General features: G+C 37.5%; 1 long non-coding RNA gene across 1 annotated transcript; it reads right to left on the reverse strand.

Annotated features, from left to right (window-relative positions):
- Positions 1 to 57,595: 57,595 nt before the first annotated feature.
- Positions 57,596 to 98,927, reverse strand: LOC137849673 (uncharacterized). The gene is made up of 2 exons (XR_011092025.1): positions 98,828 to 98,927; positions 57,596 to 57,847 (listed from the first exon to the last, which is right to left on the reverse strand). It is a non-coding gene; the product is annotated as an uncharacterized lncRNA (long non-coding RNA).
- Positions 98,928 to 120,484: the final 21,557 nt, after the last annotated feature.

Raw genomic sequence — 120,484 nt, forward strand, 5'->3', positions numbered from 1 at the left:
GGGTTCTCATTCCTGGCACAGAAATGTGGGAGCAGTGGGATTTGAAAAAAATCTATCTTCTGGCACTCAGAAGGTCATTTTTTTTTTAAACATCTCTCTGCTTTTCTAATTTTTGTGAAATGGATGACCTTGCTCTTTGACATGCCTAATTTCTGGGAATCTCTAGCGATAGTAGTCACCCAGTGACCACCCGATGAATCAGATACAGACTCCAGGGAGAGAAAAGCCTCAGACCCAGCCCAAGATTTAGAACTATCTGCCAGCATACCTGCTTAGCTCTCAGTAAAGTCAGTGGCCTGAACGTTTCTGCGAAGTGCTCCTGAAGTTTTACAGACTATTTTGACTATTTTGTGTGCAAGGTGTAACAAGTCAGTAAATCTATGTAGATAAATGCTGGTAGATAAATCCCAGGCATTCTCTTGCAGTGGCCATGTACTTTAAATGTACTGGCCATGTACTTGGCCATGTACTTTAAATGCTAATTATTAAAGATTTTTTGAGGAGTGAAGGACAGCATAAAATTTAACAGTGGAGAGATTATCTACTCCCTCCTAGGCACTGCTTTTGTCTATTATCTGGCTTTCCTGTGCAATTAAAACTCTATAGAACCAGAAACACCAAGCTTATGTGGACCAAAAGAATCTAGCCCAGACTCAAATTGCATAATTCAACCCGAACAAAGCTAGAACAGAAGCGAACATTTTGGGATGGATTTTGTAATCCAGAGCAAATCTCAATTCACATGTAACCAACTGTACCTACTTCTATTTTATATCTCACTGAGAGGCCTGTTCTGAGAACAAGAACATAACTGCCTTTCAGAATTACAGACACATAGTCAAACTTCTTCAATTGCTCTTTCTAATTTGAGCACATGTCCTCATGTTGCAAAACTGTGGTAGAGTTGTGTAACATTTTTTCCCACACTCACACTATTCTTTCTTTCATTTCTAATATGTTGCACAATGGCATAACTAGGTCTTCAGTAATCTATTTACACAAAATATTTCACTTCCACATTTGCCAATGAGATTTTTCCACTAGTAAAAAATACCTAGCATACCAAAAGTAAGAAAGAGGGCATATTTAGGCGACATAAATGAGGCATGATCAATGTCAATGATATACCAGTAAGTTGCACTGCCATGTATCATACCGATATTCCACTATGGGCAAGCAGATGATACATTAACTCCCAGGCTGCTTAGCCCAACATCAGTTCTGGGAAAAATAATGGAAAAACTGAAGAGGGATTCAATTAATAAATTATTAAAAGATAGGAATATAATTAATGCTAGTCAACATAGCTCTGTGGAAAATAAGCCTGGTCAAACAAATCCACTTCTGTTCTTTGATGAGATTTTAAGTTAGGTTGCCAAAGGTAACGATGTAGGTATAATATACTTCAACTTTTGTGTGCCTTTTGACTTAGCATCATTCAATATTCTAATTAAAAATATAGCACTACACAATATCAACAAAGTGTGTTTTAACTGGATTAACAGTTGGCTAACGAATATACATAAGAAAGTAATCAGCAAAGGTTTGGCATCAGAAAGAAAGGCTCTTCACAATATTGTACTATTCAACATTTCTATCAATGATTTGGGACTAGAGAAAAATAAAAGCTACTGAAAGGAAAATATTTTTATAAAGTAGTGACTCCTTTGAAACAAAACGTGTTCCAAGTCAGCCAAATAACATATCTTCTGGAAAAGAAATACAGGATGCAACACTGTAGAAAACTGATTGAAGAATACTCTGAAAGCAAAGAGTCCATAAATGATCTGGGGTAACAACAAACCAGCAATTTGGCAGGGGTGTCCAGGTAATGCTACAGTAAGACAGAGAAAATGGTATAAAGGAAGCAGGTAAAAACCTAGCTTTACTCTGCTCTTATTAATGGCTCAGTGGACTCTAAACATGTTTAAAACATAGTTGAAAATTTGAAAGGACATAGAAAAGAACCACAGAAGCAAATAAAGAGTGCAAAAAAAATGTGTTTCAATGAACACTTTAAGAAACTCCACTACTTTCTTGCTGTCAAACTGAAATTTGTGAAATTTGTGAGGGATGCTAAATGTGAAAGGTCTGTGTTAAACTAACACATAGAAAGTATGAGCTACTGCCCATAGGCTGATGCTAGGTAAGCTCATATCAGAAATTCTGTGAATAGACACTGAAATATTCAGAAGGAATAGTTCAGGAACTCTAACTACTGTTTTCTTCAGACTAAGGGTTGATGACTTTCTGGAAGAGATGCATTAGCAAAATCCAAGATAAACTTTTATCAAACACTTTCTTGACTCAAAGCTGAGTACTAGGATAATAACTGAATAAAGTACAGTAGCCAGTGATATTAAAGGAATTAGAGTGAGTGGTCTAATAGCCCTTTCTTTGTTTAGATTTTATGGACTTTTGGATCTGAGAACTCACTATCATAATAGTAATTTTTTTTTCAGTGAAAATTCACTCTGAATTTAATAAATGTTCAAATTGCTGCAACAATATAATATGTATAAATATAGTCATAATATGCTGGACTGAGCAGTAGACTTCATTATTTTGCCATTTATGCTGGATGTTAATCTGTTCCAATGTTTTTAAAAGTTCCTGAAGTCAAATTTCTCACACTGATGAGATCACATCATTTATCATTAGTCCTGAACACAACACCTCTCTGAATCTATTTGAGTTATGGGGCTTCATGTTCTTTTCAGTCACTGTGCAAGAAAATAAGCATCTAATTATGAGCTTTTTAATTATTAAAATGCTCTGCAAGTACCCAAAAAATCTAATTCCATTTTAAGATAAGAAACATAGACATAACACAGACTGTTTCAGTTCTATTTCTGAGGACTTTCAGCTGGATTTTAAGAGTTAGGAAAAAAAAAATAGTGGTGAAATAATCTTTTTTCCTTTCTAACTTCTATTATAAATGAACATCAACTGTTTGTTTATCCTGTTATTTCTATTAAACTTTTTGAGAAAAGCACATTTGTGAAATTATTTCATAATAAAATTAAATTTCATCTTAGTAATTATACACTTCTGTTCTATCTTAAAACCTATCACCAAATAACATAGCCATTCACTTTAATGTTTAGTTTATAAAAGCATTTGTGATTATGTCAATTAATTGCTTAAGCTAAACACAGTAATTAATTTTTAAATGTGAATATATTTTTCTTATTGGAACTTTGATCTGACTAGATGAGACCTTCTCCATTAATATGCATGAAGAAAATACAAAGCAAAAGACATCCAGTCTGGCAATTCAGAGCTGTGTTTAGTTGATGCCTTACAGTAGCTTTCAAGTTAAAAAAAAAAAAAAAAATCTCATGTGACTCTAATGCACTATTTTTCATCTTGTTTAACCTTTGACATCATATTCATCAGGAACTTGTGAATGTTCTTTCAAGGGTGAAGAGACCGAAGAAGAAACATTTTAAAGTTCTTTGACAAAGGCCTTGTCTTCAACAATGACTACTGCTTCTTTATTTTATTATCTCAATGGCCGAAAACAGCTGATAATTATAAAGGTTGGGTAGCACGGGAGTATTACCCATCACATTGACAACCATTATGAAAACAAATATATTTTCTATTGTATCTAGAATAAAAACTGCAAAAATGTTTATTAATTGCACAGTTCTATTCTGAGACAGAGTTACTTGTATGTACGTTTTCAATTATTATAATACTTCAGAAAATTACTTTTTTTTTTTTTTTACTTTAAAAATTGCTATCTACATAATATGTACTTCAAGTTAAAGAAAGCATCAGCACTAACACAGTGCTAAAATAGAGTATCTGTTTGTAAGATGGAGCATAGGAAAGAGTCCTTGTAATTTAAATGTGAATTTAGGAAAACAATTAATTATGTGATTCACTGTCACTGAAGTCACAGGAACTTAATGCGTAGTCTGAAAGACAAAGCCTAATGTTTCCTTGAATAAGGTCATATATAAACACACAGTAAAACATTTGCTAGAATTAGAGACTTGCTTTTCAGTGTTCTATTTCTAAAGGATTTCATAAAGAAAGCAACCCTCTAAATACGGTATTTTCAGCAAATGCATTCTAATTCCAGGCAAAATTCTACTTTAAAACGGAGTGAGATTCTCTACTTTGGAAAAGCTGCCTTAATAAACTTGTCTTCCTAAATAATATTAAAGTCCAATGTTTTACTCCAGTTGGAAAAATAGAAAGGGGTGTAAGTCTTTTATATTTTAACAACACAAGGCATTTGGAAACAGAAGACAAAAATTGGACAGCGTTCTTGTAATGTGCTATGTGAATGATCTTTCCAAGCACGGCTCTGCTGATTTTTAGAAAGTTTTATGAAGCAGGTTTCCACAGGGCTTTGCTGACATCAAGCATCTCACAACATCAGAAGTTGAAAATAAGATGTGTTCTTTACAAAGTGTTTACAGTGGAAATACTGACTTTGAAGATGAGAAGTGCATGAGTAGGTCCAAAGAAAAGCAACAAAAATGATCAGTGATTGAAAGGAGAGGGAGTATTTAGTTTTAGAAGAGAAGGCTGAGAGGAAACAAATAAAAGTCTTCATGTCTTTAAAAGACTGTGGCCAAGCAACAGATTTCAGTACGAAGTGAATGCCATGACAGTCAGTGTCATGGCATTAAGTAGCAACAAAAGTGAGTCTGGCTGAAACTAGGAACAGATTTCTCAGGATAAGACTACTGAGACATTGGTAGAAATTAGGATAATATAGAGATTCCTAAAATCAAAAGCCTTCCATCGAAGCATGCTAGGAATGACAGGAATAGGCAAAAGTGGTGAACCTTCTTGAATCTACTTCAGCCTTACATTTTCAAGCAAATCCACTTGTGTGCCAGAGTAAATAGATGAAGGGACATGGCCAAATATGTGCCAAAAGAGCTGCAAATTAACAGTTGAAAAATATAACCAAGATGAATGTGGGGGCAAAAGAGCTGCAAAAGAGACTTTGTAGAAACCAGTGTCGAGTGAGAAAACTTTCTGTACAATACATGTAGCAGAAGAACATGTCTCTCATGGCGAGAGAGGCAGCAGAGCTCTGATGGCTGTAGCTGTTAGGGGCTAGATTATACAGCTAGCAATTTCCTGACAAATCCCTGTGCAGATGCAGTGATTTTGATAGCATTTCACCATTGTGGCATTCTCTAGCACTCACTGAGCATTGATGGAGCTCAGTCCTTTCAGGTATTCCTCTGTGCTAACCTCCTTGTGCAATCAGAAATGAGTTGGGGGAAGCCAACTACCTGTACTGAGCAGCTACAGAGACATTATCAAAGCAAGCACTTCCATTTGCGCTGATATACCTGAGACACTCTTGGCTTCTTAATTGAACTCCTGCAGTTAAGATACACACGGCTCTCATGGCTCCTTATCCATCACCAGTTTGACTTCTGAAGAAAGGACCCCCAAGGTCTTAAGGCCAGCTTGTCATGTTTTAAAATAACAATGAGTCTCGATGACTTTGTGGTCTTCACTGGCAAAGACTCAAGATTTTAACATTACAGTATAAAAACAGCCTATAAAGTTAAGCAAAGCAAACTACAGGAAGTATTTTTACAAAACTATCCCTTTGATTTAAGTTAGAATTTAAGCTGAAAATCTAAACTGCGAATAAAACCAACCACTACAGTTAATAGGTCACACAAGCATAACAATAGACCACAATCAAATTACAAAACCCCAGCTAATATCCTTACTTTGACTCTGCACAATGACCCTGTCCATGCTCTCATTGATTCATGACATCTGTGAATATAATAAATCTGTACTGTTCCAGTTCCTCTTTATTGTTGATTTTATTAAAGGACAGTGAACGTGACTCTTGCATTTGAAGAATGGAAAGAATCTTTTTGTAAGGCCGCTATGTTTAAAGAGCTGGGTCCTGATACCTTTACTTAACTACTTGCAGAATACTCTGTTTCCAGAAGTCATTCTAATTAGGTCAGTCAATATGATGCTATCAAATGGAGAAGAGTGTATTAAACAAATATTCTAGGAACATCAGTTTTCAATATGAAAAGTATAAACTTTTTTTAGTTGAAAAACCTGTGCTAATGATCTTACACCAGTGCAGTTTGTTCAGTCCTAACAGAAGAAACAAAATAACAGCATTAAGGGTTCTTTATTTGTCAACTGGAACAGCTAGCACGGATCTGTAAATGCACAGTTCTTGTAGTGTCAGAAATCCATAACTAGAACAAGGCATCTAATTCAGATATTCAAAATTTTCTGAAAAATATCATATGTCAAAACCAAATCTGCTCCAAAAGTTGGGATTCATACAACATTGGCTGATGCAGATGCCAGGAATAATGATAATGCTTGCAATCATAAAAATTATATTTTAATGTCAGCATTTTTAACTGAGACAGAAACACAGAAAAGTCCAAAGATGTCTGTACTGTTAAGGTATATATATATATATATATATATAGCCTGTTTTGATATCCATAAGTAAGGAAAGGTCTAACAGGAGAGAACCAACACATATGTATACTATATTTATCTGTATCTGAGAAAGGCTGAACTTCAAATAGCAAGAAACAAAAGAAAAAAAGATCATTGGTGTGACATCTAATTTAGTATATTCCTGATTAGTTTTAAAAGGCTCTTGTTCTTTCTTTAAATTATACTTATTTTTATGTGACCACAACCGTGAGCTTCTCATTTGCATCTCACTTGGAGAACTCAGAGAGAAGTCAACCTCAATACATAGGAAGACAGAACATGAAGTAATAGATTACTCAGTGTTTGCTGCACTTTTTTTGTCTTCCAAGGAGAGCAGATGCCCTATCATTTGAGATGTACTGATGGCAGTAACATCCCTCCTGTTCATTTACAGACAACAAAACAATTCTAGACCTGTAAAGTGTATTTTCCTGGTATGTAAGGATATGGACATAATGGACATTAAAAAAAAAAAAATCAGCTGGTACATTTTGTATTCAAATATGTTTTATGGCTGCAAGCAGCAATGAGTCTGACCATGTTCATGCTTTAGCATGTTATTGTCCTGCTATACGTGGAAATAGCAAAAATTACCGTCAATTCAATGTCTGTTTAACATCTATGTCAATGACATGGACAGTGGGATTAAGGGCACCCTCAGCAAGTTTGCTCATGACATCAAGCTGTGTGGTGCAATCGACATGCTGGAAGGAAGAGATGACATCCAGAGGGACATGGACAGGTTTGAGAGGTAGACAGGTGTGAACCTCATGGAGTTCAACAAGGCTAAGTGCAAGGTCTGGCATCTGGGCTGGGGCAATCTCTGGCACAAATACAAGCAGGGCAGAAAATAGATTGAGAGCAGCCCTGAGAAGGACCTGGGGGTGCTGGTTGATGAGAATGTGCTTGCAGCCCAGAATACCAACCATATCCTGGACTGCATCACAAGAAGTGTGGCCAGCAGGGCAAGGGAGGTGATTGTCCCCCTCTGCTCTGTTCTTGTGAGACACCACCTGGAGCACTGCAATCAGCTCTGGGGCCCTGAGCACAAGAATGTCATGGACGTATTAGAACAAATCTAGAGGAGGATCACAAATATGGTCAAGGAGCTGGAACACCTCTCCTTTGAGGACAGGCTGAGAGAGTTGGGGTTGTTCAACCTGGAGAAGAGAAGGCTCTGGAGAGACCTTAGAGCAGCCTTCTGGTACCTTAAGGGGGCCTACAGGAAAGCTGGGGTGGGACTCTTTGTCAGGGGGTTTAGTGACAAGACAAGGATAATAGTTTTAAACTAAAATAGGGCAGATATTAAAAATAAATTATTTACTCTGAGGATGGTGAGGCACTGGAACAGGTTGCCTCATCAATGAAAGTGTTCAAGGCCAGGCTGGATGGGGCTTTGAGCAACCTGGTCTGGTGGGAGGTGTCCCTGCCTGTGGCAGGGTCGGGCAGAAACAAATGGTATTTAAGGTCCCTTCCAACCCAAACCATTCCGTGATTCTACTGTAACACTACCTACAAATCAGTATATCCTTTTGGCAATACATTTCTACTTAGAGCAATAACTGGGTTTACAGTGCAGTAATTATGTTGTCCTTGAAATGTTTCAATAATTTCACATTTTTGTCATTATTCTTAGGAAATAAGAGTTTAATAAAGAGCCTAGGTATTAGTGGAAAACAAATAAATAAACAACTAAATAAATAAATAAAGCACTAGCATAAACAGATGTTATAAAGAATAAGATTTAACTTTTTACTTTAAAATGCATAATTCATTCTGGGGAGTCTTTTTGGAACTATAGGTTTTCATTTTGAGACTGAAAAGATACTTTTCAGCCTAACGTTGCTAAAGAGGAAAAAGGATGCCAAAAATTCCTTCAGTGAACATTTAGAAAGTGCAAGTTCCCAAATACTTATGTTTTTGCTATATTCTACAGTTGACTGGAAATCTCACAAAGATAGCATTAACTGGTGCTTTCAGTACTGAACTGAGCAAGCAGTCTTGCCTTTCGACATGAACTTAACCTAACCTTAGTTCACCACATGTTCCATTCAGCAGTAACACAATTAGCCAGAGGAAAAATAAAAATAATAAATAAATGATTAATACAATTTCTAATGTATGACGGATCAAAATTCATTTCCTTTTCTAATTACTTGAATTCTGATATTAGTCTTTTAAAATCTTTACAATGAGAACTACTGTAAAAACATCATAAATAGAATCAAGAGGAAGCCTGGCCTCTTGAAACAGGTATGTGTCCTTCAGTGTTAGGGTTATACTTGATAGCATTTACAGTTCAGTTTAGATTCAACAAACATATGCATACATGGTTAACACTGCAGAGTAGGAGCTGAAAGAGTGATATTAAGGTAAACTCAAACTACTCAACAGCTTATATTCACTAAATGAAAACATGTTGAGTAACAAAAGATGATTGATTTTACTGGGATTAATCAAGAGATACTCCTACTTAGTTTAAATGAAATTTCTGTGTCAATATAGAATTAAAAATTACTACTGGTAAGTCATTTTTAAGAGTATTAATTATAAGCAGTATTAATTATAAGCAGCACAGAACAAGAAATTCAAATACAATAGTCTTAATTCTGGAAGGAATGTACAAGTTAAAAATAAGTGAAGTTAGAATTGCCTAGGAAAAGACTGATGTAGTTATGTATCTATGTGAAATCTTTCTGCCACCAAAATTGATATTTTTTTGGTTGAAAAGTAAGAATCCTGCTTTTTTTCATAAAGAAACTGGTGGAAAAAAAAAAAAAAGATCATGAAAAGTTTATATATATATATGTTTATAAAATTATATATTGTTAAAATAAGAAACAATATAGAATATTAAATAAGTTTACATATGCTAGTGCCAATGGATTTTCTTATTTTCTTCTCATTATTTAATAATGATAACAGTATTTTAAAGCCTTCAGCATGTTTCCACAGAACTTTCAGCAGGAAAATATGTTACATTATTTGTATTGCAAAAAAGTGGTGTGCTGTGAATGTTAAAGAGTAAAAATTAATATGTGAGTTTATTAGTATTAGCGAGTTTATTTAATTAACAAGTGAGTTCATTAGCAGTTATCAGCATAAGCAATAAGCTACATTATGGAAAGAAGGCTAACTTAGTTCCTTTGGCCTGCTTTAGGAAGATGGAAGCTAAAACTATGTTTCTGTCATGCATGCAAAATAAAGCAAGAATTAATTAGGCTGATTTTCATCACACAGTTAACATGCAGAAGCATTGGTTTTCCAGTGTCTTTACCTACCGGCTGAGGCTGGACTGCTATCAGTTCTATCACCTCTACAAAATAGCAACACCCCAGAGCCCAGGGACACAAACACAGCAGGGCAAACAAGAAAAGACCAGTACATTCTGACCATGAATAATGTATGTCACTGCTTGTGTGTATCCAATTGGTTCTAGGGAGAGAAAGGAGAAGTGGCTCATGAGGGTATTTCCTTAACTCTGTCTGGAATTTCAGTTAAGGAAGAAGAAATGATACAGCACTTTTAAGGAAAGAAACTTCCTATGTGGGTGTTAAATGCAGTATTAAATGAAGAATAGATGCTGAAAGAAATCAGTAACATAATAGTATGGCCATGTTAGCAGTTTCCTTAGATCATTTTGTTAGTCTGTCATCACCACTTGCATTTAAAAAGCCACAATATCTAAACACAGAGGAAGAACTCTCATACAATCTCTTACTACCATCTAGAATAAGCTAATTTTCTTTGCTTTAACTTCAAACACCAGGATTATTCTCAATCCAGTTCACACTCTCAGTATATTCAGCACAGTTTCAAAGTAATTTAACAGTACAATTTACTGAGATTTATTTGGGCTCATTACATTTTACATTGCTGGATGCAAAGCATTCTTCTGCAAAACATTCAGGCAAGACTTGCATTTTGGTAAAACCCTCAGTCAAGTCCAGATTTTATTGGTATGTTGTTGGCCCTCAGAACCATCCCACCAAATCAAAGGATGCATAAAAGCTTGCCAGAGTGAGGAAGGCTTTCACACTGAAAACTGATGGAATGTACAGCATACATAAATTTGGCCTCAGACTTTAGTTGTGCTGGTCTCTGAGCTGTACACATGCCTTGTCTCTCCTTTGATGACAGCTGTACTAGTGCACAGCTCACTGCTAACAGTGAGGGTGGTCTCTGTAATGAGCAAGATTATCCTTCCCTAAAGATTATGAAATCCCACTACTTGAGATGTAGGTTTCCTGCTGTCTCCAAGGTCTCCAAGGCTGGATCTCCAACAGAAGAATTTAGGTTGTCACATTAATCTGTGCATCTCCAGCCCAGCTAAATTTAAGACACATTTTGATTTCTGAAGCAATACTTTCATGTCAATGATTGCTGTTTAATTTTCCCTTCCAAAGGTACAGTTTACATTATTGTAGATTTTGTGTCTTCAAAAACGTTTATAGAGCAGTTGAGTTAAAATTTGCATGTGGCAAGGCAAGTGAAAAAGTCTTGCTGAACTATCTTACCAACCCCAGAAGAAGAACATAACTGTACTGAGGGAGAATACTCAAGTCACCTTTAGTTTGCAGATGGCATTATCCTATTTGCTGGAAAGCTCTGAAGCAGTGTTCAGCATAGTAGCAAGAGCAGGAAATTCTGATTTAGGATCAATAGGTGCCAAACAAGAACCGGGTTTAATACGATTATGAAAGAGGAAAACACTATGACTAAGGAAAATTAGGAAAGTTAAACCAGCTGGCTCAATTAAGCTGACAACGTTAAGTATGAAAAAATAGGACTGGCTAAAGAACTGTCAGAATACTGAACAACAGAAGGAACATAAAGTTCATTTTTCTACTTAGAAGGCATTTTGGATATCCCTGTATTCCTAGACAGAACACTTGAAAAATAAAGCCCATCACCAAGAATACAGGAAGAATAAAAATGGGATGGAAAAAAAAAGATGATTATGTCATCATAATAAATAACCTTAAAAGAATAGAAGGAAAACCAAGATATTGCAATTACACAAACTAGGAAGTAGACAAAACAATAACAGAGAATGTTGGAACATAAGAAACAGAAATTTGGACCCTATTCCATTTTTCTACTGGACAGCTTACCTAGGTGCCAAGTCTAATACTTGCCCTAGTACCAGGCATCATAAAGTAGGTCTGCCATAATAAATGTAAAGCACTAATGTCCCAGTATGCAATAAGAAAATATTCTGTGTAATTATGATAATTCTGTAATAATTCTGTGTAGTTAATCAATGCTTAACTTTCAAGCAAAACAAGGAAAAAAAATATTCAACATAAAAACAAGCTTGGATGCAGAAAATCCTGGTTAGCTCACTTTCTGTGCTTGCACTGAACAAAAGGGTCCTGACGCTGATTCACCTGTAGGTGAATAGGCCAGAGCATCAGTTAGAAAGTCCTTTGCCAGAATAGGCTGCAGATCACACAAAAGATTGCCAGCAAAATAATACAAAACAAAACAAAAAAAGCAAAGCAAAGCAAAACAAAACAAAACAAAACAACAACTAACTTCCAGCAGAGCTTTTGATTTTCTTATGGATCAAAATTAGGTCTGGTTGTTTCCTTCAAGATGGTTAGTTTGGGACCAGACAGTCAATAGGTTGATGAATAATTTAAAGCTCTGTTTCATTAAAGCAAATTCCATTGCATCCTCCTTCACAGATAAGAAGTCCATGCCAACAGTACAATGTCACTGTTTCGAGGATATACGCAGAGACTTATCTGATTTCAGTTTTATGTCAGTGTGCAAAACCTGCCATGGATGGGAGGGGAAAGATCTTTCATGGAAGAGCAGCACTGACTAATCAATTCAAATACGGGGAAGTGAGAGACATATTTAATGGGTGAGGATTCAGTAAGACCCACATAAAACTCTGTAGTACACAACTTTTCCCTCAGGCCAAATACACAGATCTCAATTTCAGTGTACTTGGTGTCCAGTTGTCGTAGGATTTAGACTTCAACAATAAAAAGCTAATGTTATAAGAGCGATGAACATAGATAGTAGTTTTATAAACATACCTTTAAAGCCCACCTTCTGGGAGGTCTGATATCAATCATTCTGGGACTATCTTGTAGCAGAAACCAAAATAAAGTGTTTGCATAGAAGCAAGGCAATTTAAAATGATTCATGGTAACAGTGTATGGTAAAATTTTATGTCTTTTTACTGTAGGCTTCAAGTATGGACACCTATTCTGAAGAAAGCGTGAGAAGAGTAAGCAAGAGAGCAAAGGTGGGAAGAAGGAGATTGAAACAGAGGAAAATTATCTGAGGGCTGGATATCTCTGCTATGAAGAGAGGCTGAGAGTGTTGGGTTTTCTTAGCCTGGAGAAGAGACAGCTACAGGAGACCTTACTGTGACCTTCCAATACTGAAAGGGAGCTTATAGAAAAGACAGTGAAAGACTTTTCACCAAGACCTGTGGTGACAGGACAAGGGATAATGATCTCACTAAATAGACTAGATTTAGTGATTTGTTTTACCAAAAGGGTGATTAGGCACTGGAACAGGTTCCTCAAAGAGATTGTGGATGCCCCATCCTTAGAAGTGTTCAAAGTTAGATTATATGGGGCTTTGGGCAACCTGATCTGGTATAAGACATTGCTTCCCATGGCAGAGTGGTGGACTAGATGATTTATAATGGTCCCTTCTAACCCAAACCATTCTATGATTGCAGCAAGAAGTGGTCTTCACAGCAATGGGAAATATGTCTATGCATGTATAGAGATCATTCTTTATAGGGATCATTCTCTGATCAATGGCATAAATTCAGATTTTGTTTTACAACTGGACAGTAAAATCAATAAATATTAAAAAGGAATTATAGAGTATTGAAGTTTAGGGGAGAAAAAAAAAAAAATTAAAGTCACCCTTCTCTACTTGCAAGCAGCAAAAGTTGAAGGCCATCTCTCCAGCCTACTGTGCCTGAACTGAGCAGCTGCAACAACACGGGGAAGACCAAAGGTAGACACAAAAGCTATAGTTACCTTGAGGTAAGGCGAATAAATAAATGCACTTAGCAGATATTAATTCACAACAATCATTTGGTTCCTTCAATTTTTCTGTTCTTCTAGAACTTTTTGTGGTCACATAGTTTTTGATTCCAAGGTCAAGTAGTTTTTGCTTAATTCTTATTTCCAGTTCCCAAATTTCACCCTAGCTGATTACTTTGTCTCTACTCACTTCCATCTTACTTGGGAGGGAAAGAGGTTTGAGGAGGGGTAATGGAGAGAGGGGTGATTATTTGCTTTTGCCAAATCACTGCTTATTGCTACAAGAATGTCTTTATCCTCGCTAATACCTTCCTAGGCTCTGATCCTGAAATTACCTACACTTTTCCCATTTTTTCCTACCAAGTGGTTTCACTGATTTTGGGGAAATACTCACATGGACAACTGCTCTTAGGACTGAAGCTTTGAGCAGTAATTGTCAAGGGCATTGTGCATTAGTGAGCTGTGAAACAAGTCTTTAAGACATGTACCACTTTTCAGCTGTGAGATAAAGCTGCCATATTTTATGCCTATTTATGTTACTGAGAATTTATCATAAAAACCTTTGAAAAAGATTTGCAGTTTTCAGGTTATAGCTATAATGCAGTATGAGATTTTGTCTTCTTGTCTAGAAAGCAGTAAAAATTTTGGTTAGCCAAAGGACATGTGTCTTGGAAGAAGTAAGATTACAAACTGGCATTTTTTGGCTTGAGTTAACATTCTTTAATCACCAGACCATGTTGTGGCTCCGCTACATTGGGTTCTTCCTGAATGCAATGAAACAGTCCTGCCATTCATAAGAAAATCACTTTCCACAACATTTGCCAGTAATTTAAATTACACTGAACTGGCACTCAGGAGCTGTGTGTATTCAGTCCCTGCCCTTGCTACATTTTCCCTATATGGCCTTGAGCAGAACATTTGATCTTTGGCTTGAATTTCCTTGTTAAAAAAGGGAATAATAACATTTATTCTTCACTATTTTAATATTTTTTTCTTATTTTGGAAAATCTTTGGGACAGGGATTATTTCAGTCCATTGGGATAATGGGACCTCTTCTTCATACGGACTTTTAGATAATAACAATAAATAACTATAACAATATAACAATAGGAATAATAATCCCTTAGCTATTCCCGGGGGGGGGGGGGGGGGGGGGGGGGGCGGGGAACACTAAGCATTTTTGCTTCAAGATAAGACATATGGTTTTAAAGCTAAAAATAAAAAGTCTTTTTTCTACTATGATAATCAGTTAATCCCTGTTAGTAGCATGATAGTTTATGGACAAGACTTGACATAAAAGTGTTTTCTTACTAGTAAACTAGGAGGTTTATTTAAATCATAAGGTTCATTTTCCTGGAGTTCCCATAACGACCTATGAAGAAATAAATGATTGCATCATATGAAAATTCACAGTAGCCTGGTTGTTTTATTTAGAACTAGTGAAATAATGTTTGCTCTAAGTGTAATGTAAACACCCTTGCAGGGTATTTTTTTCATCTATTACTACTTGACTAGAGTATATAAAAGTCTGGATTAGCTTTTTTTTTTTTTTTTTTTTTTTTTTTTTGTCCTTTTATTGATAAAACTTGATGTTTCTGTCCTTAACTAGAAATGTCTTGCCTCCTCATGTTTATGCAAAACAGAATTTTTGGAAGAGAAGAAAAAAGAGGTACTGTAACATCAGAAGGAAACATCAAAGGACTAGTGGCAACATCTTAAGGCTTTTATCAAAGTAGTGAGGGAATGCATTAAAGCAACAATATATATAGCTTACAAATGATAGGACTATCAAACTCAACAGCATGTCTGATGAACATAGAGGACATGATTTACATGTATTCTTTGTTTTAAAATAAAAACTCAACAGTGGTTTTGCTTTCAAAACTGTAAGAGAAAAATAAAATAATAAAATAAAATAAAATAAATAAAATAAAATAAAATAAAATAAAATAAATAAAATAAAATAAAATAAAATAAAATAAAATAAAATAAAATAAAATAAAATAAAATAAAATAAAATAAAATAAAATAGACAGGTCTTTAGGAGGTGTCAATCAATGCAGCTGCTGTGGAGTCGAAGACAGCTAAGCCCATTTACATGTGATGTTAAGTTGGAATTTTCTAAATTTTAAAGACAGTATCTTTAATATAAATAAAAATATACAGGTCATTTTATTCCTTTCTACTTTTATGATTATCTGAGATCTGGGGGACAGAGCAACAGAATCTGGACTAATAAAGTATAACCCTAGCTCTAGTAGCTCAGAGCAAGTCTATTATGAACTAGTGTAGTGTATCCACAAAATATCTTTTTGTCAACCCTACTTCCCAAATACATTTCAGAAATCTCTAACTTGGCTTTACTTATCAGGAAACTGTTAATTGTTGTTTCATATTTATCCCTAAAGCTTTCATTTTAAAAGCTCTGTTTGTAGAAGTAACACAGCCAACACCATGTGATAAACTACAGATCTAAATGAATCATACCCAGTCACACCTCAACCCTAACCCCAACCCCTGTGTGGAACACAGCTGCCTGTTCTGATTAAATTTATGGTTTTTGCAGTCTGCTATAAGAAAAAATATGGATTATGAAATTACCCCTGGAAGACAGCCTCTCTCCCACTTCTTGCAGTAGTAGTCAACTACGAGTTACAGCTAAATTCAAACCTAGACACCGTGACTTCTAATCCCTGCTAGAGAACCAACTGCTCCTAATTTTTTGCTACTGCTCACTGTTGTTAATATGCAAAAAGTCTTCATGCACTGGGGAGTCACAACTATTCACCAGTTGTACAGCTAAGGTACCTGAGAGTCCATACAAAGCCAATTCAGGTGTAGCTGGGATTAAAACCCAGTTCTGTACACACATCTATTTTAAAAGCCTAGTCTGAGCCACATTGTCACACTGAGATTTAGAAGGAAGCCAGCCCCTTGTAGCAGCTAGACAACATACAGAAATGCTTGGGAATATGCATATGGAATTTCCATAATAAATGATCTGACTATTTAGTCAATGTACTGGGTCTGGCTGGAATGTTAACTTCCCCTGCAGCAGCCCATACAGTGCTGTGCTCTGAACTTGTAGCTGGAATAGCAGTGTTATCACACCAGGTGTTGTGTCTACTGCTAAGCAGTGCTGGCACAGCATCGGGACTCTCTCTAACCCTCCTAGGGGGTGGGCAAAAAGTGAGAAGAGAAACATCACCAGGGCAGCTTACCTAAACCAACCAAAGGGATATTCCATACCATGTGATGTCACACTCAGCAATAAAAGGTAGAAACAGGAAGAAGAGGGGAGGGGTGGGCTCTCGTCAGGAAAACGTCGGTCCTCCTCCCGAACATCGGCTACGTGCATTGAGGCCCTGCTTCAAGGACATGGTCAAGAATTGCTCATTTGTGGGAAGTAGAGAGTAGTTTATTTCCTCTACACTTCCACATAGTCTTTATTTGTTTTGTTTGTTTGTTTTCCTCCTTTTTTTTTCCTTTTCCCCTCCCTTTCCCCTTTCCCTTTTTTTTCCCTTTAGTTAAATTGTTTAGTTCATAAAAATCTTTCTTTAATAATAATAATAATTATTATTATTATTTCCCTTTAATTAAATTATCCTTATCTCAACCTGTGAGTTGTTCTTTGCTTTACTTCTTCCCCTCCTCATCTAAGGAGGGGGAGTGAGAGAGCGGTTTTGGTGTTTAGCTGCCTAGCACAGAAAAAAACACCACAGTCAATGAGAAGAGTACATGCTAAAAAAAAAAAAATGTTCTGGGTCTAGTTCTTATAATTTTTTCCTTCTGGTTCATTATTACAACAATTGCATTTGCTGGAGCCACTAAACACTGGGCAGTCAGGACAAGGAAGAGAGAACAAATAAATGTTCAGCATCACTCTCCTCCCTCTGTAGGTCTGCTTCACCTCCCAGTGATGTGTCACTGTGTAAGAGGTGTAAGATGATGTATGGATTTCAGATGATTTCCATTGATTTGCAACTCTTACAACATGTTATGTGGATCTGCAGGCTGAAAGTTCATAGGCAGCTGCTAATCCATTTGGAGGTGAAAAGCAATGGGTAAAAATTAGCATAAGACCTGAAGAAAATAGATAGAATCACAAATCTCAGCTGCTAGAGTTTTACTGGAAAGTGCTGAATGTAGAAGAAAATCTGTCAATTTGTCTTCACTGCATTGTTTCTATTTTCTTTTGAAAATGGGCATTCCCCTTGTCAGGATGGGACATGAGTAAGGGTGTGTTTGAGGCTGGCAGAAGCTGGCCCACGTCACCAGAGAGCAGAAGAATATCTTGTGGCAGGAGGCCAAAATTCACATAGTTATTATTCTTGAAAGCATAACTTTGGAGCTCATGGGAAACCCAGGACATTTGCTTGGATAAGGTCCCCAGGCTGATTAATGTTCACTACAGCATAGAGTTATGGCTTTCTTTTTAATAGCTCTTCAGTGAGCCCAACACAAGATGATTTTTGTCCATCCTAACCTTCTCATCAAAAAGCTCTCCAAGCTCTCCGTCCATTTCTTCTACTTCAAAATATCAGCAGGCCAAAGCTGTCTATTAACCTTATTATTATTTATTTATTGCATTATAGCAACAGTGGCAGAGCACAAGCAAAGAATGAAGTTGGGTTCCAGCCCATCGCTATCACTTCTCTCTTCCATCTTGGCAGACCAGCACCTGCAACCCTCTTGATCCATGCAGCTGCACTGCACACACATTCAGTAACCATGTTGCTCCTAGGGGCCTGTGATGTACTACAAATTCCTCATGGTATGCATTTCACAAATTCAGAACAAAATTTTAGTCTCTGCCCCATGTCGCTAGTTGCTCAGGAGGCACAATCAACCAATAGTTATAATTACCAGCTATACAATGTGTCAGATTTCCTGCTTTTTGAACATGACTTGAAAATTTTGAGCTCCTGGAGTGCAACTCTGATTTTGAAATAAACTCTGAAAGTCTTGTTTCTGTAATACAGATAAAAATCCAATATATAAAAACCTCTTTGTAAAAAATGAGGTCAAAAGGGCTGAGAAATTTGACAAACACCCATTTTTGTCTATCTATTGGAGAGCTAGATTAGGATCTCACAGATTTATGAAAGAAGTAATAATAAATACAGCTCTGAACTAACAAGAAAGAGAGCAGAAGCGAGAGACCGGGAATACACATTCAGTACTGATTAATTGCCTTGCTGTATGGTCCTCTGTGCTTGTGGGAAGTCATGTTTTAGAAACATTCATGCAGATATCCAGCAGAGAGCATGATACTCTTTTCAGTAGGCTTACACATACACCTGCAAACGCTAATGAAATAATGTCAACTTTTTATGAATATTCAGAGTGCTTTTGTTAATAAAAAAAAAAAAAAAAGGCATTAGAATAGCTAGCCATTATGTAGGCTGGCACCAACTGTTCAACTGTTCTAAAAGAAAAAAATAATCGTGTGTGAATTGTACTGCTCATGAAAGTGAGACAGATAGAAGAAGGGAGGCAGACACTGCAACATTTGCATCATATCTCAGGCTCTACCTGGAACATCACAGTTTCTCAATTAGTGGGGCTTTACAGTCCACACCACCTTATGCAGCATTTGCACAATAGCAGAGTCTAAGAACCAGTTAGTATACTCAGACAGCTTTTCCAAATCACAGCAGGTTTGTAGACCTGCATCTTCCAATGTAGGAATTCTGAAACAATAACACTCTTTAAAGGTTGGACCTGGCACTTAGGGTCATGGTTTAGTGAGTGACATTGGTAGTAGGGGGATGGTTGGACCAGATGAACTTAAAGGTCTTTTCCAACCTTAATGATTCTATGATTCAAATAGATTAGGACAAAAATATACATATATTTGTGTCCATTTATAGGTTAGTTTGGATCCAAAATGTCATGTAAAGTTTCATATTCTTGTAATGAATACATAAAAAGGGATACATTTTCTAAAAGGTATGGTATACATAGAAAGGAACAAGCTGTGGCTCCTATTCTTCTGTAGAAAGCAGAGTACATGAGCTCCTGCCTGTTGGGGGGGGGCGGGGGGGGAAGGAAGGAGTGGGGGAGGCTGTCTAGCAATCTCAATTGCCCTGAAAATGAATGATGGTGTTTTTCATTTTCAGATGAGGGAAGTCTGAATTCAGGTCCATAAAGGAATTTAAGACATCATGCAGCTGAGGAGTCAGTGCCTAACTTGACATCTGCTACACCTTTGTGCCTTCCAAATGAGAACTCTTCCCTGAGCATAAAGCAAGGGCAGACAGACATTTAGAGCATTCATGAGATTCAGAATTTTCTCAATGGATCTTACACAGTGATCAGAATTACTCCTTATGACTGACCAAACTGAATTAACCTGCAACAACAAAATTATGCAGTCATCTTTCATACCAAAAATCTAATAAACAATTCTGTATAAATCAAAGTATCTATTATTATTGATGGCTTTTTCTCTTATTCTGACCTTTTTGCACAAATACCATTCCTGTACAGGCCCTCTTTTCATATCCAGCACTACCTTTACATCCTTTAACAGGAGATAATGAGGCTATAGGACAGGCCTTTACTCAGCTGTAACGGACAAAATATCCTTCCCATCTTCCTGTCGAGTAAAGATTAAGTAACTGAAATGATAACCTTAGATGTTACCTGATAGGCAATATATATATATAATAGACAAATACATATGTAAGAAATTGGCCTTCTTTCTCACGTATACCTTTGTATAGATGGGCAAACACACACTCATAATTTTTAGAGCAGGAAAAAAAAAAAAGCTGGCAGTTTATCTCAAAACTCTCTGTATACTTGAGTTTCTTATCTCATTATACTAATCAGTCTTATATTAATCAGTTTCCACATGTATTTTTACATCCTTAAATTAAAAAGTGAGTTCTGTTATGATTACTGACATTTCTAAACTATTTTTTTCCTTCAAAATAAGAAAAAGGTCTGCTTTTTTTGTGTGTGTCAAATTACAGACTTAGTTCCCTGCTCACTCTTACCACTTTTCTGTCAGAAGAACTCTGTAAACAACAAAAGCAGGGCAGGAGGAACCAGCCCTACTGATCAGCCCATGAATGCAACTAAGAGAACATCAAAACACAACATTAATGAGCATAAGACATACCTAAATAAAACACACACAAATACCTGAAGTGAATGCACAGAACCACCAGCTCCTCGTGCAATTGAAACTTTGAGTTGGTTCAGGCACTATGAAGAACATTTTAAATTCATCATTCTTACCCAGTGAAAATAAAATGTAAAAACTTCATAGGCTATTTTGGTACCCCTAATAAACAGACTGAACAGACCGCAATAGGAAGGAGATTTTCTTCTCTCTTGTGTAGCAAGCACACTGTTAGTATTCAGTATTTGTTATACACATGGAAATAACAATCCTGATATCACTTTTGAAGTAGTGGAGCAGTGCACTTCACACAAATGCAGTGGAGCAATATATTAAGACTCATGCCCATAAAGAGGTATGCTTCCTTTTTCCCTTTAAGATCTTCAGTGTAAATGAACTGCTTCTTGTAAGCACAGAAAGACACCACCATGGATGAGCACAGAGGCTACCAAGTACCATAGAAAGTGGCAGCTCTTGGGAACGCTTCTATCTAGGTTTCTAAATGTAAGCTTAGAGGAGGAAGTTTGGAAATTAATAAATCTTAGCTCAGACGTTAAAGGTCATAGTAGACATAGCACATGAAGCTAACATTAAATACAGGCTTCTGCTTTCCTAGACCTCCACTCATGTACATGGGGAGTTTGTGATTGGAATTTCTTAATCAAAACTATACTAATTAGCATGCTAACTTTCACACATTTAAATGAAAGTCGTTAGGTTATTTTTCTTTGTTTAATATTTTTAAATCTAAAAATTTACATTTTTGTTTTGTTTTAATATAACATTGATGTATATAGTAGGGAAACAAAGGTTATTAAAGGAAAACTAAGTTAAGATCAGTGCCCCAAGTTAAGATCTCCTGTATCCTGGCTGCTGATTGCAACATCATGTTCTGTACAGATGCAAGTAGTTAAACGAAATGTGAGTTGGTAGAAAGAGGAGTCAGGTGTTGATAATTAAAAAGAAGTGTGACTGATGCTGACTGACTAGAACTCCTTTGATGCTATCTGTAGCATCTACCTGGCTTTGTCACAGTCTTGTGCATATTCTCAATCCCTTGGTTTGAGGATTGCAATAGTTAAGCAGTTTGTTAGGAGTTCTTATAGCGTTATGTTATCCTGGTCTTTGTGAGAATAGTTGAAGTATCACTTTTGTCAATAATATTAGTATTTTCTAAAGGCATTTATATAATTTGGAGAATGGTTTGTCATATCCCATCGTCAGAACAAGAAATCTGTATTCCATGCCCAGGCTGGATCACTCATCTTTAGATGCCCAAATTTTACGTTGGCCAGTAGAAATAGATTCCTAAATATACCCTAAGCATCTTTGTGGATCTGTGTCTTAATCCTGTCTCATGAATTAAATATATATGTCTCTAATCAAAGTTTGGTTTGTTGAATTAACCTGAAGTTCCTACAGGTTTTCTGAGAAATGAGGCTCAATTTAGGCAGTTAAGCTGCCTAACGTGTAACATATGCTAACATGTATTCCAGCATATGCTTGTCTCAAATAGTGACCATTTTCAGGTATTCAGAAAAAAGAAGGGAAGTTATATATCACTTGAACAACTGTACAGCCAATCCAAATGAAGGGATTCACTGAGCTCAGAGTCAGTGACTAGCAACTCCCAGATGAAAGTCAGTGACTGTGAAACAGGAAGCTCTGAACAGGAGCTCTCTGAAAATGTTTTACTTTAATGTGCCATGACATTCACTTATGAATATTCCTCACTCATACAAAGTCTGCCCATCTGCAGTGACGAATTCCATAGGTGTATATAGTTATGTTCACAAATCTTAAATAACAAAGCTTATATGATATTTTTAATTTTCTCCTTGCACCTGCTTGATGAAAAGGAGACAAAAAGCAGTGGTACTCCCAGAGTTTCAGTAGCTGCTGAATATGTATGTCTTTGAAGATATCTTATTTAATTTCATTTAATAAAGTTGTTGACGTTTTCCAAATATGAAACCATGACTGTCTTCATTGTCACAAGCTCTGAGCACTGTTCTCTAACATACAAATGTAACAAATTTTCCTCAGCTAAAATTTAAAATTAAATATAATTGCAATGGTATGAATTCAGAAACAGCAATGTGGAGAAAAATAATGAAGCCAACAGAATTAACATGAAAGATATTTAAAATTGAAGTCCTACACAGGGGAAAAAATAATGCTTGTGCATAAAAATAGTCATTTTTAAACAATATTCAAACAAACAAAATAAAATGTTTCAATTATTTTCTGACATAAATAATTCTGGTAATTCTAAAAATTGAATTTACAAGAATTAAGTTTTATCATTATGTATGAGGTTACATTATTAAATGTAACAGGAACTCCACAGTTTGGATCTAACCCTGTAGAAAGTCTTTTTATCATTTAAATATGATTTGGAGGAGACAGAGGCTCTCCTGCACATAACTGTGTGCTATTTCATCTTTAATTTAACCCTTTGACCATTTTGCAGAATGAACAAGAGTTGTGAGCATCAAAGTAAAAGATAAATTTGATTAATTCAGTTTGGTTAGAAAGCAGGAATATTTCAAGTTGCTATCATGTTAGTAACTATAAAGATAAACTAAAATTCCTGTTGGTGTTTATAATTGGTTGGACATCTTTTTTCAAGTACTTTCGTGTAAAGCACAAGAATCTGCAGAGTCAATCAAACATCTGAAGGCTCTAGGGTAACACACAGAGTCCCTTTAACTCTAGGAGACCCCAGCACTCCCAGAACAATTTATTCCTCAGGGGAGATAGTCAATATTTAGTTTTTGGCGTCCCTCAGGGATTCATTTAAGAAAGAGTGACTTCAAACCTTAAGCCTTTGGACGTGACAGACAGCTCATGAGTTCTCTGAAGAAGCCCAACATCATCCACTTTGAGAATCAGAAAACTCTCCCACGTACTTTGGCACACTTTTAACAAAATCAATAGCAGCTGCCCATGGTTGCTCTGATGGACCAGGAAGCAGCTCCTCTTTCTATGGTACTGGCTTCACATCTGTCTACCACCCACTAAGATACCAAGAGTGGGTAATCACATGGAGAATGGCAGTGGGAATTATGAACCTAAAGGTTCTTCAACATTTACAGAGAGAGAGCTTGAAAATTTCCCCACTGCAGTGGAAAGGCCTTGCTTTATCATCATTAAATGTATTACTGCCAATGAGCTAAAGATGTTATCAATTATATGGCCTTGAAATTATCTTAAATAAGCAAGGTAAATGACCACCCATTTTTGCACACTGGTCACATTAGCTGAGATCATGACTTGCTGTAACTCATTGTTTCATTGAGTCCTGAGACACTGTAGCTGAATATCTGGATTCCTTCAATTAAAGATTATATGGCATCATGATTTATACAAAAATTTCATCTGCCTTTACTAAAATTCTGCAAGAAACATAGCCTAACATTAGCCAGTGAAACCAAACAGAAGCCACCCTTTGTTTGAGTTGATACTGGACTCTAAGAAACAATAGTCTCAGTCATGCCATTGTTGCTCACAGGCATTATTTTTTGCTATCATAAGTTTAGATTATTTTTTAATAGATGCCAAGCCCAGAGACTGAATTTTGGTGAAAGTTAGCACACAATAATAATAATAATAAGAAAAAATTAAGTTTTTAATTAGAAGAATTATTTTAGAACAGAGAAGCAAAATTTACTTGATTCACAGATTAGATTTTGTTTAAGTGAGGATGCAGAATACTGATGTTTACTAAATTTTATCAACATCTTTCTTTTCATTTCATTTCATTCTATAAATCATTCCTAATTATCATGTTTTGGGTCTGCCATTCATGTTTCTGTTGGGTGGTAAGTTGCCAGGGTTTGGAATTATTTCCAGTTTGTTTGTTTTCTCTCCTTTTATTTTTTTTTCAAAAGTGCACCTCTGAAAACCAAACCAAAGTAGAAGAATATTTCATATTTGTCAAGCATACTGATTGTATCTAGCCAATAGAAATTGAGAAGAGAAAGAGTTCAAAGTGATCTGAAAGGTCTTTACACAATTCCAATCCACAACCCATTAGCTACAGATTGTATATTTCCCCTTACAGTTCCGTCATCATTAGTTTAAATAAGAAGAAAAAATAAAGATATCTTTGTTGTCATACATATCCTTGTATTCCTGTGGCCATTTTCAAATTTGTACAAATGAGAGCAGCTGCAGTAAAAGCAGTGACTGAACTGTTTAGTAGCGTGCCTGCATTTATCTCTGAATCCGTGAAACTGGCTGCCAGACTGGCTGCAAAACAGGCTGTACTTTTTTTGAGGGTCTGGTTATCTTGCAACACTTCAAGCACTTCCTTTTTTAGATTATACTGTAAAGTGTGAGACATCTCTTCTCCTTCCTTCTCCCCATCCCCACCCCCAAACTTTCAGCTATTGCTTAAAATAAGCTGAACCAGGAAGTTTGGAGGAGCATGCCAAAACGAATAATAGTCATTAGATTAAAATGAATTCAACATAAATGATAAAGAACTTTGTCTCAGGATTAGGGTGTATTCCCATGCAGTGAGTGAGTTGCTGGGTCATCTGGGAGTGGTTCTTGCCTCCTCTTTGTGGCATCCTTCTGCAAGCATTTTGTTTGCCATTCCTAGATAAACAGTAGATTCTTCAGGGCAAGGCCTGTTTCTTGCAAACCTGATAGGATTCATCTTGCTAAAATTTAGAGACTTCTAATTTAGGCATTTCCACCTAAGATGATCATCTTACTGGAGAGAAATCTCCAGGAGATGATTTGTTTGACCAGCCAAAGACAGCTACCTGGAGATAGCACAGAGGTCTCCTGAGTTTTTTCCTCTACTCCAGTTGTTATACAGGCAACCTGACATTAGAAACTCGGGCTAACACTTCTGACTTCTGGACATGGACATGAGAGCTGATGAAGTCTCATTAATATAGTAGCCAGTGAGGCTGTTTGAACAAATAATAGAACTCTAAGAAAAGTTTTATTTGAATTTGTTTGAATTTGCTTTAGTTGAACAGATTTGCTATTCATTTCAAAGTTACAATTCATTAAACACCCAAAAGGGGGAAAATGATTTTGTGCTGCAACATCTTGTCTCATTCCCTGCAGCCTTTGCAGCCATGTAGGCAGTGAAGAGGGGGATTCCGCTTATGCACAGTGGTGCAGCTGGACTGAACACCCTCTGAAGCAGTCAGGCTTTGAAACATCTTGTGAAAATTAGGAAAATGACAAGTACTTCCTACAGCATGTATAACCTGAGACTTGAGAGGTGGCTGCTCCTTAGCCTACAACTTTTTTTATTTCCTGAAGAAACAGCAACCCAACATGTCTTGTTGGGTTGACCTATATAGTCATAGCCAAGATGCAATGCTAATAGATCTCAATGTGTCTGGCTGCTTGATCAGCAAGGGTCTTTTGTCATGGCTGTGCCTTGTTTTGCAAGTGCTCCTTTACTTATACATGGTATAATTATTGCTTGTATGACAGAGATTGTTCAGTTCCTAGCCTACTGCTGAAAACAGCCTGCAGCCACATGCTGCTTCCCCAGCCGTCACAACTCAGCAAAACCTATCCCATCAGATCAAGGCCAGTCACAGGTGGATGTGACCACAACATTGCTGAACCCAGATAATTTGCCATGTGAATGGGCAACATATTCATAAAGTCACAAAAAGCTGCCAAAACTAACAGAATGACCATGAAACATAATCCTGGACCTCTGCCTACTTGCTGGCCACTTATACTGCTTCAAGGCAGCTCTGCAACATTCCAGTGACACAACTCTCCTACGGACATTCCCTTTCTTTTTCAGTGCACGGATAACAATGGTGAGGCAAAATTTGCAGTCTTGTGTCTTGTCAGTGCAAATCTGGAAAGGGGAAGCAACTTAGAGAGGTGATTTATAATAAAACACACAAGGGCAAAACACAGTTCGAGGACAGCCTTGCTTTTTACTGACCTGGCTTAGTCACTTGTAATGAGCACCCTCATTTTCTTAAATGCATTTGCATTTACAGTTGTGCACACTATCTTGTCTGCATTCCCCCAACATGGGCAGTTACTTGAGAGCAGAGCACATAAGTGTTTCTCTAGTACACAAGTGTTATTCCCTAAGACTTACGGTCATGGATGTCTTCTCCCACTCAGCAAAGGTGCTGAGCATTCTTGACGTTTGGGAGCACAAAGTATGTCAATAAGAATAGAAAAGAATGGCTCAGACCAACCTTGTTACCATTTTTTTTTTGCTATATTTTTCTATAAAAATGCATGAAGATTCCAGAATATTAGTTTTGGACTTAATGTCCTTTGGACTTGTGTCCTAGTTTATGTCTAAAACAGATGGGCTGATTGTTCTGTGTTTAGATCTTTTTTCTCCACACTCACCACAAGCTTAGCCCTAATGTCAAACTTTTTAGAATGGCTCAGATAAGATAACTAGGAACAGCTTTTAAGGCATGGCTTGGGATAAAACTTTTCTTTCTTTTTCTTTCTTTTTTTTTTTTTTTTAACTTACCTTTATTTAAAATTAGAAAACTAAATTAGCATTCAATTCTGCCAGTTACCACAGAAGTGCCAGAATATTTATAGCTGTATAGCTCTAAAAGTACAGATATTTACTTTGATGACAAATTATACATTTGAAATATTCTTCAAAACAGTGATTCAAGAATGCCCCACTGATCTTACTATAGACCATGCTCTTAAATCACTTTCAGCCTTTGAAAATTCATCTTTATTTTGGACACCCGAATTAGAGACATTTGTCCATGATCATGGAGTCAAAAAGACCATCTATAATTAAAATCCTAGATACCAAGTAGTAATTATAGGTTTTGGGAAGAGAGGAGTGTTATTATTTATTTTTCCTTAGATCAGTGGGTTTTACATTCCTTTCCATTGCGGACAAATTTTCTATATGTAGAAGAAAGTGTTCACGGTATAGACTTTAAGTAAGAATGAATATAGCAGTCCTTATATCTATACACGTGGATGTAATATTTGTACATACATGATTGTTAAAATCAAATTGGTGCTACAATTATTTCATAATTAAACATAAAAAGGAGGAGTGGGGGTGGGTAGTACATAATGGGAAAGTGCAGTGTGCTGTAAATTGTATTTGAATATGATCTTGTTCCAAACTTGTCAGCCAAACTTCCAATGAACTCAACAGAAGCTTTGTGTAAATAAGCAGTAAAGAGCATGTACTGTTTCATGCACTACAACAAATTTAATTTTAGAAAATGGGGAAATGGAATCTTAGTGTCTCTTCAGAAAGCAGTATATTAAGTCAATGGTCCAACTTAAACCCAGTTAGCTATGGTGCAATGCTACGGTTATAGAAGTACAATAGTTGGATTGTAATGCAGTCTAAATACAGATGGCATTGAAAAATATCACATTAACCAACCAGTTCCTGTCAAAAATAAATAAACAAACAAACAAACAAACAAACAAACAAATAAATAAATAAATAAATAAATAAACCACAGTGCAAGCCTACAAGTTCAATGAAAGCTAAAATATGAGCATTAAAATTGATTATTAATGTCTATACAGTTAGTCCCTGTTGTGCAGTTGCTGCTCTCTCAGCCCAAACGTGGGGCTGGGTGCACACACTCTCCCCAGGGCTGCCACTACCTCTGCAATGCCCTGCTCTTGCTCCTGTGGTTTCTGAAACCAGGCTAGACCCTGCCAGCTAGTCTTCCCTGCTTCTGAGAAGCAAAACAATTCCCAAAGCCAGGTACTTTCCTTACTCACCCTAGTTCCTTACCCATACTGTGGGTGATAGAAGTGGCTGGATGGAAGAAGGTCAGTAAGGCAGAGAGGAGAAACCACCCAGGGCTTTACAGATCCTGCCTCCCTCCCTATAAAGGGTGGGGACAAGTTTTGCTTCTTAAGGAACTACAAGAAATTCAGTTCTATATTTGACTTTCTACAACTGCTAATGAAATTGCTCACAGCTAAGTTGTGTAATATCACCTTCATCTCACAAACAAAGCATTTTGTTTAGAAGCAAGCTGGAAAGTTTACCTATTACTTTAACAGATTTAAAATTCTCAGAAATATATTTGAAAACCAGCCCCAAAAGCTATAACATAATAATATTCCATGTACCAAGACAAAATTAATATGAGATGAGATGACTCTTTCATCACAGCAGGCAGACTTAAGGAAAAAAAGCCCTGAATATGGATCAAGGTTTTGGGTATTTAAAAGGGCAACTCAGGTGTATGTGGTTTTGAAGACATGTTTATCTTGGATTGAGATTGAAAAATTCTGTAATCAGGATAGGGTCTTGTAATGCAATAATTTCCTCCAAATTATGAATAATGTGAAATCATATCACATAGCCTGAGCCTTTTTTATTTTTTTTTTATTTTTTTAATTGTGCCTATATGCTAAAGCCTTGAGGGAGTCAATTTTGTCTCTTTTTAAGCACAGTTTTTATAACTGCTGTAATTTCTATGAGGGAATACTTTCAAACATGGACTTATCCCTGAGTCACCTTTGGGAAGCACCCATTCTTTCTCACACTGTATTACTCCCCATGTAACATGAGTAAAGGATTCAACTAAGCCTTTGTGAGAGGTGAGAACTGGGATACACAAGAAATGACAGACAGCAAGCTGCAACTAGTGACTTATTTTCCTCTTTTAATTATCTTTACTTGAAAGATGATAAAATTCTTTGAAAGTTCTTACAGTCATGGTCAAGTTTAGGGTGTATTGAACAAAACAAGAGCAATGCAGTTCAGGTTCAAACAGCAGCTCACAATTTATAGTAATAATACTGAAAGAAGTTATAGTGCCTCTGATCTCATCACAAAGAGGCCTCCATTCAAAAACAAAAACAAAAACCTTGATCTTCCGCAGCATTCTGCAGAAGCTGGCAGCCCATGGCTTGGACAGATACACTCTTTGCTGGGTTAAAAACTGGCTAGATAGCTGGGCCCAGAGAGTGGTGGTGAACAGGGTGAAATCCAGCTGGCAACTGGTCACCAGTGGTGTTCCCCAGGGGTCGGTGTTGGGGCCCATGCTGTTTAATGGCCCATCCTCTTTATTGATGATTTGGATGAAGGAATTGAGTGCACCCTCAGTAAGTTTGCAGATGACACCAATTTGAGGGGAACTGTCAATCTGACAGAGGGTAGGAAGGCCCTGCAGAGGGATCTGGACAGGATGGGTTGATGGGCAGAGGCCAATGGGATGAGGTTCAACATGGCTAAGTGCCGGATCCTGCACTTTGGTCACAACAACCCCATGCACTGCTAAAGGCCTGGGGGAGAGTGGCTTGAAAACTGTGCAGAGGAAAAGGATCTGGGGGTGTCGGTCGATGCTTGCCTGAACATGAGGCGGCAGTGTGCCCAGGTGGCCAAGAAGGCCAACTGCATCCTGGCTCATATCAGGAATAGTGTAGTCAGCAGGACCAGGCAGGCGATCATCCCCTTGTACTCTGCTCTAGTGAGGCCACACCTCAAGTACTGTGTTCAGCTTTGGGCCCCTCAGTACAAGAAGGACATAGAGGCCCTGGAGTGTGTCCAGAGAAGAGCTATGAAGCTGGTGAGGGGCCTGGAACACAAGTACTGTGAGGAACATCTGAGGGAACTCGGGTTGTTTAGTCTGGAGAAGAGGAGGAGGCTCAGGAGAGACCTTATTGCTCTCTACAGGTACCTGAACTAAATTTTCAGGGAGCTGGAGGTCAGCCTCTTCTCACAGGTAATTAGTGAAACAACTAGTTGCACTAGGGAAGGTTTAGGTTGGAAATTAGGAGGCATTTCTTCTCAGAAAGAGCAGTCAGACATTGGGATGGGTTGCCCAGGGAGGTGGTGGCATCACCATCCCTGGGGGTGTTTAAGGAAAGGTTGCAAGTGATGCTTGAGGAGGACATGGTTTAGTGGTTGACATTGGTGGCAGAGGGATGGTTGGACCCAGATGATCTTGGAGATCTTTTCCAACCTTAATGATTCTATGATTCTGTGATTAAAATTCATGGGACTTATGCTTGCCTTCCCTCGAGATCTGATCTGGGCTGGGACAGTCTATCTCCCCTCTGGGCACTTGAAAAGCTAAGAAGAATTCAAAGCTCTAAAAACAGACATCCTTCACAGAACTGTTTTTTGGTTTGTTTGTTTGGTTGGTTTGTTTGTTTGTTTTTTTCGTGAGAATACATTTCTGGATGACATAACCAGTGGCAATGGGGACAGAGATGGAAGGTCTGGCCTTAGGTGAGAGAGAAGAAATGGATAAGTCTCTTCTTGATTGGCCACTGACATGTTGTTAGCAGATACAATATCCGATATGATCTTTGACACATTGTGTGTTGATTTTGGCTTCCACCTCACTGATTTCCATAAGAAATGGATAATCAGGACTCTTCTTTGGCATCTTGGTGCCAGCCAGCATCCTGCTACCACCTTCGCTGAAGTCCAGAGGTGACTCATTCTTTTGATGAATGACAAGAGATCATCTCCTTCCTTCCCCAACCTATGAACAATTCCTTTTTTCACTATTATAGAAATGTTTAAATTAAAATGGCATTATTGTAATATTTTGCTGCTACACAAAACCTTTCATCTAGCAATCTCAAAAGGCTTTGTCCTTTGAGAAGGACACCTCTAAGAGATCTGGTGATAATGTTGGAATATAACACAGTTTAGGATAAAACCCAGAAACACAGATTACACTCCCTACCATTCTGTGTTTTTCTTTCTCTGATCTATTGTAGAACGTGTACCTAAGAATCTGGAAAAAAAAAAAAAAAAGTTTTGTTGCAAACAGCATATAGCCAATGTTTTGCTCACAGTCCTGGTAAGACACTGTGCAATGAAAAATGGGCCAAATGAAACCATATCAACCAGAGATAATATAATTGCATCCTAGAAGTGTCTGGATTTTGCTAATTTTACAACCTTTGAGATATTCAAGCACATACATGTAGATACCAGCCAAATGAAGACCATACTCTAGAAGACATCCCTTTTTTAGTCAAAGACACCTAAGAGAATGTTGAAATGTCTGGAATGTCAAGGAACAGGGACTTGCACAGAAGTTCATGACTTCCCTGACTGCAGGCCAGCCTGGAACCAGCCCATGGCACCTTCCTATGGGAACACAAGGCATAGAGACCTCTTTTTCAGGGAGGTCAGCATATGAAACAGGAACTGGGCTTAACCAGCCAAGACTCTCTTCCAAGTCTTTTGCAGCCTTTGTGGAATTTATTTTTTTTAGAAAGCAACACATGGGTTATGTTCTAATTCTCATCTTCTAAGTGTCCTTAAAAGCCTAGAGTTGTTCTTGTTCTCACTAAAAGACAGGAACTGAGCATGTTTGAGAGACAGGATCGTTTTCTAGCTCCTCTTCCCCTGCCTTTCCCATATATGGGTAGTTCTGCCATCAAACCTAATCCATTTTCAGTGTGTAAGAGCAATTTTGATCACCAGTGGCAGAAAGTATGAGCACCCTGTGTATTCTTGGAACACTTTCTTTGGGATAGCAAGGGTCCAAGCAACTGCCCAGGCATATTCAGCTTGCTGCTGTTTCTCTGGAGAGGAGGAGTAGATGTCAGGACCAAGGGTAGAGCTGCTTGCAGGATAGGGGGAAGGAGGAGTGAGGAGTATCCTTCTGCCACTTCCATGAGAGAAGAGAAAAAGAGTGGGGACCCACGTGAAAGGATGGCCTCAAATGGGACCAGAACCTAAATCCCTGCCTGGGATCCAGACTTGCATCCAGATGCTAAAATTAGATTTCTTACACTAAACAGACAGACCTTCTTTCCTATTCACATAAGTGATGTTTAGTTAAGCCTCACCTAATAAGTGCTTTGTGATACCCAAAGTGAGAATAGTGCTTGTTCCTGCAAGAGCAGCTGCTCTTTTATGGAGGTTGATAGGTGAGAAAATGGAAAAGTTTTACATTTCATTTAAAATTGAGCCACATAGCTTTCTAAATCAATATCAGTGCCCTCAAATCTCAGACCAAAAAATACCTGTCAAAGGAAAAGAATGACTGTTCTCATCATCCTAGCCATCAAAGTTATTTTGATCAAGTCTGTGTGTATTTTTAATAACGATTTTCCTTCTCTCTTAAAGTCTTGTTATTCACTTGAAGGTAAAATTATACAAAAGGAGAAACTTTATGAAAAAATGTAAGAACCTCTGGGACAAGATCAACCAGTATTTTGCCAACACAGGATCTTGAATTATATGTGTGATAGAAGACACTGTATTACTCTTCATAATAGAAATATTTTTAAAATTGTTTATTTTAGCAACATATAACAGAGGCAAGACTAAAATAGATATGTGTTTACAAATTGCTTGATGGCCATTTTAACATTTTTTTGTGAAGATATATTTAATGCACCCATGTTCCCAGGTGAGCAGATGGAAAAGTCTTCCTCTGCCATTAAAAAAAGCCTCCATAAGAGCTAGAATGTGAGCTTAAGAAAACAAGAATCCTAAAATTGTCTCGGAGTGTTTCTTATACTCGCTAAGCCATGCTGAGGTTTAGACGAGAAACCTCTACCAAAATCAGCTGCAATTAGGGAAGGGGAAAAGCAAACATTCTAGCATTCTTTTTCACACTATACTTGTAATATCAGTGCTGAGCAGTATCTTACTATAAATATTAAAACTTTACAAAGAAGAAATGTTACTTAGAATTCATCAACAGCAACTATTCAATTTAGAAGATGTGTTCATGAAGTTTTGCTTTTCCAAAACCAAAACATTTCTGTTCATGGCATGAGCAAAGTTATAGATAGTTAAAGATTTGAATGAATGGATCTGTATGACAGAAGATAATAGCATAAAATTAAATACATATAGATCTGTGATGACATTATTTTAAACAGTGGTCTGAATATTTTATATATCATTGTTAGTCTCAGAAACATGTCTGAAATCAAAATGAAATGCCATAAATTTTATCAGGAACTTTATTATTATTCAAGATTTTAGTTTATGATTTCACAGCTACAAATATGGTGCTCCTGAAATGAAATTCTGGATTAATTTTGTTCAAGATATTTCAAAAAAAAAACAGTGATATGATGGAGATCAAAATCTGACCTGTAACACTTGGACGGACAATAATTATACCAGAAGATGCCTTCTAACTGACTTATCAGAAGTAATGGGAAGATTCTAGATAGGTGCCCATACAACTATGAGGAACAATTTGATGATTTAATTATGTATGACATTTTACATGTTTTCTGTGAACCCACATTCAAAATAGTGTCTTTTAACTTAAAGAAAAAATAATTTTTACATCCATTTGCTCTCAAAATCATGCTTCTAGTACTTAAATCACTTCTAACGTTTCTCAAATAATGAACTAAAAGGACAGTTTTTAACCGTTGGTATATGTACATAGCATACATGCAATTGTATTTAGTGTGATGGTAACAAAAATAATAAACAATATATGTTGCAGCCTGTAAATAGGGAGAAATAATGACAGCAAAATGAAACAGCAGAACAAAAGTACACAACATTCATTCACTGGTGATGACTGTAAAGAAGCTGCTATAAATATTCTGCAGTTTCTTCTATTCTTAATGAAAATTTATTCTAATTAATTAAATACATCCTCATCAGTTAAATCAACATCTTACAACAGCATTTACATTAGAAACAAAATATAAGAGTGGAGATTCTCTTTCTGATTTTGGCCCAAATATCTTCAATTCCCCTCATTCTTCCCCTATTTCCACCCCCCACCCCCACCCCAACTGCCCCCCCCCCGGCAATTTTTTGTAGATGGGAAGATATTTTTAGGGATTAGAAATAATTAACTTTCCATTTACTGCAATGCTTCCAAAAATAGTGTGGGGAAAAAAAAAAGAAAAAAAAAAAAAAAAAGCACTCTAAAACACCTCTAAACTGTCTCCATTAGTATTCAAATAATGTCATGTACATGTGACACATGATGTCAAGAAATCTTTCATTTCTTACAGCTGAAGGAACAGAATATAGATGCAGCTGCTATAAATATGGTTCAAAGTGGAGTTATACATACCTGTCCATACCAACTGTACTCCAGCATTGTAACCTCAGTGACAACCAAGTCTTAGAAAATTCAGAGCAAATTCGTGAATGCCAACTGTTTCATGTAAGACAAAGCTTATGACTATGTTGCTTCTTTCCCTTTCAAGGGAGTGTGCTACAGTCTACAACTTTTTACTTAACCACCAGTGCTGCTACAATCATAGCTTTGTTGAAGTGTTGTGCTCTTGCAGCTAAAACCTGTTGATAATGAACCTGAACCCATTATTTTGAGTCAATGAATTGAAAGAAATAGGGCAAAGAATGAAAGCCACAGGGCCAATTACCAGCATTCTTTGATGTATTACTTGCTAGCACCCACCAAATCACTTTGTGTCTTTGTCTTGATCCCCTCTGTTATTCATTAATTATTCTGGAAGGGTTAGAGTTCAGATAGCTAATTGCACAGACAGTCTTACTTGGTGGGGATTCTCCCTACACTGACACTTTCCCCAACTGTGCCCAGCCACCTTATATTATGCCAATTAATCCAATTCTTGGCATTTTTGTACAGTTTTCCAGGTTCTTTTAAAGCTTTGCCTGAAATGTTTTCACTCAGGCTTGCAAAACAGAGGCTGAAGAAGATTTAAGAACTGGATAGATAATGTTTTACAATTGTCTTCTTCTTTCTCTGTGGAGGCCATTGGCCTTAGTGACCCTGTTTTCCTTCCCTACATGCTTGTCTCTTTATTTACAAGCATCGTGTCTAGGACTTTTATTGCATATGTAGAAATTAGAATTATTTTAGGATACGTAATTCGTCTTCTCTCTGCACATCCCCATTCTGGCTTTGTCAGAAAGGACCTTTGTTAAACTGTGAAGTACAGATCTCTTCATATCTTAACAGAGAATTTCTAGAAATAGTCTTGTAGTTAACAAAAAGAAAAAATCATACTCCTTCACTGATTTTAATGCTTGCAATATTTCCATGTCCACAATTTCATAAGAAAAAAGAAATCATGAGAATACAAAAAATGGAAAACTTTCTGTTCTGTGAGGTCAAAGCACAGGCTTCTGTCTGCAATCTCAGTTCAGGGACCTCTAATTCCAAAAAATGCACAAACAGCAATCTCTTCATTTTCATCCAAAATGGGAAAGAAGATGTCCATTTCCTAAGTTTGGCCACTAATTCTATACTTGTTATTTTGCTGCCACAGATACCCACACTTCTTACTCCTACAGCCCTAGAAAAGTAGTAGTCTGGGACAAGAATGTGAGGGCACAAAACAGAAGAGGCATAAGCCAATTCACATTTAGGCACATTTACTGTGGCCAGCAGGACTAGAGAATTGATCATCCCCCTGTACTCAGCTCTGGTGAGGCTGCACCTCGAGTACTGTGTTCAGTTTTGGGCCCCTCACTACAAGAAGGACATCGAGGTGCTTGAGGGAGTCCACAGAAGGGCAACGAAGCTGCTGAGAGGTCTGGAGAACAAGTCTTATGAGGAGCACCTAAGAGAGCTGGGATTTTTCAGCCTGGAGGAGACTCAGGGGCAACCTTGTCACTCTCCACAGGTACCTTAAAGGAGGCTGTAGCGAGGTGAGGGTTGGGGGTTGGGGTGGGGGTTCTTCCATGTGCTTGGTGACAGGATGAGGGGGAATGGGCTAAAGTTGCACCAGGGAGGTTTAGGTTGGATATTAGGAAAAACTTCTTTACTGAAAGGGTTGTTAGGCATAGGAATGGGCTGCCCAGGAAAGTGGTTGAGTCACCATCCCTGGCGGTCTTTAAAAGACGTTTACAGAATCACAGAATTGTCTACATTGGAAGAGACCAACAAGATCACTGAGTCCAACCTCTGACCTAACACTACAAGTCTTCCACTATACCATATCACTAAGCGCTACATCTAAACATTTAGATGTAGACGTTTAGGTCAGAGGTTGAACTCAGTGGTCTTGGAGGTCTCTTGCAACCTAGATGATTCTGTGATTCTGTACACCCCACTTTTTAAGTACTTCCACTGCAGGCAATTTCAGTATTTTTAGCTCCTCAGTGACTACCATGTGGCTGGAAACCGTAAAATCAAGGACTCTATCTGAAAAGCAGGAAGCTAAAGAAATGTGGCAAAACTGGGTCCTCAGAGCATACTTTGAGGTTCAGTATGCACAGAACAAGAGGTTCTTTAAGAAAGTCTTCAATGAGATTAACAGAAAACAGCAGTCATAGAGAGCATGCTTGGATTATTTTAAACCAGAGTATTAAGTACCTAAGCAATTATCCAGCTATTTAATTATCGTTTTTCAGAGAAACTAGATTGTTTATAATATCATATTGCAGTCATAAGAGTGCTTAATAAAATATTACCCAGGGAATGTCTTCCTTGAATTATACTGAACAGATATTACAATGAGTTAAATGTGAAATGGTAAAGTCAAAGTTAGAAAAAAAAAAAAAAGTGATTTTGTAATAAATCTGGTTAAAAAAATAAGCAGTGTTTTAGCACTTCAGGTGATCTAACTGCTAATCTCCATTTGCAGATAACAGAAATCCAATATCCTTCAAGCAACCAGGTCAAAAGAACAGTTCAATAATTACAGGAGTCTTATATAAGAATCTGTAAAACACCCAGGAGCATAAGCCAGCTGAAGAAGATTAAAGAAAGTTTGTTTATAGATTTCATTTTTCTGCCACAAGAATCTAAATAAGCTTAAGATAGTGTGTTTTTTTTTTTTTTTTTTTTTTTGCCTATACAGCAAGTCCAAATGGAAAGTTATTAATAACAGTTCTGTGAAATGAGTCATACTTTGCATGTATATTCAGAACCACTCAAGCTCCATCTTCAGGTGGAAGCTGTGCAAAAGATCTTTATTAGTCTAAACAAAATGCTATCTTTGACCTCTTTTTATTCTGACCTGTTGACTGGACTAATACATACTTATTAAGCATTTGCTCTCAAACTTCGTTTCATAAGCTACGTTAGCATCAAAACTAAAATGATAACAAAGAGTTCTGTGAAGTAACTTAGTTTTACATACTTGTGTCCAAGCATAAAATATGAATCTTACACACTCCATGACTAGATTTTTTCTCATGAAACAGACCTAACATAAAGTTTCTTCGTAATTAATAACTTATTTAGGCAATCAAGATATTGAATTATTTATCTTCAAAGAACAGTATTTTCTTCAAAGAACAGTATTTTTTTAATATCTGAAAATGAAAGCAGATTATAGAAATAAGAGAATGTTATCTAATGCTCAATCAGAAAAGCACTTTGAGACAGTGGTGCAGACTTGGGTTTGTGATACTATAGAGATAAAAGTTCAAAAGGCTGAAATATTCCCAAAGAATTATTCCTTAAAAGAGATAAAAATTTATGTCAAATCCATAAATTAGAAAACTAATTTTGGAAAAAACAGCCTCTTAATCCCTTCATGTCGCTGCATATATCAAATAAGAGGGGGAGCCACCCTATACTGTTCCTCAGCAGCTGTGCAGAGGAACATCTTCATGACGTAGAGGGGGCTAACAGAAGCTCTGGTCTTCTAGGATCTAACTTCAGAGAGCTGCTCACTAAAAAAAAAAAACTGTCCACAGATTTGCGTGCAGCTGCTTTCTTCCATTGGTTTTTCCACTCTCACTTGAAGAATGCAGCTGGCATGAGTACCTGCACTGCTACTAAAGTAAAGCAGTATCACACAATCCCCAGCTGAAGGGGTGTCCAACCACACCTGTTTATGCTCCACTTCTGAACTACATTAAAGCATTTAAAGCATGGATGAAATTACTTCTGGGGCAAGACGGCAGAGAACAAACAGGCTCTCTGCACCAAATAATTTCTTGATATCTGTTTTTATGAATCTCTAAATATCAGTTTTCTATACTGAAAGATCCCATCCCAAATACTTTGCACTAAGTTTGGTTTTACTAGGAAAATGTGATCATTACAGAGATTTCAGGACTCTCTAGAACCACCAGTATGCCTGCAAAGAGGCACTTCTAAGCCCAACCTGCTGTAGGCCTTATCAGAAAAGCCCTAAAAGTAATGGAAGAGTCTGACACATGAGCATAATGGAGAGGTTCGTTCACATGCTGCTGCCTTTGGAGTTGGATACAACCCCAGTAAGCTGCACTCTAACAGCAGATAATAATCTTTAAAGTGAACCCTAGAGCTGGGAACAGCTCTTTATTTCAGGGAGTGTAGATTAAACAACTTTCTTAATTTGAGAAGCAAGATATTGCCAACAACGATTAAACAAACATACTACTTAGGTATCTGTATTGAATAATTACTGCTATCTTCTCCACTCCAGTGTTATATTTTTTTTTTTTCTTCTGTATTTCTGGGTTTGCCATTGAGTCTTTAAAAGTTGAAGATGTGCTTTCTGTCAGTAAAGTCCTTTTCAGCTATACAGCCCTTAAGGAAGTGATTCACTTATATCTGTATATTGCTTTGCATGCTGGGGCCCTGATCTGGTTGAAGAAACCAGAATTAGCCAATAACTTCTGACAACAACTTCTTTCAGTCATGGCTGAGGCTTTTGAAAGTGCTGTGCTGCTGAGGTCAATAGCAATTCATGATAACTTCAATAGGAGCAGACCAATGCAGAGGTCTTTAAGAGATCTCATCCGATGTGTGACAGGTAAGTTTGTAAGTCTCCTAGACTCCTTCCTCTACAAATAAAGCAGTATGGAAGAATAGATATTCATATGTGAATAGGTTTATTGCAGGTTACAGATTAATATTTAACTCCTAATTCATAACACTTTAATAAGGGGCCTCCAAGAGCAATGATATAAGCTGAATTTGCACTAGATATTCAGTACAGCAAAGAACAGAAATAAGGGTTGATACCTACAAGAGCAATTGCTTTGAAATGGAAGCAAAGCACAAGCAGAAGCAAAACTGCTTGGAAAAAAAAAAAAAAAAATCCAAGTTATGTTCAACTAGATTCCTAACTGCTTGCAGATATTGATTATGCACCCTACTGGACTTAAGCCTGAGTTTCTGACCCCTGTATAAGCTGTGCATTATTATGCTAATATTGTCTCATTTTCCAAAGTGGTAACAAATTAAATATCTACTCAGTAATACATTAAAGGAGATATAGTAAGAATTATAACAAACTTATTAAATTCATTTGAAATCTTGCAGTCCAAAGTTAGATGTCTGCTGAATACAGCAAAGACATTATATGATTCGGAAACAAGTCACATTGATGCATCTTTCTTTTTTCAGTAAAGTGATTCAGAAACTGAGCTTTTTACCTGGCAATTGCATCTTGTTTTCAGATCCTTTCTCTTAGCTAATAACCAGGATATCTGATTTTAACAGTGGCAAAAGCCTACTCTTCTGCTTTTAAAATATCACCATTTGTTATGAATTTGGCCTGAACCATAATTACAGGAATTTACTGTTATTATTATTTTTAATTACTTCTCTGCATTAGAGGAGATAATGACATTTTCAATGAACTTTTTGCACTGCACAGCACTCTGATGAGCTGAATGAGGCACTTCAAGTTTTCAGAGGAAAAGGATGTCTATTTTCATGTGGGGAACATTGTAAGCATAGCAACTAAATACAAAGCCTAGCTCAAAATTCAACACACAAGTCAAAAGCATTGATTTGTTACACTGCCTTAACAACCTGCAGTACAGAAATAGACACAGACAATCAGCCTCAAAATAAGCAAGAGCTAAAGAAATACAAATAAAATATAGCAGTCACCCCTTATCTCATGACAGAGTTATATATACACAGTATAATTTGAATGTTACATATTAACAAGCTGTTCTATGTGTAGTGAAAACAATACAGTACTGCTTCTTGCAGATATCTGTTATACTTCCCTTGAATGCTTTCTTTCCCAGATCCCCCATTTTGGACTGTTTCTCACATCCACCACATAGCACCTTCCAAGGTGCACATTTGCTCCCTGGGAAGGGAGCTGGCGGCACCTGGGCTTCTCAGCGGCAGCCCCATGGTCCCACACACGACGACTGCCCACATTCATGTCTCTGCATACCTGGTGGAGTCACTAAGGGCCTTTCCTCTCCCAGATACAATTTATGCTTTTTTCCATTACCCACTCATGGATTTTCATAACACCTGAAGGCACTTCTGTTGAAATTGGCCTGCAGGCTCAAGAGCTATTGAGATGGCAGGAAAGAAACGTTGATGTTGAGCAAACAGGTGGCAACTGCCATCATAAAATGACACGATTTTTAGGAAGCTGTACTAAAGATGATCAGATGTTTCTGCCCTTGGAAAAGTGATGGATGCCACATTGAAACAGAACCCCCTGGAACACTACTTCACTATGAAGCTTATTCAATAGGCTCTCATTTATTTAATACAACACAAGCTAAAGTTCCACTGAGTTTTTCCCCTTGGGAGATCACAGCAGAGAAAATGGAGTTCCATGGTATACTCCTTTACAAGAATGAAAACAAAATATATTTATTTAATTTGATTTTAAAGAATTTTGAGGGCTGTACCAAAAATACAAAATTCTCAACTGATTTCAGAAGAGTTAAGGAGTCACCATGATGTCCTTTGAATCCCAGAAAAGCTACGAGCTACAATAGCATATATCTGCAAGGATGTGAAGGTGAGACAATACAGAAGTAATAAGCAAAACTCATCATTCTGAAAAAACATTGACTTTTCTCATAATGTGCAGAATTCTTGTGGAACGACTCTCTAATGTTAACATTAACTGAAAGGTAAGAATACTTATGATTATGAATATAAATTCAGTGGTTTTAATATGCAGAAAATAGTCAGGAAGGTTAGAAAAGGTTTTAGACAAGGGGTGTTTATTGAAGATGCAGTAAAACACTGATATTAAAAATACTGGAGGAAAAAAAAATGAAAATCAGATATTAAAACTAAAACAGATTTTCAAGTTCAAATCTTATTAACCATTAAGTTTCTGAAGTATTAGGAATTGTTCAAACATACTGTAAATGTCCTTTGTGATCTAATTGCTGACTAGCACCAAGCAATAGAAATTTTAGAGCCTCATTAATGAAATATATTTCATGAAAGATGTATATTATATTTGTTTAAGTCTTGAAGAGTACCATTAAAACTTCACCTGGGAAATTTTTTTTTTTCTGTGAATGGGTATTTCTGAAAGAACTAACATGCACAATGAACTTCAGAGCTATAAAAAAAGCCAATGAACTGAATGGTTGCATGCAGACAGCAATGGTAGCAGGGAAACTGGACACTGCGTAACAGTCTAAGAATATGCTTATATTCAGAGGAACTTAATAAAGCTGTAAAGAAAATCCACTTTCATCTTCCAGCTGTGAAAGAAATCACTGCAGAAAACAATAATTGGTAGTATAGTTCAGGTTAAATACATTAATGTTGTTGACACATCAGAGAGATTTAGGTATTATGGCTGAATGAAAAAGAAATACAGAGATTCACCAATTTGCTGCATAATTTGTGACTCATTGATTAGCTGAAGTCATGGAGACTGCATTTCTAAGTCATCTGACACTTCTGAGAAACTTGGTTTCTGTGCCTGAGGACCTGATCTGGGAGTTTAATTTTGAATGTCTCTCTTCTTTAACAATAACAAACAGGTCAATTCTAAACAAAAAAGCTTTCCCTTTCTTAAATGAAAGTGCAAATGTAGTGAATCCTGTATCAAAACCACCTTAACAGCAAACATGTTAGTCGTTTGTCTGACTGCTAGATACTAAGTGTGAGGGAATCTTTATGTCTGCGGTGAAATTGTTGATGATGTTGGTGATGCCCTAGCTGACTGCTCACATGCACATTTATAATGTCTTATGCAATGGGACACTCCTCACAGCTTTTGACTTCTATGTAGATTTCCACAAATTTACAAATAAAATAAAAAGGTATGTATTCATGTGGAGGGGGTGATATGTAGTTTTATATATTTTGTAATACTGAATAATAAGGAGAAAAATGACTGGCAAGAGGCTAGGATATCTCTTCTAATAGAGTTTCTATTTTATTTTATTTTATTATTTTATTTTATTTTATTTCTCTCTTTTTTTCATTTTTGAGAATAAATTCCAGTTGTACCTCATTTCTTCCAAGTCTATGTTCCATGGAGAAGTGCTTTAGTATTGTTGTGGGTTTTTGTTTGTTTGTTTGTTTTTAATCAATAGGCATAATGCAAAGAAAGATGTTTCTATCTGTGGAGGATCATCACATTTTTAAAGGAAAACTGTTGTTATCACAAGAGTGGCACAGCGGTGAGGGAATCACTTCTGAAATGTCATCAGCACCTCTTTTGTTAGAAAGTACAAGGCTTAAAATAGCCTTGTACACATGGAAACCTGACTTGGTATAAAGATTTCAAATAAAAACATAGAAAAGTTTTGTATGCGTTTTTGTTTGTTTAGTTTTTTCCTTTTATGTGTGTTCACTTTATTCACAGAGACATGGGGCTTTAAAGACGTCATAAAGATACTCTATTCTTTATTCTCTATTCTATTCTATTCTATTCTATTCTATTCTATTCTATTCTATTCTATTCTATTCTATTCTCTATTCTAAAGAAGTCAGAAAGATACTCATAAAGATGCTTTATTATCTATCATCCAAAATACTATTTTCCATAGCACTTTTTATTATTTTAAATAATAATTTTCAAAATACAAATCAGCACAGTATGTTAATCATACCAGGTCTCTGGGAAGAATCACTGGATAGGATGTTTACAAAACATTTTCAGAGTTATTTTTCTTTTTGAACACAGAATGATTCTTCTTATTTTAACACACACACACAAAAAAAAAAAAAAAAAATGCTGCTTTTGTTGACCCAAAGTAAACTGCAGCAAAGTCACATTGTTTTCAGTGGGTTTTGGAACTGGTCTTAGGTCTTTCAGTTTGTGGATGGCAGTTCTTAGTCAGACTGCAGGGAAGCTACATTTGTTTTACCGCTGAACTACTGTAGAAAACATTTTAAATCATGAATATTCCAAATAATTAACACAAACCAACTAACATGAAATAATTTATATTATATATGGAAAGGAATCATGTCTGCCTTCAGTCGTGCCCTACTTCTACCAGTGAGAGAAGCAGAAAGCTTACTGAAGATACGCTTACTGTCAGGCAGATCACAAATTTGCCTGTATTACTTTCCTAAAGTGTAACTTTTAGCATCCCATAGTCATTTGTGGAGTGGTATTTGTTGTAGTATGTGCTGAGCATACTGTGAAAAATGAAGTATTGCTGACATTAAGGGTAGAAGAGACTTGGTGCTTCACCTGGATATAAGAGAAGAGGACTGACTGTATGGAGGATGATCACCTGGGTTGCAAGAATAACTCAATGGTTACCTGTTACACAAAGACGTCAAAGAGTCTTGTTCAATTTTCTCCCTGAACATGGGTCCTTGGATAATTTTGAACATTCAACGTAACTGACATTCATCTTTAAGAGACAGATATATCATCTAAGTTCAGAAAAGTTCTTTTGTTCAGTGAAGTTCTAAGTTCTTTTGGACAATGGCAAGAGAAAAGACCTCCAGAGTGTGATTCACCTTTTGACGCTATGAGACACATTTTATAAAGGCAGGAAATTATTGGTTTTCCTCTGGAAGTATTTATTTCTTGCCATTGATCACAGAGAGGGATTTGGGCAACTAACTTTAATTAGATGTCTAATATTTACATGCTAAAAATCTGGATCCATTCAGGTATTAGTGGAGGCTAAGCCTTATACTTTGAGAAACTGAATCTGTGTTTCTTTATCTCAAATTTTCACCTGTAAAATGTGACACCTTCCTTATGGTGAGACAGAGAGGAGTGAGACTTTAAAATTTATCTGATGTCGTCAGAATGTCAGTGGGGGTCAGACAATTACTTAAGTTAACTAGATAGGAAAGGGTGCTGGAGACAATGAGCCCAAATCCCAAAAGGTATGAACTGAATTATTTTTATTCTAATACCATTGTTAACTAAAGCAAAAATTCAATGAATAAAGTTTGGAGTTCAGACGAAAAAAAAAAAAAAAGTCAAAAAAGCTCTAATTTGTTTTAGAAAGCCATTGAGATTTGTTCTGGAGATCAGATCTGAATGGACCAGAATTTTGGTCTGACCTCACAGGGTTTTTCAATGCAACAAACTCTGCAGGAAAATTACATAAAATATTAATGAAAAATTAGCATATAAATAATAATAATTAAAAAAATAAAAAATAAAACAGCTTCAATTATCTGTACATTGATCCAAAATCACAAGGCACAGAGTGAATGTTTAGAATCAAATATCTCACTCCACAGTCAGCTTTGCTGTCATTGCAAGTTACACATTTTGGCCAAATGATTTGCTTAGACTGTCTGCAGAGTTCATATGATGAACAACAATTTCAGTAGAAAAAAATGAACAATTATCACATTTTGTCCCACCTAATGTGAAGTAAATGATGGAGATGTAGTATTTCCAACTGTGTTCTTTTTCCTCTGTTGTTTTCAATTTTTTTCTCTCTGCCTAATTTTTCATCTCTTTTTCTTTTCTCCCTTTCTCTTTTGATCTCTTGCTTGTTTACTTTGGCTTCCAGCATTGCTTTTTATCATTTTTCTTTCTTTCAATCACTGTTTTTTTTTCTGATATTAGTGATATTTCAGGAAGATATAGTTCTAAGAACTGTAGTTGCTGCTACCATGCTGCTGAAATGAATCCTCTGCTGCGGTGTCTATCCAGTTTGATTTCAAATCATAGCTATTGATTCAAAGAGTACAATGTCAAATATGCACAGTGGGTATGATAAAAGCAAGAACCTGTGAATCCCAGTTCTTAAAAAAAGTCAGAGTAATGGAGAAAATAAAACTTACAGAGCTTCCTATTTAGCCAATTTTCCAAATATTCTTTTCATTAAGGATAAAAATTATTTCCAAAGCCACCAAGTCAGTGGCCATTTTTATGTTAATTTCTATGATCTCTGGATAAATTAACCATTCATTTCTTTGAACAACTCTTTTTAGCAAACAAATGAACTTGTTTACTGGTCTGAAATCAAAGGGGTTGTCTTTGTCTTGGGTGGTCTTTGTCCTTATTTTCAGTCATAAGCAATTAATCCATCATTGCATGTATATCTTATCAGATGTTCTGCTTTAAAACTACAGTCATTTTTAAAGTACTCAAGTCCAAAACATTATCCAAAATTGGTACACTTTCCAGGGGCAAAGGACTAAATGGAAGACATAAAACAAAACAGCTCCTGGCTTAGAATCTTGTATGCTGTATTAGCCTTGAGCAAAATTTTGCAGTGCAGCTACTTAACCTACATGTAAAATTTCATAATGGGAATACCAAGAGACCTGTAGCCATAACCAGTTCTACTGGGCACCAGTAAAATATTTCATTTACACATCTTACAAAGCAATTTTTGTTAATCTTGCTGCATGAATGGAAAATCTCATCCCATACTCTCCAATTCACTACCCTCATGAACTCATAAAAAGGTCTTTTAACCACTTCTGTGATTTTCAAGTGGAAATAATAAAATGGCAAGAGTTAAATATTAATATTCAGTTCTTGTATTGTGCCTTTCTTTGATACCAATTACAACTTGAACTTCACCTAACTCAAAAAGACTGCAGACTTCACTCAATTAGCAGTAATAGGATTAAAACATAGCTTTGGAACTGAAGATTTAAATAGGAAAAAAAGAGCTTGGCAAATGTACACTACATGTACAAATTAATCTCAAAATAAATATGCAGTCCTGGGTGAAATAAGTGGATGTGGAATGTTAGAGATGTGAGGGTCATTGTGGTTTGGTTTGGTTTGGTTTGGTTTGGTTTGGTTTGGTTTGGTTTGGTTTGGTTTGGTTTGGTTTGGTTTGGTTTGGTTTGGTTTGGTTTTGCTTTGTTTGTTGTTGTTGTTTTGTTTGCTTTCTTGACAACCTCTACTGGTTGCATTGCTTTGAAAACTATCATGGCTGGAGAATAACAGTAAATTTTTCTTCCTTTAGTTTTATGGACAATTGAAAAAGTTGCTGCTATTCACAACAGGTATTCTCCTTTGAAGAGCACCAAAGCTATTTCTGTCTATACTTTTCTCCATTACTGACTTTTCATGGTTCTCAGCTCTTTGAAATCAGCAATCCCACAGATCCAAATTATTGCATTCGAATAGCTGTCTCTTGAGAAAGGATAAATATACCCATCTGCAGGTGGAAAGTGCCATGGAGACTAAAGCTATGTTTCTAGACTACAGTTTTGAACAGCAGGTGATTGAATTTGCACTAGAGAATTCTTGTATTCATTATCCATGCCATGTTGTTTGTTGTTTATTTTGTATCTGATTTTTGTGGACAATGAATCACTTTGTTTTCACTGTATTTTGGCCTCTACAGCTTGTGATACATTTGCCCAAACTGAAGATATTTTCAGTTCATAGGGAGTACATTTGACTTCTGAGAGAAAATTGAAATGTCCTAAAAATTCCTTCTATCAAGTCAAAAATTGCTTTCTGTATGCTTTCTCAGAGGCAACTATGAAACATTTACATCTTGTTTTCCTTATCAGAAACTTATATAGGAGCACTTTTGAAGTACAGTCACATAGATCCAGAACCAGCTCTGAACCAGGACAGGTTGTAGTGACCCACATATTTTTATTTCCTCCTAGCTAGTGGAGATATCAAGCCAAATACAGGTCATAAGTCTTTGTAGACAACAATGATATTCTTCATTTCTGGAAGAATGCACTTCAGGAAATACCTGAATATCACTAAATGCACCTTTTCGAAACAGTATAGACCCAGGAAGAAAATTTGTAAATAAGTGGCTGTATATTTCCAAAATCCAGCCCTAATATTATAACAGATAAGAACTCCCAAAAAGAAAAGCTATAATACTTCCAAAAGTAAATCTGATTACCCAGGTTATTAACAACTTGTTTTTAATTAAGACTGCTGAATTTAAAAAAAAATGGAGGTGGATATAATAACACCAAATAAGAGGAAAGCCTGTGTAATCCAGGTCACAACATCCCAAAGATCAGAAAAAGTTTAGAAGAACCAGGGCTGGCAGTATATAAAAATAAAAGGAGCTGCAGCACTGTAATGGACTTAGAGATAGATAACTCGTATAGGCTACCCATGGCAGCACATCAGAGTACCTTGTTCTGTTGGACTAGGTAGGGGTAATCATAGACAAACCATGACATCTTGATGCTATTTCATTTGTATTTCAGTCTGATTTTCAACTACCTGTAGAGACTATCCAGAGATTCCACTCATCTTAACCTCTTTGCCCCTCACTCCCCTCACTCCAACAAAGGAAATGAATCTGAAATGAATTGATCTGTAAATTGCAAAAAATATATACATTTGATCTGTTTTTTTTTTTTTTTTTTTTTTTTTTTTTTTTTTTTTTTTTTTGTCATAGCTGATATTTTTAATGTCCTACCTATGAAACAGTATTTTCTTCCCAAGAAGTGCTGGCCTCCAAAGGTCAAGATATTCATATAATGTACAGAAGTTAATTCACTTTCAATATAGATCTAAATGAACCTAACCCTGTCTAGCAGTGCTCAGAAAGTAGACAGGCCATTTAGGTAGACAAAATCACCTGTCATGGTAAAAACATACTAAGCTTTTGGGGATAGTTAGAAATAGCTTTAAATGTAGGTGCGAGATGCATTACCACCATTCCAAGGACTGTAAATGGTAGCTGAGAAAGCAAACCCCTCCCTCAACACAACTGAATGACAACATAGCCCAGAGGTCTCCAGCACATTCAAAATAAAACCTCACTACTTTCTTCCTTGAATTTCATTTTAAATGCCCCCTTTATAAAACAGACAAACACTTAATCACCTTCTCAGATTTGTCCATATACAGAATTGACCAACACATGAAAAAGTCGGGCTATAGAAGTTGATCTGGATAGATTTGGAACCAACAAATCCCACTTTGGTGAGGAGGGGAGAAGAGGGACAAACACACAACACAGAGACTCCAGCCATTTAGAGATAGTTGTCACTCTTCATGAAGATTAAAGGACTTGTAGTCCTGCATTCCTGTATTAATCCAAAGGCCAGCCATTATACAAGCTGCCAGAGTACAGGCTTCCAGACACTGCACTTGTGATCAGAGTCTTGACCTAAACAGACTCTCATTTCCATGAAGGATTTTTTCTGTCTCTGCTATCTGCCATACTCTATATGGCAGATAAACAACATTTGATTGCAAAGATCTTCAGAAACCATTAGTGAAGGAAAAGAGCAATAAATGAGGGCAGTTGAAGAGTCTCTTGTGCAACGGTCAGTTTATTTGTATATTAGAAAAGTATAACCATAAGAGTAGTTTTCAAAATAAGAAAGCTTGTATAGTAAGAGATAAGAGTCAAACTGTTGGACAACTTGCACATCTGATTTGCTTAAGGAGATCTACACAAACTGAGCAAATGAGCTAAGGCTTACAGAATAATGCATGAGGACACAAGGCTTTTTATTTTTAATATATTAATACATTAGAAAAGAAAATAAATACTCCTGATTTTTCTAAGGGAACCATAAATACTAGAGGGACTGCCCCTAGCATTCAGTGATTTACATTTTTTTTTTTTTATAAAAGTCGGCGTTGGTTTGAAGTCGCAAAAAGAAGACCAACCACTGTTAAAGTGATTACTTTTTCTCTGTTATGCCTGGGTCTAGTCTATGTCATCAGATTCTCACTTTTATGAGCAATATAAAATTCAGACACAATTTCCAGTTAAAAATGAAACCATTTCTGCTGGGTCTTCATAACAACCAACAGTTTCTTCACCCCTCCCCCCCTCTTTTTAACTCAGCAGCTATTCTGATATCCAAAGTGGCAACTAATTGCCCTGACAATTAAATGGTATTGCCACAGCATAGCCTTTATGCATTTGTCCTAATAAATGTCAGATGAAGCTCAACTGCTCACTTCAGCAGATGCTAATTTAGGCTGAGTATCACCAGCTATTCAGAGAGAATTTTTGCTTTAAATAAGATTAATCTCACAAATGAAGTGTGGGTTTCCGTCTCTTTACAACAAAGGCCATTGGTTATTCATTAAATCTGAATTACAGGTTTAACAAACACTTGCATAAGAACCATTAATATCATCTATTATATAATTACTAATGCAGTGAATAATACTTACTATCTCAACAGTAAGGTCTTCAAAATTCAATTACTATAGCCCTTGTCATAGAGACTAGCATGTCTGTTTCAAAGCACTTTTTTTCCTGGTAACCCTTCAGTTTGACTACTTTTTGCTTGGCTGCCTTTTTTCAGTTCAGGACTAGCATAACTGTCAAGTAAAGACTTACTGAACTCCTAACTCCAGTTGTGATTCCTACTTTTCCGCTGAAGTAAACAGCAAGCTGGGATTCCTGTTAGTCCTGGGCCAGCATTTCATAAGATGTTAATTTGCTTTGCAAGCTAGTGAAGCTGATTCATTTTCTCTCTTTGGGGAAGATATAACTTTATTCATAAAATTGATATGCCTGGGAATGGTTGTGGGCACTGAGCCCAGAAGTCGCGGAAGAGCCTGTATGTATGTCAGTAAATAGTTTACCCTCTACAAAAAACACAACTATTTGTGAAATGTCAATTATGAACTGTCCCAGGACCTTATAAATTCAAAACCTTGTTGAGGAAAAACACAGGTTGGCATAGGCCAAAACTATGCCAAGAACTCTTCTAAGAGTTGCTGTGAGGATGACTTCAGTGCCTTGAAATGTCCTGGACATATGGACATAAATGTACAAGTGTGGACAGACATCTCACTGCTGCTCAAGGCTCTGCGCTGAGAATACATGGGAAGGAATCAAGACAGCCTGTGATTAAAGCATGACTATTTTGCTTCTTAGACCTGTCTTCCACAGTTCTTGTCCTCCTTCATACAAAGAATCACAATACTCTTCAGACTGAACCATCCTAACAGTAGACAGCTTCAAGTCCTTAGAGAATTGTTACCTCTGTTTCTAATTTTGAGCCAAAGTGATCCAGCATTAATGCTTTCTTCGACTGATGAAGGTGATGGACCCGCTGAACTTACTCTCTCAGTAGCAGAGACATCAGTGATTTCCATGTTATGGGAATTATCACACAGAAGTAGGTCAACAGCTGTGCTCAGATGTGAAGAGGTGTGTGCAAGAATAGACATAGCGAAAATAAAAAGGTCTACAAAAATGACAAAAATGATGAGGTATATGGGAGGAAGAATGGAGACTGTGGACTTTACACACTGTAAGGTTAAAAAGATGAAGTCTGTGAAGTTTGAAAAGGAGAAGAAAAGAAGGGAGACTGTAAAAGTCTACAAAATAATGAGTGAGCCTGAGGATCCTACACAGATATATTTATTTCACACTTACCAGTGTCTTTTGCTATCTGCTCTACTCCTCTTACTAGATCATCCAAAATGTGTTTTGCTTTCCTTCCCATTTCCATTTTCCCTCTTATTTCTGATCCCCTTCACCTCATTTCCACCTTTACTCATCTCTATTTACTCTCTCATGATATAAATATCAATAGTAAACAAAAGGTTTTATTAATATCAATAATAAATATATTGAATTAAAAATAACAAAACTATAGCACATAAAACTAAAAACTAATATTTTTCAAATGACTGCCATGAAAAAATCTATGTGCATTTAGTGAAAATAGAGGCATCTGTGCTGCTACATACTGTTTCAGCAAACAGTTAAGGAAGACTTAAAAAGCATAATAACCTCAATTACTTTACTTGCAGTAATTTGACATAAAATTAAATTTTAACCCTCAAGCATCAGCTCATAAGCTAATTTTAAAGTGGAATCAAGAAGGCTCAAGATTTCTATCCTTTCTCTGAAGCAAAACATATAGAGGTGGAATTCATTTGACTTCACGTGTATGAGAAAATGAAGATGCCTAAATCCAAGCTAATTATCTAGACTTTTTTTCAGTCAACAGGGGCAAAAAAGCACTTTGATTGTGCGATCCATCTTACTTGAAAGTAAATGCCTAAAATAAAGTAGATAAATTGGGTCTTAAAAGGTCTGCTTGTCCCACTGCCCACAAAAAGTTACTCAGGAATCTAGTTCACATTTCGACACTTGTATTAGATGTAGGAGAGATCCCAAGGAAGGCATTTTGGAGTATATGGGCAGGTGGTCTATACTAACTTAAGTATCCTTATGTTGCTGTGTGCAGATAATATTTCATTTAAACGGGAGTTGTGGCCTACAGCAAAGACCTACCATGATATTACAAAGCCTAGAGACAGGTGAGATATATACTTGGATCTGAAAAGGATGTTCTTGGATGTACAAAGCATCTTCATGCTTCCAAATTATCTATATGTGTGGGAGTGGTAAGATACCGTCATTCTGTTCTCCCTTTCAGACAGTCTCCTAATCTACTAAAAATCTATCAAACCATGTAGCTATCCAAAAAAAAAAAAAATCAGCTTTAGGAATTGTATATATTTTTATGTGAAATGTGGGGAGTCACTGCAACCAACAGAGAACTTCAGAAGAGGAGCTGGAAAGCTGTCAGTATAGCAGATAATGGGTAAATGAGATTCTCTACAGAGGTTATATAACATGGGCAGCACAGGACTTTTAAGTATAACAGAGATTTTTGACTCCTAGAATACTGTAAAAAAGCCATGATTTCTCTCCTAGAAGTATCTGAACTAGACCTGATTTTTTAAACACAAAAGTTTGCCTACATAAGATTTCTAAGAGTATTAAAATTAAGCCCAAGCAGCTTTAAAACAACTATTTCAGACAGAAATGTACCCATTTACAGATCTGTTCATGAGAAGCTTACCTCCCAGACTCCTCAGTCTCCCAGGTCACTGAAATAGTATTATTCTCTCTAGCAGACCATACTGAAGTTCACAATAGGGTGGGTACTTTAAACTGGTAAACAGACAGACCCTTACGCAATTTTTTTCCAGTATATGCAGGCAAACATCAGTTTGCCCTCACTGAAAATTGCAGGAAAATATCTATTCAATACATACCTTGTAGATGTCAGAAAACAGGTGAAAATATTCTTAACCAGAGACTCCAGCTTCAGCTTCTAACTCCTGTGTCTAACCACTATGAACATTTGCTGTGTATACTAGAATGTCTGTTCTCAATGTTTTGGTGTCTCTGCATGTGTTGGCAGATTTTCAGCAGGTCTACTTTAAACTTCAATTTACACTACGTAAACAGATGGTGGTCCCAAAACCTTTCAGGATAATGCTGTAAAAAACCTTCTGGATTCTTTTTCTAGACCTTACTTTCTCACCACAGAATGCTGTGGGCTGGAAGGACCTTAAAGACCACCCAGTTCCAACCCCCTACCATGGGCAGGGACACCTACCACCAGACCAGGTTGCGCAAAGCCTCATCCAGCCTGGTCTCAAACACTTCCAGGGATAGGCCATCCACAGCTTCTCTGGGCAGCCTGTGCCAGTGCCTCATCACCCTCACAGTAAAGAATTTCCTACTTTTTCAGTTTCCTACTGAATTGAATTGACACAGCATCTAGTAATGATCTGACCATCTAATAAGCAGGTAAAACAGTAACCATGGTCCTATTCAAATTATTTATATATATATTATATACCAGTTTAATTAATTCATTAAGATTTTTTTTGGCTGCAATGCTGTGCTAACAACTCATTGTCAGTTGATCAAGGACCCTGACTTCGAGGTCCTTAATGAAATTAGAGGTTCCCAGGACAAAGTTCACCACCTTGTTATAGACCGATAGAGATTTACATTTTCTGGAGGTGCAGTTCCATTCACTTCTCATTAAAATGCACACTATTTAGTTGTGCTTGCAGTCTGTAAAGACCCATACTACTCTACAGCAGTGGCGTTTTTCTGCACTCTTTTCCAGTCCTCCAGAAATGAAGTCACTTACACATGTAAACTGTGTTCTTTAGTTGATAATGTATTTATGTAGCAGTAGGCCAACAACTCATTCTTGTGTTATTACAAAGGACTATATCCAAACAAGCAATGATCCCACCTTTCCAAATCCATTTTCACAACTGTCAGTTATTCAGTTTATTAATCCAATTATTTCATGACAAGCTAATTTTATTTGCCACAGGTACTAATCAAACACCTTGAAAAACCCTGATTATATTGTATTAACAATCTTACTTCTATCAAACAAACCTGAAATCTGATCAAACCAGATCAAAAGTTAGATTGATGAGATCAATTTTCCATAAGCCACTTTACCTTTCTTTCATTCTTTGTTAAGCATATCAACCATTCCTGTGCTATTTATGATGAATAACTTGTTAATTCTTATAAAATACTACCATGACAATAGAGTTCTTCCAGTCACAACATCTTATCACTAGTGAATATCTGTATTGTATGTTTATATGTTAATGATTACTTCTGGTTTTTAACAATGATAATCACAATATATATTATTGCTCTCTTTACCTAAAAGATGCCAGTAGTCTTTACAAAGGACATACACAATCCTCCACCCACACAGTATATCACTTTAAACAGAGGCATGCCATGGAGAAGGAAGAGGCTGGAGAAAGTTTATATATATACATGTATATGTATATGTATACACACAAACTATACACATTATAATGTATATATACACTGTTATATATACATTAATACATATATGCATGTATGCATTGTGTACATAATATATATATATATTACATATATAATATGTACATTATATATATATATAATGTAATCTCCATTTAAAAGTATCCATTAAAGGATGTGGGAGGGAGCAAGGTAAGTGATCGAAGACACTACAAAATTAGCTTGCTTTGTCTGATTGCTTCAAGAAGAAAGGACACTAACGTTTCCACCAAAACTAATATTTGATAAAAGCCATTCCTAAAGAAAATCATTTTTCATTTAAAAGGTGTTGCTAGTCATTATCTAAGCTGAACTTTGACTAGGATATTGGAACACTCTTCAGAAAAGGGCAGCAGGGTGTAATCATGAACAGTGGCAACCTGGCCTTTTCCTACTGACTGAAGGATGGCGTTTCTCAACACATGTTGCCCTTCACCTCATCTGTCATTCATTCAAGAGCAGAAATCACACTTTTTGAGTCACAAATGCCATCCTACGTTCCTCTGGATTTTCTTACACAATCTTTAGACCAGATGTTTGCTAAAGCCAAGGTTGCTTTGTTTATATGGCTTGTAGGTACTGCAGGAGAAAATCTGACATCTTTAACTACCCCTGACACTTCTAGAGGTTGATTCACCTTTCTGGATAGTATAAGTAACCGTCCTTTATCAAAACAGAAATTAATCAGGATGCTGGTTTTGTGTCACAAGAAGAGGCCTCAGAATGAATCAAATTCTGAACTGTCTTAGGCCTTTGGCACTGTTTTTCTAAAATACCGAGGTCATCCTTTCCTACTATATTTCTGAATCCTTGATCTCAGTAATGTATGTCAATGATCTCAATGGTATTTGATGGTATCTCTTCACCCAATCTGGATTCCTCATTAGTGCTGGCTCTGGGCTGTGAAAAACAGCATTAAGATTTTTTATCATTTTATTGCCATGCAAACATGCTACACTTATCAGCACCAGAACTTCTGTGCATGCAAAGAAAATGGGGGACTTTCAGAAAGACATAATGATCTGCTCTTACATGCTGTTAACCCTGAGTTCCTATCTTGGACTTTATAACTCCTCAGAGATCTATAATTCTTCTGTTCTTCCTAACAAATCCCTTTTCACCTTCCAGACAGCCAACAAAGGACAGATTGGCTTTGCTGTAAAGCCTCTGGTAGAAAATTTACTCACACATAACTCTTCTACAGAGTGATGACAGTCTTTCCACAATGGCGTGTTGTCTTGCCATAAATGCATGAGAAGAAATCACGTGTAGAAGTCAGCATGTCTTTAGGAATATAACTTAAATACTTCTACTTAATTATGGACAGGGCATAATTCCTTGTCTAAATTCTGAAACCTGTCTTTGAAAAATTCCTCTGATGACCTGATCTTCTTTGAGTTCTTTTGGAGTTGTTGCTTTCTGTCTACCCTGACTTGTGCACAGGAATATATTTATTTTTTTCTACTTTTTTTTTTTCTATTTCTGGTATTTCTCTCCAGCACTATACAACTTTCCACATCTTTTTCATTATTAGTTCTTCACCTTTTTCCCTCCCCTCTTATTTGTTTATTCCATCAATCCTTCCAGTTGCTCTCTCCCGGTTCTTTCATCCTTTCCCTCTCCTTATTTTCTCTTTCCCATCCCTCCTTGCTTTCCTTTCCCCACAATCCCTTCCTTACTTCTCCTTCACCTTTTCCCATCTTTTTGCCATGTGATTTCCAACCTGCAAAGTGCTATCCCCACAGGTTCTTGAGCACCCTTTGGTCTACACTAGCCTCTGCAAGCAGGCTCCTCCAGCAGCACAACCTGCCTCAGCCAACGCAAGGACTCCAAAGGACCTAGGAGGAAATTGACTTCCAGCAGGAGCCAGGTGAGGGTTAGCACTGCCCTGAAAGTTGAAGCAGGGGAGGGTCATTTTGCCAAAGTGGGCAGGCTAGTGAGAAGACATGGTGCCGGACACATGTTGCCTGATTCATTTTCTCCCAATTAAAGCAGCCTGTAGGGAAAGTAGCATGCCAGTATAGTGCACTGGTGTACTGACCCCTCTGAGTGCTTGTTAGCACTCACCATACTCAGCATTTCTTCTCACTGATTGATAGGACGATACATGTGTGTATGGCAGAGAGCAGATTCATTACAGCACATTAGCCAGACAGGCAGACAAATGCCCACAGGGGCAGAAAAAGTCTATAAGGAATAAATAAAAACTTTATTATTTTTCTTAAACTTCTTTTCCCCAGGCTACATTGAGGAATACTGGAGGAACAGGAGAGTGGAGGGAGCCCAGAAGAGAAAGGGAGTGGCAAGAACTGAAGGGAAAGTTTATTAGCAGTCAGACAAAGGCTTAAAATATTCATTGTTGGATTCAGAGGTTGGATAGTAGCTGGCTCTCTACTTATTATTTTCCTTCCCAGTGTGAAATGAGAAAGAAAGGGTCAATGCATCAGATATCCAGCTATCAGATCATTCCTGATGTAACAGCTATGAAATGATTACTTGGCAGCTCCACTTGATGCAGTTTAGCATTCCTCAGTTTGAAAAATTAAAAACAAACTAGTACCAGCCTTTATCAACAGCTGCCACCATGTGGTTTCTGAAATACCACAGTTACTTCCAATTTTGACAGACAGAAGTATGGTGGCATCACCTGATCTGTTCAGGAATGTTTTTTAAACATCAGTTCTGCAGTGCACATGCACAGCTCGCAAGAGATGGTGTGGTTGACAAGCTGCTGCTCTGCAACCCTACATGTGCCCTGCTGAGGCAGAGGAGCGAGCAGCCCATGCGATGCTGCCCTAACACCTATGTACAGAACCACGACCACTGTACCAAGCCACTTCCCCACAGGTCTTTCTTGGACGTGGAACTCCAGACCTCAACCCTGGACCATGCCAGGCTGTCAACAGCAGCACTTGAAAACGTATATTCCTGAAGAGCTGATGCGAAAAACATCTGCCAGACATAGTTCTACCAGGAGGCAGCATTCCCTCTCTCTGCATGTCACAAGAAGCTGCCTGCCCTGCCATGGGACAAGGGAGTACTCAGCCCCACTCCTGTTCCCTAGCTGCTGCCTGGAAACACTGCGGCATGCTGAAAGAAACCTCCAGAGCCATTCCACTATCCAAGGGGAGGATGGAGTGTGTTGTCAGCCTTAGATCATTAGAGAGCTGATCCTGAAATTAAATGATTCAAGGAGTGTACAAGACCTAGTTAGTTAATACCCCATCATTTGCTTGCCCTACATAATTTTAGAAAATGTTAACCCCAACAGTTCTACCCCTCATCTCCCTCCTGGATTTCATTTAGGTGCACTTAAAAATGAGATAATTATGTTACAAGTAAGTATAGCTTTGTGCAGACAACACAACATTCAGAAATAGGTTTTGTAACTGTCTGTTGATAATATAGGTACCTCTGAGATTGCTGGAGCTTTGTCTGATGAAAAGTGTGTTCCCAGCGGAAAAAAAGCCATTGAACCCAGGATACTGTGAAACTGGCATATGGCACTGTGAATAACGTGCATGCACTTCTTCTTGAGGGTATTTGTCTGTCCACTCTTGATCCCGTAGCTTTCCTCTGAGCTGAAACTGTAGTCCAGTCAGTGCCTGCAGCATTGCTTTATTTCTTCCCTTTCCACTATTAGCAGAGCTGAAAAAATCACTATAAAACACACACACAAAAAAATAGAAGCAGCAATTTAATTTCTTGCACAATGTACCTCTACTACTGCAAGAGAAAAAAAAAATCCTTAAATATAATACCAAATTAATGTTATGGTTATAGGGCACCCATAAGGACATAAGGACACAATCCCTAGCATACCACTAAAAAAAAAAAAAAAAAAAAAAAAAAAAGATGAGAAGAAACAGTTGGCATTCAGTTAACAATCATGTTTGGAGGTTTGTGACTGACTTTGTTATTCCAAGGGAAGCCAGGTACCAGTCTCTTGGGATTAGGTACAAAGGCGAGAAAAAAGTGGACATGTATGAATCTCAAAGGTGACTGCTGGGTTAATAAAACAGTCTGTTTTCTGTTCACCCACTCTTCCTCTCAGTGTGCAAGTACATTAAAATATGTCAAAAGGAAAGCCATTTGCTGGAGAAAAATAATTCAGCTAAAAGTCAAAATTTCCAGCTGGTATATTGCCTTGGTGTGTGCAAGTGCGCTAACAAAGTGACCCACACTTCTCACTGGATGAAAGTTGGTATCCTCATTAAAGTAGAAACAAACACTTGAAAACAGGAACAACTGCCAGTTAAAAAAAAAAAAAAAAAAAAAAAAAAAAGACCACAATTGATATGAGAAACCTTCATTCTTCCACATTCTGTTTCCTACTTGTTCTATAGCACATACGAAATATATTTAAGTAACCTCTTGAAAAGTAATGAAGGTAAAACTGATTCTGTATGCAGTAACCATTCCTGTTTGCTGGAGGAATTGCATTGCTAACAACCATCCACATTATCATTCTATGTTTAGAAATATTTTCGCAGTCCAGTTTCTAAACACTCACGTATAACACAAGGATTGGTTCCTGCAAAGAGTAACCCTTTCAAAAAATGAATAGTTCAGGGAAAGAAAACTTCATATCGGAATTACTCATCCTAGAAAGGGTTTGTAGGATCAGCCTCCAACCATTTAAAATAATAGCACATTTAAACTGGTGTGTACTGCCTTTGCCCTCAGGAAACAAAATAAGGCTTGAGAACTATCACTAATTCACTGCAGTATGAGCATTTATGCAACATGAACAACATGAGACAGGAGATCTCCCATTCCTGGTCCACATGCTGGGAGAAAGCACTCTCAGATAAACAGAAAGAAAAATGAGGGAAGTGGTACACAAAGATGTGAGCTGACCTTTTGTTTATTAACTGCTACATGATTTTCTTGGGGGGGCTGAGGGGAGAAAAAGAAGGAAAAAAAAATCTCTACTGACTGCAGCATATGTTACAATGAACTATCTGAAAAGCAGAGTCACAGAATGGACAAAGTTGTAAGGGACTTCTAAGGATTGAGAGCTCAGAGCCTTCTCAGACACCCTCACAATAGCTTTTTCTTGGTCAATTGTCAGATTAGAATTTCCCCCATTTCAGTTTGTGCCCATTGACTCATGGCCTGTCCCCAGGCACCACCAGGAAGAGTCTGGCTCACAGCTTTTCCCTGTAGCTTACTTGCCCCAAGCCCTTCAGCATTTTCATAGCCCTTTGCTGTCTCACTCCAGTACATCCACATCCTCCTCATACTGCGGAACCCTGGACAGGGCCCAGTCCTCCAGCTGTGGCCTTCCCAGTGCTGAGCAGAGGAGTAGGATCACACCCTCAACCTGCAGGTGATACGATGCTGTTCCTGGCGCAGCCCAGGAGAGGCTGCTGGCCTGCCGCGCTGTACAGGTTCATTGCTCACCCACTATCCTCCACCAGGACCACCAGGACGTTTTCTGCAGGGCTCCTTCCCAGCCAGTTGTCCCCCAGCCTGCACTAATGCACATACACTTATTCATCCCCAGGGTTGCCATTGACTTTTTGTTGAACTTCTTGATACATCTGTCAACCTGTTTTTCCAGATTCTCACTCTGAAGGTCAGCACAACCATCTGGTATAATGACCACTCATCCCAGTTCTCTGTTGTCTGCAAGCTTGCATTCTGTCCCATCATCTGAGCCATTAACTGAGATTTTAAGCAACACTGGACCCAGTATTGACTCATAGGGGTCACTATTAGATACTGGCATCCAGGTGGACTTTGTGCCACTGATCATAGCCTTTTGAGCCCAGCATTTCTGTTAGTTTTGAATGCATAGTCCATACTTCAGTTTGTCTACACAGATATTCTGGAAGCAGCTCAAAGATCTTATTAATGTAAAACTAAAAAACATCCACTGTTTTCTTGTTCACCAAGCTTGTCATGTCACTATCAGGTTATCGTGTTGGTTCAGCATGATTTTGCATTTTCCTGTTCTTCTCCCTGTAGAAACTCTTCATGCTGTTCATGTTCCTCTCCAGATTCAATGTAAAATGGAGCTTACGAACTTAGCCAATATTTCAGAGTATATCAGCAGAGGTTTTTTTTATTATTGTTTGCATTGTCTTTCTGATGTTTAGATTTTTTTTCTCCTATTATGAAAATGCCTGCTTAGTGTTTTTTGTTTTGTTTTTTAAGTGAATTTAACAAACCTGTTAAACCATAATAGCCATTAAGCATCTATTATAATCTAGCATGTCAATACATATCCAAACACACAGCAAAAAAAATAAAGCAATTTATAGAAAGTTTTTGGTGGTAACTGCAGCACCAGTGGAGAAGAACAAAGTCTTTAAGATCTTTTCTTCTGATCAAGGCTTTGCCAATGCATTTCTTACTGGCTAATATGCACTAATAAACATCACTTCTAAAATTTATTCCAGCAATGTTGACCTCTGCAATTCTGCACTGAGCAATGTCTGAGTGTCCAGAATAAATGTGAGGACAAGGACCTGGTTTTATTCTTTCAGATCTGCTGAGACTGATGTAAATACATCACAAAGACTACATCACTGCTTCACAAAGCAGTCTCTTCTAGTAGATACAAGCAAAGAAAGAAAGGTGATAAACAGTTTAACTAAGTCATCTGTGCTGATTCAGGAATAAAGAACAGAGACTTCGTATATATCCTAACTGCTAATGAAACTTCTTAGCCTCCAAGAGTAAATGGTTAGGTCTTTTGTACACAGCCCAGCCCTTGTGGTGCTGGTGGATGAAAAGTTCAACATGAGCTAGGAATGTGCTCTTGCAGCCCAGAAAGCCAACCGTGTCCTGGGCTGCATCACAAGCAGTATGGCCAGCAGGGTGAGACAGGGGATTCTGCCCCTCTGCTCTGCTCCTCTGAGACCCCATCTGGAGCACTGTGTGCAGCTCTGGGGCCCCCAGCACAAGAATGACAAGGAAGTACTAAGAACAAGTCCAGAGGAGGGCCATGAAGATGAGCAAAGGCTGCAGCACCTCTCCTACGAAGACAGGCTGAGAACATTGAGGGTGTTTAGCCTCGAGAAGAGAAGGCTCCAGTACTTAAATGACACCTACAGGAAAGATAATGAGGGACTCTTTATTAAGAGTTGTTCTCAACCTGAGCATATTTATCTTGTGCTCTTCTTTTTCTGTCAAAGAAAACTGAATTAGGGAGTACCATTTGCACTTATACCTGGTGTAATCCCCTCCAGCTTCAGCTTCAGCAGAAGCAGGACTCTGTATCAATTCTGCTCCAATACGTTCCCTATACAATGCAAAAGATGGCAGGACATCAGATTGTGTCAATATTCTTCTCTGTTTCTGTTAGAAGCCAAGCCCATAATTCAGACAAAAGCCCAGTTATCATGGCTCGCTCTTTTATAGGTGGGCATTCAGCATCTTGTAGACTGTGCCGTGGCTTGGCAGTGTGGACGCTGTGTAAAAGCAGAGTAGTGTGAGGGTGACTCAGAGCCTTTTATCCACTGTGCCTGGATCAATGACCTGCTCTGTAGGCAAGTGCATAGTCAGCTTCATATTAAAGCTCAGCAAAAAACAAAGTCTGCCCATGTTTGAGGAAGGTCACCTTGTTCTTGTGTCTGAGCATGAGACTGCCTAAATCATGCGACTAGCTAGCAGGACTTCCTAGCTGTTCTGTAGTGTGAACAATTTCTCTTCCTTTCCTCACTGGCCTTCCCTACTGTTTAATCCAAACTACTCCAGTGTGGAATCCTGAGATGGTCTCAAATATGAAAATTGAGAAGATGGCTGTGATTACCCCTTCCTGGCCACTGCAGTCTTATCATGCCTGTTTGGTTGGCACACTTGCATACAAAGAACCTACTCTTATAGTCCTTTCACAAACAAAACTCCCCATTGACTGGTATGTCTTTGTATTACAAAATTTACTGGATATGCAGAGCAGCAATTCTGAACAAAGGAGTTTAGCCATTTTTCTTTTAGATATCCCTTTCAAAAATGCCCTAAGGCAGTCATCTATTTCAGTCAATGGAAGGCTGAAAATGTTCAATAATAAAAAAAAAAAAAATCTATTTTTGAGCAATAAAAACATAAAAGACATCTAAAACCATAGATAATATTTTTGTACACATCGAGGATCATATTTCTTCACAAATCATTGACTTTTTTAAACTCTTTGTTTGCCAATTTTTTGCTTAGAGCAACATTTGACAGTGAAGAAATCTGTGTTTATAAAGGAATGAACACTTATGATCCCTTAATTATGCTGGTTGGAGGATAGTTACACACAAATCCAATTTAGAAAAGACATCAAGACATTTCAAGTATATTCCCCTTTATAAAAGTTTCATTTATCCCAGCAATTTTTGCAATTAAAAAAGTAAAAATCAAGTTAAACAGTACTTTCAAAATAAAATTCAACTTAACTTGCATCATTTGTACAATATTTTACAAATAGAATTCCAATGGAAACAATATATATATATATTTACATATATATATTGATGGGTTAGAATTAAAAATATGTGTATTTAAGAGTAAAAACCTCTCATAAGCATTTTGTGTGAAGATTATGCTTAAATTAAAGCTAAACATAGATTGATTTTGAAATATCCAGTCAGTATATACTTTGACCTTGACTCTGATCTGTAGCAATACAACTGAAAAAAAAATGCATATTTATGTTGAAGGCAGTTCAGTTTTTGTGGTTCCAGAAAAGATTAAATTGATTTTAAAAATTTCAATACCATTTATGTAACTCAGTCAGGTTTATTATTATTATTATTATTATTATTATTATTATTATTATTATTATTATTATTATTATTATTATTATTATTATTATTTCTAGTTTAGGTAAAATATAAGATACAGAAATCCTGAAAAAAAAAAGTTTTACATTTTACAAAAGGATATGGGAAAATAAGTAGGATGAGTTAGAATATGAAATGATGAAGATAGTGAACAAGCAGGCTTACTTGAGAATTGGAAGGTTGATTCAGTAAAACAGAATTTCAGCAGTGTGTAAAAGGTATATTGGTGCAATAAAAGACAAAAATGAGAACTGGCCAAAGAACTGCATTAAGCTATAAAGGGGATGCCCATGAGATTTGGAATTACATATCCAGATGCATCACGTTATGACTCAGGCAAAAGCCTTGCTGTAGAACATTAACAGCTGACTATCATGCCTAGAATAATCTAATGAGTATTATGCATAGTTTTGAGCAGCCTATACCAGAAAAAAAGAATAAAGTTGAACAGCAAACTTCAGTAGGAGACTAAGGGACTGAGTGAGCTGGAAAGAATTACGTGACAAATATAGGGCCTTTGACATGATGTACATGTATGTGAAAAATACGAACACCAGGAGAGAAATTATTACAAGAAACAATAAGTTACCCTTGTCAGTATGGTGATATTAAGAATATTAAGTAGAAGATCACACAAGTTCTCTCTAGACAATATGAAGCATCGAGGATATACTGTCCCAGAGAAAGTGGTATAACCCCCCTAATTTGATTCACTTAAATTGAGAGTTGGCAAAATATTAGTGAAGTTATTGTACAGTAGGTCATGAACCTGTATTGGCAGGGGATGGACAAAATGACCTAGCAGGTCTTTTCCCTCTCATACTTCTTTGATTCTAAAAGATGCTTCAGAGCAGTCAGATGCTTCCTTCATTTGTCTACAAGATCCGCAGAGCTCAGAGCTACCACAGAGAGACCTGTAAGGGTGAGGGTGAATGTAGGCTTGGCTAATAAAATATCAGAAGCCCATAAGTTAAGAAATTCTTTCTCTTTTATTGTTATAAATATATACGTATCTTCTTTTCAGCATTCAGTATGAATGTCTGCACAGAAAACTAAATTTTAAGACACTGAAAGGCAAAGTAAGTGTAGAGGTCACTACAGCAGACGAATCAGGCTGAAGTAGCAGCCAAAGGAAATGTACAGTCCCCTGCCATTGACTTCTTGAAAATGCAGGTCTCAAATGTACAGCAGTAGCAGGATCTCACGCATAAACATATTTTTTTCTTGACTGTTTTTCACATAGAAACAAAGATCCTACCAAAAGCCTCACTGCTGTCTGGCTAGTTCCAATCTTTTCTTAATTATTGTCAGTGTTAGAAAATAATGTTTGAGAAATAACTTAGACCAAAGAAATCTGTAACATTTGAAGGTATTCAGAAAAATTCAGTGCCTTGATGGAAATCAAAAAACTTTTTTTTGTTGTTGTTATGAATGCAGGAGGTAATGAAACAGGATAGTAGCTACTGGTATACAGGTCTGTAACGCCTGGGTCTGTTGTGACCCCAGAGTCTGACCATCAGACCTAGATTTCACTTAGGGCTTCCTACTTCCCCTCTGTATCAACACGGTGATAAAATGCTTTGGGTGTCAACCTTTAGTGTTAGGTTAAAGGTTGGACTAGATGATCTTAGATGGTCTTTTCCAACTGAAATGATTCTATGACTATGACTCTAACAATGAGTGACTGGGCAAACTGAATGTTACTGCCTTCACTACCATTAATGTGTGGAATTGCTGACCTTGTGTAGAAGTGGCCAGCCTAAAGCATTAGGACAAAAAGATATGTGTATTAATGTCATGCTGCAGTATTAATATCACATTGAAAAATAGGTAGCAAAAAGTAGTGGTAAATGGTCAGTTTTCTCAATGAATGTCATTAGCAAAATCCCAGAGGTTATCACTGGATGCACCAAAGGTTCAGAAACAGTCTGTCAAAACTGTAGAGTGGGAAGTAATACAATTTGCTGGTTATTGAAAGTGGTATAAGTGACGAGTCTTGTGACACTGACTGAACAGTTTAAAAATGGCAGATGAAATTTGATGTCAGCAAAAATTTAGTGATGTACTTAGGGGAACACATCTCTAATTGGGTACATTATTGGCATACACTTTTATAAAACTATCTGCTACCATTTAGGAAAGGATTTTGAAGCCAAAAGATAATTCTATAAAACTCTAAGTGCAATGATCAGTAGCAATCAAAGAGACAAAGTATTAGAAACAACACAGAAAACAAGGCAATGTCATGGCCTAAATTCACAGTGTATGTGTGCCTCAAATTTTGTCATTCTTGTCTATCCATGTAGAAACAGCATAGCAGCAACAGAAAAGGTGTTAAAAAGATAAATGTAGGTAGTTGAAAATATACCATGACTTCATGAGAATCAAGTTAACAGAAAGGTCCTCCATCCTGAGGGAAAGACATCTCAGGGAAGACATGTTAAAGATATGTACAAAACCTGCATGGCACAGACAAGGTGAAAAGAAAACACTTTGTACTTTTTGTTAGTTAAAAAATGGAACCATCATGTCCATGGTGAAATGATCACAGGGCAAGATCAGAACAAAAGGAAAAACATGTCAATGATATCTAAACTGTGGTACTTTTTGTCAGAGGATTATTGGTTTTGTCATTATAAAAGTAGTAAATGACTCAGCCTCATATTTCCTCTTAAAACTAATGCTTTTTTGGAAATAAATCATCAAACATCAGAAGACTAATAGACTGCATTTCAAGAAGGAGTCTTTAAATGTTTTCAAAATTATATTGGGGGAAGATTTAGTAGGAGTGGCTTTTATGTTGAGGATAATGTGATCCAACCCCATCAGAACTTAGTAACTCCACTGAAATCTTCTCCTGTTCTCCATGTCACTGCTAATGGTATTCAGTAACAGCATAACACCACGGAAACAGCATGTAAGGAAGAAGTAACACAAAACAACAAAGCAGCAGATAAATTGTTACATTACAGCATATATTAGGTTTCCAGAACCTTTTTTTTATTTTTATTTTTTTTTTTCCCTAAGCTAGTGCTTAAAGCTGTGTGCTAGTTGTGTACTAGTTCTTCCTAATGCATATTTGTGAACCTGCAGAGTAACCTCTAGGGCATTTTTCTGGCCAACCCCAACTTTGCAGAGACAAAGATGTGGCAGCTTGGGCTGAACGTGGAAAGACGCTCTAAGGATAGTCACAAAGTCTTCTGCAAGTCAAGAGTTATTTTTTTCTATTTTCCAATGTATAACTAGAAAATTCTCATATCACAAGTATTACCTTAATAAGCCCCCACTGCTTTGGTTTTATATAGCAATGTTCTTTTAAACTTCTATTGTGTTATTTGAATGTGTACATGCACATTCATGAAAAAACCTGCACACTTTCCCCCCCGAGCTAAAATGCATTAGAGCCACCAGTGGTTTACAATGTAAACTACATTTATTAGCTGACATAATCTTGTATAATTCCAAATAGCTTGTTTCCATAGCAGAACTCTGCTCTGCTTTTCAGTAGGGCATGAGCACCTCAGTCAATAAAAGGTTTTGAAAATTCCACCTCAGTGTCTCTTCCTACCTTCAGAATCAATAGCAGATTCAGGATTACAGGACAGAGAACATATCTGAAGGAACATTTTATCAAGGTAACGGACAGCAGAAATTTTAGCTGTCACTAATATAATTAATGGACACCAGCTCTGAATGCCCTCATCTGTCACTGTATTTACCGGGGTGGAGGCTGTTCAGAACCTCCCAGGAGTTTTAGTTCCTCAGAGTGTTTGTCCCTCAGTCCTTGATATTAATCCATATTAATCCATTCTCTATACTACTCAGATATATTTTTTTCCATTATCTTAAAATCACAGAATCACAGAATCACAGAATTTCTAGGTTGGAAGAGACCTCAAGATCATCGAGTCCAACCTCTGACCTAACGCTAACAGTCCCTACTAAACCATATCCCTAAGCTCTACATCTAAACGTCTTTTAAAGACTTCCAGGGATGGTGACTCCACCACTTCCCTGGGCAGCCTGTTCCAATGCCTCACAACCCTTTCAGTAAAGAAGCTCTTCCTAACATCTAACCTAAAACTCCCCTGGCGCAACTTAAGCCCATTCCCCCTCGTCCTGTCACCAGGCACGTGGGAGAACAGGCCAACCCCCACCTCTCTACAGCCTCCTTTAAGGTATCTGTAGAGAGCGATAAGGTCGCCCCTGAGCCTCCTCTTCTCCAGGCTGAACAAGCCCAGCTCCCTCAGCCGCTCCTCGTAGGACTTGTTCTCCAGGCCCCTCACCAGCTTCGTCGCCCTTCTCTGGACCCACTCAAGCACCTCGATGTCCTTCTTGTAGTGAGGGGCCCAAAACTGAACACAGTACTCAAGGTGCGGCCTCACCAGAGCCGAGTACAGAGGGACGATCACCTCCCTAGCCCTGCTGGTCACACTGTTTCTGATACAAGCCAGGATGCCGTTGGCCTTCTTGGCCACCTGAGCACACTGCTGACTCGTATTCAGCTGACTGTCCACCATCACTCCCAGGTCCTTCTCTGCCTGGCAGCTCTCCAACCACTCATCTCCCAGCCTGTAGCTCTGCTTGGGGTTATTGCGCCCCAGGTGCAGGACCCGGCACTTGGCCTTGTTGAACTTCATGCAGTTGACCTCAGCCCATTGGTGCAGCCTATCCAGATCCTCCTGCAGAGCCTTCCTACTCTCGAGCAGATCGACACACGCACCTAGCTTGCTGTCATCTGTGAACTTACTGAGGGTGCACTCAATGCCCTCGTCCAGATCATCAATGAAGATATTAAAGAGGACCGGCCCCAGTACCGAGCCCTTAAATCAAAGACCATCTACCTGTTAGTCTAAAATTCATTTTAAATTTTCAACATTCTTTTTCTTTTCCTATATTTTCTTCTTCCTTATATTTCTTCCCATAGGAAACATCTTCCTACATTTTCTTCTTTTCTATATTTTCTATCTACATATATGGAAATGTATCTGTAAATTCTATTTGGGATTTTTGTAATCATTTCATGAATCACTTCCTGATATCTTATACAGTAGCAACACAGCTCATAACTGAGAAGCATTGCCACTCAGAGTGGAAATGAAGATGGTGCATGACCAATTAGTATATGAAAATGATCATTAATACTGTCATTTTTGTTAATGAAAACATTAGGGAATATGAATATGATGTATAGGCATCTCTTTAAACATTTTGTAATTGTTGTAAATGATTAGACTGGATATTGACATTGAATTTGATTTTGAATTTTCTTTTCAGCTTGGGAGGGATCTGTTTATATGCTGAAGTTTAGGTTTCAAGTTCATGAAGCCAAAACCAGATCTGGTATTTATCAGTTCAATGGCAACTCTCCTGTGTGATGGCTGCCAGGGGACAAAATGATCCCACGCCACTGTGCAGTTCTGCCTTCAGGAGAGGGCTCCTCAAGGCTATTTGAAGGAAGCAAATTTCACCGGCAATTTGAATGTTACAAAACAACAAATCATGTTATTTCATAAAAAAAAAAAAAAAAAAAAAAAAAGCATGACTTGAGTTTAATTTTTTTTAATTAAAAAAAATATTTTTGGAAGAGAGAATAAGTCAGATTGTACTGTATCCACATAACTTGAGGGAATAGAGTATTATGTAATTAAAAAAAAAAAAAAAATACCTTAATCGTTTGCAACAAGTCACAACACTTGTTAGTAGCTGTATCTCCAAAGAATACATATGGTCGTATTTTACTCCAAATATTAAACTTTTCAATGCCAAATGTTGGGGGAGAAGGGGAAGAGGAAACAAGGAAACAATGCAAAAAAAAAAAAAAGAGCAAATATGGCTGATAAAGGCTGCCAGTTACATGAATTTCTATGCCCTGATATCTATGCCCTAAAGAGGCCTTGAACTCTGATACATTAAAAGTGATCTTTGTATATGAAAAAATAACAGGTCATCGTGCTCTAGACCATGCAATAGCCTGGCAGCAGCCCAGCACAGGTACTGAGAGAAAGGCAGAATCCTGTCATCCTCACCTTTTTACTGAAAACCCTGTAATAAGGTGTGCAGCAGACCAGCTACCAGAAGCACAGTTGCTACATATTAAACAAGATGAAGAGCATAAAAATTCCTCCAGCAGTCAGCCTAAACTACACAGTGTGAATACCTGCTGGCCAGTTTTAAGTTCCTGACATTTTCCAACTTTTCAATAGTTGGCTTTCCTGCTTCTGAGTTCTTCTCTATTTCCCTGTCTCTGTACCAAGGGGAGCCCTGGAAATGAAGCTGAATCTTCTCTTTGATCTTGTTTTTGTGACCTCCAGCAGGCAAAAGATCAGCTGCACAAAAATTGTTCCTTAGTCTCTGCAAATATATGCTGGAGCAATGTTCAAAGGGATAAAATAGGTTTGTCATTACAGTTTAACAAACCTCAAGAGATTATACACAATATACAACTATTTATTCTAATAATCTGGAATTTAAAATAAATAATAATAAGAGCTTTCTGATGCCCAATAGTCTGCTGGGCAAATGTAAAGTACCACCTCCACGTCATGGTAGCACACTTACTTTTCAAGTAAAGAGCTATACAAAGCTTTAACACTGACTTAATATATTTTCCCATAACCTTGCTCTCAAAAATGATGATGCTACTTCTACAGAAATTTTCACATATATACAAAAATTAGCTTGTTACCATGTTCAGCAATGAGACAGAAAATGTTGTTAGTTCAGAAACAATCATACAAGTTAAAATTTTCAGACAATCTAAACAACATCTATTGGCAGAGTATATAGATATTTTTAAAAGTTTCAGTGTAGCCCAAATATTTCCACCTAAATATTTCACAATAATTTGTATTCTAATTTAACAACTTTAGGCACTCAGCATAACATCACCCTTTAAGTGTGCCCTATCCTGACAAATTTACTTATTTGTGATGTCTTTCTGCTGGCCTTAGATCTCTTTTCCCTCACAGTAGGTGCTGATATAGGGAGGTACATGGATAAACTCAGTGCTGAGTTATATTATGCAGTGAATGCTGATATATACTTCTGCATACAGAGCTTACTTCTCAGGATACTTGATCTCTCATAATTCTACTCTGATCTATGATGTTGTAAAAATGATATATGCTATTTTGCTGCTTCCTTACAAGAAAGTTATAACATCTGCAAAAAGTGTCAAACTTTAACCCAGACAAAATTATAAATATCATTTTGTGAATACAGCAAACCACTTTAGAGGAATAAAAACCTGATGTTTTTACCTTCCTTTAGTTATACAGGCTTCATTTTTGCCTTCTCAACTCCGAAGAGTCATGGCATATGTAGAGAAAAGTGTCTCCCCAGGTAGCTGAAAAGACTTTGGGATTGTGGCTACTATACACAGTTACTCATTACTCATATTCAGAGCTCAGATGGTGAACAAGGGTTTACATGCAGGGCACACATCCTGGTTTTAAAACTTGGATGTATGTCTGCAAATGTGACAAAAAGAGAAACAGAAAAATGTCTGAAACTTTTTCTTTAATATAGGTTGGACAAGTTTTCTGCAGTAGATTGGAAGGGTATACAAACAAACGCCACTTATATCCTCACATCAGATGATGTTGATGTGGTATATGTGTGGCAACGGGCAGAACTTTCTTACAATCAGCCACAGACTCAAAGTTCCAGAGAAGAGGATCAAACTTGCTGCCTACAGACAGCTAAAACCATTTAAATGAGTCCAAAGACCAGGACATAAAATTGCAGTGATGAGACTTTAATAAATGCCACCACTGATGCATAGTTGCTATGTTTAATCTACCAGTTTGAGTACGAAATTGGTAGCATCAGGCTAACAGTGTTAGTAATGAGGATCCGGTACATTCTTTACATGTTTCATTATTTGCTTTCCCTCTGGGTTTCTCTCTTCTCGTTTTATTCTCCCTGAATAGTATTATTTCCATGCTGGACTGGCAAGGATAACAGGCCAATACTTTCTACTCAGTTTCCCTTTTGTTCTCCTTTTGGGATACAGTTTAGTTTCCCATAACTGCCACAAAACGGAAGTTTGGCCTACTAAATTACTTGGTCTTATGACAGAGTAGAAGGCCATTTACCTTCACGTACCAGGGCCCCTTTAAGCACTGTGCTGCCCTTGCTTCATTGCACTTTGACTGTCTATTAGGTTGCTTCTATCAGATTTCTGAAAGATTTTATCCTCTTTCACCTTTCATCCTTTGAGCATGAACCATCAGGGCTGCATTGAAGCAATGTGCGGAGGGACCCTGAGGACAAACAGAATTACTCTGGAGAAAAGACCAAATGACACCCAGCTGCTCTCTGCTGAGGGAAGTGGAGGTCAGTACTCCTGTCCTGATGCTCGAGAAACCTTGGGCTTAATTAAGTGATTGTATACACACACACTGTTGTACCATAAGTAAACATCAAGGTGACGACAGAAGAATTTCTAGTCACTGAGGTCTTAAGATTTATTCTGTGTTATTTACAGCTGCTCTTTTTTTTTACAGAATGCTGTAATTTAAGATTCCCCACACTCATCTGCCCCAAGGTATCTATCAGTAATGGGTTCTTTATGGAAATACATTGTAGAAATAGTCTCTATCATTTATGAACAAAGCAATTCCTTCTAAGGGACTTGTACATGTGTACTCAAAGCCAGAGTATGTTTTATGAATAAATTACTTAAGCAAATGATTTATGGATTTGGGAGTCATTTTTAACAATGCTAATACAAGACAATCTGTGATATGTAGCAACATTTCACAGCACTATAGAATAGGTCAGGAAGTGAGAAACCCCACATATTTTGTTACAATAGCAAAATCTAACCAATTCATCTAGAGTTTGGTTAGGGCACAGCACCTAGAATTCCTACTCCTGCAAAAATTGTCACACAATCTGTGGTGATTACAATGAAACGCAATCTTAAATTTATGTTTCATCCAAAAAATAGCTCAGCAACACATAAGGTCTCATGGCTCTCTGTAGTAACACCTGTAATTTCTTAACATAATGACAAACTTACCATTGCGAAATCACTTCCATACCAGATTACAGCACCTAGATTTCTGTATCTCTCACTTACATTCATAAAATACCTTTCATTAGTCCTGACAAGGTCCTAAAGCGTGCATGGCATGATAACACAACATGTTATTTTACACAATGCACAGCAGTGTATATAGAAGTAAATGGCTGCTTGTCAAGCACTGCTCAGTAGTACTTAAATGGAATGGTTTGTTTTCACCAAGTTAAAATGTTAAGGAGCAATCCAATATGTGGTGTATACTGGATTTAATAACAGCAATACTAATACACATGGGAAGAGTTGCTTTGGTACCAACAGGTATTTTCTTTAGTACCTGTAAACACTTAGAGTAAAATCTTCATAGAAGTCATCTTAAGCAACATGCTTATGTAAGCATATCTTAAGTCACTTGCCAAATGAAAGAATATCCATTTTTGAAAAAAAAGTCTGAAAACAGACTGCAGTTTGTAGAAAGTTTCAATTAAAAAGATAAAATATTTGCATGAAAATTGATAGCAAATTACTAATAGAGATACAAATACTCAACTAATAATAATACATAATATTAGTCATATGCACATACCATGACATTTATAATCTTACATAGATTTTAGTTTACGTATCATTCTAGTTTAAGGACATCTTTTTGCCACTGAATGAAGAACATCACCTGATCCTGATGAGAAAAATGACAATAATGTTTTTGGATATTGCTATGGGTTTTATTTGTTTTCTTTATCCAAAAAAAGATTTTGACAGCTATTTTTGACAGTTTAAACTCTGATTACAGCAAAGAAATATATATTTTTTTTTCCTAGTTTATATACGTTTACTTTATGATTGTCTAGAATAGTGTTTGTTTGTTTGCTTGCTTCAAAAATTACATTTTTATTTATCAAAGAACAAGTTTTTGTTTTCTTTATATGAGTACAATTCTGTTGCAGTCAGTAAAGTTATTCATTGAATTTAATGGCATTTAATTCAGGAACATAGTGTAGTGTCTTGTTTTATGGCAGTTATATAAAAGTTTCCAAGAACTGCCCATGTTTTCTGCCTACAACACTTTTGCATTAAACAGAGAATCATTGATACTCTAATTATAAAAGCATACTTACTAGTAAAACTGCTCCAGGATTTCTACATCACAGCTTATACACTGAATCAAAGATTCTTTTCTCCTATCATGTTGATTCGCAAAACTTACACTTGTCATTACTGGCTGTAGATGTAGTTTGGGATAATTGAAAGCAAAATTCAGAATTTCAGAATCTCCTTTTCCTTCCTCTCTCTTTTTTAACATTTACTTTTCAATGCTTTGCTTACAGTCCTGTAACAAATACTGCTACCATGCTGGCTAAAAACTCTATGCATAACAGCTAATTGGCTATCTAAGACATCTTCTTTCAGTGAGCAATGGTCACTGAATAGAATACAGTGGTATTCTTGGAAAGGAAAAAAAAAAAAAAGAGAGAGAGAGAAGAATAATGGGCACTAGAATGACAATACAAGAAGAGGAGAAATCTCAGATTAGCCCAAACTCCTAGGCCCTAATCACTGTCAGAGGAATCTGGTAAATCAAGGAAAAAGACATCAATCCATTCAAACAGGATTAAAGGTTTAAACTGAAAACCAACAAACTTATTAGTCTTTGTGGGAAAAATTTGCTTTGGGAATTTTTAGAGGTGAAACGGGACATTAAAATATTTCAAAATGCCTCATGAAAGTGAATAATGAATAATAAATACATGCATGTTTCCTTTGTAAACTTTCAGTATTCAGGTAATGATTACATATTTCAGATGGTGGACAGTTGCCAGCACTTTTTCACATCTGAAAAAAAAATAAAAAGCTGAGCAAAACCACTCTGACAGAGATTTCCCTTCTGATTACACAAGAGAGTTACCAAACTTATTTTCTCCCTTTATTTGTGGAAAAGAAAGAGACAGGTAGCATACAGTATATTTTATATTACCATTTCTTCTCTTAACATAGTGATTACAATCGAATTTCTATGGTACAAGCAGTAGTCCATCTACACCAGCTTTGTATCATCATTGCTGAAGCTATTCTAAATGAAATTTTAATACAACTATTCTAAAAAAGAAGAAGGGATGGTTTATAATACAGGTCTTTCTATTTTAATGAACAGACAAATAAGTCAATTTTTTAGCCAAATTATTAACTAGAGCACCTGATTCATGAACCTTATTTGACATATATCTGTGTTCTTTCTTAACATTGGAAACCTTTGAATAAGAGGTCTAAAAATCAAGATTTTGATCCTTGTTTCTTTCACATGAGCAATTGTTTATTAGAAGTAAATACCACTATCGGCTGCTGGTTACTGGCATTTTTATAATTATTAGCAATCCTGAAGCTATTCTAGTTGTGAGGTTTCTGCTAATGATGCCCATAACTTAGAATAATTATTTGATTTAACAGTGCCTTCTCTTTCCTCTCAGCTTCTCTAAATATCCTCAAGGAAGCTTTTTTCAAATAACTACACGGTACTACACAGCTTATTTATTATATTTACAGTGGACTTCTTCACTCCTAGTCAGCACGTATGGTATATCACAAATTTAAATAATGACATTCTATGTGTTATTGGGCTGGGGATATTTGACCTGGAATGCCATTAACTTAACTTATACATTTTAAAATCACGTTTGAAATGCTGCAAAACTAAGATTGTAGTGAATTTAATTTCAAAGTCATTTTGGATGTCCTTTCAAACTGTATGTGGTAATCCTTGATTTTTGCACTGATGCTAAATGTTAATGAACAGAGCCACAGTGTACCATTTCACCTAGAGCAATGAAAACATTAAAATCTCTTTAGAAGACTGAATAAAACTTTATTTTATAAATATAATCCTTGTTGAAGCTCTACCATTTCACTGTACTTTTGAAATAAGGGCACATGGAAAATATGGAAGAGTTCCTTTGAGATAGCTAACTAAAGCTACAAAATGAGCACGGTACAGTATTTCCAAGGAACACGGTTCAAAAGTTGTACGATTACTACTAAGGTTGTTTTATTCTTTACCACATTTGGAACAGGAAGTCTGTGTTGTTCTTGAAGAATTCTGAAAAGCAATGTCACAGTCTGATGACCTCTTCTCCTCATTAAAACGTTCCCAAAGACAGCTCTCTGCATGATGTTTTGTAGCTTCAGCAGCCATGAACTAATTTGTACCTCTTATTTTGATCATGCACTGGTGAAAGAACCAAACAATATTTTTCTTTAAACACAGAGAGGTCTTTCAACAGCTCAGCATGCACTTCTACCCTCTTTTTAATCTTGGAGCACCTATTTATTTGCTCTTTTCACCACTAAATCTTCTTTGCTCCTTTCTGCCCCCCTGCAAAGCTGCTAGTTAAAATCTTCAGTGTTTTTTCTTCATAAGCTTAAACCATTAGAAGGGTATTACCATAAAAAGGGAGACAAGGACTTAGGGACATGGTGCATCAAAATTTGCATTTCTAATTTTTAATCCAATTAAACTAAAATAATATTTATTTAGCTACAACCTTTCAATAATGGGTATAAATTCACTAAAGCTAATGGAAAATTTTCTTCCTGGAGGAAATTAGTTATAGGTGTTCACTGCAATAACTGATTGGTTCTGCATACTGAGTGTCTCCAGATTTTGCTTATAGGTAATTAGTATTCAGCTAGTTGATGTGTTTATTTTGCATACCTTCTTTTTTTTGTATGTGCAATCCGTTTTTGTTTTTTTGTTTTTTGTTTTTTTTTTTTTGCTCTACATAGTGGATTCAGTGTATGCAAATTGTTAGGAGGTACTGTAAGGACATTATCTTTTAAAGCATAAGGCATATACCTGGTAAAGGAGGATATATGGGTTGGTATTATTTGCATTACAACCAAGTGTGTTTTTATCACACAGCTACTGAATACAAATTATGCTATTACTAGTATTTCACTTTCAACCAGTACATTTTTATCAGTTTTGCTGTTTGTGTACCAAGTACTCATTTGTATATCTTAACCAACTTAAACCCACAGGGAGCCTGGTTCTGCACCCACTGATTTTGGTCCAAGTAACCAACTCAGCACTTCTTTTACCCTCTCTCTGTCATGTCTAGTGAAGAGAGAGCAGACAGGGACTTCACAGAGAGAAGTACTAAATCTTGCCTTTTAAGGGGAGAAAAGCTGTGTTCCTGTCTCATGAGCCCAAGGATAGCAGCAAGATGAGAAATTCCTCACCTAGCAAAATGCTTCACTGTTCTCCTGTGTCTTCTATGTTTATATGTCTGACAGGGGCCACCCTACACTTAAGCAAACCCCCTTCAGTGTAGCAACTGTGACCATGCTGCTGTTAGAGCATTATGTATGGGCATCTGAAAAGACATCCACCTTTCTTGAGGGAAGTCTGCTATAAAACCCCTATCATCCTATCTCCTCCTGGCTATCTCTGCTTCCAAAACTCTTGAGTCCAAATTCTTCAAGGTGTTTGAGCTCCAGGAAAAATATTGCAATGCCACAGAAACAACATTCTCTGTATCTATAGCCCCCAGTGATGCCCAATAATCTGCAGAAGAAGGTAACAGTACTGAGGGTGAGGAATTATTTCACTCACTTTTTTAATATTATACTGAACAATTTCCAGAGATATGAATTACTCCACACAAACATTGGAACAGGTTGCCCAGGGAAGTAGGGGAGTCCACATCTGTGGAGGAATTGAAAAGACTTCTGCACATGGCATTAAAGGACATGGTTGAGTAATGAGACTTGGTAAATTGACAGTTGGACTTAATGATCCTGAAGGTCTTTTCCAACCAAGATGATTCTGATTTTGTGATTCAATGATTATATGGAGGAAATGAAACCATGGATAGTTAACCATTCCTGGTTGCTACTGCATATTCTACAAAGCAAGGAAATTCCTGGACCTAGGATATGATTTTACAGTCTAGAAGATTCCTTTTGCATCTTCTTATTTCTTGGGCTACAAAGAACTTCTCAGTTGTCAACCACATATTGTATTGTCTTTGGTGTAAATCTTTCACATACAGATATTCTTAAATTTATAATAAAATATTTTACCTTGCATTCTAAGAGTAACAGAGATGTAAATAATAGTTACAATTTTGTACTCCAAATAATCCAGCAGAATAACATTCTTAGTATCATAGAAGCATAGAATCAAAGAATGGTTTGGGTTGGAAGGAACCTCAAAGACCACCCAGTTCCAAACCCCCTGCCATGGGCAGGGACACCTCCCACCAGACCAGGCTGCCCAAAGCACCATCCAGAGTGGCCTTGAACACCTCCAGGGATGGGGCATCCACAGCTTCTCTGTGCAACCTGTTCCAGTGCCTCACCACCCTCTGAGTAAAGAACTTCTTCCTAAATATCACTAATTATTTTAAATATTTTCTGTATATGTATGATCAGTGAATGTTCATCAAGTCCTCTCTTGCTAATATGTCTTGTTGTGTAGTTCTACATGATGAGCAATCATTTATTCAGTCATTATCCAGTCCAGTTAATGTTTTTCTACCATATTTCTCAGGAGACAATTTCATATTCTAATATGACTCCTCCTATATCTGCATGAATAAACAAGCTTTGTTAGAGAATATGATTTATGTGTTTGTCTTTGAGTCGACATACATTTTTAATGAGAAACAGAAAGATCATTGGCTTGGATTTTATGTCTGTTTGTTTTTTCTATTTGACTTTTAAAATAAAGACTGAAACAAATAAATAATATAGCTTACATTAAATTGAACTCTAGACAGAATAATAATAATAATAAAAAAAAAGAATTAAAAAAAAGGGAAAAAAGGAAAAAAAAAGACAGAAAAAAAAAGACAAGAAAAAGAAAAAGAAAAAGAAAAAGAAAAAGAAAAAGAAAAAGAAAAAGAAAAAGAAAAAGAAAAAGAAAAAGAAAAAGAAAAAGAAAAAGAAAAAGAAAAAGAAAAAGAAAAAGAAAAAGAAAAAGAAAAAGAAAAAGAAAAAGGAAAGAGGCTGTTTTTTGAACATTTATCCCACTGAGAGGAAAACGAGCTGCATGGATGGTCACCTCATCACACTCTAGCAACTCTTGTTATGGCATTTTTTCTGGAGCTACAAGACTTTCCCTTGGTGGAGCAGGATCAGAATAGGGAACATGTAGAAACCTGAACATATGTAAGTGCCTGTGACTTAATGAGATGTCATTGCAAGGCCACTCCTCATTATCTTTCCTGGAAAGAATGTCAAAAAGGAGGATCCAGGGAAATACAGGCAAACCAGCCTCAGCTTGATCACTGAGAAAGCTATGGAGCAAATCGTCCTGGAAGCCATTTACAAAGATGTTGAGCTCAGGAAAGTGACTGTTATTAGTCAGCATGGATTTACAAAACTGGGAGGAGTGTTTAATACAGCAGGTAGTTGTGTTGCCTTTCAGAAGGACCTTGACAACTTATAGAAATGGGCCTACAAGAATCTCAAGAAGTTGAACAAAGGGAAATGTCCCTCAAGAGAAACAACCACATGCATTAGTGCAGGCTGGGGGATGGCTGGATGGGAAGGACCCTTGCAGAGAATGCCCTGGGGGTCTTGGTGGATGAGTAAACAATGAACCTGTATAACAAAGAAGGCCAACAGCCTCTCCTAGGCTGCACCAGGAGCAGCATTGTATAACCTGCAGGTCAAGGATATTATCTTACTCCTCTGCTCAGCACTGAGAAGGCCACAGCTGGAGGACTGAGCCCTGTCCAGGGTTCAGCACTATGAGGAGGATGTGGATGTACTGGAGTGAGTCAGCAAAGGGCTGTGAAGATGCTGAAGTGCTTGGATCAAGTGAACTACATGGAGAGGCTGAGAGAGATGGAATTGTTCAGCCTGGAGAAGAGAAGGCTCTTCTCCATGTGTATAAATACCTGACGGGTGTATAAAGAAGATGGAGCCAGACTCTTCTCAGTGGTGCCAATGGAGAAGCCAAAAGTCATTAGGCACAAACTCAAATGTTTAATCCAAATGAAACATACAAGAAAATATATATTGTTCAAACACTAGAACAGGTTGCCTGGGGAGGCTGTGAAGTCTCCATCATTGGAGGTATACAAAAGCCATCCGCATGTGTTTGTGGGCATCATGCTGTTGCTGACCCTGCTTTGAACAGGAGGATTGGTCTAAATGACTCCCAGTGGTCCCTCTGAACTTCAGCCATTCTGTGATTCTGTGATTTTTCAGTGCAGGTGAAACAAAAATGGGAACAACATCTAGTACAATGATAAATGTTCTGAGTTAGTTTCCACAACTATGGAATAATCCCAGGTGAGCCCTGTACCTGGCATTATTTGCTCTTTGGTTTTAAAGTATACACAAGGCATGGAGGGGCCATATTTTCCATCATAAAAAAAAGTTATTTTAGTGTTGGGAAGACTGATGTCAGTAGACTGATAAGCCTTGTTCACAATCCAAGTCAAAAAAAATAGCTTGGAGAGGTACATCAACTTTATGAAGACTTCTGTAGCTTTGAATATAAATTTACTCGCAGCTCAAGAGACTCCTGTAGCAAGAATAGTGTGGAAATAGAACTGCTGGAACTGCTGGAAAATAACCCTTCCTCCCAAACCTAAGATATGGTGTTTACATTGCAGTTCTTTTTATTCCATGATTTTATATACAATGAGCTCTAGATTTAAGATAGGAATTGTCACGATGACTGTGCATGTTGCCAATTATGAAAGGCATTTTGCTCAAGAAATTAGTTTTCCAACTTTATTAGGCCTCATTCTTATTTGAAATTTTTACTTGGATGAAAAATCATAAATAAAGGTATGACAAAATTGATGACATTTCTGAAGTCTTCTAATTCCCTAGAACTAAAGCAGTTGATTATGAGACAGAAACAGTCCCAGCTGGACTAAGCAGCTGTCTATGACTGCTGTGCAATGGTCAGGTTTCCACACTGTTTCCTCTAACCACTGAGATAAAGGAATTAACTTTGTTTATGAAAGACAGGCCCTGGGGAAAGAGAAGAAGATGCTACACTGTACATCAGAAACATAGGTCTTTGGTCAGAACTTCCAGAAGAGGTGAAAGATGCACTGAGCACCTCAAGGAAATTACAGAGTAAAAAATAAAGGCAATATTGTTATAGTGACCTGCTAGAATAAACTCATCAGAAGAACTTAGAAGAGGTGGTGGGGTTTGTTTGTTTTAATTTTTGTTTTGTTTTGTTTTGTTTTTGCAACTAACAGACACATCCAAAGGGTGCCTCCCTTACTTGTAATAATAGGAGACTTGGGTTAAACACAGATACATGCTAGGAAATAATGTCAGAATGTAGAAAGTCCAGTAAGCTTTCAGAACATGTTGGGAACAACCTTCTTTTTAGAAGATAGAAGAAGCTACTGAGAAGCTTACAGCTGTTTTAGAACTGTTTCTGACTAACGGGGAGGATCTGGTTGAGAAGCTAAAGGTAGAAGGTAATTTTGGTGAAAGTGATTACAAAACCATAGAGTTCACAAATCTAAAGAAAGGGAGGAATGAGAGCAGCAGAATAAGGACAATAGAGTTCAAAAAAGCAGACTTCATCAAACTCAGGGAACTGGAAGGTAGGGTCTCTTGGGAAGATATTCTAAGGAAAAAAAGGACTGCAAGAGAGTTCGCACTTACTGAAAGGGACTATATTAAAGTTACAATGACACACTGTCATGATGCAAAGGAAACATATAGAGCATAGCAAGACACCAATATGGCTCCATCAAAAAGCTCTTTAAGGACCAGGAAAAGAAAAAAGAAAGCAGAAAAGTATAAATTTAAGTACAAGAGCAGGAACAAGTACTTACAGGCATAGATGTAATTGTCTGTAAAGGAATAAGATGCAGAACAGATAAAAGTGAAAGTGAGTTTCAACTAACAAGAAACATAAAGTACAACAAGAAAAATATTTTAGAAATGGAAAGATGACAAGGAAAATAATATGTCTGTTGAATAGAGAACAGCAGGCAATAAAGGCTAAAATGGCAGTATTACTTTTGTTTCAACACTCACAAAGGGTAAGACTTGATCAGATACTTGATGTACAATACACTTAGTACCAGTGCTGTTTGAAATGCCATTCTCACTAGCAAAATCACAAATACTGAGTTGGTATAGATAAACATCATAAGATGGATGTTTAAATATCCAGAAAAAAAAACAAAGCACTCACAAGAAAGTTACCAAAAATTATCTGGCCAATTGTCAGATTTCAATCAACATAGTGCAGAGATTCATTGTAGGCTGCATTTAATATGTTCCTCAATGCCTTGGACAACTGACAAGAGAGTATACTTGTCATATTGAAACTGCAATAGGTTGCAAACACTCAGCTTAATAGGAGTCAACTTTTCAATAATGTCAATAAATGAAAGCATGGATTGAAATCACTGTGTTTGAATTCAATAAATACTAAGTAAAGTGCTCAAAAAAGGAAATTCAAATGCATAAATACAACAAGAGAATAGCTGACTAGTCAGTAATACTGAAGAAAAGTCTCTGGGCTTTCAGCAAATCAGACACCTAATTTAAGTCAAGAATGTGACAGCATTTCAAAAGGGCATTCCAGGAGGTATTTTGAGGAGCATCATCTACAAGACACAAGAGTTGTTCAGCATAGGAGAGATGTCACCTAGAGTGCTGTGTATACTTCTGGGCACTACAACATAATACAAAGATAACCTCTGCTTTGGAAGACAGCCCAGGTGATAAAAAGAATATAACAGATTTAGAAAATACGATCTGCAAGGAAATGTTAAAAGAATTATTTTGTATTAATAAAAAAAAAAAAAGGATGAAAAAAAGAAAGAAAGAAAAAATCATTTAGAGGAAACTTGGGAACATTCTTTCAATACATGAAAGGGTTTTATAGGTAGTATGACACCCACTGTTCTTCTGCAGATGCCTTCTGCAGATTTGACAAAAAGTAAAAGGATTAAGGTTTGCTACCAGTAAGAACTTTTTAAGGATGAAGAGAGGTAAGTGTTTGAACAGGCTGCTTCAAAAACTTCATTGGAGGTTTTTAGGAACAGGTTTGACAAACAAAATTGCAGTGTTGGAAATTCCTTGTATAATCTTGGCAAATCTTACTGTTCATTTAAGCTTAAAAGTTTTACTTAAATAACTATCAGACTTTCACTACAGATTCTTCCTCAGAAGAGGCTTTTACTTTCCTCTCAGACCTTATAAAATTCAAGATGCAAAAGGGAAAGGTTCTGACCACAATTGCATAAGCAAATAATTTATCACAGTCCCATAGATTCCAATATCTGAAAATTTTATTCATATATTGACTCTCTTTATTTACTGATCTTACAGCAGAACTCAATAATCCCATCATGCCTGAAAACATGTTTTCTTCGCAAGTCTTTGGAGAACAGTAGTCAGGACTGGTGTGAACATGTCTAGTATAACCCAGTTTGTGGGAAAGAGGATTATCATGGTGTTTATCTGGAGAGGGGAAAGCCCATGTTTTAGGGCTTTTTAAGACAGAAAATTCTACTGTTACAAATGGATAACTCTTCCCCAAACTACCTGCTTTCCTATATTGTCCGATTCCTGACTTTTGTGAGAACTCCCAGTGGGGAAGACTCAGGGCACATGGATATTTCTTTTGATTTTCACCCATTAGCAGTAATTGTAGACTTTGCAATTCTGAAGAACTACCTCAAACACTCTGTGCTAAAATAAAACCATGGCACCATTTCCTTTATCCAAAGATCCCTTGATGCATCGAGAAAAATATAATATATCCTGACTAGAATATGTTCAATGGTGACAGGATTTCTCAGGCTTCATATCCATGTAACCCAGCTCTTCTTTAAGGTGGCTGTTACACAAGCTGTGCTTCTCTGCTTCTTTACAGAGACAATGCCCCATGTCCCCATCTGAAATTATGCTGCTGTTGACTCAAAAATTTAACTGTCTTTCACCAGTAGAACTGTCAATTCATATGTATCAGTGGTGCCCCATTTCCACACAGGCCCTTGGCATTGTTTCATTTTGCTACAGTCCTGCATAATATCTTAATATACCTTCTCTCCCATCCTTTATATTTGGAAGCCTTGCTCAAGACAATGTGGTTCTCAGTGGCTTTAGCTACTGGTATGACACTCAGGCTGCTCACCCCCCAAATATTCTTCCATTAGCAGTGATTTGGAATCTTACATGCCTGTATCTTTTAATTTTTATTTCCTTTTTTTTTTTTTTTTACGTGATTACACACCTGTGTGGATTTGTTTGAAAGTGAACTGAGTATTTAAGTGAAGCAAGATAGAGGGGAAAATAGTTATTGTGTGTATTAAATATTCTTTGTTCTGTCTGTAATCAAAGCGGCAAATCAGTAATTGTTTTTATATAGTATTGACAACTGAGTAACTGTTAAATAATCTATTCGCTGTATAAAGGTCTTTGTTAGCATTGATCAAGCAGCCCTAATAAGAGACCCCACTGAAGCCACATTTAAAGCAAATGTAATTTTCTATGGGTGTTTTATAAACAGCCTAATTTTTGTGTTTAATGTCAAAACACCTCTCTTGGTGTGACCTTCTGGGTGAACCTAAACACTCCATATTGTGAACTCCTGACCTAGGGAGCTTCTTGGCCCAAAGCTGTTGCCAGTGGTGACAGGCCCAGCAGGGTCAAGCTGCAACTGCAAGCATGTGGACACAACACCAAAGCAAGCCAGGAACAGAGGAACAGATACTGAACTTAGTAATACCACATTTATCTAGGTTGACAGAGGTTATTTTGCATTATTACAAAATGATCTGTCTCCTCACCATACAGCAGCTTTTCAGGCAGTCTTGTTGTGGTAACAACTGCCAGGTAGTTCCTGAAACATGCAGGCTCCTTCACTTGACTGACCTGACAGTATACGACTCTCATTTGAGTTCCTGCAAATTAATATGCCTCTTCCTGGAGATTTCAGATTATTCATTGCAAGGCCTCAGAATTCAAGCTAGTGATACATAATGTGGTGAGGGTAGTCAAAGCAACCATTTTGCTCACTGGGATGACTATACAGCTCCAAAACCAAGTTACTTTGTGAGGTCGTGTATAAAAGTCATCCCTACATTGCATGTAATCAAAGATAATAACACTGTAATAACATTGGTAATATTAATCATATAAATCATCTCAAATGCCAGCTGTAACTCTGACAAATAAGGAATATTCAAGCTACCTATACACACCGCTTTTAACATTTTCCACCCAAAGATCTCAAAATGACTGAACTAGCTGGCAAGCATTATTTGGTAGGTATTATCCTTGCTTTATTACAGACATAGACTCTGACATGAATGTAAGTTAATTTATTTGCCAAATAACAAAATTATGGAAAAATTAAAAAGAAACTACCACATCTAAAATTAAGTGAAATAATTTGTAATGCATTTTTTTAAAGGCAAGTACAAAGGCATAGTTGCCTCGTCTAAAAAATAAAAAATAAAAAATAAAAAATAAAAAATAAAAAATAAAAAATAAAAAATAAAAAATAAAAAATAAAAAATAAAATAGTTATTTTTTTTCTGGAAACATGTACTTTAGGATTAAAACAGAGAGAACTCTTGCTAAATCGTGTGAGTTCAGATTTTCATTTTTCTGTAGCAGAGTAGGCGACATTCCTGCTGCGTACTTTTACTACTATTTTACTTTTTCTCCACTAGATGTCCTCAGCATGTCACACTATGCTTTGCTTTCACAGTATCTTTAATCTGAAAGGGTATATACTTTGTTTGAAGTGTGTGTTATTAAGATATCATGATTAATGCAGAGTTCATTTTATTTGGAAGATTAGCAAGACACGGGTCCTCAAGAAGAGCATAATAATTTAATTCTCTTCTTGAGATACAGCAGCTTTCCAATTTAGGGAGCAATTAAGAATCATATATGCTTTCTCTCTAAAAATATTTAAGCAATCAAAGCCTTAAAACAAACAAAAATCCTTGCAGTAAAAATCCTTATATATCAAAAGGGAAGCCTTAGCAGGTTTTTTGTTGCTTTTTTTTTTTTTTTTTTTTTTTTTTCCTCTGTTATTCTATACTTTCAAAGGATGTGTAACAGTTCCACAGACCCATTCACAGTTGACTGGGCTAACAGCAGGAGTCTTGCTTAATTTGAGCTTTAATGGACCTTTAGAAGTAAGATGAGAGTAAGATCTGGAATGATCACAAATATCATATTAAGCCTTACCCACCTCCCCAGAAGGGCCTCTTTGACAAAGTATGGGAGGCTGGAAACAAAGTTCTTATATTAGACTCTTAAAGCAGGTAAGCTGAGCTAGAACTAATCTTGCAATACTTTAGCTTTTTCTGAAAATGCGGTAAGCTTTGTGGAGCTTTAGGTTTTCTCATGTACTCAGCTGTAAGTGCTGCCACAGTAGAACAGTACTGCAGAGGGCTGTGTGTCTGTTGCTTTCAGGGATGCAATAAGGATTTCTAAAAGGCGCCAGCAGGTCTCCAACTGGAAACACTAGAGCAGCATGTTTCTGACTTGCAGGGCATCAGGTAAAAAGTTAGTGCTGTGTAGATGAGCAGTTGCTATCCCAGAGAAAAAAAAAAAAAGAGAGAGAGAGAGAAAAGAAAGTACTCTGAGTGACCTTTTACTCGATAGCTATCACACATCCCTGGAACAATAGTAAACACTGATTGGGGGTCCACAACCTCCAGTGACTTCACCGCACATCAGCAGAGCCACCAGGACTTACTGTGACAATAAAAAGCCTAATTCAGCCAATAATAGCAAAGAATAGATGTAAGAAACAGTGAAACAAAGCCTAGTGCTCCTGTTGTCAGACATTTGCTACTTAGATGGCTAGGTATTTCAGCTTCCAGAAGTCGAAAAAGACCTTACTTGCTTGTGTGTGCGTGTGTGTGTGTAAAAGGCCTTAAAGAATTTTAGTGGAAAACCAGTCTTAAAAGTGAGCTGGCTAACAAGGCGGCTGAGAGGCTATTTCAGCTAAGAGATATCTTAGAGGTTTTGTGCAGGGTTTGTTTTTTAAAAGACAATGAAGTGTCTAATTTTCAGCTTGTTCCTCTCAAAAATATTTTCCTCTAGCCAGATCATCAGTGATGTCTGAAAAAAAATGGTGAAAAAAACAACATCACAGGATTCAGGAAAGCAGAAACTGGGTGATCAAAAGTGGAGCTGTGGAGAAGACAGTCAAATACTTTCAAAACTTTCTGTTGTTTGCTTTCTCTTTAACATTTGAGCAACAAAGGGATTCCCCTGTGCCAGGGAAAATCTTCAGTGGCCCCATTGCAGCAGCATTCCTGTACCCATATGCATCAGCAGGAGCTGCGCATCTGACCCATGAGAAGTTCTCAATTGCTGTCATTTGTGGCAGATTTTGCCTGGGGTGGATTATTACTCCCTCAGGAACCAACCTGAATTTTCTTAGTCTTAAAACATTTCCAGAGCTTTCCACTTATACAGCCCTGTCACTTTGCCAGTGGGTTGCACATAGGCCACCATGCAGAGCCGAGGCCTCCTTTTGGGATGTTTTCAGTGGTTTGGAGGCCACTGTGTGGGTTCGACCACAGAATGGCGTCCCTGGTGCTGATGCAGGACCACCATTCTGTGGCCAGGTTGTGTCGGACTTGAGGAGGCTCCAGCTGAGCCACCCCCTTGCCTCCTGCTTCAATGACAATGGCGTTACAAGGACCGAACTCCCAAGTTCCCTAAGACTTTCCCCCGGGGTACAAGCTAGGGCAGTCTTTGCTTCCTGTCCCCAGCTGTGGGACAAGCTGACTGAGTTGTGGCAGGTGGCCCAGAAAGAAGTGACCATGTTGGGGACCTGGTCACGTCACTTAGGGACTGTGGTCTCCTCTGCACCCCTGTCTGGGGGTGAGCAAGCCTCCAGCACCCCTGCGGGACTTGGAATGGTGGCCAAGGGAGGCTGCTGAGGACCTCAGAGTGGCACAATCAGGCAAGGATGGTGAGAGCAGAGTTGTTTCTGTCTCTGCTCACCCTGTCTCAAAAAGAGGACAGTCTCCCACCTCCACAGCAGCATGCAGCCTCAGTCATCTCTTGCTTAATTAGATAATTCAAACGTTAGTGTCACGACTATCTTGAAAGTAAGTGGCCATTCTGGTTGAATAAAGATCAGATGAGATCCCTGGATCCTGTTGTTTAATCCGTTTACAACTCAGCCAGCTGGAGCCGTATGCAACCTACATACAACCAGCTGGATGCATCACCTTGTGAGAAGTGATTCAAAAACAGGTAAAGCTGAACCGCTTCAGTTCTCCTTCACTTAGGCCTCAAGCACATTAAGCCAAACAAACTGCAATAAGTGAGCAGGGCACTAAGCCAAAAGTCACACAGGCTGACAGCACAGTTTTACTGCTGGCTTCCTGAGTCACCTTCAAGTCCCTAAAGAGCTGTCTGTCTGCGCATCCCCATCTGCAAAGCAGAGATAATACTCAACCAAACTCTGTGGAGGGGGGTCAGCTTCTAGCAACTAATCATTTTTTAATGTGTTCTGCATGTTTATTGTATATATTGTGTAATAACTGACACACTTTCACAGAGTAAGGTAATTTACCAAAATGCTAAGAGTTTCCTGAGCACCTTGCAGAGGTTCATTTTACCTCCTGAGTACCCTAAAACTCATAAAAGTGATCCTAATACCTTCAAAACTGAGAAATGTGGAGGTCTGTGATTGATTGAGCAAAATTTTTCAAAATTAGGATAGAGTATCTGAATTGATTCAAAGCAAAATTTCTCTGACTTTTTTGTGGCATAAATAATGTTCAGAGTGCTCAAAATGTAACTTGCTCATGAGGAGTGTTTGACAATGTAAAAGGAGACCATTTCCTCCCCGAAGTTCACGTGGTGGGCTGAGTAAAGCTCTCTGGGGCTTCCCCTTCTGCAGGCTTCAAGCAGGGGAAATATCACCAAATATATCAGATCATCTGTTTTCTTCTACTCTTTCCTGTCTGCAGACTGTCTAAGGTCCTCTGAGGTTCCTCTGGAGTGGAACTCCCCTTAGATACCCCACAGAGTTCTTCTGGTCGACAAGGTAAAAACCTCAGCTTTTCTCCTTGTCATATGTTGCACTCATAAATATTTTCCTCTGCATTCCTGATTTCTCTGCTTTGAACTGTCCCTGTTAGACAAACATGTGCTTTCTCCATGCCTCAAGTGTCCTGATGCCATAAAGCAGGAAAAGTTCATGGACTACATAAGCTCATTCATTATGCTCTTCCACAGAGTTGAGCTCTGCCTTATTTATCCTTCTCATCTTTTTCCAGACTATATTCATCTTGCTGAAAGTTCATGTGTGGTCTAAGCTCGCCATCTAGGCTCCTTAATGGAGACACAGAAAATGATTCATTTCATCTCTGTTTTACAATTTCAGAGGATAAAATTACTCACCTTCAGAGTTCTACCTCTTCCCTTCTTTTTCTCTCTCTCTGGGGGAAGTCTAAACAACAACTTTAGACTGAGCGTTATCATTTCTTTAATGAAAATTAGATGAGCTCAATTTCAATCCCACTTATCAAAAGCTTCCCCCAAATAACTGTTCTATTCCTCCACTCTCTAGTATTCTTGGAAATTGCAGAAGCTCCATGATGAGCCTCAAAAAGAAGGAGGTGCGTCATGATATATAAAGCTTGCCAAGCAGTTGATCCACTGAGGAAAAAAAAAAAAAAAAAAAAAAAAGTACTGGAAACATTGTACAGTCCTCTCTCCTGGAAAAGGTTAGGGCTGCATGATTCTGCAAAATATGGGATGCTTGGAGAAAGGGAATATATTACTCCCAAGAACCTCCACTACCTCCCCATTTCATGGCTCAAAAATTAAGACTTAGAAACCAAGAAAACACTAAGTAGCACTCTCAAAAAGAAAATCCAAATGATCATAATTAAAGACTCCATGTACAGGCCAAATATCTAACACTGTAAAGAGTTTACAGTAAAACACACACATAAATACATACATAGTTCCAGGATCCTCTGTGAGGAACTATCAGCATGAATGCTACTGGTATTAGTGGATAATAATAATAGTATTTAATATAGATATTATAGTAGATAATAGATAACCCAGCCCTTTACTGTAGGAGACTCAGAGTATCTTACTAGATCCAGACCTCAGGAAAGAGATGCAGGTGGTCTTTCTTCCCAATTTGTCCCACCAGAAGGCTATTTATTTTCTACAGAGGCTGCTGTATCTTCCATCCTTAGTGATCTTGAATTTACCATCCTTTATCAGCATAAATAATTGGCATAAAAATATGAATATGTAAAAGCAGAGTATAAATATTTTGTTGTATGTTCTTCTTTTTTTTTTTTTTTTTGTAATAGAAATCCATGTTGTGTTCTGTATAAACACTTATATAGAAGGTGTTTTGAAAATCTCAACTATACTCTAAACTTTTACGTATGTATAGCTAACTACGCAAGTAATTTGTCTAGTATGTTCTAAAATGACTACTGTTGTTGTAGTTAGAAATAGTATAGTTTTCTGAAATTGTATTAAAGTGCATTATGACACAAAGTTCATATGGGATGGGGTGATATTCCCTCTGAACTCAAGTTTTATCCTCAAGTTTTATCGTATCTTTTCATTTTTTGTAACTCATGTTCTTGAAAGATGAAATTCAAATAAATTGTTGTGCCTAGTATTTTAGTAAAGTGTTTGGGAAAAAAAGTTAATGCAACCTGGCAGAGGACTCTGAAAAAACACTCTTTCTTATGTCAAATGTAATACTTCTTCCAGAAGACGGTGTTCCTGTCATAGTAATAACAAGTCCAGATTCAGGAATATTTTTCATCAGTTGTCCAGAACAAAATAGATTAAGTTATGGTATTACTTGCATTCCTACTGTTAAGTACACGTTTAAGTGTTTGGAAAGCTGAAGCATTCTGAATTTTAATTTCTGGATAGAATATATTATTAAAATTGTTTTTAAGATTAAAATAAATAAATAAATAAAATGAAAATGAAGGCTTGCCTTTAAAGTTCAGTTTTAACAAACCTGCTGATTAACTTGCTAAGTGTTCTTCCTTAATGGGATTCTCTTTTTTAACATAAAAGCTGTCCAGCCATTCAGATGTTCAACTATACCTGTGGCAGGTCTCAGAACCCATATCAAATCATTGCATCCTAGGAGCACATCTTTAAATAAGGCTGATTTTATGCATTTCTTGTATTGATAGAGATTAAAAAATTCCCAAGAATTAATAGCAGTGAAGAAGAATTGACAGAAATTCTGTGGGAGTCCCTAAAAGCAATCCTCAAAGAAAATAATAAATATTTTTTGAAAGGAATAGCACTGAGCAGGTAAAAACAAATCTTTTGGGATGATAATGGCACATTTTAAGAAATGCAGCATTAAAAAAAAAATCCCATAGGAATAGTGCTAAAACCTGTAAAGTGCAATAGAATTGAATAGAATAATAATAATAACTGAAAACTAACCTGAAAGTTGTGTAAAATCAGACTGGGGAAGAATGAAGATAACTTTTTATCTAGGGGAACAGCAGTCCTCCAGCACAAGCCCACACATTTTCTATTGGCTGTTGACTAAACTAACAAAGGAGTGAGAACTCCAATCTTACCTAATTATTAAAGAATATGAACATTGAATAACATCAACCCCATGTCTCAGTACCAAAATACAGATCTGCCTGACTACTATCTCATAACATCAGCACCTCTCAGATAATTGCTGGGAGAGGGGAACAGTAAAATGTTCATCATTTAGCTTTTTAGCACTCACAGGATTCTGCTCACTAATGCAAAATCTACTGAACTCTGAAGAGTATAAAGTGGTCAGCATTACAATCATAAATTAAAACGTAAAAAAGCAATATTCACCTACTTTTACAGCAAAATGTGTGTATGAAAATCCACTGCTGCTACTTAAGTATTTCAGGTAATAACTGTTCAAAAAACATCTATATCAAAGGGACTCTTTCTATCTGAGGTTCAGTTCAAGGTTAAGAGATGCCAGTTTGTGTGCCTGCCTGTAGAAATCCACACTGTGTTAGGTATCTTAAGCTTCCATTACAGGCACTGGTTATCAAGGCAGCAATCAAAGAACAATTCAGTTCCCCTTGGAGGAGCTAGTCAGTTGAATTACTCTCCAGGCACTGTACTGCCCAGATCTTCACTGAGTTTAAGGGAGTTTAGACACTTAGCTCACAGGACACCTCTCCGTAGGTGTCCAAATCTCAATTCACATCCCATTTGTCTAGAGGGCTTTAAAGCATGATATTATGGCACTTTCTGAGAAAGGCAGAGTTTCATTCTGCTCAGACTTATTTCCTCTAAGATTCAGCTTGGTCCCCATCTCGGAAGAACTACTTACATTCTGTATGCCAAGGGGGTATGCGCCTGCAGTTCTCCTATCCTTCATGTATGTGACAGGATATACTATTTAATTGAGAGATTATAGGTTGTTATTTTTTATCTCAGGACCCTGTTTTATTTAGTGAAGAAGTCTAACAGTAAATGTGATAAAAGAAAAATTTGGGGTTTGGGACAAGAGGACATTGTACATCTGCTTGAGATCTCTTTCCATAGTTCTAGTATGATCTACAGAATATTGTTCTGCAGAATTCATCATGTTCTTTGCTGTTGTATACCTCAGTGATCACATATCTCTACCTCTCCATTTATCATTATTTGCTGTAAGCAATTTTTTTTTCTCTTTGATACTAATTTGAAGCATCTTGAGACAGACCTTACGTGTTCAAGCTGGATACCTCAGTCCAGTCACAACACTATCAAAAACAGGTAGGAAGGAACTTGTTTGTGAAGCATTCTCAGACTACATCTAATATGCTTAGGAATCACTGACTTCAATAAAAAATGGCTGTAGTCACATTGAAAGAAATTTGAAGAAGGATCTAAAAGTGATTTCTTATATTAAGAAATGGTTACAGTGCTTCAAGAACTGTGAAACCTGGGGACCTCCTCAATCTGGTGAGGCTGAAACCTACAACCCACAACTTCCCAGGAGATTGTCCAAACCACAAGTTTTTCATTCCATCTCTTGAAGCCAGGCCACAATTCAGCCAGGAGTCCCTGGGACAGAGATCAAGTTTGACCCTGTTGACCACTGTTGACCACCACGACCACCATGAGTTAGAAGTCAGGGGCTTGGGACCTTGCTTAGGTTCCGTTTACACATCATGGATTAAAACATCAGTGGACAAAAGGTAAAATTGACTTTGGTAGCAGGGACTAGATGCCACTGTTTCAACCAGTTAAAAACATCTCTCTGAAGCCTGGTCCCAGCCGCAGCCCTTCAATCTTTAAAATGCATTTGGCTCCTACACTGAAGAACTTCTCTACCCTCCACTGTGTTAGAATGATTTCACAGTTTTTCTAATCCCTTTTTCAAGTAAATGAACACAAAGACCTATAAATAGATTTCAAATTACTGTCTCTATCACACGCAGTTGTGGAGGACATGAAATCTCTTGGGAGTTTGATCTGTGTTAATTAAATCAAAAAAAAAAAAAAATCTCCATAAGGTCTAAAGCATGCTTAATGAATTAACATGGAGGCCCCGTTGAGCAAAAGCCTTTTAAACTCCTGTGAAACAAATCAACTCACATTTTATTATTATCCACTTAACAAATTTAATCTGTCACTTTATATCATGTGAAACCACAGTTTTTCATAAATGCTAATTAAAACCATTAAAAATGGAAATCTTCTTCTAAGGGGTTTATGCAAAGTGTGAATATTGATGCAAAGAGATAGGCTTATTTGTCCTTATGAATGAAAGATAGTACTTCTGTTACAACAAGCTATGCTTGTGAAAAAGAATCTTCTGGGAGTAAGCACAGCTGCCTAAATAAATTTGAGACATGGATGGCTTCAACAAATACCACTTAAAGGAAACTGCTAGTGCCATGGGTTACCACTGATTTTAGGGAATGTCATCACACCTGAATCACAAAAAGCTGAAGAAAGAAAAACAAATTGAAACAAAAAATAAGTGCCTCCTGATTTAAATCCACAGAACCCATACGGATTAAAGCCATTTTAGTGATCATCTTGTCCCATAAGTTACTAATGTACAGGAATAATGATGCTCATAGCAAAGCAGCAGAACTGAGTCGGGTATGATACACAGAGCATCAGAGTGAATAAACCTCCTAGCAAGCAGCAGGAAGGGGTTGAATTCACATGCAGTACATCCCTTCTGTGCCAACTGTTCTTACTTTGCCAATTTTTTTCCATATGATTACTGCTACATTTTCTGCTAGTAGATCCTAAGCAGGATGACAGATCAGTAGGAATAAACATGAAAAAATCACAGTTTAAAAATCTTCTTGAAGTCCATGTAAGTAGGCTTTAAATATTGCTTTCTTACGTTTTCTTCTGACCTTTGCTCTTTGTCTTGTATGTACAGAGTCATTTTTATTTTTTTTCCTAAAGCTCTTCAGACCAGTCCATTTTCCAACACTTGAGCACACATCACAAACACTGAAGCCTCCTAGGAAAGCATTGAAAAATACAACTGAAAGGGTCATCAGGAAATCACCTCATCCATTCCCCATCTCTACTACACCCATTGTTCCTGACAGGTGTTCGTACAGTAAGATTCCTTCACAGACAACCTGACATTTCTCAGTGGTAGCGTGTATAAGCCCTAGCATAAACTCAAATGTTACTGTTACCTGTTTATTATTATTTGTCACATCAGAAATCACTTCTGTTGGCCACGTTTATATTTATTGCATATTTATATTTGTTTTCTGTACAGAAATATATATAGAGAGATAAGTATTATACTGTATATATTTTTTATAAAATGTATTTATGAACTTTATAACATGAACACTCTCCTGGCTATTTAATTTTCTTAGACAAATATGTCTCACTATTAGAAGTGTTAAGTGGTTTTTAAATGCTATATATTGTGTTTTTAATACAATGACTTTTTTTTTTTCTTTCAACTATCCAAATTATCAGGGTCTGCAGACCTCCAAAAAATGCTATTCATGTATAAACTATACCTGCCGTCTAACAAGAATTTCAATAGCACATGTCACAACATGAAATTAATAAGCTAAGTTTACCAAAAGGGATGGCACCTCTTACTGGTAAATGTGATGGCATTTTATTCAATTGAGGAAATTCAAGACAGATCTGAGTCACTCACATTCACATGATGTTCAAGTACCCACGCATAAAAAAAATAATATACACAACTTTTTACTCCTGAGACTTTATACCTCAAATGTTTTAGACCAGTGATTTCACATTGGTTTCACTTTTTGTCAACATAACACTCTGAAAATGAAATTTTGCAAACATGGGATCATATCCTCAGACTTGTTTCAGGAGACATTAAGTTATCTCAGCCATTCCAGCAGGGGATTTTTCTTCCATCGGGGGATTCCTCACATACTTTTGAGCTAGGATATTATAGTCATTATACTTTTTCCTCACATAACTCAGTGGGAATGAGAAAAGCAAAAACCAAAAGGCAAGGATACAGGTAAGTATCTACAAATACACAAATAGATTCCAATGAATAGGCAAGCATCAAGACACTGAGAAACTGACAAAAAGCCACCTTTGTCATCTCTCTCTGATTCTGTGTCAAAAACAGGTGACAAAATTGAAGAGACAGAAAAGAATCATAGCAGTAAAACAGATGTATTTAGGAGGGGAGAAAAATGAGTCATTTCTGAAAAGTCAGTAGTTGAGTTCTCTCTTATTTTCAATAGGACTGTTCAGAGGAAAAAAAAATGTAAAAAAAAAAAATGTAAAAAAAAAATGTAAAACCTGCATATGTAAGGTAGCAGCAGAAATAAATATGGCAAGAAGAAAAAAAAAAAAAAAAAAAAAAGTTCAGATGCTGGAGACAATAATAGGGCATTTTCAAGATTAAAAAAAAAAAACAATGGTAGTATTTAGGCAAGTACAAGATACTGATGGCAGAATGATGTGAAAGTGATAGACTGAAAAAAACCCACAAGTTAGCGCAAATATAGCCATTGTTCTTAAACTCTAGTGCTAAAACAAAACTGTCATGGATGATTTCTCTATTGCTATGAAGGGCAAAGACAGTGGTGTCTGACCAGTAAATAGTTCTTTTATTTGAGTTACAGCATCCACAGCACTGTAAAATCACCACCGATTTCTGCATTTCATTGAATCATGGAATCATAGCATCATTTAGAAGGGCCCAGGTTAAAAGGGATCTCAAAAGATCATCAGGTCCTTCTCATGGGAAAGGGGAGCCTAGATGAGATTATCTAGCACCCTGTTTGATTGCATCTTGAAAATCTCCAGTGATGAGGAGGCACATGCACAACGCTCAGGACCTAGTGAATAGTCTCTGAGAATTTTGAGAATGATCCCAAAACACATAAAAGTATACATAATAACAATAAAATTGTATTCTGTCAGAAAAGAGAATGACATGCAAAAGACAGGTTAAATGCTTTCCATAAGCAAATTATTTATACCTATATCTATGCAAACTGTGTATAAAATGAAACCAAAATAAAATGGCAACATGAAAGTCTGCTTCACGTCAGATAAACCTGTCTTGTGTAAATGGACATAGTTTATCGCATTACTAATATATCACGGCAGGCAGGCAGCGGCTTTGCATTCAATAAACACTTTTTGCTCTAGATATTGCTACTCATTATGTCTTTCACCTTTCTATCCTGTCCTTTTATTACCTTATCACCCAACAGCCTTAGTCATTAAGAATCTGACATCTTATCCTTTTACATATGATCAGATAAGCAGAGCAAACCAAGAAACTTTATGTGTTAGACAATGGTAGTTAGATGAAAAAGGGTCACAAAGATCCTGACACTATTGTGAGTCATTTGGACATGACACAGGGATAAGCTTATGGAAAAAGATACTGACAAAATTTGCAGCCAAGATATCAGAAATTAGTCTAGCGTAAAGGAAAGAAGAAAAAAAAAAAAAAAAAAAAGGAATTTAAATATGTTAAATTACAAGAGCTTCTAAAAGATATGGCAAATTTTATTTTTAAATTAGCTTTCCAGCATCCCATCCTACTATAACGTCTTCCCCTATCAAGAGGAGAGCTTTTTCAGATAAATATGCAACCCTCCTTCCTTCTTAGACCAGGAAGAGAAATCTGATCGTTGAGGGTAAGTAGAGAAGACAAAATGAGGATTTGTGATACTTCTCACCCAAGGCTACTTTCAAAGTCAGAGAGAGCTAGGCATCCTGCATTGCATATATATGTGGATATGTATGTGTATACATACATAAGTATATGTGCACATATATATTGCTTGCACAATTCCAGGCACACAATCTATGCCGCGGATGGGGTGACACTGGACTCAGCATACACAATGTGCACACGTGAAGAACAAATACACACGGCACCTCCTCAGCACTCATCGCACCTCTGAAGCCATGGCACACACATTTAGAGCTGTCTCCTCCATGGAAAGGCCAAAAAGCCCTGGGTCGCAACACAGACTTGTCCTTTATAGAGGCAAAGTCCTCACTCCTACGTTCCAGACTCCTTTCCAGAGAAGAAGCTGGCAGAGAAGCATAATCGCACTTTAAGGTCAACTGAAAAAGGGCATGCGTGGTATCCTTCATTTAAGCATCACATGTTGTGCAATATGTTGAAAGAATATAGATCCCCCTTTTTTATATCTAAAAATACATAGTGACATTTGAAAGGAGGAAGTGTATTCCAAATATAGATGTGGGAGATTTCAGCATTGTCATCCTGTGCTGCTAAAAGCTTTGATAAAATAACTGAACACCCATTGTTCCATATACACAGAGCCATTACCAGCAACTGAGCACTTACAGGGCACTGCATATTTTCCATCCATTCAGGGCACGGTTTTGATTACTTTACTCAGGCTTAATAGTGCTTTACTCTTGAGTAAGTCCTCTTATGTCAGTGGTAGCAACCATGCAATATGAATAAATATATTCTAATACTGGACTTTAAAAAAAAAAATAATGTTTCATTGTTCTTTTATAATGCAAGCAAATATAAACTCCTCCTTCCATTTTTGTGGGTTTATTTTGAATAAATTTTCCCTCGAGGATAAATGGACCAATATAAACACTGATGTATTTTTAGCAAAGTAAAATAATAAAATGGTTCCTTTAAATGTTAGTTATGTCACGAAAAGATAATGATCTACAGATGAATTTAGAAGCTAAGACTTTTCTATTAATTATGATTATTAATTGAACAAGATGTCTCAAGTGCTTTGGAAAACATTAGGAAAGTGACTGCTATTAAGAAAGAAAAAATATCTTAGAGTTATTAGAGTAATTTTAGCATTCTGTAATAGATTGCAGAACACAACTATTTTTACATGACATTCAGTTCTACAGACACTTTAGGGGAAGTAGGACATGCATAGGCTCCTTGCCTCCATCAAATCTGTAGCATCTGAATGCCAGTAAAACATCCAGTCTTTATTTTCTATTTTTTTTACAGTTTTAAATATAGATTGACCAAAGAAGGGATGGAAAAATCAGGACATGGTTACCTCCTCAGTGTCAGATATTTTAAAGAATACACTGTCATTTTTTTTTTCTCTCTCTTTCACCTAGCTCCCTTTGTCTTGGCTTGAGAAACCTCTGACAGCTTGTCAGAGAGCAGACTGCTTTCATACTGCCTTGTGCCCAGGACAGCTATTCCAATTAGAAACTGAAGTTCTGGTTTTGTCACTGTGCCATCCTAAAACTTCTGACCAAAGTCAGCAGCAGTGATGTAACTTTATGTTCAATGCCATTATACCTACATCTGGCAACTGAGATGTGAAAAGTCAGTGTGCAAGAGTCTATTTGAGTGTGAAATCATTAAGGTTATACCACATTCTACATCGCTGAAAAATCCACACCACATTTGCTGCTCTCTATTAATTAAAAAAAAAAAAAAAAAAAAAAAAAAAAAAAAAGCATTAAGCTGTTTTCACTGCCACACATTGAGTTTTACATGGCTGGAAATCTGGAAATCTTTCCACCAGAAAAGCTCACTGGAGAAGCACGGCCCTACGGAGGGCACCAGAGCCTGAGCAGGACCAAATCATCCACTTGCTATCCAGTTGCAGGACAGACAGCAGGGCAGGAAAAACCACAGCTCCCTCCCTGTCACTCTCCCCTTTGCCCTCTCCCAGTACCTCCAGTGCTGCACAGCTGGAGCATGGACGAGAAGCTGACTCACGCCAGGGCATCAGCCAGCACCGACAAAGAATGGGTGCTGCACTTGCACATACTATTCTAACAGCAATTTTAGCAGCATACATCAAAGAATATGATTCAGCCAAATATATACATATATATATATATATATATATACCTCTGTCTAAGCATCTCAACCCTGATCTTGTGAAGTACTGCGATAGCCACGCAATAAAGGCAGTTTTATCGCATGCAAAATTTTACACATAATAATAAATTTCATGACATCTTCATAAAACAAATAAACACTCTGGTTGTTACTGTTACTCTCCCCTTAACACACTACTTTTCTCATCCCAATGACCTTTAAATTATGATACAAAGTATTTCATGGCAATTAAACGTATTTTCCTCTTTGTTCAAAACAATGATCCCCAACCTGTTCAGAACATCCCTAGGCATCACTGTAACACAAATGCATAAATAAAAATATCTTAGTTATTACAGCTTGCTGCAGTGAAGTTAGGCTTCTATCTATTCCTTTTTTTTTTCTTTTTTTCTTTTTTTTCTTTTCTTTTTTTCTTTTTTTTTTCTTTTCTTTTTTTTTTTTTTAATGGGTTAATACATTACAACCAGCAAAGCATCTGCTTTCTTGTTTCTATTTCCTGAAGAAATATTCAGAAAAAATGTTACCTTCAGTAATGCTGCAGGCACATGGTTTGCTGTGTATATTTTCTGTATTGGCTTTTCAGACACAGAGCATGTTCTCCTTCAGTTCTATATGAGTGACTGTGTCTCCCTTTAGACAAGGTCATGCTATATAAACCAAAGTCGCTTCCTCTTTTTCGCAGAAAGCTCATTCCCCATTTATTAAACAGAAATCTTCATCTGTGACTAATGTAGAAGCATAACTATTTTGACTACTGTCAGCTCAGAGAAATTTCAGTATATTATTTAAAAATAAAAACAATAGGTGTTTCTAAACTGCTATACCTCTAACACAATTTTAGTAAAGAGGCCCTTAAGAATAGCAAAATGTCTAATATTTCATATGGTAAAAAATAAAATACCTACTTAGTCTAATGAATAGCAATACTACTCAATACCAAAAGACAAACAAAAAAGTAAAACTGATGACTATTTCCTTGGAATGCTGACTACATTTAGGAAAAAAATAACATGTATAAACATTTTAATATTATCTTAATTTATGTGCATTATTTATCTCCTTATTCATTCTAAGTGTTCCAGTAAATCAGCACACAGTTTGTTATATATTACAGACCATAAAATTTTATTGATTTTTTCTGTATAATTGTGAGTATACTTAATCAGGGTTGTGATGGTTGGATGCAGACAATAACATGTGGCTTTTCATTGTTAACACTCCAAAAACAAAAGATATTCCCTGGTCTGAAAATGGCTCTGAATCCAACTTTACTTTAATTTACTTTGCTATTGCAATGTATTTTCTTTTATTATTTGACTGAGTTAGGTGTTATTCTGACAGATTCAGCTTTAAGGAAATTAACTCTGTATGTCAAATCTCATTTCTTCGTTAAGATTACATTTACTGTATGTGAAAATCACATCTCTAAGTGGAAAAAGTATTGTTCACTTCATAGAGATTTACAAAACATTTTTCTGAGTTTGAGGCAGTCTTTGCTTTATTATGCATCTGGTTCTGTCTTGGGCATGATCTCTTTTACATATGAAATGTTATTCCAGACAAAATTTTCAGGATTTTTTTGCCTTTGTTTAGAATTTTAAGATGCACTTAACTTATTTAAGATGCAGTCAACTACGAATATGTAGTTTGATCAGGGCTAATTTGTGCCTTTTGCAGGGAATTCAAGGAATGTAGGAGGAATATGACTTTTGGGTCATGAAGAACACTACTGCATGCTCACAAGAAATGACATGTCTGCCCATGAAATCCTCTGCTCAGGTCCTCCTGCTCTTCCCTAAATAGGGATCAACAAGTTTTGACATGCCCGTACTAGCAACTTGTGAACCCAAGGGCTACAAGCATGTAACTACAAAGATTAACAACTCTTTCCTCACATTTGGTTTCCGAATTCTTTACTATAACCAGTTTGCTAATTCTGAGTTTTGCCTGTAACATGCACCAAGCCAATGTGCACACTGATAGTTTGCAAAGTTTCTGTACTGCTGTCAGGACAAAACTGCAGCCCTGTCACCAGCTGTTGAGGACGAGTCTGGGTACCCCCAAGTGTGTGTGAACCACCTGGGTTCCTCCCACCTCTGCTGAGGCCACATTCCCATCTTAACGTTAGACATAACAAAATCTGATCGAAGGCGAGTTACCAACCCTCAGGATGTCATTTTAGTTGATTTCCACCCACGCTACCCTTCTCTGTACTCCCACGGTTTCATTATATTGCCTCACCTGAAATTCCCGGACTAGATACCAGGCTCCCCACCCACACACACAAATGCTGCACCTCGGTATGCCCTTCTGCTTGCAGTCTCTTCTCAAGGAACTCAAAGGAAAACATGCAGAAAAAGTCTCTCTTTTCCATAATTGAACCTCTTACTCCAAAGTAAGCCCTCATACTACACAAAATATTACGGGAAGCTGAAGAGTAGGATGTCACTTTTAATAGTGCTTTATCTCCTCTCTTTGTAATGAATGTAACTGTTCTTTGTGTCCAATCCTTCATTCAGCATCAAAAGCGAAATCTCCTAAACTTTTAGACATGAACATGACTCTTTGGCCCATAATATTACATAGCATGATGTAAAAGGGGTTTGTAGAGCATCCTTTAAGAGCCGAAGTCTCTGATCACTTTGTCTTACTCTAGAATAATTTGTCTCAACAGTCAAACTGAAGTAGGAAAAAGGAAATATTACTGGCATTTTACTATCTACTTAGTTATAGGAAGTATTTCTATGCTTCCCTACTCTACTTACTGGTTACTTCCTCTTTATTTAATATGACTAATTTACAAACTGATAACAACCTAGTTCTTGTTAGAAACTCCCAGGAGGTGCTGTTGCGGCAGATGTTGGAGTTTAACTGCTGAGTCATTGTGTCATCTGATCATGCCAAAAATGACTCCTAAATTTACAGATTTATGTCAAAATTAAATGAAAATTCACAAGCTGATAATAAAGTTCTTTGCCTTGGATTCATGTTTGTAGATAGCAACTGTAAAACAGAATTTAGGAAAGTTACCACAGACCTTCTCCAATGGAGTGCCTGAGCTTCCTGCCCACCACTCAGTGGGTATGCTTGTCAGCATCACCCTCGAAGAGTCCTTACACTAGACAATACCATTTCTTAAAAAAAAAAAAAAAAAAAAAAAAAATCAACTCTATACATATAGTCTCAATTGACAAGTACTCAATGTAGAGAATCATCATAGGCAGTGCAATATTTTTTGACACTGATTTTATTAGAGCTCTAGAGAGGGAGAGAATAGTTTAATTTTCAAAGCTAAACCAAATGCATGACAATAACAGCATAATAATTAGCAAATAATAATAAAATTAAAAAATACAATACAATACAATACAATACAATACAATAATTACAAAAGCAAGGAGATGACCAAGGTATTGATGGCCTCTGCATCTCTGAAAATATCAGTAAGAACACTGAAACTCAATACGGTTACTGCAGGTTGGGTACTACCGCAGGCCGTGTCCTCAGGAAGGAGATGTGCAGAGATGAACCTAGCAGGGGCACCCACCCACCACATCCTATTGCTTCCCCAGCTAGAGAGAGGCAGTGATATAACCTGCAAGAGCTGGGCATTGCCAATAGTACCTAGCAGTCCACACTATGTGCTTGCCTTATGCTGACTAGTTGTCCCATTCTTTCTCTCAAAGATGAGAATGTAATTTCAGCAATGAAATTAGTATAGGTATAGGCCCAAGATTAGCATTAGTGTATTAGTATAGGCCCAGTAAAAGTACCTTTGTAGCATATGTGTTTCTTACCAAAGAGGATGGCTATGTACCACTCCCCAGGATCTTCCTTGATTGCCTTCTATCTGAATACACAAATTATACAAGCCTAGGAGAAGAAGGAACCAAACTATAAGGGAAGAATTAGTCATTTTGACTCAGGCAATTCTATTTTTGGTCATGTATTAACCAGTAAATCCTTTATGACAAAGGATAAATTATATCACAAACAAAAAGTTATTTTTTCTTTGTGGTAAATAACTACAACTCATGATAGAACAGGAACTATAATTACTCCTTTAAAGAAGGAGAGACTATTGCAGTGAGAGCTATTCAGAGACATATATGTTGTCCAATTCTGGCTTGCAACTGGATTCATCAGGCTTAATGTATGATAAAGATATTTTTAAATTCCCCCAAAATACTGATTCCTGCAATTTACATAGTTGAAGTATAGCTGCATATAAACCATCTACCCACTGAATTCATTAAATTGAGTTTCCAGGTAAAGACTTGTAAGAAAAACATTGAAAGAGTGTGAGATGAAATAATAGATTTCTAAATTGTCCTGGTTTCAGTTAAGATAATTTTCCTCCTAGTAGCTGGTAGGGTGCTATGTTTTGGATTAGGATGAGAAGAGTGCTGATAACATGCCGATGTTTTAATGGCTGCAGAGCAGTGCTTACACCAAGCCAAGGACTTTTCAGCTTCTCACTGTGCTGCCAGTGGGTAGTAGGCTGGGGGTGCAACAAGAGCTGGGATGGGACAGACCCAGGACAGCTATCACAAACTGGCCAAAGTATTGTTTAGCATGACATCAGAGGGTATATTCCATATAATAGAGAATATATAGAATATACCCTCTGATGGCTAAACAATAGATAGGGGTGGCTAGCTGGGATGGGAGGGGGGGGTTGCTCAGATATAGGCTGGGCATCGGTCATTGGGTGGTGAGCAATTGTATTGTGCATCACTTGTTTTGTACATATTATTATTATTATTATTATTATTTTATTTTATTTTATTTTATTTTCCGTCCTAATAAAGTGTCTTTATCTCAACTGACAGGCTTCACTTTCCCGTTTCTCTCCCCCATCCTGGAGAGGGAGGGGGGAGGGTGAGCGAGCGGCTGTGTGGTGTTTATCTGCCAGCCAGGTTAAACCACAACATAACTCTAGAGCGAGTTCCACAACCCTTTCAAGTCTCCGTGTGTATTTAATGCAGGCCTGACTCGGGGAGAATTTGGTAACTTTGCCTGTGACAACCACCACCATTGCTCCCTAACACTGCTGTTCTCGAGGGGCACAAGCTGCTGTGACGAAAAAGATAGTATAAATGCTGAGCTCCCTCCTCACTGCAAGCAAGATCCAGCTTGGAGTTCTGGGGTCAGCAGGGAGCAAATTGCAGACAGCAACATGTTAGGGACTGGAAGATATTTCAGAACACATCACCGCTCCAGTTCGCATTCGTCCAAGCAAGCACCATCAGTATCCATCTCTAACCCACATTCAGCCACTAGAGGGAACACGTACATGCTGGAATTATTAACCTAGGAAAATCAAGTGTCTGCCTTTACTTAACTGCTTATATTCCTTTTAGAATTCTTTTGTCAAAACTAACAACAACATAACATTTCTGAGATGTGTGCTATTGTCATTGAAAGAGTGAAAGTAGAACATTAACTATTAAATGAAATTTATAGATTAGAATTAATGATCATCTGCAGTTCAACATTTGAAACCCACTTTTCCCTATTTTCTTTCAGATTTGCAGAAAAGTTTGTCAGTATCATAAAGCTGTTTGCGAGTAAATCTGAGAACTTTCCAGTGAAAATATTCTTACAAAAATGCTGTCTCACTAAAGGATCCTTTTTTTGCAGAAATGAAAAAGGCATTTAAATTCAGTAAGTTCCCAATTTCAACTTCCGCGGAATTTCTGGGCAGAGGAAAAGTGTGAAATGAAATAAAGGAGAAGCAGTTCTGCACTCCTTTCCAGCTTTCTTGTATTGCAGTTGAGAGACATGTCTAAGAAGCTCTTGGATAAAACAATCTATTCTTCAGAAGCTGTTTCAGTTTGCAGAAGCAATTATGCATGCTGATAGAAGCAGGGTTACTTTCCCCTTCCTTATGAGATGAATATACTACCTAGAGAGGTATTTACTATTATAAAATCTCTTTGAAAAACTTCTAAAGTTTCTGGTTTTATTTTACAACAGCACAGGACTTTTTAAGGTCAGAAAATTCTGTATAACATAAAATCTTTGCCCCGTTCGGGTCCATCCTTCCTCAGAGCTGTCCCAAATACCACGTAATGTTTCTTGTTACTTAGAAAAATTCTGTTAAGAAAAATACTTCATAAACCCATAAGGTGGCAGCAAACTCCTTTTCAAGCAAGAGTTGAGAACTGGTAACTTACTGTCCTCTGCATTGTACAAACTTGATGTTTTTCATGTGCTTCAGCACCTTCCCCTCATCATCCAACTAACATGAAGTTTTTATGTAGCAGTACCACAGGAATTTATCTAATTTAAAATGTATTAGCTTTCACCAGAAACATCAGATGCTTTGATAAAAAACAAATGCCATTTAGATCCTCAAGAAGAAAGAAAAACAAAAACTCTCACAATGAAAGGAGAAAATGTGCCGTGCTATGAACTGAGTGGTAACTTCTTTCAAATCAGCTGATTTCACTGCTCTGGATATTGGACAAGCAAAACTAACAACATGGCTTATGCAGCAGTTCAATATGATAAAATCTCCTAGTTTTAATATTATTGAGCCCTGTACCATTTTAATACTCTATCACTAGAAAGCATATATTTGCAAGCTGCATGAGAAATAAGTTACTTTTCATAGTCATGTTTATTGCTAAGAAATTTCTCCACCTGAGGACTAGAGAGGTTCACAGTCAAAAAAGGAAAATCTGTAATGTGTATGAAATATTCTCATTGCTTCTACAACTCTAGCACTGCAATATATTACCTGTGGTGCTGATAAGTCTGTAACAGTCTGATCTACAAGCCCTGTGCTCTTTTTTAAATCTGCTTGATGCTGGAAACAAGTTACCTCATGTGCAGGTTTTCCCTGATATTTAATCTTTCTGCACCAAAAAATGTCCAAGCAGAGTAAATGGCACCATACATGCCATTTGCAAGGATTGCAAAACACAGTTAGGGTTATGGCTAGCCTACTGACCAGGAAGAAATCCCAGACAAGGCTACTTTGCACGTGTATTCCTAATCTCTGGCACACATATAGTTAGCCTGATAGTTTTGCAAAGTATTTGATTGACTGTATCTATATTGCACAAATAATCCTATGAATTCAGGACATACCATAGCTGCTGAATGTGTAGAAAAGCTAGCCTATGGGACCCACTGTACATAAACCACAATAACAAAAACAAACAAACATAAAACTCATAGTTAAATGTAGATTGCAGTCATTTTCATTTTGTTCATAATATACACAAGCCTAAGCACATTACTGGAGTCTGTATTTAGCAGCTCTTGCTGATTCAGCTCGTTTCTTCAGTATTCAAATCAAGATGATTCTTATGCTTGCTACACTGGCAATCTCAGCCCAGAATTTTGCAAAGCAAAAGCTCTTTAGGTTGTAAAACATAACAAGAAGGAAGATGCACATTTCTGAGCTGTCAGAGTCTTCCCTGGGCCTAACATCAAACTACGAGAATGAATGACTTGGGAAGATCTGTGATGGGAAGGCAGCCACTGGAACTAGATCACACTGCCTTACGCCCTGCAGGAATAACAGCTACACGTTTATTTAACAAATGTCACATTTTCCTTGCCTGTGAAGGAGTGGGGATGGTTGAATTTGTTGTTTCCTGACTTTCCCACAGGTGTTTCCTATTTCTAGGCCACTCTTAGTTCAGTTATTACACAGTTCAGAAGGCACTATTTTCCCTCTTTCTGCTTCCACAATGACTAAATGTTGCATTTTGTCAGCTGAGACAAAAGAGGTCAGTGTGCACTATGCTGATATATAAATTCCCAGTGTCAGGATATTCCTCTGTCCTTCAAGTATAACATTCATTTTGTCTGTTTCATGTATTACTGTGAGCCATCTGTTTTTATGCTCTCCTGATTCCATAAAATCTTATATTACTTTGTTATGATTAATGCACCACTATTAATGACTATACATTACTTTAAATCAAGAGAAGGAAAAAGAGAAAGAATAAAACAAGTCTCACATCTGCTCATTAAATTAATATGATATCAACTGTGAGCTAAACTTGTCAGCAAATTGAGTGCTTTAGCTGAGAAGATTTATCAGCAGAGCTTTTACTTGGAAGAATTGTGACCTTTAGTTAGCGCCATACTTTCTTCTTTGGACTTCGTTCAAGAGCTAAACTAACTTTAACTCTTGGGACAAAGCAAAGTAAGTAGCAAAATGTCTTCTCTGTGTAACATTCTTCAGGCAGTTGGAAGACATTCCTTTTCTAACACACGCATATTTGGGGAATGTTTTAATGAAACCATAAAAAAGACAGTGGTCTAATTCTGAAATGTTTTACATGGTGAATACAAAAATATTTATACAGTGAATAAAATCAAGGCATGGGAAGACATCTTCATTCAGCATTTACACAACATATTAGAATAAATGACAGAAATAAATTCTCTGGTGTCATACGGTTATTAGGATAAACAGACCTTGAAAGCAGCCTAATTAACCCACTGGGGTTATTCAGGCTTAGGTCTAGAAGATATATGGCACTGGCATGAGAGCTGTAAATCCAGACCTCTCCCTAATGGCAGTGCAGCTGGCTTGTAACCCTCAGTACGTGTACCTCTCCACTGGAAGGGCTGCAGTTTTCACAGCCATTCGGTGCCCTCAGAGCTCAGCACAGCTCTCAAGATTGCCATCTTGGGCAATGGAAAACGTGGGCCATTCATACTGCCGTTTCTTCTATCAGCACTTCCCTCATACCTCTCCCTTTTATGACAGAGGTGGTAAAATGCTGCAAGTGGGAGCCAGAAGGCATGGGGCAGCCTCCTGCCAACACCAGACTGAAGTGGGAGGGGAAGCTCAAAGGGCAGCACTTCACTGAAAACAGGTCTGTGGCTTTCAAAAGGAAGGAAAAGGCTAGGGGTGAGAGGAGCTGTAAATTGCTGCCTTTCAACACTTCTACTGACCAGCTGGGAAGCCTTGGAGACCAAGGATCAACTGTAAATGACTAACTGATGCACGTTATGTTATTTGTCCAGTTTTCTGCTTCAAATAACAGTAATAAAATTTAATATTACTCCACTATTTTGTAAAAGTCAAATGCGAGTTCAATCCTTTAGTGTTATATAAAGGAAAAATAAATAAATAAATAAATAAGAATAAAAATAAATAAAATTAAAAACAAAAGCAAAACCAAAAAACAGTAATAGTATTGCCATCACTACCTGGCTCAAGCATTGAATAAAGCTTGCTGTGGGAAAAAGGTTAAGCAAGACCAAGTTGGACAAGAGGTGAAAAAATCAGTCATCAGTGCAAGAAGAAACCTGCAGGATGAACTCACCTGTATTATGCCCACGTCCAGATAAATCAAAATCCTACTGACTTCATATTCAGATTATTTTGGGGACTTATGAGTAATTTGTTTGAACTATTTTGTTGGGTTTCTACCTTCAGAGAATCTTTTAATGTTACTTTCTTCTGAGTTGCTGCAAATAATCTTGCTTTTGATGAAAAGCTATTAAGAAAATTGCATGCCTAACAATATCTGAGATGGACAAACTAAACAACATTTCTTGGAACCTTATTTCATAGTTACTCCCAATTAAAATGTTCATCTGTGCAGTCTTCCTGCCACCTTTGTTTGGCTGTCATGTTGATCAGAGGGTCTTCCAAGCTCAGCTATTCTGTGATTCTGTGAAAGTGAGCTGAACTACACTGGCCTCAAGGCTTCAAATGCTCACCATAGCTAGGGGTGATGTGAAAAGAAAGGGTGTGATTACCTAGACATTAAAGATAAAAAGAAATTTCTGTCTCTAAACGATGAATCACGTCATCCTAAGATTCTAAGTAAGCCACATGAATCACCCACTAGTAGTATCCATTTCTTTCCATAGACTATAATGCAAGCGTGGAGTGAATAGCTCTGACTCATACATTTAACTCCTACACATCTAAAATTCAATGAGGAAAAGCTCTTCCTTAATAATGAGAGACAATAGTATCTCTCTTCAGAGGGAATACAAGAAGTTGCAGGCTATCCTACAGTTTGCTTTTATGCATTAGTGCTAATGACAGTTGGACAGAATTCTACTGAGCAATGACCTGTGGTAAAAAGGGGTACTACTGTTGCACCACGTGTTTTCTGCTGGTAGCTCTTTTCTCCTCAGTAGCTGGGGTTTAATCCTTTATTTGTTTATTCCAGTTTGGGTTTTATTCTTTTTTTTTTTTTTTTTTTTTTTTTTCCTTATTCTTCCTGAATTCAAACTGCTGCTTCTTGTAGCTTCTAGGGGCATCTGCAGATAATAGCATCTGGCTGATTGAGGCTTTTTTAGGCTGTATCTTGATTAAAAATCATCTGCCTCCTTACTCATTAGTTTCCTACTGATTAGGGAACACTCTGTTGTTCATCCACTGTGGAGACAGATTTAGCTGGTAAATGTGAATGCAGCAGAGTTTGGTAGTTAGTAGGGCAGCTTGTTTGGGTAGGGTTTTAAAAACTGCTCCAGGTCCTGTGGGACTGTGCAGCAATGAGGGTGGTGCGCCATGGGGTGCAGTCTCTCATAACAGCTGGGGAAAGACCCCTCACACATAAGAGACTACAACCCTAACGGCAGTCTGGAGGCAATATATTGTGGCCAGGGGACAAGATGCAGGGATTCTCTGGACAGGGGTTATTGGTGACTTCATCTGTGGGAGCTGTGCTCTTGAGGCTACCAAAGGGGTTGTGGGGTGAGGTAACTGACTGCACATCATCATGGCAGAGAAAGAGGATAACGGCAAGGTCTTCCCAGACGCCTTACAGAGGCAAGAGCCTGAGCCACACAATGAAGGAAAGAAGCATGGCATAAGACTGTGCTTGAAACAACAGCAGGTGGGAGAGTGAGGAGTGAGAACCAGCCCTGCAGACCCCTAGGTCAGTGCAGCAGGAGGGCAGGAGGTGCTCCAGGCACGCAGCAAAAGCTCCCCTGCGGCCTGTGGAGAGGCCCCTGATGGAGCAGGCTGTCCCCCTGCAGCCCATGGGTCCCACATGGAGCAGATCTCCACGCTGCAGCCCCCCATGGGCGGAGGAGCCCCCGGTGGAGCAGGTGGCTGTGGCCTGGAGGAGGCTGCGGCCCATGGAGAGCCCCCGCAGGAGCAGGCCCCGGGCCGGAGCTGCAGCCCATGGAGAGGAGCCCACGCAGGAGCAGGGGGGCTCGGGGGAGCTGCTGCCCACATGTGAGGGACCTGTGCTGGAACAGTTTGCTCCTGGGGGATGAACCCCATGGTACCGAGCCATGCGGGAGCAGTGCTTGAAGAGCTGCTGCCTGTGGGCAACCCCCACAGGCTCAGTTTGGGAAGGACGGCATCCTGTGGGAGGGACCCCACGTGGAGTAGGGGCAGAGAGTGACTGTGAAGGAGTGGTGGAGCCAAAGTGTCAGGGACTGACCACAGCCCCCAGACCCTGTTCCCCTGTGCTCCTCAAAGGGAGAAAGTGGAAAAGGGTGGATGGACAATGGTGGGCTTAGTCCTGTGTGGTTTTGTTTTGTTTTGTTTTGTTTCTTGCTACTCTAGTTTGTTAGTAATGGGTAATAAATTTCATTAATCTCCCTACTCTGAGTCTGTTTTGCCCATGATGACAACTGTTGAGGGATCTCCCCGTCCTTATCTCATCCCTTGAGCCCTTTTCATCATATTTTCTCCCCCTTTCCCTTGGATGAGGGGGAATGAGAGAGTGGCTGTGGTGGAGCTCAGCTGCCCAGCTGAGTAAAACCACCACAATGAGCACTAAGAAGAAATGGTTGATGATAATGGCTGCAGATTCCCATATGTACGGGATGGAGCTGCTGCCATGGGAGTTTTTCAGCTTACTGTGGACCTGATCGAGGACTTTTCTGAGAGATTGCACTACATTGAAAGTTTGTCAATCATACCATCTGATTAGGGCGAGGAAAGAACCATTTTATAAGCAACTTGAGGAAGTCTCTAGATCACAGACTCTAGCTTTTATGGGGGACTTTATCTTCTATGACATTCACTGAAGGGGCAACACAGCAAGATAACAACCAAGATAACAACCCTATCCAGAGAGTGTCAGGGACTTCTTACCATGAATGTTAGGTGTGTCAACCATACTCATGGATAAGAAAAACCTGTTGGCAATCAGATAATTAATGGCAGCCTTGGCTGTCAGGAAACTGTGACCAGGAAACTGTGGAATTCAAGATCCTGAGGGGAAGGAGAATGGCAAGTATACAGCCCCCATCTTCAGGAGAGCAAGCTTTGCCTTATTCAAGGAATTTGTAGATAGGATCCTGTGGAAGGCAGTTCTTAAAGGAAAAGGAGTTCAAGAACACTGGCAGGTCCTTAAGGGCAGTCTCCCCAAAGTGCAAAAACAGTCTATTTTTATATTCAGGAGAATGAAAAGATGTATCAAGGGACTAGGTTTGACTCAACAGGGAATACGCAACTAAGCTCCTGTGTAAAAATACAGTATACAGGAGGTAGAAGCAAGGACAAGGCTAACAAAAAGAACACAGAAACAATGTCCAGACCATGAAAGGAGTGCAAGATAGTATCTTCTTTGCCTCAGTCTTCACCACCAGGTCTCTGGTCTTTCTGCTTAGAGACAGGATTCAAAAAGGGAACAATGAGCAGTGGAAGGGAACTGAGTCAAGAAATATTGAATCATACAAAGCTGTGAGATCAGATCGTATGCATCTGATTGCTTGCCCACATCACTGTGAGGCTGCTCCACACCATCTCCAAAAGAAAAGAATCAGGGGAAGTCGTGATAGCTGGAGAAAGACAAGTTCACATTCATCATAAAATCTCGGTGATTTGAGGAACAACAATCTGGTCAGCCACGATTTAGTCCCTGGGAAGACTGGGATTTGGCAATGGAATGGCCTCCCTTTGGAAGCCATTTCTGGGCACAGGAAGGTAAAGAAGGTGATTGAGAATAGCCAACATGGATACGTGAAGGGTATACAATGGTTAAAAAATCCAGTGCCAAATGCCATCTGTGATAAAATGACAACATCTGTGAATGTGTGGAGGACAGTGGATGTTATCTAACCTGCCTTAGCAAGATTTTGAGAAGATCTCCCAGAACACTCTTGTATCTTTGCTGGGATGTTATGGTATAGGTAGATAAACTGCTAGATGTGTTAAAATATGTGTGGATCTACAGGATAGCAGAGTATTTGGCTGTAAAAACAGGATTGCAGCTACTAAATAAAGTGAAGTGATTAATCCTCTCAAGCTGGCAGTCGTAAGATCATTTCTGGAGTCCTGCATCCACTTGGAGGCCCCTCAGTACAGGAAAAGGCATTCATCAACTGGAGTGAGTTCAGCAAAGAGCTACCAGGCTTGGTTGGGGGCTGGAATACTTGCCCTGTTAAGAGAGGCTGAGGAAGTTGAGTTTGCTCAGCTTGTTGAGAAGAGTCAGTTTCAGCAGACCTTAGAGACTACCAAGAGGAAAGAACCAGGCCCTTTACTAAGGTGCACTGTGGGAATATGAGAATGCACCCATAAATTGAAATATGGATGTCCTGATTTCATACAAGGAACATTCTTCACTGTAACTGAGCACTGGAGCAGACTTCCCAGAGTGGCTGCATAAACTCCATCCTTGCAGGTTTTAACAATGCAAGAGAACAAAGCCTTCAGCAACGCAGTCTAAGTGTTGATCTTGCTCTGAGCAGATTGGAGTAGATGACCACCCTTCCAATCTAAACAATTCTGTGAAACATTTTTCCCCTCCACTGGTTGTATGTAATTGACACATCATGGGTAACTCTGTGAATGACTGAGGATATAAAGGAGAATGAGGAGGATCCCATTCCCATCCATGCAAGAGCTACTCTGGAAATCACATCTGCCTTTTCAAATTCAATTCCTACTTCTCTTTGTTGGTAGGAACATTTAAAATATTTACAAAAAATAGTCTTTTGAGACAAGTAGCACTTTTCCTTCACTGACCTGTGAAGTACCATGAGATTAAAATCTGTGTTATTCTAAGGTCTTGTTGTAGTTTGATCATCTGCTTCTCAACAGATTCACTTCCCCATCAAAAGAGAAAATCGTGGATTATTTCTCCCACCCAAAAATAAATAAATAAATAAATAAATAAAAATATCAAATTTGTGATGTCAACCATGGTAAAATTTCATCATTGCTTTATATATTTTAATTTCAAAGTAGAAAGTAGACACATGCTATACTATATGAAAATGGGCTTTACAATTTACATCATAATTATATCTGAAGGCTCATTCAAAATCTCTGGCATTTTATAATGATAATCCAAAAATGTGAAAGTCTATAAAGCAACTAAAGCATTCTCAGACTTCACAATAAGACTACTTTTAGCATAATTATAGTAATTAAGACCCTGCTATTAATAACTTTCATTTCAGATTAACAAGCCACTTATGTAGTACAATATAAAGAGGCTTCTAATTACAGTGACAACATTGTGATTTTTGAAAACTGTTTAATAATGTGTGATAAGTGACTGCCAACTTGCATTAAGCTGTTTTACGAATCCTGCATAGACTTGATGTTTGATAATCCTGTTTTGAAGACAGGATTTGAATTGCAAATTAAATTCAAAGGCAAATGCAGCATTCTTCTGCCAGAAAGGGTAGAATCTTTATTTGTAGTGCTGAGCAGCCCTATAAAAGCACAGCAGCACTTGATAAATCAAGTCTGTAATTTTTTGTTATTTGATGTAGCTGGCTGGCTGATTCAAAGAATGCTGACAACAATAATACTTCTGTTAATAATCTGAGTGGATCAAAATCTCAAGTGAATTCTCTAGTTTAAACAAGGCACCACTTAACAGGAAAGATAAACTAGTTCAGAAGAAATAAATAGATACAGGTTTTTTGACTTATCTAACATCATTAAATTGTGAAATGTTGGAACTGAATCTACTTGATTACTCCAGTCATGCATCTATTAAAATATGAAACAAGTGGGAAAATATGAAATAAATGGTACTTATGAAGTTACCACTTTACCACATACAAAGCTCTTGGATTCTCAGATGTTTTTTTCCAAATGTTGTATGGGTTTAAGGAAGAGTTATTTTTCTCATTTTACACATGAATAGTGACATACAGAAACAACAAGGGTTTTTTTTGTTTGTTTTGTTTTGTTTTTTATAAAAAATCAGTAAGATTTAAGGAATGTTAACTGTTGTTGGTTTTTTGTTTGTTTGTTTGTTTTTCTCTGAAATATTTATCTCCAAAATGTCATGAAACCATTACAGTTTATTGAGCCTAAAGTGAGTGATTCCTCAGCTAAATGGTAGTGACAAAGCTTCAAACTGAGCTACCAAATGCTGACAAGTTTTTGTGGACACAATTTGTTACTATATTATAATATGTCCAAGTTATAATCAATTTCACTTATTCTTTACAAAATAGGAAAAGAGACATCCCAGACTTACTTTCTGAAAAAAAATCACATATTTCTGGCAAAGATTAGAAACATAAGGTTCATAGTTTGATGCAGTTCTGAGAGAATAATTTACTTAGCACAAATGCAGTTTTACTTCACCTGAATGCATTTGTGGAGTTGGGCTGAACTTGAAAAATAGGTTTTATTAATTTAAATACAATACCAGAAAAGAAGGGGAGGGTGGACAGGTGATATGACACATATTTAGAAGGGACAGTTAAAAAAAAAAAAACAGCAGGGAAGTGTATGTTTTTCTTCCCCAACATTATTGTCAACTGCTTAACAAAGACGCCTGGGATACAGAAATTGCCCAGGCCATGAACTCTAAATATGGCTACACTAGCATCTATCCTACCTTAAACGGAATGAATAATTATCCAGAAACAGGCGCTGGTTCTTCACAGCAGGGATTTTTGCACAAAAAGGGATATATCTAAATAAAGGCATGTTTTTTATCAAAGCTTTTCTGCTCAGTTCAGAGTATTTTAAGTACATACTTGGTGAGACAATGATTCCTTACTTTATAGGTTAAGGAGTTTTGTGGGAGAGTCAGTATAAAAAGACAAAATACTAGACAAAGATCTCCCATACTGCCACAGTTGGATGCCCTAACCACGAGACTATCCAAGAGGAAATCAGCACATCCACTTCACTTGGTTGCTGAATATAGCCATTAACTTTTATTCAAAATGCATCCAAAAAGGGGCCTTTATCTGTCAGTGAAATTTCCAGTGAAGCAGGGACAAGAGTTTTTAACTAACAAAAGACAACAGAATATTCTCCACAATTCATGTTTTAGGAAACACCTGAATTATCTGGCATTAACAACAAATGGACTTCTCTCTCCCCACTATTGTTCCACCTCCACAAGCAAATCAATTAAAAAAGAAACAACAATAAACAAGTAAAAGACATGTGAGGCAGGGAAGCTTTCATCTCAGACATGGCAAAGTTGATGTCTGACAAAGTTACAAGAAACTGAAAATAGACTGCACCAGAAAGTGTTGGATAGCCTTGGCTATTGCTACTATAATTTGTCATTCATGGAAAAATGAGCAAAGAAAGAAAGGAAGGGAAAAACATTGGGAAGTAGACATGTACATGGGTACACTGACTGCTGACTTTCTTCCCCCGTGTTCCTTTTTGTATATATTCCCTTAGTAACAGATAAATACAAGATGCTATCAAGCAATATTAAAATACCTTTTTTTGAGAAAGGAAGGCAAAACATGGATGAGAAAGGTAAACTAAGACTTCAGTCACTCCATATAAGGGAATGGGAGGAAGACACAAAGCTAATCACACAGCAGCAAAGGGTAAGAGAAAACAGACATGGAAAAAATAGAATGAAAATATATGAAATGCTCTAATCTGATGAACCATATTGTTTGTACTGTTTCTTTTTATTAATGTCTTGTGAATCCTTTACTCTTTACCAGTAAAGTAATACAGCTGATATATAAAACAGCTGTCAGAAATTCTGCTGCAATTTTTCATGCCTCCACTTCATACAGAAAAGAAGAAATACACCATATGGGCAATGAAGAAGTGAAAACACAAAGTGAGATATAATTTCAACAACTTCTGCTTTTTTCAGCATTTCAGCATCATGGTCCATCCAATATCTTTGAGACAGCAGTACCTCCACTGTTCATTAGAACCAGATGCTTGATCCATTGAATACATTTATCCTGTTTTAGTGATTTGAACTGGCTACCCAAGGAATCAGCAAAGCACCAGAGGTGGCACAAGGAAGGTCATGAGACTGTGCAGAGGAGGAAGAGGTAGGAAATGGAACTACTGCTTTAGTCAGAATTGGCTGTCAGATATGATCAGTTTCCTCTCTAATTGTTCCTTAGCTACATATGTATCTTTACTGAAATTTCTTTGTAAACACATGAAAATATTTATTTTTTTTTCTCCCCAAAACACACTGCTATTAGCTGCATGTAAACTGATACACCATTTGAAGTTACTAGGATTACATGGGGAAATGCTCTCCACTGATGAATTATGAATCTTAACTGGCATTCCCATCAAATCAATTAGGGGGACTAAGCTTGTATTTAAACAGAGGTAGCAAGTGCTAGACCAATAGCGAACATATCATATGACAACACTCAAGTTGGAAAAAGGATTCAAGTGTTGCACACAATTCTCCGGAACTGGAAAAGAGAGAGAAAAAGAGAGAGAGAAGCAGCAAGCCAAAAGGAGGGAGCCTGCTTCCTGTAATTTTAGATTATTTTCCTAACTTTAATTTTTCTTGCTGTGCACCATACATATCATCAGAAACAAGAAATCATTTCTACTGAGACTAGTCCTTTGACAAGCTGTATGTTCCTGTATAAGATCTTGAACGGGTAAGGTCTCAAATGGTTACCTCTTTTGTTAATCTAAGAGTGATTTTGATCCATGTCAGAAAAGGCAAGAACATCTGATCTATCAAGGTGGCAGTTTGGCGATACACAACCCTAATGGCAACCTCCAACTACTTAAGAGAAAAACTTCTGCTTGCAGAGCCAAGCCTGAAGGTTTTTCTATGTCTATAAAAGGAGCCTGGTATGCAGGAAAGCTGATGCACAGTGCCTGTTTCCTGAGTCTTAACAGGCTTGCTTCTCTCAGATGTGGGTGGCAAGTATCATAACAGACTGTAATTATGAACGGATACATAAAGAATTCAATTATCTATTAATGTTCCTTGGCATTTGTAGCCATAAAAGCATGATGTCATATACCGTAACTACTTGCTTTCAATAGTGCTAGAGATCATCTCTGCAAGCCTCTGTTGAAATTATTAAATATACATTATAGTAAAAGAGTCACTATGTTTCTATCCAGCTGGTAGTTATGTTATCCCTTTTTAGATATTATATACAATCTTTATTTAAATTATTACTAATGGAAAATCTGAGAACTGCAGAACATTTGCTGGAGTTCTGTTGCAAGGGAAAGGAGCCAAACAAGTGCTCATAATATTATTTTGTTAGTAGAGCTGTGCAGGAAATTATTTCCTGTCCTTTGTTGTTGTTGTTGTTTTGAGAGAAGGAGATCAACAATTTTCTGGCATTGCATTGAAATGAAACCAAAAATGTTAAAAGTGAGATACATGACAGAAGCATCCTTTGCCCTTTACTGAACTAACTACACCCACAGTCAAAGCATTCACCATGGTTACATTCTTCTAGTCTGAGCCAGACAGAGCAGGATCAGATATTGGTCCTTTGTAACTCATGTAAAGACCTCGGTCATAGGTAAAACAGAAATTTTCTTCCTGTGTTTTCTCACTATGATCAGAAATTCCACGCCTAGTGTTTTATTTGTTTTATTCCTGCAGAAAGTTTTGATTTAAAAGAAAAGGCCTGTTCTTATGGACAAAAAATGTTTGGCAGAAAAATTCTGCCTAATTCTGGTTTCCAAGTTTTTCTACTGAATGTTAAGAGATCTTTGACATATTTTAAACAACTGTAAAGGGTCAAAGGAATTGATGGAGATAGAATCAACATAACTTCAAGACAAACATCAATATTTTTGGATCACTCTGCAGACGGAAAACACAGGTGTCTAGACAGCTGTTCCAGATCAAAGTGAAATATTAGAATCTATCAGGAATCATAATAAGGAAACTATAGAATCAACTATAATAACATAATTCCTTTCTGCTATTTCTTCTCATCTTTAGATGAGACAGATAACACCTCTAAGCACTGTCAGAAACCAAACCACAGAATCACAGAACAGTTGAGGCTGGAAGGGGCCTCTGGAGGCCACTTGCTTAAAAAAGGTCACCTGGAGCACATTACCCAGAATCATGTCCAGATGACTTTTGAATATCTCCAAGTAGGGAAACTTCACAACCTCTTTGGGCAACTCATGATAGTGTTTCATCACCAGCACAGTAAAAAAGTGTTTCCTAATGTCTGATGGAAACTCCTGTGTTTGTTTGCATCCACTGTCTCTTGTTCTGATACTGGCACCATGGAAAAGAACCTGACTCCATCCTTCTTACACTGTCCCTTCAAGCATTTATAAACATTGATGAAATTCCCCCTGAACCTTCCCTTCTTCAGGCTGGATCCCCAACTCTCTCAGCCCTTCCTTAAAATTGATTGATCATTGTTGTGGCCCTTCATTGGATTCTCTTCAGTATGTCCTTCTCATACTGAGAAGCCCAGAACCACACACAGTATTCCAGGTGTGGCCTCACCAGTGGTGAGGACAGGAAGGATCACCTCTCTTAACCTGCTGGCAATGCACCTTATAATGCAGCCCAGATACCATGAGACTTCTCTGAGGCAAAGGCACACTGCTGGCTCATGCTCAACTTGGCATTTACCAGGAGTCCCAGGTCTTTTTCTGCAAAGTCGCTTTCCAGCTGAGTGGCCCCCAGCATGTACTAGCCTGAGGTTGCTCCTCCCAGGTGCAGGACTTCGCACTTCCCCTTGTTGAACTTCATGAGGTTCTTGTCAGACCATTTCTTCAGCCTGTCAAGGTTGCTCTGCATGGCAGCACAACCCTCTGGTATATTAGCCACTCCACACAGTTTTCTGTCATTTGCAGACTAGCTGAGGGTAAACTCTGCCCTTTACTGAATCTGCTGAACAGCACTAGACCCAGTATTGACCCCTGAGGTATACTGCCTCCAACTAGACTTTGTTCTACTTATCAGCACTTCCTGGGCCTGTTTTACAACAGGAGGTGCTGCTCCATTATGATCCGTATAAGAAAGACACTCAGATTCTATAAAGTATCATTTAAACTCACATTTTTTTATGGCTAACACTAGAAGAAGAGAATGGCATACACAATATTTTATCCTTTTTGATGCCGGGAGCCCTGAACAGTGCAGCATTGAAGGTCACACTGTACATGCAGCATGGCACTGCACAGCCTGGGCCTACTCAGGTTAACTGTTACGTGGATCACTAACTCCTCCATGTTCAATGAAAGATCTTCTGGTAAGGATCAATACAGGGCTCAACTGTTTGGCCAGTTTTCAATCCACCTCACTGACTGCTCATCCAGCCCACAATCCAACAGCTTCTCTACTAGTATCTTATGTGATACAGAGTTGAAAGCCTTACTGAAGTCTAGGTAGACAAGATCTACTGTTCTCACCTGCCAAGCCAGTCATCTCATCGTTGATTATCAGGCTGGTCAAGCATGACTTCCCCGTGGTGAATCCATGCCGACTACCAATCACCTTGTATTTCATGTGCCTGGAAATGCTTTCCAGGTTCAGCTGTTCCATCACCTTCCTTGCTATGGAGGTGAGGCTGACTGGCATGTAGTTGCTTGGGTCCTCCTTCTTGTCCTTTTTGAAGACTGGAGTGATATTTGCTCTACTCCAGTCTTTGGGCACCTCTCCCAGTTTCAGTGGTTCCTCAGGGATTACTAAGCATGGCCTCACAATGCCATCTGGCAATGTCCTCAGAACTCATGGGTCTAACTTATCAGGGCTTGCAGACTTATGTTATGTCCAGTTTCCTTAAGTATTCCCTGACCTGATCCTCTGCCACCAAGGGTACATCTTCCTTTCTCACACTGTTTTCTGGACCTTGGGATTTCCAAAGTCTGGTCTTAATAGTAAAGACTGAAGCAAAAGCAACATTCAGTATCTCTTCCTTTTGCATACCCAACCAGTTGCCTTTGACATCCCTTGCCAGGTTCAACTCCTTACTTAGTAGTTTTCTGACACTGGCTTTATAACTTACTTATAACGTAATTGATGATATATTTGAGTAAGTTCTTGGGATTTTTTTGTGTAAGTAGATTTACTTCAATTAGAGATTTATTAACACGGGAACCTTCTTCAGATTGGCATGTTTGTAACTACTGATTTTGTGACTGGGACTAAAGAGCAGAGTTGGATTAAAGACTTAGCTGCATTCTCCACTACCTAATTCCTGAGCTATATTCAGTAAAGGATTTTAGAAGCCTAAAAGGTATGCAATATAGTGCCTTGCTGCTGTATGTACCTAAAGTACGTAGAGGTCATGGCGCAGTTCCATAACCCAAAACAGACTGAAAACTATGAAGTGCAGAGATCAAGAAAGGAATCTGTCAGCAAGCAGCTGCCTCCCAACTTATCTGAATCACCTATACTTGGTAGAAAACATTTCTGCCTGTTGGGGAATAGAGCTGGTAACCTCCTCCTACCCTAATACTTTTGAAGAACAAAGTACAGTTAATTACTTCCTTTTGAAAGAGATTTTTCTTTTACTGTTTTCTCCCCTCCCCTTCTTTTCCTGCCTCTAACATTGTCTATTGTCTAAGTGGAAGATCCAGGTTTAAGTTCCTCTTCTTATTGAAGAAATCTTTGTCTTTTTCATCAAGTGCCATGATCATGAAGCTACAGCATATTTGTTATCATTTTGTTTTGCCACTGTTTCAAGAACTGAAGAGTCACAGGGACAGACAAGGAGAACAAGAAAGAGCACGACTGTAGCCTATGTTAACGGTTCTGTGGATAGTAGCTCCTCCTCTCCTGCAGAACTAGCTCTGTACAACTGCAAACCCACTAACTTAGAGAAATATACTACGCTTTCACTAATGCAGTGGACCACTTCTCTTCTGTGCAATGGTACTGCTTCGTTTGCTTCGTTATCTACTCCTCTATTAATACACTTCATCTAACTCGCCAAAGTCTGTTAGCTAGGCTACTGTCCTAACAGATAGAGTCTGCAATTTGAATCCCTACCAGGTTGAGGAAAGCTGACAACTTCATACTTTAACTTGGGGGCAGGTTCACTATCTACAAGGTCATTAGAGAAAAAGTGGG

The sequence above is a fragment of the Anas acuta genome, chromosome 1 (genome assembly GCF_963932015.1).
Source record: "Anas acuta chromosome 1, bAnaAcu1.1, whole genome shotgun sequence".
Classification (NCBI taxonomy): domain Eukaryota; kingdom Metazoa; phylum Chordata; class Aves; order Anseriformes; family Anatidae; genus Anas; species Anas acuta.